Source organism: Clavelina lepadiformis, chromosome 3 (genome assembly GCF_947623445.1).
Source record: "Clavelina lepadiformis chromosome 3, kaClaLepa1.1, whole genome shotgun sequence".
Taxonomy (NCBI): Eukaryota; Metazoa; Chordata; class Ascidiacea; order Aplousobranchia; family Clavelinidae; genus Clavelina; species Clavelina lepadiformis.
In genome coordinates, this window is record NC_135242.1 from 176961 (window position 1) to 280970 (window position 104010).

The 104010-nt window shown below is 39.7% G+C and overlaps 14 protein-coding genes across 30 annotated transcripts; 11 read left to right on the forward strand and 3 right to left on the reverse strand.

Moving 5' to 3' along the window:
- The first annotated feature begins 1210 nt into the window (after nt 1-1210).
- LOC143449624 (tyrosine-protein kinase Src42A-like) lies at nt 1211-10450 on the forward strand. Its single transcript, XM_076949892.1, has 10 exons — nt 1211-1370; nt 5987-6118; nt 6863-6998; nt 7062-7183; nt 8474-8637; nt 8751-8919; nt 9022-9180; nt 9245-9423; nt 9484-9640; nt 9720-10450. Exons 1-10 carry the CDS (start codon nt 1280-1282, stop codon nt 9929-9931), a joined length of 1521 nt encoding a protein of 506 aa, XP_076806007.1. The 5' UTR covers nt 1211-1279; the 3' UTR covers nt 9932-10450.
- A 97-nt stretch (nt 10451-10547) lies between these two features.
- Nucleotides 10548-14401, forward strand: LOC143450699 (tyrosine-protein kinase Src42A-like). Of its 3 annotated transcripts, none has more exons than XM_076951350.1 (10): nt 10548-10707; nt 10764-10868; nt 11366-11501; nt 11560-11681; nt 11910-12067; nt 12431-12599; nt 12670-12831; nt 12902-13080; nt 13141-13300; nt 13384-14401. In XM_076951350.1, the coding sequence occupies exons 1-10, from the start codon at nt 10584-10586 to the stop codon at nt 13617-13619; spliced, it is 1551 nt and encodes a 516-aa protein (XP_076807465.1). In that variant the 5' UTR covers nt 10548-10583; the 3' UTR covers nt 13620-14401. The 3 variants fall into 3 exon arrangements, with proteins under 3 accessions (XP_076807465.1, XP_076807466.1, XP_076807467.1); XM_076951351.1 differs by having other exon boundaries at nt 10548-10705; nt 10774-10868; XM_076951352.1 differs by having other exon boundaries at nt 10567-10707; nt 10775-11501; nt 13384-14399.
- A 1875-nt stretch (nt 14402-16276) lies between these two features.
- On the forward strand, nt 16277-19905 carry LOC143449532 (protein unc-93 homolog A-like). Its single transcript, XM_076949770.1, has 8 exons — nt 16277-16494; nt 16594-16743; nt 16880-17061; nt 17142-17456; nt 18302-18469; nt 18538-18772; nt 19156-19323; nt 19608-19905. Exons 1-8 carry the CDS (start codon nt 16359-16361, stop codon nt 19688-19690), a joined length of 1437 nt encoding a protein of 478 aa, XP_076805885.1. The 5' UTR covers nt 16277-16358; the 3' UTR covers nt 19691-19905.
- A 3050-nt stretch (nt 19906-22955) lies between these two features.
- LOC143449303 (E3 ubiquitin-protein ligase MIB1-like) lies at nt 22956-34739 on the forward strand. 3 transcript variants are annotated; one of them, XM_076949447.1, is made up of 29 exons: nt 22956-23222; nt 25634-25815; nt 26138-26279; nt 26349-26520; nt 26765-26894; nt 26960-27131; nt 27204-27337; nt 27466-27542; nt 27760-27853; nt 27908-27997; nt 28070-28136; nt 28199-28264; nt 28336-28469; nt 28588-28695; nt 28752-28830; nt 29096-29214; nt 29278-29429; nt 31945-32077; nt 32140-32226; nt 32282-32416; nt 32899-33074; nt 33131-33217; nt 33281-33412; nt 33500-33599; nt 33663-33788; nt 33903-33981; nt 34060-34160; nt 34234-34407; nt 34473-34739. In XM_076949447.1, the coding sequence occupies exons 2-29, from the start codon at nt 25702-25704 to the stop codon at nt 34611-34613; spliced, it is 3321 nt and encodes a 1106-aa protein (XP_076805562.1). In that variant the 5' UTR covers nt 22956-23222; nt 25634-25701; the 3' UTR covers nt 34614-34739. The 3 variants fall into 3 exon arrangements, with proteins under 3 accessions (XP_076805562.1, XP_076805561.1, XP_076805563.1); XM_076949446.1 differs by having other exon boundaries at nt 22957-23222; nt 25611-25815; XM_076949448.1 differs by lacking the exon at nt 22956-23222 and having other exon boundaries at nt 25646-25815; nt 26124-26279.
- A 5628-nt stretch (nt 34740-40367) lies between these two features.
- LOC143450398 (phosphopantothenate--cysteine ligase-like) lies at nt 40368-43118 on the forward strand. The gene has a single exon (XM_076950923.1). The coding sequence runs from the start codon at nt 42207-42209 to the stop codon at nt 43098-43100; it is 894 nt and encodes a 297-aa protein (XP_076807038.1). The 5' UTR covers nt 40368-42206; the 3' UTR covers nt 43101-43118.
- A 2088-nt stretch (nt 43119-45206) lies between these two features.
- On the forward strand, nt 45207-49121 carry LOC143450144 (small ribosomal subunit protein eS7-like). Of its 2 annotated transcripts, none has more exons than XM_076950580.1 (5): nt 45207-45349; nt 45591-45745; nt 47964-48172; nt 48400-48550; nt 49014-49121. In XM_076950580.1, exons 1-5 carry the CDS (start codon nt 45241-45243, stop codon nt 49086-49088), a joined length of 699 nt encoding a protein of 232 aa, XP_076806695.1. In that variant the 5' UTR covers nt 45207-45240; the 3' UTR covers nt 49089-49121. The 2 variants fall into 2 exon arrangements, with proteins under 2 accessions (XP_076806695.1, XP_076806696.1); XM_076950581.1 differs by having other exon boundaries at nt 45274-45400.
- Nucleotides 49122-53196: 4075 nt separating this feature from the next.
- Nucleotides 53197-54849, forward strand: LOC143448263 (putative U3 small nucleolar RNA-associated protein 11). The gene is made up of 2 exons (XM_076947910.1): nt 53197-53857; nt 54313-54849. Exons 1-2 carry the CDS (start codon nt 53636-53638, stop codon nt 54757-54759), a joined length of 669 nt encoding a protein of 222 aa, XP_076804025.1. The 5' UTR covers nt 53197-53635; the 3' UTR covers nt 54760-54849.
- A 144-nt stretch (nt 54850-54993) lies between these two features.
- LOC143448262 (caspase-2-like) lies at nt 54994-58014 on the reverse strand. Its single transcript, XM_076947909.1, has 12 exons — nt 57833-58014; nt 57136-57312; nt 56992-57079; nt 56617-56684; nt 56486-56551; nt 56285-56400; nt 55993-56172; nt 55837-55930; nt 55627-55764; nt 55477-55533; nt 55313-55417; nt 54994-55248 (listed from the first exon to the last, which is right to left on the reverse strand). The coding sequence occupies exons 1-12, from the start codon at nt 57855-57857 to the stop codon at nt 55028-55030; spliced, it is 1335 nt and encodes a 444-aa protein (XP_076804024.1). The 5' UTR covers nt 57858-58014; the 3' UTR covers nt 54994-55027.
- A 796-nt stretch (nt 58015-58810) lies between these two features.
- LOC143448264 (uncharacterized) lies at nt 58811-68401 on the reverse strand. Of its 6 annotated transcripts, none has more exons than XM_076947912.1 (17): nt 68271-68401; nt 62982-63175; nt 62715-62897; nt 62474-62624; nt 62319-62417; nt 62189-62253; nt 61913-62044; nt 61780-61848; nt 61512-61652; nt 61317-61448; nt 61132-61247; nt 60881-61060; nt 60725-60818; nt 60515-60652; nt 60376-60432; nt 60209-60313; nt 58811-60144 (listed from the first exon to the last, which is right to left on the reverse strand). In XM_076947912.1, the coding sequence occupies exons 2-17, from the start codon at nt 62998-63000 to the stop codon at nt 59924-59926; spliced, it is 1902 nt and encodes a 633-aa protein (XP_076804027.1). In that variant the 5' UTR covers nt 63001-63175; nt 68271-68401; the 3' UTR covers nt 58811-59923. The 6 variants fall into 6 exon arrangements, with proteins under 6 accessions (XP_076804027.1, XP_076804028.1, XP_076804026.1 ...); XM_076947913.1 differs by lacking the exon at nt 68271-68401 and adding an exon at nt 68100-68240; XM_076947911.1 differs by lacking the exon at nt 68271-68401 and adding an exon at nt 65497-65636.
- An 891-nt stretch (nt 68402-69292) lies between these two features.
- LOC143450129 (9,11-endoperoxide prostaglandin H2 reductase-like) lies at nt 69293-72154 on the forward strand. The gene is made up of 2 exons (XM_076950552.1): nt 69293-69889; nt 70809-72154. Exon 2 carries the CDS (start codon nt 71171-71173, stop codon nt 72038-72040), a length of 870 nt encoding a protein of 289 aa, XP_076806667.1. The 5' UTR covers nt 69293-69889; nt 70809-71170; the 3' UTR covers nt 72041-72154.
- On the forward strand, nt 72141-73955 carry LOC143450130 (transmembrane protein 65-like). 3 transcript variants are annotated; one of them, XM_076950553.1, is made up of 7 exons: nt 72141-72513; nt 72580-72627; nt 72738-72805; nt 72871-72925; nt 73003-73045; nt 73266-73371; nt 73479-73955. In XM_076950553.1, the coding sequence occupies exons 1-7, from the start codon at nt 72237-72239 to the stop codon at nt 73566-73568; spliced, it is 687 nt and encodes a 228-aa protein (XP_076806668.1). In that variant the 5' UTR covers nt 72141-72236; the 3' UTR covers nt 73569-73955. The 3 variants fall into 3 exon arrangements, with proteins under 3 accessions (XP_076806668.1, XP_076806669.1, XP_076806670.1); XM_076950554.1 differs by having other exon boundaries at nt 72583-72627; XM_076950555.1 differs by lacking the exon at nt 72580-72627.
- Nucleotides 73956-78345: 4390 nt separating this feature from the next.
- Nucleotides 78346-85383, forward strand: LOC143449699 (uncharacterized). 4 transcript variants are annotated; one of them, XM_076950006.1, is made up of 13 exons: nt 78346-78625; nt 78712-78819; nt 79859-79925; nt 80481-80627; nt 82070-82234; nt 82420-82509; nt 82732-82782; nt 82868-83077; nt 83939-84066; nt 84587-84841; nt 84900-85043; nt 85109-85187; nt 85252-85383. In XM_076950006.1, the coding sequence occupies exons 1-13, from the start codon at nt 78389-78391 to the stop codon at nt 85302-85304; spliced, it is 1734 nt and encodes a 577-aa protein (XP_076806121.1). In that variant the 5' UTR covers nt 78346-78388; the 3' UTR covers nt 85305-85383. The 4 variants fall into 4 exon arrangements, with proteins under 4 accessions (XP_076806121.1, XP_076806122.1, XP_076806123.1 ...); XM_076950007.1 differs by having other exon boundaries at nt 82735-82782; XM_076950008.1 differs by lacking the exon at nt 82868-83077 and having other exon boundaries at nt 78347-78625.
- Nucleotides 85384-91722: 6339 nt separating this feature from the next.
- Nucleotides 91723-99734, forward strand: LOC143449310 (uncharacterized). 2 transcript variants are annotated; one of them, XM_076949457.1, is made up of 21 exons: nt 91723-94486; nt 94908-94992; nt 95052-95106; nt 95168-95323; nt 95406-95591; nt 95669-95778; nt 95837-95887; nt 95948-96049; nt 96686-96815; nt 96888-97006; nt 97067-97152; nt 97213-97598; nt 97667-97746; nt 97815-97982; nt 98045-98107; nt 98171-98335; nt 98399-98550; nt 98608-98765; nt 98829-98968; nt 99042-99226; nt 99498-99734. In XM_076949457.1, exons 1-20 carry the CDS (start codon nt 94401-94403, stop codon nt 99186-99188), a joined length of 2625 nt encoding a protein of 874 aa, XP_076805572.1. In that variant the 5' UTR covers nt 91723-94400; the 3' UTR covers nt 99189-99226; nt 99498-99734. The 2 variants fall into 2 exon arrangements, with proteins under 2 accessions (XP_076805572.1, XP_076805573.1); XM_076949458.1 differs by having other exon boundaries at nt 92312-94486; nt 99054-99226; nt 99498-99732.
- LOC143449312 (uncharacterized) lies at nt 99657-101085 on the reverse strand. The gene is made up of 3 exons (XM_076949459.1): nt 100788-101085; nt 100492-100578; nt 99657-100180 (listed from the first exon to the last, which is right to left on the reverse strand). The coding sequence occupies exons 1-3, from the start codon at nt 100885-100887 to the stop codon at nt 99909-99911; spliced, it is 459 nt and encodes a 152-aa protein (XP_076805574.1). The 5' UTR covers nt 100888-101085; the 3' UTR covers nt 99657-99908.
- Between the last annotated feature and the right edge of the window lie 2925 nt (nt 101086-104010).

The window sequence follows — 104010 nt, forward strand, 5'->3', positions numbered from 1 at the left end:
GCATTCCGGCGGGACCAGCAGTCTTGAATTTTCTTTGACCTGTTTCCAATCTTTGCGCAATGCGATATCAAAAGCTGATAGCACGATTGAGTTGCAGTAGTATGTCTTCAATAGATTGCCGCACTCAACCGATGTAATGTACGTATTTTTTTGCGACCTCGGAAGCGTTGTATGTTACTGTTGATGAACAATTAATTTTTTCGTTTCTAAAATACTGTACTGTATTTCATAGTATGACTAAAAAGCTGTGCGGCTAAAAATTTTTACAAAGCGCAATGCTGTACAGTACTGTACTTTTGAATCAATAAAGACCGCAACGTTATTATGCGTAGATAATCAGCTATTGTTTCGTCAACTAACTACCCAGTGTAGGCCTACATAGTGTATTAGGACAATCGTGAATCAAATTCGCTTAACTGTTAATAATCCGGTTTATCGGATTTTATTGCTATTTATTTAGCACATTTGTTCCAAAACTTTTGTGTCGGAGTCGGACAGCGGGGTTTCCGGATTAAAGGGGTAAAACGCATAGGAAGAAATCCGTTCCCGGCAGTTTTGTGTCGGATAGCGGGGATTCCGGTTGTTCGGGGTCCGGATTAACGAGGTCCCCCTGTATACCCGACTTAACTACGTATGTCGAGTTTATAACTTTGACGGTTGAATCAATAAAACAACTGGAAAAAAGGTATGCATCCATCTCGCTTAGCTACGGGAATGACAGATGCCATCGACGGCCTAATGTGAGATCGACGGGTGTTGCTGTGATACATCCAGTATCCTTATTCATTGCAGTCTTATACTGTTTAATAACACAGCTTTTGCTAAAAATTGGTTTGAAGAAAAAAAATTTTGTTGAGAATGTAGATACACCTCGTGCATATTGGTGCCACACTTTCCACTATGGGATGTAGTGGAACCATAATCCGCACGGTATTTCATATTTTGCATTCATAAGCAAATTATATGTTGAGTGTTTCTATGTCTTTATCGAGTGAACATGAATAGCGTTATGCCCACCAGTTTTTGTTTGGCTCCTCTGCACTTACGTCCAGCTGGGACATTACAAAGACACTATTGCAGTCGAGTTGTCATAAACTCATAAGATGAAGTCAGTGTCAAAATAGCAAGTTAACATCATTGTATGGTGAGGTTGGTGGAATTCAAAGTAAGAGAAATTTTTAAGGCTAATTTCAGAGATATGGTTGTATTGCGTGATATGAAAAAATATAAAATTGAGTTATGAGATGTTTATACTCTTAGAGATTAAATTTAAGTTAAAATGGGTGGCTGTTTTTCTCGATTTCGCCGCTGTCTTGGTTTGAAGGATGAAGAAGAAAGAAAAGAGACCAAAGTTGAAATGCAAGAAATAGGTATATTGGCAAATTATTTGTTTTTGTGTCACCGAGTTGCTCTTTCTGCCTCAACGCTTCAATTTTTAACCAACTTCTACCTGTAACTTTCTGCACTGTAAATAATAATGATTTGGCATCATACAAGACTTCATAGTTTAATTTTCTCCGTGGCAAATACCAGCTTGGAATGTTTGCTAAGTGCGTGGGAGATTAACATTAATTTTGCATCAAATGGCTTTTGTTTCATCTTGTTACGCGGGGGATTTCTCACCCACAATCTGGAGCAAACGCCCATTAGTTGATATCATTCTTATATAGTGGTTGTGTCGTGCACAGTCACAAACATTCTTTATAACCCGATTTGTTTATTTGGAGAGGGCAGTTTAAGCTAACTAATAGATTTATTCTTCTTCAGAAATAACTTCAATATATTAATCCTTGAATTGACCGCCAGAGTGGGGTTGATGTGGGGCTGTTGGGGAAAACTTGGGGCATTCACCTGTTTTCAATATCAAGCTGTTATCCCTTATTATCGCCATCGATAATGAATTCATGAAAGAAAAGCGCAGTAAGCTTTGCAAGAAAAACGTCTACGTTATTACGTCATCTCGGCCTGACTTAATGGTATCTCGAGACAACAACAGCAGATGATCATCACTGGCATTAATCAAACAATAACACAACTTTGACCAACAAACAAAGCTATGTCCTTTTATTATTGGCATGTTTGCAACGTCTATGGTTAAGTTTGTACCAATTTTGATTAAGCTCGCATCTTAAACACATTGTAATTGCAATGGAGGAAATGTGCTTGTTATTTTCCCACATAATTTATCCCATTGTCTGCCTGGCTTTGATTATTTTGAACTATGATAAGACCTCATGTACCAAGCTTTTAATTTAGCATAGAAATTGCACAACACTGAAATAACAACCGACTTGTTATACTTCTGAATTAAATGCAACCGAAGTTAATAGCAACAGAACAAGGGATAAATTACCAAGTAAAAGAATGTTATTGCGCTAAAACCATTAATTTAAGAACGTGACTTAGGAGCAAAGTTCTAGCAACCGTAGGTTATTCATAAAATAAATAATATAGCCAAGAAAGCTAAAAAAAATGATTTGCAGACATGTCAAGTTAAGGAGTTTTCTCATTAACATTATCATAACATATCAATGTCATATTGAATTTCACTGTATTACTGAAAAGCTTTTAGCTTCTACTGGAATCAGTTCCTTGAAAGTTAAAACATAGATTTAATCTAATTCAGTTACGTTGAATTTCAATTTTAATACCAAATAACTACAATCAACTTTCAAAACATCTTTTCTCCTAAATCTTTGTTGCGTACTGTTAGCATTCAACTTACTCTGTGCGTCGTAGTATTTTTTGGTTTCAGAAAATATTTAGGTGAATTTACCAGGTTTGTACGATGAACACCTGCTTGGTTTAAGCAATAACCTACGACTATCGACCCCAACATTAACAAATATAAATACATCACCTAACTTCTCACTAAAGTATAACATACTGTCATCATGACTTTATTTAAATGCAATCTGTTGTTTTTCACTGCTCATTGTCGCCATATCAAATCAAAAACAACTCCGTGGATACATTTGTGGCCGTCTACGAGATGATGATATGAAATAACGTAGGTTATATCTGAGCTCACATGATGTTGAATGTTGCGTAAACATCTCTACATTGCATTTGCTATCAGCAGAACGGCCAACAGATGAAAGACTGATAAAAATTTTAATGGTGAAACTACCACAAACTTTATCGGCCTGATAATTGGAAGCAAGAAAATGCTGTGTGGTTAAAATGCTTGTAAAGAAAGATACATAACAAAAGAATTTATATTGAACAAGAAAATTAAAATTTAACACGTTCCCTGCGATGCGACCCATCGGTGGGTCATGCGTAAATTTTTGCTACTAAGTTGTGACCCACCGGTGGTTCTTACGAAAAAAATTAGTGTTACTACATTTTTGCCATTTTTCCTGTTTCAATCTCTTTCTTCAAAACAGACAAATAGTGAAATTTTTTGTAATTTTATTACATTGAAAAAGAACATTTGTCACATAATTTTCAGTGAGAATGTTTCATTTGAAAGCAGGACAAGCACAAATATGGTTTGTTCTCGCAGCCTTCACAATAGGTTGATACTTTTTTAGCCTTTTTCGATGCTTCCCGTGATCCTTCGTTCAAAGAAATCATTTCTTAACACCCCGAACACCTTTATCGGCTTCTGTGCGTTTCTCTCACCATTAGACTAATGATGTCATCTGATATAAATAGACTGAATACGTCTATTGGCCAAATTTTGCCTTCTTGTGAAGGTTCAGCCTGAATGCAAAGAGTTTCTTGACTAGTGAACCCAAAATTCCTCTGCCCAACACTGGTAGCAGTCCAACTATTTTGAAGCGAGGCTAAATCAAAATTATCATCTACCATGCCTGTGGTGGTCGCAACATCTAATGTCAACATATCTACCTCTTCATCCTCTTCTACACCTGTACTGCTGCTATCACTTGGTTCTATCTATCACACAAGCAAATAGTTAAGCTTTACTCTACAAGTTGCTTACATGCGACCCACCAGTGGGTCAAATCGCACTGACTACAAAATAGTTAGTGTTTAACGCGATTCGACCCACCGGTGTACAAACGATTATACTGTCTGAAAGAACTCCTTAAAGCGAAGAAAACATATGTACGAAATTTGGCGGGAAATCTCTGGCGGCAGCTAGCGGTACAGAATATTAAAGGGAATCGCAACACAATAAAACAACGAAAATTCGGGGTCGCAGGGAACGTTATAAAGTAAATTTGACCAATGGTGTGGCCACCACACTTTCCTAAGGTCACAAAATGTGGCTTATTAGCTAACTTGTAGTTGTCATAAAACGTACTTCCAGTTACATCATTAATCATGTGTGGCTACGACAGAGATGGAAAGACTCTGAGCCAATGACTTGACTCCAAAAACACCAACTGTAAGTTAGATTAGGCATAATTAACACAGGATATTCCTTCTATGCATTTTATATATGCAAAAAGTATTCCATATGTTTCCTGTCGCTAACACGAAACCTGCTGTTGATGATTGACTGGAACACCAGTGTCATGCATTTGGGTTTCGCAGATGTGTGAATCATTTTACGACCACCTTTGTCATAACTACAGTCGAATCCGCTTAATTCGGACACCGGATAACCCGGACAACCGCTTTATTCGACCAAAATGCTCGGGAACGGAACAAAAGTAAAAATTGAACGTAAAAAACTCCTGTTAATTCGGACAATTCTCCGCTTAATTCGGACACAGGTTCGCAATTCCATCGTTAGGTTATGACACAATAAACAGTACTTCGTTCGTTTTAAGACAAGATGCAATTGCATTATGAGCGATTATGGTGAAACAATGACGATCGATGCAGTAACAATCGACAATGAACTCATATAAGGCCGTGCCAGCTTCATAGTCGCTTTTACTTCGGTACAATCGCGTCCATCTTGTAGAACAGAATGGTACAGAAAAGTTTAGCACAAAAAGTGAAATTGCTCACTAAAGTAAACGAAGACGTTTTATGCGATCAGTGCCAGTTACTGCAGTATAGCGCAGCTGCAATTCATTTATTACGCAACACTACAGTATTTTAAATGCGTTTTCTGCCTTTACGCATGACCATGAAACGAACAATTGATTTTCCGCTTAATTCGGACAAAGCTGTTTCTCCGCTTAATTCGGCCAATCTCCATTCAGTCGTTTAATTGTTGAAACATTTTTTGTCTGGTAAGATATTTGCTGACAACTCTTCTTTCATTTAAGGTCAACTTATTTTTGCATTCTCTTCTCACTTCAACCTAATGATTGTTGCTGTCATACACATTGATTTTTTGAAAAAATTAAAATGATAAGGCAAATTGAAAATTGGAGATTTCCCCATTGTGAGAGTGTAACATTAGCACGTTATCATTGTTGTGTAGTTATGTAATGCATTACCACAATACGTTTTATGATTAAACATATGAACATGAAATACAAAATAATAAAAATTGCGAATACAAAAAAGAAGTTGTTTCATAACAACAAAATCAAGTAGCAAGACTTCTTGATACAACAGACGACGCTGAAAATTAGAAATATTGACCATTATAGTTTGCAATGACTATTGTGTGACTAATGACTATTGTGACTATTGTGTGACTAATGACTACTTTGTGGAAAGTTGTGAGTACAAGGCAAGATTTTTGTCTAACTTTCTCCTTTCTAAGTAAAAAAAAATTCTGGAAAAAGGATTTGCCTTATTTTTTATTGTCGTTCAAAGTTAGAGGGTCAAAAAATTTTATCTCACCAAGTAAAAGCTCCAGCTCAATTTCATGGGGGTAGATCAAAAAATTATCCAAATACAATGAACAGATCTTGAGATATTACAGTTTGTTGCTCCTTCATTTGATCCTTCTTTAATCCGATTTTCAGATTAGCAAATAAATAATAGGGTGGTTCCAAAAGTTGAAATTTTTGCTCTTATTATAATGAAATGACCCAAACCTGACAATGGATGATTGGGCTTCCAGCCAAACATTGACTCACTCCTGATGACAGCTGTTTTTCTTTTACAGATCCTGTGCCTCCATTGGGGTTCGTTCCTGTGAATCCTCACCAGTCTCCTGCTGCGATGGGAAATGATAAAATTTACGTAGCATTGTACGACTACAACGCCCGGACCACTGACGACTTGAGCTTTAAAAAAGGTTTGTTTCCAAATTCTGTTTTAGAGGCAACTTGCTCTAAAAATATCTTGATGTTTCTGTCCTTCTTTTATGCGAACAACAACTGTTGTGGCTTCAGCCCCTCTTGCATAAACTGCTTTGTATGTATTGTAGGCAATGCGTAATTATGCTCTGTGTACTTCGACACCCGTCCCGGGATTTTGTGTAATATTTTATGATGTTTATGTGCAGTGCTGTGATTATGACTCAATTAAAATGTGCCTTGATTCAACATGCACGCAGAAACAAAGATTACACTAACCACATGAAGCATGACCCGAATCTTACATAATTTACATACTCGGTGACCCAATTTTGGGTCGTTACAAAAGGGTTTAGAAACGTAGAAAAAGAGTCACATACAATATAGATGATGACGTCAATGCCTGGGTTCCACACAATCAGTTACACAAGAGCTGAAATAATTATCCTTGCAATAGAAATAATAAAACCCAGGGCGTGAACAATCATCGTTTTTATGAGCACATTATCATTGCGCAGTTGGAAATGTGGATTGATTTGAGGGGCTGCCATTCATACCCAGTAAAGCTGGACTTGATATCTATGATGTCGATTGATAAGTATTGAAACAAGACCTAATGCCATAAGCCTCGCCGAAGTAGTTAAAAACTTACAATCTAAAATATTAGAATTATCCACTAATGTTCATTTTTACGCATACTAAAATCATGTGATACTAATCGCAAAATTTGATTGGCTGTCCAGGTGACGAAGTGGAAGTGCTTGACAAGAGTGAAGGTGATTGGTGGAAAGCTCGTCTCCTGCACAAACATGCCTCAAATTTGATTGGTTACGTCCCTTCAAATTACGTCGCAGCCCGCAAGTCACTTGACTCATACGCGTAAGAGAGATATGATTTTGTTTGCACAACACAGAAATTTGTTCATTGATTCTGTCCTTGCAGATGGTACTTCGGCTCGGCAAAGCGAAGTGAAGCTGAAAGATTGCTGCTGATGTCACAAAACAAACACGCTTCTTTTCTTATCAGGGACAGTGAAAGCACGCCGGGAGATTTTTCTTTATCAGGTATTTCCCCTGTTTAAACATTTTGACAATAGCATTAACTACTGCGCTCAATGCAGTGGTCAATGCGTTTGTTGTTGTCGTAATTAACGCTGCCGCGGTACAAAACGAGAACGCGTCTTAAACTTCATGGATAGATATTGATCGTTGCTGCTACTGTTATTTGATTCAACCATTAAGACTGCCAGTTTCGAGTAATTTGAAGAACCAGTTCTAATTCCTTGGCAAGGTAATCAACCAATTTTTGTTTTGCCACAAAGCAAATAGAAACGTACAAATTATATCGGAGATGGTTCTATCCTCCTGTTTGTATTTCATTCAGTTTTGCTGTTGTCAAGAACTCAAGTCGCTATTTACAATTATATGAAATATCGGCTTAATTGATGCAAATGCTGCTTAACATGCAATAATGTCTCTAGTGACATCATAGTGATTGGTTTCATTGTTATGTCACTTATGTGTTATGAGTCATGTGGTTTCATTGTTAATCGGCGGACAGTGCTTTAGTCCATTTTAATCACCTTCCAAGATATGAAACAGCCGACTGAGATGCACAAACTATTACAACCTCACAATGGATTTATTGCAATGCTAAGCCCCGGTCAGAGAAATAAAGAAAATAGTCACGAATCCAAGCTCTCTGCCAAGTATTGACACATCTCCACTTCTCTAACCAGGTGTTGCCTGGTACATCATGCAAAGTACTCTTTCTACATCCACAACCAATCGCCTGATTATAGCTACAAGGTTGCATCAAGCACCGAGCCACTTTAGACGCCGTATATGCTCGTGAAAAGCTCTAATTTCTCCGTTTATTTTATTATAAAGTGAAATTACCAAAAATGCAATTAATCGAAAAAGCCCACATGGGGCTCCCTGAAATTTTGTACGTTATGTCACTTGAGTATGCCTTGGGCTCTTATTTCATGAAATCCTAATAAAATCAAATATCTCTGACTCTTGCAATAGAACATTAAAGTCAAGACTGCAAATTTTAGCCAAAAAAATCAAATTTCATCAATTTTTACCTACAAATTAGGCTAACCTAAACTTGCAACCTACAAGTTTTTAATGCGGCATCTGCTAGGGTAATCCCCGCACTGGAGAACAACACTAACACACATTTTTAAGCCGTACGTAGGAGTCCAACAAAACCATGGATATCACAAAATTTCAACATATACGGCGCTTTTATTCTAGCAAAGTCTGCCGGCAGGTGATTGACCACGGGCGCTGTAGAAGCATCCGGAGGTTTTCTGATATTGCTAATTTTTTTTGTTGCCCTACATTTAGTTCGTGACCAGCAAGCAGTGAAGCACTATCGCATCCGCAGGCTTGATCACGGCGGATACTTCATCGCAAGAAGAGCAGCTTTTAATTCTTTGCATGACTTGATCCTTCATTATCAAACTATCACTGATGGGCTTTGTGTGCGGCTTGGACGAGCTTGTTGCAAAGTATGGTCGGAGTTAAAGTTCTTCTTAATTTCATTTTTGGTTTTTTTGTTGAACTCCTCGTCGACTCCCCCTGAAGGTTCATGCCAATTCGAACTTCTTTGAAATATTCTCAGCTTGAAGTTCCTCAAACCGCGGGTTTGTCACATGACACTGCGGATCAGTGGGAGATTGATCGTTCGTCGTTGACTTTAACCCACAAGCTCGGTGAGGGACAGTTTGGTGAAGTCCACGAGGGGAGATGGAACAAAACGACGAAAGTGGCGATTAAAACATTGAAATCAGGTGACATTAAAATAGAAATCATGATTTCCGACAGAGCAAAAGTGAGGTGTGCGAGAAGCCACCAAGTGGATGAATTTTATAACAATCCTTTATGGGCGTCAGGTTCAATGGACAAGGAAGAGTTTTTACGTGAAGCTCAACTGATGAAGAAACTTCGGCATCCAAAGTTGGTGCAGTTGTACGCAGTTTGCTCCCGAAACGAGCCGATATACATCGTTGCAGAACTCATGTCTAATGGAGCTCTAAACAAATACTTGCAAGGTAAGACCGCGTCGTTTTGTGAAATGTTTCAGTTTTCTCTCAAAGTTTCTCTCATTTTGCACAGGAGCTGGCCGCATGCTTGAAACACCTACTTTGATCGACATGGGCGCACAGGTCGCATCTGGCATGGCCTATTTGGAGACCAACAATTACATTCACCGAGACTTGGCCGCTCGTAACATTCTGGTCGGACAGAACAATATTTGCAAAGTTGCCGACTTCGGTCTTGCTCGTGTCACGCAGGTATTTCTTGAAGTTGAAAATTTGCGAAATAGTTCACTACAAGAATAAGGAAAATTTTAGAATGAAATATATGAAACACGGGAGGGCGCCAAATTCCCAATCAAGTGGACGGCGCCAGAAGCGGCGACGATGCAGAGGTTCACGATAAAGTCCGACGTCTGGTCATTTGGGATCTTGCTCACGGAGATCGTTGGGAAGGGGAGGATGCCTTATCCTGGTAAGCAGCGTTTCATCCACATTGTGTCCGATGCCATTTTGTCTTCGAGCTTAAAAGAACCTGCCGCCGTGTTCGACAGGGATGAGCAACAGGGAGGTGATTGAACAGGTGGAACGCGGATACAGGATGCCCAAGATATCTGAATGTCCAGACGCCCTCTATGAAATAATGCTCGAATGTTGGAACAAAGATCCTCTCAATAGACCGTCTTTCGAGACCTTGCAGTGGAGACTCGAGGAGTTTTATTTCAACGACGATGCAATTTACAAAGAATCGGACGTTGTGCAGTGAAACTGAGTCTCATAACTTCCTTGTAGTAATATCGTGTTGTCAAGACATCGCCGGCACTCTTTAGCACTTGATTTTAATATTTCTATTTTTCTAAGTTGTTGCAAGCTATTATGACGTTTTATCGTGCCCCGCGATTGATAAATAAATGATCTCTTGCACATATTTTTAATTCATGTCGTAATTTTTATGCAACTGACTCACGTCTTATTTCCTTTTCGTGCAATTTTATCTCCTAAGTTTATCGAGTTTTGTGTATTTTGTAATGTCATTTCAACTAAGTTCATATTGCTGATGGTGCTTTGATGTCATTTCAACTTAGTTCATATTGCTCATGGTGCTTTAAACAAGTTTTGTTTTGCTCAAACCGCAATTTTATCTGGATTGGTTATTAATTAATTATCTATGCAATCACTGGTTTACTAAGTAATTCATCGTCAGCATATTTTGTCGGTTGTTGCAACTCGCGTTTCTTTCCTGCTGTGCTTGGTTCAAATAAAAGACTACGCCGCTTTATGGTCAGCTGTTTGCCAAATCATTGTGTCTGTGCATTTAAGAATCCGAGCAAATATTTGCTCCAAGCAATCATTTACAGCCTATTCAGTGCAACTCAGAACTGTTTAAGTCAATCGGTGAATTGCTGAGTGAGGTCGACATGAACAGGATTTATTCTTCCTTGATCCAATGCTGCGGCAGAAGGGAGGAAGGGGGTAAGGAGAGCCCACCGCCAAGGAGGAGAAACCCCTACACGCCCCATCACCCACAATTTACAGAGATAGGTGAGAATTTTGCTGAAATATTGAGCGAAACCAACATTCTTGTTAAATAAGAGCAGTTGATGGACAGAGAGAAGATTCGTCGGGGAGCATAACCAGTGGCGATTATGTGGCGTTGTACGATTATGCAGCTCGCACTCATGAAGAACTCTCATTCTCTAAAGGTAATTCAGCATGTATGGTAGGCTTCGTAAATTTACAACCTCTGATGCATTGTCAGTCAATTTCCATCGTGAATCAGCCACTTGTTACTCATCCTCAGTTAATGATGACTGGGAGGGATGTAGACGTATCGTGCTATAAAAGGTTTAAAGTTTTATGTAAGGGATAGGGCTTGAACTTGCACGTAACTTCTCCAAGTCTTGTGCTATGCTTCAAGAAGCCACAGAACAATACTGTAGGTATGTTACCAGTTCATGGAAAACATTACTTTATAATATTTTCAAATTATAAAAATGTTATAGCGGTGGCCTCTAGACTTCGACCCTGCCCATGATTTACTGTGGGGCCACTTGTGAGCTTACAAATTTTCACATTAACCCGTGGCTGGGTTCTGCCTCATGCACTTTATGTCCCTGATTGATTCAATTTATTGCGCACCCCTGAGTAAGATAAAGGATGGGCTAAAACTTCACCGCTGGGATGAATTTTCTTGTCATAGGGGATTATTTCAAAGTATTCGAGAAATGTGACGACGGATGGTGGGATGCTGCGCTCACCGGATCATATACATCACGTGACAGAGGCTACATCCCGTGCAATTATGTGGCGAGAAGAGACGATGCTGTGATATATCCGTATGTGGGGATATGAAGTTGCTGAAAATTTTCTGTTCATGCAAGTTACATTTTGCAGGTGGTATTATGGTGACGCAACTCGCCGTGAAGCAGAAAATTGGTTGCTTTCTACTCCAAACATTGATGGTTCCTTCCTTATAAGGAAAAGTCAACTTGACTACGAACAATACGCATTATCAAGTATGAACGTACTTTGCTTTTCAAGCACTGAATGTTTTGTGTATTATGACGGCACTTATTATGGTGTCAAATTCTTTATACTCGGACTGAGGGAAATCTTTGAATGAGTAAGACGTAAACACGACAAAGATTCCTCGTCACAATGTTAACTTAATAATGTCATTTTGACGCAATAATGAGTTTTTTAGACAATATTTCTGAAAGCCTAATTTCATTTAAAATTCCCAGTTCACTTCCGCGATGACGTAAGGCATTATCGCATCGTTAAAAAAGGAGACTTGTTCATAAACCCATCTCATAGATTTGGCAGTTTGTTGGAGCTGGTCAAGTTCTACCAAGAAGCGGCGAATGGCTTGGTAGTGAAGTTGGCTTCCCCCTGCGTCAACGTATGTTTGCTTAAAGCTGTGCTTAGTTTGCTTAACCATAGACTCGGGTTAAACAGAAGAATAACGCACCTACACAAATAGCCTTAACAATAGTCACATCAAGGGGTGGACTTTATGCCGGATTCCTTTAAGTAAAAGCTTAACTTTGAATCCGGCCTAATCATTGATTGGCTTACGCAAGTTGCTTTAAAATGCGAAACGAAAAACTTGTCCTGTTTATCTGTCAATTCACCCTGATAATGGTGATTGTTTATCACTGCATGAAAGCTGGAAAGCCGTGCATTTGAATGTCATTTAAAGCTAGAAGCCAGTCTTTCACCTCTATCTGCCGTAAGTCGTTTATTTTTTCATAAAACAAACCAGGTACAAGTGCCCCAGACCAGTGGTGTACCACAAGTTGTCGCTGATGAGTGGGAAATTGAACGGAACTTCCTGGAGCTTGGGGAAGTTTTGGGGGAAGGAAACTTCGGAAAAGTTTACAAAGCTCTTTGGAAGGGAAAAGTAGAAGTTGCAGTGAAGACACTCAAGACAGGTGAAACCAAAATGGATAAGATGATAATAATGTTACTTGTGACAACACTATCTTGATTGTGACATCACAGATAACATGGACAAGGCTGAATTTCTGACCGAAGCCCAACGCATGAAGGATATGCGACATCACAACTTGGTTCGACTATACGGCGTCTGCACCCAAACTCAGCCTTTCTATATCGTTACAGAGTATCTCTGCAACGGGAACCTAAAAGATTATCTCTCGGAAGGTGAAGTAAATTTTTTTTATGTAGACGTCTCTGATGATTTTGCGAGAAATAAATCCTACGTTTGACACAGGCGCGGGCAAAGAGTGCGGACAGGTGACCCTTACAAACATTAGCGCACAGATTGCTGAAGGTATGACTTATCTTGAAGAGAAGAAATACGTTCATCGGGACCTCGCTGCTCGGAACATTCTGGTGGGGAGGAACAACGAATGCAGGATCGCTGATTTCGGTCTGTCTCGGCTGACACAGGTACGTCACAAACCAAGAATACAATTTGCGAATCTTTGCAAGTACGCTGCCAATGTTTAGGACGATGAGTATTCCCCAAAAGGCTCCGGGGCAAAAATACCAACTAGATGGACCGCCCCTGAAGCCCTTTTTCACCTCAAGTTCTCCACAAAATCTGACGTTTGGTCATTTGGAATTTTACTTCATGAAATAATCAGCAAAGGAGAAACCCCCTATCCTGGTATGATGTCACAAAGCATGTGTTCCTAATTCTGTCGCTTGACTTTTGAAATCGACTGTAATTTTATTTTTATTTGGTTTGAGGGATGACCAAAGATGAGGTCAAAGAGGCCATAAGGGGACCGGGTCCGCCAATGGGAAAGCACCCCAACTGTCCAGACCGATTATATGAAATAATGCAGATGTGTTGGAGACAGGAGCCGAAAGAGCGGCCCACCTTTTACCAGCTTCAGTGTGATCTGGACCAGATTACTGACTACGGTCAAGTATCTTACGAAAATGCTGACGCGGGCAGAACAAATCAAGCTTTCCAACCATAAGTAAACAACCACTATGGGAACCTGCTTCGAACGAACGATCGGTTAAACTTAATGGTATAGCCATAAGCCTAACATGAATTGATTTGACTTGCATTATGTTTTAACTTGTCTTGATTTGATCCAACTTCCCAAATGACTTGACTTGGCTCGAGTCTTAAACGAGACTTGGTTACAGCGCTGCAAACCATTTTTCTCAACCTTGCATCAAGATTTAGAAAGTGGTAGTGGCCTACAAACATTTGTATTTGCAAACACTCTCTTATTTTTCTTTCTTTTATTGAACAGTGCAGTTTTGTTCCCTTGGTAGAAGCTGGCTTGTAATTTCTGCGACAAGAATTTGCTCGAAATAAGTTAAGTGGTAGAACATGTTGCTAACTTGTACAGTGCTTTGATGCTGTCGAACTAAAACTGTCTATAAACGTTTAGTAGAATTCTTCAATTGTAAAGTTCTTGATTGATTGTTATGAAACCAACAAATAATAACACGCTATTAATGTATATAAGCTTATATAATAATGCACAGAACCTTCCCCGCGTCACCACCTTTCCCTTGAGTTGCTTTTTATCGCAAGAATCTGCTCCTCCTGGTTTTGTCGTTTGATCATCTGCATGTTTATCACGTGATTCGGGTAAAAATTGTTCTTTCAGTGTTGGAGTAATCTATAACAAACTTGAACACGTGCTTAGGGCATCAAATAAAGTGGGACACCATCTCTTCCATCGGAGCCGAACAAAATAGTGGATAGATAAAACATTGAATTTTAAGAAATAAACTGCCGCGGAATACATCGTCTTCTAATTTTCTTGCAAAACTTATTTGAATAAAACTGTGGTAGCAGATCACAAGAAAACCTGGGTCGCTTTTAGCCCAGGAGCTGTTGAATCAGGGCAGTTGTCGGGCAGCAGCTGTAAGTTCTAAGATGTTTTTAAAATTGTTGATGCTGCGGAGTAGTTTTTATTGCCTGACCTACCACACATATCAACATGTAGCAGCCTATACCACACATACCAACAAGTAGCAGCCTATACCACACATATCAACATGTAGCAGCCTATACCACACATACCAACAAGTAGCAGCCTATACCACACATATCAACATGTAGCAGCCTATACCACACATATCAACATGTAGCAGCCTATACCACACATATCAACATGTAGTAGCTTATACCTCACATATCAACATGTAGCAGCCTATACCACATATATCAACATGTAGCAGCCTATACCACACATATCAACATGTAGTAGCCTATACCACACATATCAACATGTCGCAGCCTATACCACACATATCAACATGTAGCAGCCTATACCACACATATCAACATGTCGCAGCCTATACCACACATATCAACATGTAGCAGCCTATACCACATATATCAACATGTAGCAGCCTATACCACACATATCAACATGTAGCAGCCTATACCACATATATCAACATGTAGCAGCCTATACCACACATATCAACATGTAGCAGCCTATACCACACATATCAACATGTAGTAGCCTATACCACACATATCAACATGTCGCAGCCTATACCACACATATCAACATGTCGCAGCCTATACCACACATATCAACATGTAGCAGCCTATACCACACATATCAACATGTAGTAGCCTATACCACACATATCAACATGTAGCAGCCTATACCACAAAGCTATCATCTTCCTAACGTTGATCGTTAACTTTCATTGCCATGAACACTAAAGGTCGCTTTTGCCTGCTATATTTTTTATTGTGATCAGCATATTCCATAAGAAATCCAAAAAAAATTCAAGTTTACATAAATTTCTTGGATTTTTGAAGTACCTTATTTTCTTGAATAGAAACTGCTCTCGAATACAAACCGCGCGATTTGATTAAAAATAAACAATAGTGAAATCGAATCGATCAATGATGAAATCGCTTCTTTATTGATAAAAGAAAACAAAGCAAACATATCTAACGACATGTACAAAAAACAACTCAAGCGTTGTACATATGTTTTATTTCAACTATGGTATTGTATCAATGGTCATTTTGATCATCATCAATGACACTGACATCGTTCAAGTCATTATTATCACTGGAACTTCCATTTCCTTTTGGTTTTGTTTGCTTTACACAGATGCGACGATAATAACAGCTGTCGGATTAGCGGTTTTACAAAAAGAGACAATAAAATTGCAGCTGAATTACTGTTTCTCTTTTCTTGTTACCGGTACTTATGGTAGATAAACTGGAATTCCCACTGAGTACGAATTAGAAGACAAAAATGTTCATGTAATAAAAATAGAAGCCGCACAAAACGTTCAAAAATAAAAAATAGTAGCCGCGGTTTATATTCAAGAAAATACAGTAGTCCGTATTTTGATGCTGATAAAACGAAAAAATTTAACATTTGGGAAATAAATCATATGCTAATAGAAAGATAGTATGCAATATTATATAAGTGAATGTGCAGTGTGTGCAATGTGTGCAATGTTAATATTTCTATTACATAAGTGAAGTTTTATTGCCCCTCCTTAATTTGATATCTGCGGTTGGTCCGTTCAACAGCGGTTTTATTGCAAGAAAACAAAGACATGGCAAATATTTGCTTAGTTGTGCACGCCAGCATATGACCACCATTATTACCGCAACTGTACATCAAACGCAAGCAGTTCTTTTCGATCAGGGTCTGTCAGTGATTTGTTAAAGGGCATTCAGAGATAAGGGGAAGGTTAAAGGTCAACTGTCTAAAATGTCATCTACGGCGAGTTTGCGGCGGCAAATTGTGATAAAGTTTGCAATTTTTACCTCCGGTATATTTTTAACGTTTGCTGGGTATCTCGTTCTACTTGGCCTGCAGTCAAGCATCAACATAGAAGACGGAGTGGGTGAGATTAGCGCAGTTTCAGCTTCTTTTGCAAACAAGCTACGGTGTGATTGACGTCACAGGCAATGAACATGTGCAAAGCAACGACATCATTTTGCAGGAAATGCGTCCGTGACTGCGACATACGTCACGGCAAGTTTGTTTGGCGTCACACTGACCCCACTCATCTTAAAAAGGTTTGGAAAGAAAGCGTGCGTCCTCTTCTGTGAATTTACATACCTCGTCTACATATTGGTCAACTATTACCCAGGTACAATTTTATCTAAACTGACAACTTCTATCGTAACGAGCTCCTCGAAAATATGACGTAGCGTTTTAACACAACGAATCCCATGAGAACTTTCACTACTGTTAAAACGCAAAGAAAATTGCGGATAATTTTTCAGAGTCCTACACGCTCATTCCTGCTGGAGTGATTGTCGGAATGGGCGAAGCGACCATGTGGCCAGCCATGATGCTATTTGTCGTCCATTACGCTCGTCGTTTTGCAAGACATGGGACAAAAAGCACAGAGAGATACACGACTGAGTTCATCGGTCTATTTTATTGCGCTTTTCAGTTCAGTGGGGTGAGTGAGCTGCGTTGAAAAACGAAATGCAAATGTTTTGACAAATAACTTCAAGTTCAAGCTCCTTCAAACCTTTTCAGGTGTTCGGCAATTTGATAAATTACGCGATTTTATATGGAGGCAGCTCAAATGCAAGCTCAGACACGTCGGCTCGTGAACTTTCTTACTGCGGGATAAATGACTGCCAAGTCCCGAACATAACAGCTCAGTATCTCAACCAATATGTTCCCGCCTCTCAGACTCTGCTTTATATAATGATCGGGGTCATGGCCGGCTTGGTGCTGTTGGCCATGCTCATTCACTCCACCCTTGTACGTGACATTGACCAAAGCTTAGAAGTGGAAGACAAGGGAAATGAAAATCCTCCCGATGATGACGTCAGCAATCATGATGACGTGAGTAAGATCGTGGAATTGTCACATATTGAAGAATTTATGGTGTGAAATCTCGTTGAATTGACAGTTTTGTTTCATCCGAGGTAGTTTGAGTGGTGACGAATGTACGTGAAAACAAAACTCCGCCATTTTGGCATAAACTTACGCTTCAGTTTTGAATATTTTCTAGCAAAGGTTTGAGTCCCATTTCTTGACGGGTTTCCATTAAAGCTAGTTAGCGACACCAGAGCTTCCGTGAACCCATCTTTAGTTAGTGCTTATACGACTTAGAATAATACCTTGAATTAACCCGCCAACACATCAGCAAAGTAAGCCACCCTGTTTATTGCGCTACAATAAATGGATTTTTCACCGGCTTTTAATGCCATCATCATTATGCTGTGGTGAGCACAAAATCATTTGATCGGTAAATCGGTAGTGTTACGCTTCGCTGATTCGATACTTGAAAAACTAAATTTTAGCTATTTCCGGTACTCGATACTTTTCACTTGATAATTTCAAAATTTTAACGAATATGTTTTCAAAAATACATGTTAATTAATCCTTAATGCTGATTTTAGCATCTGTTGATCTTTTTTAAAATAGAAATGTCGAGTAAAATTGCAAGCGATTAACGTCACATATGTTTTGACCTGGAGTAACCTTTACCAGGGCATAATAGTGGCAATCGCTGCATTTGCAGCAGCATCTTTTACACAACAAGTACCGACAAACTACCAAACTACTTTTTAACATACTACCGAATACTGGAACTGTCAGTACATTTTTTGCTAAGTACCGGTACAGATACCAACGGTACTTTCAAAGTACCTCAAAGCCCACCTCTGTAAATAACAAATTTCTAGGGCGCTTGGCAATTCATAACGAGAACTTTCATGGGGACGCTGCTTCATCTCATCAATCCCAAACAACTCCTTATAACGCCATTCGCGCTGTATAGTGGCTTTTTCATGGCCTTTGGCTTCACGGAAGTGTCCAGAGCGTTCGGGTCTTGCATGCTTGGAGTTGAGCAGGTACGTCATATACCGGCAGCTTTTGTTCAGATGAAATAGCGAGGAGTTTGCTCACACTTGCTTCGCAGGTCGGCCTCATGCTCGCCGTAACTGGAGCCGCCGATTCGTTGATGTCGTTCGTGAGCGGCAGAATTTCGGGCAGATTCGGAAGGAATTTCACTTTCATCGTCGGATTTTTTCTTGACATTTCCAACTATATGATTTGTCTCTTCTGGGTTCCTTCCCAGTCATCATTATGGGTGGTTTATATCATATTTGCAATGGTTGGGCTGATAGATGGTGTTTGGCAACCATTAGTAAACGGTAAGACAAGAAAATGTGCTGGTAACTTTTAAAACGCTAATCAAACCAAACTGCAGCAATCAGCAACTCAAAAGCAGTGAAAGGCTATTCTTGATGCTTTTATTTGTTTGCAAATAAAACCAGACATGTTTTGGACACACCTGCTGTTCATTTACATTTCGAATCCGCAGCCTTCGGTTGTTTATTGATGTCACACCTGCAATATAATCTATAAGCATCGTGATAATAATAGAGTTGTAAGATATAGAGACACAGACATCAAGAACCACAGCAATCTCCGTTTCACTGATTGCTACAACTTGCGAGCTAAATTCGCTTCTGCCTACAAGCTGTGAAATGCAAAAATAACTGCTCGCCAACAAAACTTTTATTGTTCTCCGTAGAAATGCACGGAGCCTATTTTCCTGAGAACGAGGAAGTCGCTTTCACTGTCTGGAATATGTACACGTTGGTTGGAATAGCCTGGCAGACAGGGTGGAGCAGCAGCCTTTGTGTTTCAACCAAAATCTACGTCCAAATTGCTTTCCTTTGCTTCTCAATGATCTGTCACCGTAAGTTTCATGGATCACAACTTTGTTCAAAACAGAATAGCCCAAGCAGTAGCAAGTAAATTTTCAGACTTTGATGCAAGCAATATTATTGCGTGATAGGGCTGTAACTTTCATGAAAACATTTAGGTTTGCATGTGTTTTAATATTGAAGTTAAGCAGATGGTCGACTGACATGTGCTCGGTTATGGCCTTTAATTTATATCAGTTTGATGAATTTCTTTCCAGAAGCCACTTTGCCGTAAATACATTATTTTCAAATTCAATGTAACTTTATTACTTTCCAGGAGTCAGCGTGTGGATTTACTACCGCAAGTCTCCTAAATACGACGAATTGAATGTCGTTGAAAACAAAGGAACGGCTTTTTGAAAACTTTCCGTGCCATATGATTGTTCACATCTAATGTAAATATCAATGAAAGTTTTCGCTCCGTGTGCATGGCAAGCTGCTCTCAACCTAGTGCGCTCCTAACACGAATTTTCTCATAACTTGTAACACTGTATTGTGTTGTGCCATGTCGTGTCTTATCATATAATTACATAAACCACATTTACTGTACAAATGTACATCAGGGCTACAAGACAGAACCCGGAACTGTTTTTGACGCTGGACCTCATAGGCCTACTTCAGGACAAGATATAGGCTATTGTCTTATTTACCAGCCTTGCTCATCTTTTCGCAGAGTGTTCGTCCAAAATCGGACTACGGGTCATTTGCGAAACGAGAATTAAAATCACAGAATGGGCACGAACATTGCGCTTTGATTCTCGCGCATTTCGGCCAGACTTGTTTCCATGACAACAGGCTCAAGCATTTGAAACTCTGCGTGTATTGATCTTACCAATTTGGACTTGGGTATAACGGTTGAGCAGCCATAAGGCAACAATGACAGGAGAGGTTTTGATAGAGATATGAGAAGTCCATTTTCAAAGAATCTTAAGGTAGCACCCATCTACAATAACAGCTAAGGTGATGATAACTCATTCATGGCATAGAAGTATTTTATGGGTATTTTATAAAAGTAGTTGCTAGGTGAAAATTTGGCACAAACATTAAACCGCATATGCGGTATATCTAATACAGGGGTCGGCAACCTACGGCCCGCGGGCCGGATCCGGCCCGCCATGCGAAATCGTCCGGCCCGAGACATATTAATTAGTTATCACAAGAATACGGCCCGCCGTGTCTTATTGAGTTTCAAACTGTAGTGTTAGCATTTAGCAATTATAGTATTAATGAAAATTCCGGCCCGCCAAAGAGTTGTACGCTCGACATTTGGCCCGTGACTAGCAAAAGGTTGCCGACCCCTGATCTAATAGAACCTTTAATTGTTTTTATGGACGTTTAATGTAAGCTATAATCGACTATTTTATGAATGCATAGGCCAAATTACATCGAAAACACTGAATAAAAAAACATTCAAGTTAACCCTATTTACTAGGGATGGGCCGATACGAACCCAAACCCGAATAGATTCGCCGAATATCGCCTTTATGGAAGATTCGGGCGAACACGAATACCAACAATGGCGAACCCGAATGCAATATTACTTATAAATTTAATGACTTTTGTTAAAAGTTATGATCTAGTTTTCCGACAAAGCTAAACTAGAGCCAGTAGTAGGCTACTTACAATGAAGGTCGTTTTCCTAACGATTTTGCTTTTTCAATCGTTTATTAACCACTATTTTTTGAAAGAAAGCGATTTGTTTATCGATTACATCATGTTACAAGCAAAACTTGACAAATTTTGGATGAAATTTTATTGTATCGTGCCTGTCTATTCTGCGTGCTTTATTGGCAGCAGGCCTATTAGTATCACATTATTCACAGTTGTTCAATGCAAAAAGTCTACTAAGATAAACGCTGCAACATGGACGTCTTTATGCTGTTGGTGTGCCAATGTTTTGTCTAAATGTATTTGTTCAAAGAAGCTTCAATATAATCAGTTTATACAGTTGTCATTCCTGTGTAACCATTGTGAATTCAATTTGAAGAAGTTCAATGTCAAGTTAGACCACTTTGTTGTAATCTTCACAAGACTATAAACCGTTAATGTGAACAATTAAGTCTGAGGGTGAGAAAAGCAGATAACGACCTTATGAGACTCATATATCATCACCCGCAATAAACATTTCAACAAGTAATTATTGTAGTGAAGTGGGTCAACCTCTCAAGTTAAGGTGCCATATATCCACTTTTCATTACAGGTTAAACAAACAGCGATGAAAATTAAGAAATCAAAGTGAATTGCAAAAGGCAATTGATGATAAGTTTGGTCATTCGAAGACTTTTCTCCACTTTTCCCCAATTGTACAGCGCCTGAATCCGTCAAAACGGATGTGACGTCACGATCTGTTCGCCTAAACTCGCGATAAACCAGGTTTGTTAGGTTAAATATGTTTTCCTAAGTCATTTAGCTGTTATCCATGTTACATTGTTACGTACGTAGCGTATTTCCTTATGTATTATATGTATTACAGCACATGTTTCTTGCAGTCCCAAACCCGGAACGTGTGCAATTATTTGTGGATGCAAACCCGTGTGGCCGGTGTGGTTGCAAATGCGTGTGGTTGCAAATGCGTTGTGTGTAATTCCGTTGGTGCAGTCTTGTGGGTGCAATAACATGGCCACCAGCTACTGCTAATGCACGTTAGAAGCACCGGGTAAAAGCTGGGCACGACGCAATATGCGGATCGTCCATGGACGGTTGAAAATGGACGATTTTTGCACAAGCGTCCAAGGACGGTTTTTGGGATTGGAAAACCCCACTAAAATAGGGTTACCATATTTTCGTGGCCTAAAATCCGGACACTCTTTAGTGCCCACTAGCGATTTTTAAAATGAGGTATGAACACATTGTCTGTCTGTGTGAAACTGAGATGTATGTTCCCGGTTTGCAAACTAAACACTCTGCTTCCCATTCATTTCTACCCTTTCTGAAGCATGGATGTTTTGCTTGCATTTCATCCGTGAATTTACATTTTCGCTTAGCCATATTCTACAATTAAACAATAACAAAATTAAATTTTAGCACTTAACATATTCGGTTCGCATCTTCAACTAGAACAAGGGTTCTAAACCTTATGGAGAGGCGCCCCACCTTAACGGTGCGAACAAAACCCGCGCCCCACTTCGAAATCATTAAGCATTAATTCAATTTCCTTGGTATTTTCATTTGGTCTGCAACAGACTTCTTGTTGAGCTATTTTTTACTGCTTACACTGCTTTATAACTTTCTTCAGCGAATATACGCTCTTATCGTTTCAGACATGTTCTAAATTTTGCAATATCGACCAAGATATAAGGCCTTCAGCTACTAGCCCAGCTCCACTCATCCATGTATCATTGTATCCCAAATAGAGCGCTGTATTGTCGTTTATGACGTAACAATGAAATTATTACCCGTAACGCAACAAACAATTTAAAAAAATTCCGGACATTTAAGCATATTTTAGCATTTCCCCCCGGACGCAGTTTGAACACTAAAATTCCGGACATGTCCGGGAAAATCCGGACGTATGGCAACCCTACACTAAAATGAATTCCATCCATGGGACCGTAGTCCCGATCAGGTGGTCCATGGAAGCTTACGCAAAAATCGTCCACTTTCACCCGTCCATGGGCGATTGTCTGATTGTGTCATGCGCAGGATTTACGGAGTGCCCAAATTGAAATTTGCTGTTAATTATGTTTCTATGTTCGGCTTCTGTGCTGAGTGCAGGATATCTATGGCTGAGTGCTGACAGAGAATAATGCGCCATCTTTTGATCTCACCTTATGGAATCAACTGAACAGCTGGACACAGACTAATGGTGGTGTTCACTTCGAAATAGCATTTATTTCTTGTCATGTAGACCTACAATATGGCAACCGCATTTCCCTCAATGCAAGGCCTTCAGGTGTGTCTTCTATGCATTTAAAATTGAAAAATTTAAACTTTGCTGTCTGAGCATTCCTCTGCTTTTTCATTGATTAATTTGTCAACATCTGTGTGTCCCAGACTGAATTTTTTGGCCTTTTTTGACAAGATCTTGAGCTGCAAAGTTCCATAAGGGCACTTTCGCAGGCTGTCAGGTGCTGGTTTTAATATTTTACCAAGTCCCTTCGTACATCCTGATTGCTATAAAACCTTCCATAAATTTTAAAACAATTGATTAAACGAATATTAAATATAATCTGAAAACTTTAACCTTCGATCAGAAGCTGTACAAAATCATTGACAATAACAAATAGCAGCCGCCCTTGATAAGAAGCCGCAACGAACGGTGATAAAGTATTCCTCCATTGAAAGTCACTCACACACATGAGCTTCTGCGATAGCTATTGTCTTTGTGGTATTGTCTCGATCAACACTCAATAAAACAAAAACTGTTGTAAAAAACAGGATTAGCAACACAGTAAAGGAGTCCTATCGTCTGTTGATCAGATTAAAAAATATACTACTAGGCCTAGAAATCACGCAAAATGATCAAATATAAAATATAGCAGCCATTGCTTCTGTCCGAAAAAATCTGGTATTACTAAACTATACAAGTTCAATTGCTACCACTTGTGTCACTTATTCACTTGGTTTCAGTGTTTCAAAAGGTACCAATTGTTTTGATATATCTCTTAGTTCAGGGAAATTGTGTTGGTACGGCATCAGGGAACCCCAGTGCTATGTGACGACGAAGCATTGTCTAAAACCCCAATACACTTTCCAAGGCTTTTCAGCGCTTGAGTTATGCTGCTTCATGCCACAATCCTGGAAGTACACAATGGATGCATCTGTCCAACTTCAACCAAGTGGTGTCTTTTGAATCTCTCGAACCTGCATGTTTAAGTAGTATCCTTAATGCACCTGAGTTGCGCCAAATTACCAAATTCAATAAAAAACACAGTTGAGTGAGTGCAGAGTTGGCCGCCCTGTCCACTAGGTACCGGCAGCACACAATGCTATTTGCCGAAAAACTCACAATATTTTTTCCTTTATTCACAGTTTGCTTTTTGAGTCAGTCGTCTTTAAGACAAGGAGGTACAGCGATGCTCTTTTGAGACGTAAGCTATAATCGACTTATTGTATTGTTAGACTATTGTTATTGTATTATTCAGACTTATTGACTAATACTTAAATGTATTAGAGCGATGCTCTTTTGAGACGTCTCTGCGTCAAGTTTTGCTCCGACACATTTTATTTGCCGATGAAATAATTTCAAGTTAGCTGCCGTTGTGGATCCAGAACAGCTCAACAACATACATTCGTTGTCCTTCTAAGTTTCAAGTAAAACTGTGATAAATGTTTAAAGTCATCGAGGCGTGACAGATCAGCAAGGCTGGCTTTATCCAATTAGCCCAAATTAGAAAGTTAATGCTTATTGCTTAGTGTGCCGGAGATAAAATTAATTGCTCGCAAGGACTCGTTTCAGGAGGGCCGGAGACAGGTACCCTAAACTTTTGAAAAATTATTATAGTTTACCACAATAGGAACTCTATTCTACTAATGCATATCACTCCTAGCGTGTCTCATCGGTCAATTTACAGAACTGGACAAGACCAAGAGCCCACTGAAGTGCTGATAATTATATTCGATAGCAAACCAGATGCGATAGTAAGCACTCTTATGTGCGCTTAGCTAAAGTTTGTCTGCATTTAATCAACTGCGGACGCTGTTGTTACGCATTTTAACATGATTCGTAGCAAGTGTTTTAGCAGACAGGCTTGATAAAGGCAAAGCGCCAAAACCAGTACCTGCTGGCAGCCTGCAGAATTGGGCATTTTTGAAAAAGTAATGCTAAATTTTCTAAATGGCTTTAAATGCTAAATTATATACCATTGGGATTTAACCAACATGGGAATGCAGATTAAAAAAGTTCCACCAAGTCAATAGCGATGTAGAATAGCTTCAATTGTTGTAGCATTTAAGAAATTTTCATGTTTGGTTCGCTTGCTTTTTAATGTGACAAATCATGATGTCACTCTTGTCGGCTTCAAGCAATTTATCCAATTTCTAAACCACGATATTTATTCGAGTCAAGCTTGAATTATATTTGCATTAAAGCATAGGAAGAGAATTCATGTCGTTGTTAAATGTAGTCGCCTCAAACAAAACCTTGCACTTGCACTATTTGTAGCAAGATTTTTGTATTTGGAGAATATTTTAATCCGTTCTCAAGCTTTCTGTTAGCTCTGTATCCGCAGCACAGTTAGGGTTGCCATGGAAACTGATGTTCATTAGAAAGCAACTATGGATATCACATTAAAATCTATGTACAAAGTCAATTGTATGTTAAAAGCTATTATTTCATTAGGTGGATATTTTCTAATTTTAAAGCATGTTGACAATTATCCTGGAAGAGTTAGAAGAACGACAGTGAGGTGGTGTGGACAGATCAGTTAGAAATGGCTTCAAACGGACCATCTAACATCAGCGGACCACCAAGAAATAGTGGAAATCCAAGTGAAGGTGTTGGTTCAAGAGTGGTTCGTGGACCAGACTGGAAATGGGGACGACAGGTACCAGCCTCCATCTGTGTTGCGTGTACTTCTTTCATTCTTGCAGCCTTTGTTGCATCGTTGCTGTCAACATATTTGTTTGCTTATGTTTGGTTTACAAATTGTGGTTTTTGATCAAATTCGAGTAGTACGCTGTGGTGTAAGTCCTAACTTCAACATATACATACTATACAAATGTGTTCACCTGCTACTACCCAAGACCTGCTTTTTATTGTTTCAAAGCATTGTGGTTAGAACTCGCATTAAACGTTATCTGGTCTATTATTTGGATTGAGTGTGTTAATTTTGTGTCAATGACTCGACAACAGTTGATTTTTGGCAGGACGGCGGAGAAGGTCATGTGGGGACAGTTCGATGTTTTGAAAGCAACGAAGAGGTGGTGATTGTTTGGGACAATGGCACGGCTGCCAACTACAGATGCAGTGGCCAGTATGACCTCCGAGTTCTTGACAGTGCGGCTTCAGGTATGTGGCCTGGATCAAGAAGTCATGGCTTTGAAGTTTTGTTTCAAAGTTGACCGCCACGTTGTGCAGGTGTGAAGCATCATGGATCCATGTGTGACACTTGCCGCCTTCAACCCATATTTGGCATCAGGTGGAAGTGCGCTGAGTGCCACAACTACGACCTCTGCTCAGCTTGTTACCATGGAGATAAGCACCACTTACGTCATCGTTTTTATCGCATCATCGCTCCTGATGGGGAAAGGTGGTGTGTTGTTTCAACTCAATGTAGAGATTTCTACTTTTGGTGACAATGTTTAGGTGTTGTGTTGTTTGATAACAAGTTAACTATTTCTATGATTTCTGGCATTGAAAATGTGAAGCCTCAGCTTTCTGCCAAGCTTTGATATAGACTTGCAATTATTGTCATGAGTGGGCAATTCATTGCTTCTGTTCTCACTGTGGACAAGCTGCTCGTAAAGATTTTCATTTTAAAATTATTTGTTCAGAGTTCTAATGGAGTCGAGAAGGAAAAGCAAGAAAATAATTGCGCGGGGTATTTACCCAGGAGCCAGGGTGGTGAGGGGGGTGGACTGGCAGTGGGAGGAGCAGGATGGGGGCAATGGGAGGAAGGGGAAGGTCAGATGAGGTCCTTAGAACCAACTTGCAATGGTAATAGACGTGGATTATGTTTCTATGAAAAGGTCACAAAGATCCAGGACTGGACGTCCCAGCATTTGAGGAGTGCCGCCTACGTCTTGTGGGACGTCGGGGCCAAAAACCTCTACAGGGTCGGTTATTCTGGGATGATGGACTTGAAAGTTGTCACAGACGCGAAAGGACCTTCTTTCTATCGAGACCATCTTCCTTGCTTAGGTCCATCTCCAACTATTTACATTGATGTGTTAATGATGTGTCTATGTTCAAACTACTTATTTTCTCTTTTAGGGCAGCTTAATGGCCAGCAATCACAGCCAGTGACAGAGTTTCAGCTGAACGACCGAGTCAACATTGACCTTGACCTCGAGATTGTGCAGTCATTGCAGCACGGTCACGGCGGATGGACAGAGGGAATGTTTGAGGTGACTTTGTCTTTGTGATGCAATAAGACAAAGTTTGGCGTCACTCATGAGTTTTTATGCAAAACATACTGGCACCAGCAAATGTTCACAGCTGGGGCTGACGATATAAGTTAAATTCTAAATTTTAGACTCTTGGTACAACTGGTACAGTCTGTGGCATAGACGAAGACCATGACATTGTTGTTTCTTACGCAAGTGGAAATCGGTGAGCTATTTCAATTTTGTTTATGACATCTTGCTTTCATCACAATAATCCCGGAGTACAGATAGGGTACCATGCACCCCCCATATATACCCGGGGCATTTCACTGGAGAAGAAAGATCCAACATCATTTTGTCGTGGATGGTGCATAAAATGCTTTACTTGTACTCCGAGACTACTTGCCATTGTTGGCTCGTTCTGATACAGATTTCGTGTGTAGTTGGACTTTCAACCCGGCCGTCCTAACCAAAGTTAGTGGAAGTGAAGTAAGCGTCACCACCAATGGGAATTCTTCAAATGAAACCAAGTTCGAGGTATGTTATGATGTCATTTTTCTCTGCTGGATTTTGCTAAGCAACGTTTTGTAGGTTGGCGATCTGGTGCAGATCTCATCTCATGTTGATCACGTGAAAGCTCTTCAGAGAGGTCACGGGGAGTGGTCCGATGCGATGATGCCGGTAAGATGTCCATGGTACCATCATTGAGAGTTGTGTGTGCGCTCTTAATTTTTCGATTTGTTTTCATCGCAGACCCTGGGGAAGATAGGAAGAGTGCAGCAGGTTTTTGGTGACAGCGACATCAAAGTAGAGGTCACAGGTGATTGGTCATTTTTTAAGGAGTAAAAACAATTTGACTTTTGACCTGGCCTGTATTTCAAGGTTCGTCGTGGATATTTAACCCTATGTTGCTGAGCAAGGTCGATCAGGGTCAAGCAAGGTCTGGAGGTCAGTCATGTCTGTTGCGTCATAATTACAAATTTAGCACGACAGTGATTGGCTAAGCTCAAAATTCACAGAACACTTGTCGCAAATATTGAAGAAGCTTTTTGAGAGCCAGGAGTCTGGTGACGTCAATGAAGAGCTGGTGAGAGCCGCTGGTTCCGGCGACGCACAGAAGTGTGAAGAAATCTTGCAGAGACAAGACGCCAATGTAAGTCCCGGCTTCTTTGTGACGTCGACTTTATTGGGTTCAACGTTTGAACTAAGATGGCGATACCGCTATCTCCTGCCCATGATTACATGTAATAGTGAATGGTGCTTGCTCGCAGGTCAACGAACAATTCGCCGGACACACGTCACTACAAGTTGCATGCTTGAATGGTCATCGTGACGTTGTGTCATGCTTGATCGCACACGACGCAGACCTCGAGATTGAGGTGAGTTGTCTGATTGTCGTCACATAGCATGGGTTCAACATCGCTCTGTGCTCCAGGATAAAGACGGGAACCGCGCGATCCATCACGCCGCCCTCGCCGATGAAGCGAATGTCGTCGAACTCCTCGTCAAAGGAGGTAACCCGCCAGTGACGTCATATGTACTTATGTTTTAGGTTTCTCTGAGAACTTTCATTTTCACTCAACCCGAAGCATCCTACGATGTTTAACTCGCGCGCTATCAGACAAGCCTTGGTGGTTTTGTTTCTTTTGTTGACAAGCAGCTGAGGGCGCTTGGGCGAACACTTGAAAGCAGCAAATACTTTATTTATAAGAAAATCTCATGCATGTTGTTTTAACATCGCCCACTACCGGTGCCTTCTCACGATGTTATTCAACGAAGGTTGTGACGCGAATGCGCGAAATAAACGCCGCCAGACGGCGCTGCACATCGCAGTGAATCGAGGTCACGTGTGGGTGGTGCAGACCCTTCTCAGGCTTGGCTGCCACTCCAGCCTGCAGGTTGGTTCTGCTCTTTCACTTTACTTCCCTTTATTTCGGATAATGCTGATTGTTGCATCACAGGACACTGAAGGGGACACCCCCTTACATGACGCAATCTTGAAAAAGCGAGATGACATGCTCACCTTCCTCCTAGACGCGCACGCTGACGTCACGGTAACCAACAACAACGGCTTTAACGTGTTACATCATGCTTCTTTGAGGGGAAACCCCAGGTATGACACATATTTTAAATTCTTTGAGTTATTAATGACGCGCATAATTGTCTTTGCAAATGTCAGCGTTGAAAGATTTCCGCTTTATCGAGCTATGCTCAGAGATAGTTGTTAGGTCACAAGCTGCCTGTGTTATGTCATAGACGCTTATCTGCACCAATTAGCGCTTTGGCCAGACATAGCTTGTGAGATAAGATAAAATGACGGCTTGTTAGAGAGAGCAACACATTTTCTCTTCGGCGAGTTTTATTGACAAATTGACACGAACGCAACCAATGCAAACCCTTTGATGTCGCTCCCATTGCTTAAATTCATTGTTGTCATCTTCCACATCTGTGATGTCATAGAGGATCCAACGAAGACCAGCGCACGGCTTCTAATGTTTCTTCGACCTGTGAGAAGCTAGAATAAGCGGCAATGCCTTGATTTAAGTCAAAACGCCAAGCTCATTATGACGTCACTGCATTTATGACTTGCCCTATCTTGACGTTCGTCGATCTGGTTGGACCTTAGCTGGTTGAAGGGGACCAAATCTGAACCAATCGATTTGCTCCGCTTAACCGGCCATTGTCCACCGCATTGTAACGTCATAATTGGTAATTGGAGTAGTTGAAAGTGTCGAATTACTACACATACTTCTTTACATTCCATATAAGGTCATGAATATGCGTCATGCCAAGAAGTATGTAAACTCATTCGACCGAATCCTCCTCACACTAGGGCCTTCCCCGCCGTTGGATATTTCTTTCTCAGCGGTCTAACAAAACTCCATTGTTACGTTATAACTGCAACCATGGCAACGAGTAGAGCCCGTTCCTGCCATTAAGCGGCCTGATCGACAAATCGCGAATGAATGAGCTTGAAGCGCGTCCGAGCACTTTTATACCCCCCCAGCTCGTCTGCCCATCATCAGCTGCACTGTCAGCTGCTTCTCGCTTATCGCTATAAGGCTCGCCCTCCCCCTCAGCTGTCCCCGGCCGCTAATTTAAGTTGTGACGTCATGAAGCATTTGCAAGTCGACTGTCTTTGCATACTGTGACTATTACGTCATCGGAATGCATCTGAGAAGGAATGTTGTCGTAGAAGGAGTCGCCGCGGTTTTATTCTTCAACTTCGTCATCAGCCTTTTCATTAATAAATATGTTGTTAAAACTTTTCATTAGCTCTCTGAGATAATGGACTTTGTTACGTCATAAAGACTTGCCGATATATCGTTAATTACCAGCAGTTGTTGGTCACTACTGGTGGTGGCACTTCGTCAAAGTTGATAACGTATCGTCTTCTAATCAATGGCGCAGAGACATTAACAATTAGTCATTGTGAGGTCACAAAGCAATTCAGGGCTTACCAGCCGGAAGTTTGAATCAAAAGCTTTTATATATTCACTCCTCTTGTGACGTGATAATTATCACGCGCCTTGGCTCTCAACGTCACTTGCACAACAAACTCCTCCTCTGATGTATCTTACGCAACAATGACATAAATTACCTCACAAAGGTTAAATGCAATTCAATAATGAACGATATGATATGAAGTCGGCTTCAAAGGCGGCACCTGTCTTACTTCTGACCTTGCTCGTCGTCAGAATGTTTGACGGAGTCGCGTTCCTGCTTTTATATCCGATCATATTCCGCCCCAGGCGCACCCGCGCAATCACGTTGCCGATAACGCCGCTGTCGCTGAATTTGCGTCGTTTAACTGAAGTTCTGCCCAATTACGCTGACGCAAATATTTTCAGAAAATTCCTCCCTTGAGCGGTGGTTTCCCCAAATAGCAACCAAGTGTTGTAAAAATTTCTCAAATTTCAAAGTAATTCGATCTCGGCGAGGTTCAAGATGGACCGATGCAAGCCGAGGTCGGGATTGTTAAAACCACAGAAACGAAGCATCTCCGCCGTTTGAAAGGGCTTTGACCGAAACAAGTCTGGTATTTTGGGCTTGGCACTTTCCAATTTTAGTAAATGTTTATTTTTGAATTTGTTCAATTAGAAGAACGGCACAATGGAGTTTTTAGACCATTTTTGATTCTATTTTTAAAAAGTATTTTCGATTCAGCTCGATTGTGTAGAATTTAGAAGTCTAATTTAAATCACGCTACCGATAATAACAGTCTGATTCCTCCTTTACGTCGATAGCGCTAACTTAGCGGTCTAGTTTGCGTCATAATTACATGTAACGTGCGTACCGTGGCCCCGAGCGCTTGAAAGCGTGCGTTTGAAAATTCCCCGTCACGGCGCATGCGTGGTTGCCACGACTACGACGAAGATGTACAAGTTGCAAGTGATGATTCACGGCCGAGACTTGATCGTTCATGCTGGTGCCACGCTGCTGCTGGCTCGTCCCGGCACCAACCTGCTGAAATATCTCGAATATTTTCGTCCTGCATGGCGCCTTATAGGACCTTTTGTGTTGTCATAATGCCCCATTTGTTCCTATGACGCATGCAGCAGCAGGGGCAGTTGCAGACGTGTTACTATGCCAAGAAAAGCTACGATTATATGTTTGTTACGTCACAGCGCTATGTGCATTTTGCTGAAGAAGTTGACTCGACCATGGATTGTCGACGAGAAGAAGGACGATGGATACACAGCGCTACACCTGGCCGCGCTCAACAACCATCTGGAAGTGGCCGAACTTCTCGTTAAAGTTGTAAGTCACGGCGAATTCCCGCTAAAATTTGAAAAAATATTTAGCCAATCACATCGTTTTAGGGTCACGCGAACCTCGACATTCAAAACGTGAACCTCCAGACGCCGCTGCATCTCGCGGTGGAGCGACAGCACACCCAGATCGTCAGGGTAAGTCACGTGGGTTGTCGGTTCCAAGCCCCCTGCATATCGTTTGTCGTTGCAGCTACTGGTGCGGGAACGCGCATGCGTCAACCTGGCCGACAAAGACGGGGACACCCCTTTACACGAGGCATTACGTCATCATACACTCTGGCAAATCAGAACGCTCCAGGACAAACAGGACCCCGCGGTCGGAAAGGTAATTATGACGTCACTAATGTTTTAAATATTTTATCGGAGAGTAGCCCAGATATCGATCTATGAGCGAGCGAAGACGCGATGCACGTTGCTCGCTTCACACAACTCGCTCTAGATTGCCGAGTGCGCAGCTTGTTCAAGTTCAGGCGAGTAGCAAGCCAGTTCATACGTGATAATGGGCATTGTTGCCTATCACGTGCTCGCCGTCTCTACCGGCTGTGATTGGTTGTTAAATTTGTCGCACGAGGTAGGTCTGTGCTGCGCGTCTTTAACGTTCTGGGAAATATCGCAAGTTTGTTTATAAATTCTCCGAAGATTGTTGTCGTCACAATCAAGTGTATGACTCATAATCTCTCATAAAATGACGTCCTTGTTGGGGCTGCGTACTTGGTTATTTGACGCAATCGAGCTTTTGTTGGTTTCAATTTGCTGCTCAACTGAGTGTAGTTACAATAACAATAAGTTATGACGTGACAATGGCAGGTGTTGATGGGGATCGGCGGACAGGGAGTGGACAGACACAGTAGCGCCTCCATCGCTCAGTTCCTCGCCGCTAATGGCGCCAACTTGAACCTGAAGAACAAGGACGGACACACCCCGCTTAACCTCTGTCCAGACCCGAACCTTTGCAAGTCCCTGGTCAAAGCGAGCAATGAAGCGTAAGTTCACTTGACATCCACGTCATAATGCACATTGTAACGTCATTGTTTTGCAGAAACCAGCCTAGGAGTGACGAAGCTGCTCCCAACACGTCTCTTTCTTTCTCTTTTCCTCCCGAAGGACAATCATCCAGCCATGAAAGGTATCTATTGTTACGTCACTTACATTCTGATGACTTCGTTATATGATTCTGTTTATTGCGTAGCAACGAGGCCACCTCATCGTCATCGATTCCTTCGTCACCAAATATCAACAACATGTCGCTTCACTCAACTGGCAACGCCGGTGACGTCAAAGTTGACGTAAACGCGGGAAATAAACTCGATAACATTCAAAGGTGATTGTTTTTTGATAAATAGCTCGTTGTTGCCACAAACTTTGATGGAACTGCGGCTGAAATTGAACCAACCTCACTGGGTTGCAGATCTGCTGGAATGAACAATGAAGTACGTCCGGGTGATTCCCCGTCGTGCACTCATCCGCAACGAAAAAACAACGATCGATCAGAGGCCGAAGAATGCATGGTAACTGTTCAACCATCAGCGATTTTGTTAGAAATGTATAATTATGACCTCACAATGCTTCAGATTTGTTCGGATGCGTCACGTGACACGATGCTGATGCCGTGCGGACACATGGTGGCGTGTTGGAGTTGTTCCGGGCGCTTGAAAAAGTGTTTGATCTGCAAGGAGGCGATACAGAGCAAGCAGAAGGTTCAGCATACAATAATGAGAGTTGTGCCGCTGTGTGTGTTAGTGTGTGTGCGCGCGTGTGTGTGTGTGTGTGAAAATCTAACCTCGTCGCTCAATCACAATTTTCTGTCTTAGGTCGAGGAATGTCTGGTTTGTTCAGAAAAGCCGGCAGCCGTCCTATTCAAGCCCTGCTCGCACGCCTGCGCCTGCCAAGGTACCTCTGCTCGTGTCAATGACCATATATGGAATTGTTGCCACTAAATCTCGCTCTCTACTTGCTGTGTTGGTGTAGATTGCGGCGACCTCATGAAGAAATGCGTCAAATGCCGGGAACCCATCGAACATAAGCTACCGCTAGACGGCGCTGGAGAAAAATCGAGACGTCAACAGCAGGTGACGTCACTATATATTTTGTTGTGCAATAATTACTGCTTGGTTTGTGTCGAATTTGCATTTTTCGTTATAGTTGTCCGATATGACGCAAAACTCACTAATCAGCTCGGACAAGCCGACAACGTCATCGATGACGTCATATTCGGGGCAACACCGCAACATGGCGAATCATTTGTCGAAGGACAGCAGGAACAGCGAAGCTGAAATTCGAAAGTTGCAGCAGCAGTTGCAGGACATAAAGGAACAGGTTGTGCGCCAGGATTGCTTGTGTGACGTAGCATCCGCTTATTCGCTTTGTTGGTTATCTTGCAGGTGATGTGCCCAGTCTGCATGGACAGGATTAAAAACATGATATTTCTATGTGGCCATGGCACCTGCCAGCTCTGTGGCGACAGGATGGTGGAATGTCCGATCTGCCGGAAGGCGGTTGAAAAAAGAATTCTTTTGTATTAACTTTATGACGTCACACTTTTGGGTTTCTACCCATTGTTTATGATTATGAAGCAACAGTGAGATTAGATGCTTGGTGAATTTTGCACTTTGAAAGTTTGTAAATAAACTCTGCCCTCACTCACCAAGGCTGGAGTCTACCACGTGACATGCCGCTTTCATTTCTGATGTTCGCCATCTGAGTTTGATGCTGTAGTGTGGTCGGTGCAACTCATATTGCGAGCTGTCATAAACGTCTAATTTTCGTAATAAATCATAATCACGTTTATTACGACAAAATCGGTTAAAAAGACTTTTCTGCCACACGCATCGTGGTCACCATAGCAGCCATATTTGAAAATGTGGCCTACATCCCCTCCATCATTAGTTTCTTTCATCAACGTAAACAATCAACTTTGTAGACCATTGACGAGATGACGCCTCATTGATCGATGTTGCGATTTCCGTGGAAATGTTGGACGTAAAAAAAAGTATCACAAATGCACACAAAACAATTTTTGTTTAACATTTTAACACAGGGGTCTGCAACCTGGGTTAGATTCATAAAGTAGCGCGAGAGATTACAAACTGTCTATTCTATGAGCTATGTCTAAACGTGCTTTCTTCACTTTCGCTATAGGATAGGTTCATTTTTACTAAAATTTTTAAGTGTGTCACAATGGCAATTGTATTTTTGAAATTTGGATACTGGAATACGTCACAAGATTCCACAATTAGGCTGCTGCCATTGTGCCAAAACCGGAGTTCAAAGTTCAAACCATGCTATACTGCAGGCTACGGAGTAACAGGTGGCATGGTAGGTAAAGTGCTTTGGTAGTAAATCACGATGTGTTAGCCTCGTAGCAGTTGCCAGCGCGACTGTTATTTTACAGTCCGCCAACTAGGTATTTTAGTAGTTAAACTAACTGTATTGACACAAAATGAGTGGAAAAAAGAGAAAGTATGACCAAAATTATCTGAAGTATGGCTTTATAGATACCACAGTGAACAGAATTAAAAGTCGTAGTGCAATGCGTGATATACTTGGAAAAGCTAAAAAACGACGCTTTGAGACCAAGTCGTTTGCAGCGTCATCTTCAAACGAAACACCCTGGCCATCAAGATGAACCTTTAGCTTTTTTTCAAAGCAAGAAGTACTTTCAAAAAAACAAAGATTGCGAGTAGTGAGTGCTTTCGCCAGTCATAGGATAGGATAGTCTTAGCAAAGGATATTGAGATTCAAGGTCTTGAAAAAATACATTCATCATCTTTAAGGTACCTGTACCGAATAAGGCCCATTGCTCATATTTCGCAAACCCGTGCAAATAAATAAAAGATTTTGTCCCTACATAAAAACTAATATAAATTCATGATGGTTTACCAGATTTCATCCTTGTCACGTGATCAACCGATTCGCTAGAGCACAACAAAAATTTGATATTTGCAGTTAAGGTGGTTTTGTTAATTTAGAAAAAAATTAAGTGAGAATTTGGCCGGTTAAATGAACTGTTATCAGCCGGCTGAAGTTTTCATGTAACAACCAACTTAGTATTGAAAAGGATAATGCACTTTTTTTTGCTAAAATTTTTCTGATGATAAAAATGTGACATTTTTTTCGTGGATGCCACATGCGCCTAATAAGGCCCATACAAGATGCTTGGCTAATTGATGTCCAGACTTCAAGAGTGGTTCCAGTCATCAGTGGGCAAATTGTTGCAGTTACTTTGATGCGCCTAGTGGAATCTTTTTAAATGTTTGTACAACTTAAAATGTGAAATTTCTAATAATGTTATATGTTGTCTATTACTATGTTTTGAATCAAAATACTCACAAAATTGGTGGGCCTTATTAGGAGCCTATGCTCCTAATAAGGTCCATTTTTTGGAATTTTTAATTGCTTTATAAAATTTTTTTGGGGGGTTGTCAGGTATTGTGGTTTTAATATATTTAATACCCTCACTAATAGAATACGATTTTTCAGTCTATTCTCATTTATGGTTCTTGAGTTATTTTCAAAAAAGTGTTAGGTGGGCCTTATTCGGTACAGGTACCTTATTCGCCATTCAATGTGATGAGACAACTGATGCAGCCCAATCGTCTCAGTTGTTGGTGTATGTTCGTTTTGTCGGTTCTTCTTCAATAGAGGAGGAAATGCTGTTTTGCAGACCCTTAGAAACGAGTACAAAAGCAGAAGATGTGTTCAAAGTTGTCGCCATGTTTTTTGACAAAATGGTGTAGAATGGGAGAAACTTGTGGCTGTCTGCACTGATGGTGCCCTTGTAATGCTTGGATCTCGAAATGGATTTATTGCAAGGATGAAGCAGAAAAGTACCAATGCAGTTGGATCTCACTGCGTGATCCACCCAGAGGCCCTAACCTCCAGGACTTTACCTGCTGCAATGAAAGATAAGCTTGCAATAATCATACGAGTTGTCAACTTTGTCAAAACAAGTGCTGTCAATACGAGATTGTTTGCCAAGCTGTGCAAGGGCATGGATTCCAATCACGAGACTTTGTTGTTTCATCTTCAAGGTGATATGTTAGCCCGCGTGTATGAAATGAGAGATGAATTACAGCTATTTCTTTAAGCTCATGAGAAACAGAATCTCCTTCTGCCATTTTCATCAGAGGGATTTCAGCTGGCATTGGCGTTGGCGTTGGCATACCTCGCATACATTTTCCAGGCTCTTGATAGCTTAAATCTGCTCCTACAAAGTAAGAATGCTAACCGTATCAGTGACTACGATGCCATTCTTGCATTCTTGGCGAAGCTGGGACTGTGGCATCGCCCAGTTCAAAAAGAAAACGCAGCTTCATTTCCCAAATTAGATACTGCCTGTCGAGAATAAAGGATTTGAACTGGAGGACGAGCTTAAGACTGAAGTGGAAACCCACCTTCGACTTTTAAAACAGGAATTCGAACGCTATTTCCCAGACTTGTGTGACACTGAACTTCCAGAATGGAAAATGACAAGGAATCCCTTTCGGCTTAACGAGGACATTCTTTCGGACGATTTTCATGAAGAATTTCTGGAAATAAAGTGCAGTTCCACTACAAAAGACGACTTTGAAGCAATGCCACTAACTGATTTCTGGGCAAAATATTGGCACATATATAAGAGTGTGGCTAATGGCTATACGTACACTTCTTCCATTTTCATCCAAATTCCTGTGTGAAAGTGGCTTTTCTACACTCACGAATATAAAGACAAAACCTAGCAGCAAACTTGACTGTGCAGCCGACCTTCTACAAAACCTCGAATTAAACGTTTGGTTTCCCAAAAACAACTGCATCCTTCCCATTGTTGAAATTTAATTGAAAATAAATTGTTGAAATGGAAGGTTTTATTGACTTTCTCATATCAAAGTGTTCGCTGGGAAGGAAACTCAACTTTTCGAGCAATCAGAACTTTCAGTACACTTTGTGCGCCTCAAGTCTGTTAGTCTGTTGGTTTTCTTTTGCCACCCACTGATGTATAAATTATTGAAGCGATTTTCAATCATCTGTTGCTGAAACACACCATCTGCTTAACTTTGCTTTTTTCAACTTAGGTAGATTTAACTAATCATGGGTTTAGTGGTTGTGCTAGTTGTTACCAGCGATTATTACCTTAATTATTTTTAAGCACGTTTTAAGCCTATTCGGCTTTGTCACTTTTTCCTGTTCATTGGCGCGTCTTAGTATCAACCGGCTTGATTTTTCGTTCCCACCGCGCATTTGACGACAAATAAAATGATTGAGCAGCGGCGATGTTTTAGTCTGGGAATTACCTCAGCAAATGGCGCGTTAAAGACGTCCACGCTAAGATGTGCTTGAAATTGGACTGTGTTGGTTCTAAATCCTGGTCTTTAGTTTAGCGAGCTATTGCATATGCAGCAAGAGATATGTTTATTTATTCGGATCTCATTAAGTAATAACCTAAGGTAGTTACCATCGCTTGTTTCTTTCATTATATCGTGCATTGGTTGTTCGTGAGTGTATTCGTTTGACCAGTCTACAACGGGGTTAGCACCATTCCATTGATCGCTCCACAAAGACAATGGAGAAAACGAGCAATGCCAAAAATACTTAACTCGTAACATGAAGAATTTCACGGAGCATCATGTTGGATTTTTCCAGTAATTTTACTCAAATAAAGCAGTAAAAAGATGAGCCGCTTTCACAGCTTATGATTGGTCCTTCACCGGCACGCTCTTATTGGCTGATGTTAACGTCCCTGCCATCGTAGGTTACTCTCACCAGCACGCTCGCCTTGGTAGAACAAAAAAATTCGGTTCAGAAATATATACTGTAGCTGTATTAGGGGCGGCTCATCATGGTATGGGAAATGGGTAGTGGTGGATTGGTTTTTAGACTGGCCTAAGCCAAGTCTTACTGTTTGACTCCGAGCTAATTGTCTTTGACTCCGTTGCGACTACTGTCTCTATAATGTTTCTTCAAATCAACACCAACTTCATAAAGTCTAATTGTTATATTGTCCGAATAAGTTGTATCGAATTAGAATATTTACACCATGCTTCCAATTCCCAATATCTTAGTAATAACTTCAATTCAAAGGAAATAACTCAGAAAGAAGAGAGAGATTTAAACGAAACATTTTGCTTTTATATTCCAGTATTGACCAATCAGCAACTGCCAAATTATTCATACCATGAAAAACGTATCTCTTGTCCAATGTTACAATCCAAGCCTTTTATCACAAAGAATTCAAATCGATTTACATCGGTACAGAAAACCACTTGACACACTTAACTACGTCACATGTTGGCTTGGAACTACGATTGTGATTAAAGATTACTAGAAACAATGCATTTTCTACGTACAAGTCATGTTACATCTTCTATTATACGAAACCCTGATCCAGTACCATCAACATTACACGGTAAAATACAATGCTACTTCAATATACTTCAATCTGCGTCAAATATGTCGGTTTTAGAATTTCTTGTTTAAATAAGAGCTTAACGACGCTAAATACGTCTGTTTAAACATTTAATTAATTCCAGCTGGAGAAAATACAAAAACTATGCAAAATGCCAATTTGTATAAATTATTGCAATTATTAAATTATCACGAACGCTACAATGGGGTGGCCCCTCCTGTGATTTTTGTCCAATTGAAGTAAAACAAAACGCTGACACGTAATAGATTTCGATTTTTCGCCTAGAAAAGATTGCCTATTTTTTATTTTACAGTGCTTTGAATCCTAAGCATTGGTTTGTTTTGCCATGAGGTCACGTTATGTGGTCAGCGTAGCATGTGACGTAAAATGCGTAAAAGTTTCCATTGTGAAATACGTAAAATTGTATGTGCCGCGCGTTACACATGTAATTTTGTCTTGCATTTCAAGGAAAGCTTAGAAGATAGGCTAGCAGTTAATTTGAACTGAGTTACATTTATTATACACGCTGCAGATAACACACAAATTCTTACGCATTTCATGTATCTAGACGTCATATTCAAGTCCAGTGTGTAAGACTCAAACCGCTGGGAAACTAAGAAACATATTTTCAATATTTTTTTTCTTTATCATACAAAGAAATTCATCTACCACTCACCTGAGCAATATTGTCACAACCCGATAACTAATACGTTTGTAATTTAAAAAAGATTCGAAGTGGATTAAAAAAAATATTGCCACCAAGCTATCTTCTAACCTTCATCTTTGACAATTCTAAATAAACAAGTTCTTCTGTAAACTATAAGATATCTATGACTAGTGTAGGTTATTTCTGGTAAAAACACTACGCTGTTGGGTCAAAGTCCGTGCTTTTCAACCTTTTTCTTGTGGCGACACAAATATTAAGGGTAAATTAATAGCGAAGCTTTGGCGACCCTATTTACAAAACTACATTTCAGACAACTTTTTCTAAGCATTAAAGTAAACGACACGCAGTTAAGACAGTTAAACACAAACAGGAAAGTTCGAATTTAGATAATGTGTCCCTTGATCTTGTGTTGTTTCTACAACTTTGTCAAAATTTTGAGCAATCTTGCTTGATGCCAATATCATGTCATTTTTCGGTTGAAGACAGTTTCTGGTCTTTGCTTCGATCCGAGTAAACGCAGAAAACCCACTTTTTCACAGGCAGGTAGTAACAAATGGCAGGAGAGCTTTTACTGCGTGCGTCTCAACAATACTCTTTTCATTCTAGATTTTTGTTCAAAATTTTTTGTTATCATCTGTTTGAAATCACCAACGTGTTCTCGCATTCCCTTCTAGAATAGATGAGAAAAAACACAACATTATACACAATGTATTAATCACCAACCATATAATCACTATACTAGCCGCCACTGTTGTAATTTCACAGATATTCGTCAAGTATCAAAATGCTTCATGAACTACATTTAGTCACGATCCAACCAAATCAATCAGAGATCCACTTTTGGGTCGCGGCCCAGGGGTTTGGGAAGTATTGGCCCATGTCCTTAACTGCTATAGCAATGAATTTTCTCAGGTATGATCTGTTTGTAACGTTACATACAGAATGGGAGGAGTACAAAATGGGGTCGTACGTCATCGACCGTTACAAAGTGAACTTTCCAGCTAGTGAGGGATAGATCGTGGGGGGAGGGGCATGTGGCCCGTTGTACAGGGTCCATGAGCAATAATGAGCTATTACATAGTGGCAGGGGAAGACGAGGCAAAGCAAGACACAAGTTTCTCAAGTTTTTGTGCAAAATTAGCGGCGCAAATGCTACTGCGCACGCAGTAGTGAAGTAAAAATGTTTTGCAATCAACAATCTATATTTTTAATGAGTAGCAGGGGGCACAGATTTCGAGGATCCTGTACCTAACGCTACCAAAACTACTCAATTTTCTTAGGGGCAGGAGTAGTTTATGAGCCTACAGGCGACTGCAAAGTGCGGCAGTTTTCAAGAAAAAATTATGTGCAAAGGCATGAATTTTGGCGTGATATTTTACATTGAAGTTTCAGTTTTTTGTTTATTTATTATAAATTGGCCTAAAGATGAAAAATTCGCACAATCCTGGTGCGTACGGCTGCAGCTAGGGCTAATGCCCTGAGGCTGCGCTCCATTTTCAAACTGTATAATCATTCTTATGTTAATTATGCAGCAATGAGTGATGAAATGAAACGTTTATAAACCTACCTCCTGCTTTCAAACCAAAAGCAGCTTGTAAGCATTGTTATGTTAACATTGAAAAGGTTCGATTCATTTGTGACGTCACTATAGTGACCCTGAATTCATTAGCAGTGAGAGTATGTAACGTAAGCGTGATATCAAATAAGCTTGGCTGATGGCCAACAACTGTAGTTATAAAATAAAAGATTTTACGAAGTTGTTAATTGGTGTTGTTCTTTGTCACACATAACCAATGTTTGACGACGACCACAAAGCTCGGGAATGTGCATGGAAATAAGGATAAACTTTTTCAAAGAAAAGGATAAGCTTGCATGATTTCTATTATTATCCTGTTTCATATTGACACTCATAGAAAATTGTAAATAATATAGGTATTAATTATTTTACTTTATTCCTTTTATTATCACAGCTAAAGCACCAACTGCCAAAATTACAAATATCACTCGACTTGAGAATTCTCGATGCTGTTTTTGACGAACTTTTCATGAACATCTGCTAAAAAATTTATGGAAACATTTAAAATACCAAATAACTATGAAGATGTTTTGAGAAGAGTGAGGATATTTTTCTCTGGTTGTAAAGATAAGATTGTTATTGTCACATCAGGTGGCACGGCAGTGAATTTGGAGAAAAATGCTGTGAGATTTTTGGACAACTTCAGCACTGGTTGTCGGGGTTCCAGATCAGCAGAAAATTTTCTAAGGAGCGGGTATCATGTCATTTTCCTTTACAGGAAAGGAAGCCTGCTTCCATTTGCTCGAGAATTTCCCACTGGAGAGGAAATTGTGAAGTTTTTTGACACAAGAGGTGACGGAGAGAATGTTTTGCTTCATCTGTCAAAAGATAACAAACTTGCTCAAGCAATAACAGAATACCGTAGGTTTAAAGATAAACTACTACTCGTGGATTTTGTCACATTGGACGACTACGCATATTTTTTGTATGGATCATGTCAGACTGTCAAATCAGTCGAAGAAAAGTTGATGATTTATTCTGCTGCTGCCGTCTCAGATTTCTATGTTCCGTTCAATAAACTGCCTGAGCACAAGATTTCATCAAGTCAAGCGCTTCAACTTGATCTTGAAGTCGCTCCTAAGTTGTTGAAATATTTGACGGAATCGTGGGTTCCCCGCTCGTTTGTTGTCTCCTTCAAACTTGAAACAAATGAAAAGATTTTGATCGAAAAAGCTGAAAGTTCTTTGAAGAAATACGGACAGTCTGTGGTCGTTGCTAATGCTCTCCAAACAAAACATTGCAAAGTGGTGATTATTACATCACAAGTAAATCACAAAATAGAATTATCACCCGAGCAGCAATCACAAGGATATGAGTTGGAGGCGTTAGTGGTGAAATATTTGTCTGAACTTCATTGTAAATTTCTTGATTTGAATTTGAAGTAAAACATGCATGAAGTATGAGCCCATATGAATGAGCACGGCAGACTATATCATAGGTTTCTTGCTTAGAAAGTTATTAGACAGGAATCATTTATGAGGAACAGTGATGTTGGCAATGGACGATTGTTGTTATTATCTTAGTGAATAGTTTACTTTTATGTCCATTTAACCAGCGGCCCTTATTTAACAAGACTACTTATGATGAAATGTACGCAATATCAATATTTCCCAGAAATGTAAACAATATCCTGAATATATTTCCTTTAATGGTTAAATAGCCCCTTTCGGTGATTTCCCTAAGCCATTACCAGTTTAATTTGTAGAAATCTGAGTAAGTGGAATTGGAATTAGGTACTGTATATTGTAGGGATGGGTCACCAGTACGAGTAATTGGGTCCGAATATCATAAAGCAGTGGTTCTCAACCTTCTAATCTTGGCCGACCCCTTTTGATGCTGTCAAAGCAGTTGGCGGACCCCTGAAGTTTAAGCAAACTAAGGGTTCTGAGACTGCACTTAAATGTTGCTTTGCTTAGTTTTACTTAATAGTCTTGGTGCACAACTGCGCTGTTCATTCACAATAACATCAAACTATGCGGATATTTTTATTTATTTCAAAGCATTATCTATACCTTGCTCACAACAAGCTGCTAGTTACAAGCTAAAACTGAGAAAGCGATTATGTGCAATCTCCAGCAACTTAAAATCACTGTATCCAGCTGTCTTCTCGTATAATCCGCAATCTATTGCATCACAATAGGCCTTCCCTGCGGGTGATAAATCTCAATAAGCTTTTGTATTGTCCCATCACAATAGGCGATTAAGCAAATGTTCAAGCCTATTTCAAACCAGCAAAAACTTTTTAAAAACTCGTACTTTGTGTTGCAAATTTCGAAGTTCTCACGGACCCCCTGAAAACGTTTCGCGGACCCCCGGTTGAGAACCACTGTCATAAAGGTTGTCCCAAATGAATCTATTCGTATCAGCACCAACTGATATAATTCAAAAAGTTTCCAAATCTTGCTTGTAACGTGACGTAATTGCTAAAATTATGATTAAATGGCGACTTGAAAAGCAAAATCCTGACCTAAATGACCTCCAGCAAGGGATGTTGACTCTAGTTTGCTTTTTTGTTCCAGTTAACTCAGTCCATAAATTTGTGAGTAAAATAATATACGGGTTCACCTGAATCTCCCACACAGATGATATTCGGGTTTGGGTTCGTATTGGTCCATCCTTAGTATATTGCTTCTATGAAAAGGTGGAGTCTTGTGCCAGTGATAGAAACAAGTCTTGCCGGTTGTGACGTAGATCACTAACAGCGCAAGTCAAAACTGCTTCGTGCCCAATCCTTCGCTTATCAAATTTCACGCGATAGGCTTTGAAAGAAAGTTTGTAAACAGCCAAAGTTAGAGGGAAAAAAAAAGTTTATTAACCAAAAAAAAATTAAATACGATGATTTAGAATTTAAAGGAAAAAGTTATTTCTTAGTAAATAACTGCGGCCACAAATTTGTTTTATTGATCTGTGTGGACAGCTTTTGATTGCGATAGAATTTGAATAAAAATAAAAGCTTACGGTAGTTAAACAAGTGACCGACAATCGTTTCAATGCTGTTCATCAACCAGCGGTAAAAGACACAACGCTGTTCTACTTATTGTGACAGAATACTTGTCAAGATATTGTCCTACAACGAAATTCCGTGCATTTACATTTCTATGAAGACAAGTTTTAGTGACATGACAAATCTGTGCAGCGTATCGTGAGTACGTTGGTATGTTGTACGATTCAAAATGTCCTGAAATGAAAAAAAGAAAAAAAAACTTATCCCAGAAGGGTTGTGTTAATAAAGTAAGACGTTGTTGACGAGTCCAAGTTTTTTCAGCAAAAAGTTGCAGCAATAATTACCTTTTGAGAGATTTTTTAAATACATAAAGGTGAATTTACTGTACAATAATTAGTACACTTCAACAAGAACCGCATAATTACAAGGAAAAGGTTTGTTTCTTGAACTCTTTGGCCCTAAGAAACTCTGAATGCTTATTAGCCTCCGTTTAGTCCAATATCTGATGTTTCTTAAAGGTTTCTTTTTTATTTATAAAACATGTTGTTGATAAATTTATAACATTTTTATGTTGAAATTGCATGACCTCAATTTGTTCGTTTCAAGTATCTGATTTAGAAACCACTAAAGAGCAATGCTGGCAGTCACGTGATATGCAAGTCCTTTTCAGTGTTGCTAAATCAGGGTTAGGTAAGGAAATATTGTGGAGAATATCTTTGTAAATCTAGTTCATCTTTTAAGGTTTGCTGATTGTGTTTTGTGAAAATTAATGCTTGCTTTTTTCCTGGTTTAGTAGCATGTTTATTTCTTAAATTCTTTGCCGAACTTTATGCGAAATTTGTTTAGAACACTTGTAAAAATAAACTTGTTGATTATTGTGAACTTGGCCTACGTAATTGCTCCGGTTCATATTACACGATTTCTTTTGCAGCCACCAAGATGTTTAGTGTCGGGGCCAAGATAATCAAGGCCAACAATGAAAGACCAGACGAGTTTGAGTCGACCATATCTCAAGCCATCCTAGAACTTGAAAACAACAGTGACTTGAAGACGCACTTGCGGGAACTTTACATAACGGCGGCAAAAGTTAGTATCATTCTAAGAACCTTAGCAGTTAATTTTTTGTTTGAAAAGACATTTTACCTTAAAATAAGGGCCAAGTCCAAGGTGAATTTAGCCTTTTATCAATGAGTAGTTGTTAAATAAGAACTGGTAAAAGGATTTGGACTAATATGTAGTAGTTAAGCAGTTACTGCCATAAAAAAGTGGCAAAACATCAAATCATGAGAAGGTTGGCGTTTTTCATTATGTCAGAACCACTAACAATGGAGCTGACTCAAGTATTTGGATCAATTATAAATTGAATATTTCTTGACAGACAATTAAAGAGTAACAGATTTGATCCATACTGGAACGCATGGCACTTTTTAACGAGATCTCGGGAGTGCAGGATGGCTAAAATCGGATATAAAATGAATGTTTTAAGTGTGCAGCCAAACCTTAATCCGGACCACTTTGTTTCGTCATAAAATGTCGGTATAGCGGGGTATCCGGATTATCGGAAAGCGAAAAATCAATCAATCTTGCAAACGCAGCACTATGTTCAAAAAGCTGTGTGCACCTTACTCCAATTTAAAGTATGCGTATGTGTAAGTGTTTAAAAAGTGAAACTGCAACGTTATTAAGCGTAGACAATCGGCTATTGTTTTCGTCAATTAACAAATATATAGGACAATCGTGAATCATTTTCGATTCACTCTTAAAAATCCGTTTTGTTGGTTTTTATTGCTATTTAAATTAGCACATTTGTTCCAAAAATTTTCTGTCACAGTTGGGACAATGAGGTTTCCGGATTAAAGGGTTAAAATGCATCATAGGAAGAAATCTGTTCCCGGCAGTTTTGTGTCGGAGATCGGGGTTTGGATTAACGAGGTTTCACTATATTTTGCAGCCATAGTGGAAAGCATGGCAACTGCACCATCTAGATCAGCGGTTCTTAAACTTTTTTGAGCGCGACCCAAATCTGAGTTTCATGATCACCTCACGACCCAAACCTATGTCGCGACCCATTTTAATGTCCTATAGACCTATATTATATTATATTAACCTATGTCGCGACCCACCTATGTCACTATGTCGCGACCCATTTTCTGACCCTCCGCGACCCATGTTTGGGTCGCGACCCATACTTTAAGAACCCCTGATCTAGATCTTTCAAGAAACAATTGCTGCACCCCAATGTTTTCTATTTATAAGAGCTCACACATTTGTTTAGGCTGGTGTTCAGTGCAGACTGAAAAAATGCACCTAGTACACCATTTTGCACCTGGTGTGCTCAGATTTTTTATGAAAAACTTCCCAAGACCCTCATTCTGTTTATAACGAGGCATTAAGTCCTGTCTTGAAACATCTCGAGGTTGCAATAGCCATTCTTTCTACCATGGGGTATAGTTATAGCATACTTAAGTGTATAACAGGATCAATTGGTGTCAAATAATATTAAATTAGTTGTTGTATTTGTTCTGGTTGATATAAATGTTAACCTACATCACAGACCTGTCCAGTCTTTGTTGTTGGCAGTGGCCTAGTCTCCAGTACCAGTTATTGTGATAAAAACAAGACAGCTAGCAGTTCATGTGCTGTCATCTGTGACATTGCTATGCTGAAGATAAACATTTCCTGCTACAAATCAACTATACCTATAGACATCATCCAAAACGTGTTAGCCAGCCATAGGTGGGCAGTACTGGTACCGTCGCTACTTTTAAAAAAAGTACTGACTTTTTCTTTTCAAGAAATTTCAGTCAGTCCCGGCACTCTGTACTTTTCGTTTGATTAGTTCAAAATTTTAACAAGTTTGTGTTCCAAAATACATGTTAATTAATCCTTAATACCAACTGTAGCATCTGTTGATCTTTTTTAATCTAGAAACGTCAAGTACAATTGTGAACAAATAACATCTCATATGTTTTGACCTGAAGAAACATTTACCGGGGCATAATAATGGCAAAAATTGCATTTGCAGCAGCATCTTTTGAACAACAAGTACCAAACTATTTTTTTAAATAGTTCCTAATCCTTGAACCGTTGGTACATTGTTTGCACCGGCACAGATGCCGACGGTACTTTCAAGTACCGAGTGACAAGTGCACAATGGGTCAAAAAAATCAAAATGTTTGGTCTTGTGTCATAACTTACAGTTGGTTTGAATCATTTGTCACAACCACAAGTGGTTGTAGCTGAATTTTCTTATGCTTATCCTGCTTATCTATCCTGTGGTGAGCTCATCCTATTTATCTTCCAGGAGGTTGACGTTGGAGCGGGGAGGAAAGCAATCATAGTATTTGTTCCTGTTCCTCAACTTCGACAATTCCAGAAAATTCAAGTCCGTCTCGTGAGGGAGTTGGAGAAAAAGTTCAGCGGAAAACACATTATGTTCATCGCTCAACGAAGAATCCTTCCAAAACCAACAAGGAAGAGTCGGTCGGCAAACAAACAGAAGAGACCTCGGAGGTAGGAATTTGACGTATACTTGTTGAAAAATTTAAATATTGCCGTGTTGGTGGTTTTTTTGACTTTTTGATGCTCTTGTTTCAAGTTATTGCTGATAAGAAATAAACTGTTGTCTCTCTTTTTACACCAAACCTTGGACATTTTCCAAGTTTAATTGAGCTGCAGTGGTAACCACGAGGCAGTCTAAAGTGAATTCATGCTCCACATCACGTATTTGTTGTATTTAGTCGAACGTTGACGGCAGTCCACGACAACATCCTTGAGGATTTGGTCTTTCCAGCTGAGATAGTCGGCAAAAGAACAAGAGTCAAACTTGACTGCTCTCGAGTGGTGAAGGTTCACCTCGACAAATCTCAGCAGAACAATGTCGAACACAAGGTAACAATCGATTCTCTGGTTTATCAATGAATCTACTTGAATGTCTCTCGATGTGAGGTGCAATATAATTATGTGTTTGTTGCTGAAACAAGATGCTCGAAACAAAATTATTTCACGCCAGAGCAAGTTTAAACTTGAGTGGTCCCGCTCCCTTCACACTGGGGCTTGTTTCATACAATAAATGCTCGGAAGTCAAGCCAAAAATTATTTAATATTTGCTAAAATAAACTTTCTGCCACTCCCCCCCCCATTTTTAAGTGCAACCTCACATCACACATGGCTTGATATTAGTACGCCGTGGGAAGAATAACTCTTACTGGCTGTGAGTTGCGCTATGTAGAATGTTTTCCTTCACTTGTTTAGTAAATTAAAATGTGGAAACCCTTCAACCATCACCGAGTAGTTGCATTTGCTCCGAGTTGTCAGACGCCTCATCACTTAACATTTCTCTTCTATCTCTTAGACCGACACGTTTTCAGCAGTTTACAAGAAGCTCACCGGCAAAGATGTTCATTTCGAATTTCCAGTGGGAGCGTAAATTGTTGCTTTAAATAAAATAAGCTGATATTCATGGTTTGATTGTTCGAGTTAGTTTTAGGGCTGTGTTATGTCTATGGCAGAGTCTTAATTTTCACCGTTGTTGAGAAAACCTGAGCTGGTTGCGAATCGTTAATTAGCGAATAAAATTGTTAAAATAAACAGCGCACAGCGATATTGGCAACAATTACGCCGTAGCAATGTGAGCTGATTTCGCCAAACTGGCAGACTAGGCCGTTTATTGTTCACCACAACTTGTGCTGAGGTAAATTATACATCTTTTTACTGGTTGGCGGGATTCCCCGCTATCGTTACAAAACAGAACAGTGCACTATGAAGCTTTATTTCAAAGAAATATTTCGCAAACTCAATGACGTCACGGTTGAATTCTGCTCAGTTCGGACAAAGTTAACGGTGGTTTTGATGATGTCATTGGTTGGTTTACCTCAGTCATGAACGTGTCGCTGCATCACTGTTCCCTCCGATATCTTGATCTTTGAACAAACAGTTCATTATTACGTCACTAATTGTGCTACCCAAAGGCTTCTTGAATGTAAATGAGATCTGTGTCAAAGACAGTTGTTTCTTTTGACTAATCTTCACCTCAAGTCCTATCTTTTCAGCTATTTCTTCTTCTTCCTTCAATTTTTCAATCACAATAAAAGCTACTGTCGAGGTGATTATGACGCCACCAACACAGAACAATGAAGCACCAACCAATTGCTCGCCCCTGGAAGTTGAATCGTTGCCTGAAGACTTACAAAAAAATTAACCTAAACCTGGAAGGTTTAGACCAGGCATGCACAACATGCGGCCCACGAGATATTCCGTGATTTCGCTCATTCAGGCATTTTCTCCACGGTTACAGTTACATGATCAACGACTGCGTGCGCTGAACTTCAAGTTGAGGCTGCTCGCTTGCGTGTAAGTCTTCATGGAAACAACGCAGGTGACACGTAACACCAAACTTGGGCTTTCTTCGTCCCAATCTTTCGTCATAATTGAACGTAAGTTGTGACATCAGAATGACTGCCTCATCGGTTGACTAAAGTCAAAACAAGTTTCTTGCACTGATACCAGCAGAAAAATTTATTTTACATAAACAATATTGTTTGCTAATTAAAACCTAGACCAGATAACTCATTCGCGAAAAATTCAAATCATTTCTCCAAAGCAGCATTCGCCTTCTGGTGGTTTGGCTCTGTGACAAAACAATCGATTTCCTTTTTCTCTTCTTAATTCAACGTCCTGACGTCAGCTGGCACTTAATCAATAATTATGACGTGCTGCACGTATAACAATGAACAAAAAAAGTTTTAGATTTTTATGAGAGCCGGTTTATTTAGTGAACAGAGGCCACGTTTGACCCGATGATCTGTGATCTATGATTTCGATCCTGTTCTTGGACCAGCAGCAGGGAGAGTCCCTAGGCAGGGGCTTAAAATAAATTTCATTTACTGACCTATCAGTCAGCATTAGATTATGCATATGACGTCATATTTACCACAGTGCTTTTACGGTGATCGATATAAAAATGGTGAAATACTTTAAAAACTCGATGTTATTGATGAACACAGGTTCTTCCAGCAAACTTTTTACCGACACACGTGTGCAAGTTAAATTTGTAGAAGAAAGAAGAAGAAGTTGGCCTTAGAAGAAATTCTATCGTGTCGCCAGACTGCGATAACTAATTCTTGTAGTCACAGTGATGATATATTCCAAAACGTCATTTTCTTGCAAATATGTCAATCAAACATTTATCGTGGTGTTTCGAGCGAGTTGAATGTCGCTTTTCTGTTATTCGCCATTTTTATTGTGACAAAGAACAAATTTCCATGGGAAAATGTTAAAAAATGGAAAAGCCTTAAACTTGCTCAAAAATATTCAGGGTAATATTCGATGTTGACAACTAGCACGGCTCATTCACTGACAGTTGGAGTCAGGACTCGTTTATAAAATTAGCTCAATCTCTCCATTTGCCTGTTGTCCGAATCAGGTGACCTCCCCCTCATCACAACAAATATCAACGAGAGTTAATATTTCACCGTATGCAGGTCACGCAGCTCATAGTTAAAGACAGGCGGTTAGGTTAGAAGAATTGGCATGCAAAAACTTCAAATTAGTTATTGTAGGTTTCATCAAAGTAATTGTTGCGATGGTGAAGTTATATTAATATTTTTGGATGACATAAAGCTAAGAGCTTTAATTGTTCTTTTTGAACTCCCTTCGTCTATTTAACTTATTGACTCCGTTGCTTATGCTATCACTTACTGTGGACCAACATGGAAGGATGGTACAACAGGATGGATGATGGTACCACTATGGCTTATGCTATCACTTATTGTTTCTTTAAGTCAGAAACAAACATAAAGTACAAATTCTTGTACAGTATTCCGAAATGTACTCGTCTTTAATTAGGCCTACATAAAAACAAATTATGCATTTCGAAAACATAATTTTCAGAAAGAACCTAACCAACATGGAAGGATGGTACAAACTCAAAAATAACCAACGCTAAATCATGTTTAGTAACAACACTGACAGCATCAATGCGATGGATTAGGTCGCTTTGTGCTGCACAATTTGTCAATTCTCGGAGCAATTTGTGACAAGCAAACTCGTAAGTCAGACTCTACAGCAAGTCTGGGCTCCCAAGTCCCAGTCCACTCATCACCGACCCCAGTTTGGGAATCCCCTAGCTACCACACGGACACGTGTCATAGCTTAACTGGACACCTAGGTACAGCCACGTAATACAACAACCGCTTATTTTAAACAACACATTTTTCCTAGCCAGCGAACACACAATCTCTTACTAAAAACGCCAATTATTTAAATTATTACAATTCACTTATAAAATCACCATACAGTATTAGATTTAGATTAGAAGGTACATTTAGGTGAGGCTAAGGTAACTACGTCATAATATTTTAATTAAATTAAAAATTGACAATAAACTGTGAAAGAGCTTTGAACGCACGATTTGAGAAATAGTGGCAACCACAATGAACGCGGTGAATTGGTGCAGCCATTCGCTTATTTTGCCGTGCATTGATGTCTATGAAACAGCGAAAAAGTATATGTGATGTCTGTTGTAGTTTTGCACCATTCATCTCTGTCTTGTTCATGATAAAATTGACTGTACATAATTAATTGACAAACAACCAAAAATGACAAGTGTTGTGCGCAAAAATGCTCAGACGTAGTGGAAGTGCGCAGTTATACGGTAACGTACGCAGTTGACTTTTTCAAAGTTCAAATCATTTGGAAATTGAGTGCTCAGAAGTTCTGTCCAAGTCATTAAATGCAAAATAACGAGGTCTAGTGTACAAGTCCACAATCACAGGATGCCTTTGTATAGACCCCAGTTATTCAAATTGTGACGTCACCAGGTTGTGCACTTGTATACGAGATAACCCACATTAAGTGCCACACTGCAGCCCATGAAAAGTGGTATTGAGTGAACCTACGCTAAACTCTGCAGTCTGGCCGACTAGAAAGTGCGGCAGTTTTCGACAATAAATTGTGCGTGCAAAGACACCGATTTAGGCATAATGTCATGCACTGAAGATGTGGGCTAATTCTTTGTTTATTTATTACAAGTTGTTTTCAAATGACTATAGCTTTTCTTTTTTCGGCATGAAGACAAAAAAGTTTGGCATGCACGTTGATTAACCGCGCTTGACCGCAGAGTTTGGCATCGGTGCACTCACAGCTGCTTTCAAGAGCTTTCGTTCTGCACTTGATGACTTGGACTGAAATTTCGTGCACTCAGTTTTCAATTGATTTAAAGTTTGAATAAGTCAATCTGTGTAATTGTACACCTAAACAATTCAAATTGGTTGGTGAACCCACCCAAGATCTTGCTGAAAACGGTCATGCTCCAGTGCTCTTTAGTCCTGACCTTGTGCGTGTTGGTGCCACACTTCCCACTATAATATGATTTGCCACTTATTTAAATTAAAACTAATCTTCACACTGTGCATTGTAAGAGTCAGGGACATTATTAAGTAACGAATGGGTTGGATGTACCTGGCTTAAGTTGTAGGCCTAGTCGCCTAGATTTTGGGAACAAAATTGACCTTAAAGTTTTGAAAGGTAAAAAAAGGTGATTTGTCACAAAATAAAACAATAGCAAATAGTTGGCAACCATAATAGCAAACATATTCCAAGTTCTGGTGTTGGGATCTCCCTGACTGCAGAGTTTGGCAAGAGCACACCCGAGATTTTTGTAAAACAGCATTGTAGATCAGGGCAGACTGGTGTCTCCAAAGAAAAAAAATAGAAACATTGATTTCTTGCCGGATTGCTGGCATATAGCGCCGCGCTTGCACAAAGGCCGGGCAACCTTTGGCCACAAGTCGCAGTGCACACTGCACACCAGTTGCTTCCTTGCACACCGGAATTTTGCTTCTTTTAATTCTCTGCAATCCGGGGAATCCCCGCATTGGCAAGAAATATTGGGTTTGTGAAAAAACCACCGCAATTACTAATTTTACTAAATACGAAATTTTTGTAAATTGTTCAACTAGAGTCAGTTTGGTGACAATGTCATTTAAGAAAGCGCAAAAGTCTCGGCAAAGGCCTCATCGAGAGAGAGGCCAAATTGCAGAGAGGTCAAGTCTGGGGCTTCTGGAGAAGAAAGTCGATTACAAAAATCGAGCAAAAGTTTTCCATCAAAGACAGAAACAGTTGAAAGTTCTCCGTAAAAAAGCACTGACAAAAAATCCTGATGAATTTTACTTCAAGATGATTCACAAGAAAATGCAGGTTTGTTTTTAATTAATACAATGAATGTTCGAGCCTCACTCCCACAGGTTGAGCTGGAAGTTGCACATTATTTGCAAATATACTTTCATAAACTGTTATTTCCTTTTGACAATTATTCAATGCATCAGAACTCGAACGATTCTAAACTCAAGCCACGCATTTTACATGTATATTATCCCTGGAACGTAATTCAAAACCACTGGTATAACTTTTAAAACTTTCTTAATTACATGTTATGTGTATATTTATTATAAATTAGGGAATTTACCAGATTTTAAGATATGGCGTGAATGCTTGCGTTACTCTAAAAACTGATCAATCAACTTTTTTCCATAAAAAAAATTGCTCAATTTTTGGAAAGTTCTAGTTCTGAGCATCATTTTAAAAACAAAGTAGTTCGGCAAAATTAGCATCTGTCAATCATCACGACAAATAAAAAAATCAATCTTTTCCAGGAAGGGGAGCACTGGATTGATAACCCTCATGTTAATGATGAAGAGAAGATATCATTTGCACAACGTCAGTTGATTGAGACTCAAGACTTGAATTATATCGGGTGGAAGTTGCAGATTGAAAAAAGAAAAATTAAGAAATTAGAAGAGACATTGCAAATAAATGAGAAAAAAAAAGTGAAAAATTCTCATATTTATTTCGTTGACTCGAAAGATCAAATCACAGAGAGAGAAGTCTCAGATACTTTTGAAGTGAATGATGAAAATGAAAAACTTGAAAAGGAGCTCACACAACGGCAGCACCGTGTGTCAGAACTGCAATGTGTTGCTGAAAAAATGCAAATTCAACGGACGATATCAGGTGACAAGTCGAATGAGAGGGAATTGGTGAAGAAAGAAGGCAAGAACAATGCTGCGGTTTACAAATGGAAACCAATGAGGAAAAAATGAAATTGGTGCCCACATGCAGTTAACATAGGATACTTCATGTTAAAGACATGAAGATTTTTTGTGATTTCTAAATAAATTTCGGTGAACAAACTTGAAATGACTTCTTTCTTAACTATAATATAAACCGTGTTAAAGTAGGTAATTGAAGAAATCACTGATTAAGAAACATAATAAACATCTTTTAAATCACAAATATGTAAATTATTTATCATGAGGTGACAATGCCTTGTGTCTGCAAAGTTCGTCAGAAAATGTTTAAACTAAAAGTTCATGGATGTCCCGGAAAGAAATAGAGATTCTTCAAAAGAATATCTCGGATATCGGCCATTTCTTTGCCTTGGTCGTAAATGGGGTTATTTGAGGTTGCAACTCGTTTGCTCAATCCACGTTTAACTTCCTTCAGCATGTCACAAACATGGTCACTCTTTGCCTTCTTTGAGAAGACGTTGGCAATCGCGTTTGTAAACCAGCTTCGAAACGAAAGGTTTCCTACAAACCACGTATTACAAGAATGAATTGACTTTTATGAAGTGTGTTTGAGGTTGAATGGTACCTTGTTGCGTAGCGAATGCAATCAAGACATCCTGACGTGTGGGAGTGTGAATGCTCTTTGTGGCATCCACATGGTCTTCTTTTGGGAGGAAATGCTTTAAACTTTCTATGGATTATACCGAGGCATTAGGATGAAGCTGTCTTATTCAAGATTTGATATTTTACCTTGAAGAGTTATTGCCCTGTCTGGGGGATCATATCTCACTCCTTCATCAACCCCTTCTAAAAATAGCAGCAAACAATAAGTGATAGGTTCAAGCATTCAATGTTATTAAATTTTGTGGAGAGTCAATCTGACCAACATAGACATCTCACCTCCTCGACAAAACTGAAAAAAGAAGAGTTTTGGTTTTCCTCGAAGGTTTCCACATTGATCATTGTCAAAATAGCGAACAACATGTTCAGCAGGAAGATAATTCCCATCGACTCCATAGATCACATCCTTTTCATTCACTGAATATTTTGAAAGAGGTTGTTACAATAAGGCTTTGTGAAGTAATAATAAAAATAACGTCAAACACCCACCTAACCCCCCATGACTCATCACAATTATAATGCACATGTCTGCCTCCTTGTGGAAGTCCTGGCCGGCAAATTCCACCACAATCTCTTCAATTCTCTGAAACGAAACAGAATTTTTCAAGTTTTATTGAATTCGCTTCCAGTTTCTCTTGAGTCCACCTCGGCTGTCTTGTCCCTCTCCACATGAACAATGAATCCGAGTTGTTCAAAGAGACTTTCCATGAGTGAGCAATCAAACTCTCCTCCGACCCGATTATACTCACTTCCCCACGAGCTTGAAAAGTCGATGTTGCTCAGGATCAAGACATGGCCTTTTGTGTCGTGCTTGACCGGGTAAACCTGAACAAGTATTTCAAATACTTATGGATTATATAATGTGGTAAAAAGTAGTGTAATTTTTTAAAAATTTAGTGGCAACTTTGTGAAGAAAACTTTTCCTTGAAAATTTTACCCTGTCAATGTTGGTTTTATGTGTTTCAAAAGATTCGTTCGGTGCCGGCAGTACTTTGAAGTCTTTTAAACTTCCCTCAAAGTTGCAAATTTTTTCCAAATCTAAATTATCAGCAACTGTGAAATAAAACAAAAAATTAGGGGTTTTCACATCCTAGAAGCTTTCATAATTAAGTATTGAAAGTAAGATACGAGAGCTCACCAGTGGAACAACTTTGAGTGTGAACTGACAATTCTTCTACTGCGCCTTCTCTTCTTGTTGAGGTTCCTAGAATTATTTATCAATATATGAAACATAAAACAACTTACCTGACATTTGTGAATAATTTTTACCTGATCCTTCTGATGAAGACTCTTGTGCTATTGCGTTGGGCTCATCTGGTATTTCTTTGTGAGCCATGCTGCAGAGATTAAATCGATTAACTGCTGCCACGTTATTTATTTTAGTTTTCACTTTTAGTAAAGTATGTCGGAATCTTATCGTCGGACTGAGGAATATTTTTATCAGTCTTGCACTCGTCAATGATTTATCACAACCCAAGTTATCGAGCTTGTCTGTAGTTTTGACTTTGCTAAAAATTGGGGTCATAGTTCATTAGGTCCGCTGAACTAGGACAAAAGAATGAACTCGGCAGCGCTAAAGTGTTGTGTGCCTGGTGCCTCCTGGTGGTTAGAAAACAAGTCGTTGAGTGCTGGGGTAATGCCAACCTGCTGGTATCTGGGTCAGTCAAAAAGATCATTGCATTGTAAAAGTCATTGACCAGATTCTTCAACTTGCCAATTGTTTCAGCCGGACCTGTTAGGAGAAGATATTTAGAGTGAAGCTGCACATTGCCACTGCACACATCTCACCTTGTCTCATGTTCCACTTGAGCAACATTTGATATTTTTGTTCTTCGACGTGGTCTTTGTTGTCATGTATGATGTCATCAATCAAATTTTCTTCAAGTATAAGTTTTGTTCGAACAAAACGAAGCCAATCTTTGTTATCCACTTTGGAAATTACCTCATAAAAAAAATTCCCTCTTCCTGTAATAGATATTACAAGAATTTGTTGACGTTTGATCATATTCATTTGGCATAATTCACACCATTTATGGGTAATTTATTAATTCACAATTTAAACTTAATTTTGATTTACAGAAATTACAACCAGGCACTTATGTCAAGTTATTAAACATGCAAAGCTCAGTTTTGGTAAGATTTTAAATTTCTTGTTGGCAATTTTTCACCATGGACTGTGGTGGAAAAACACATTATGCTGATCGTGATTACAACAGAATATGGTGACAGCTCACAAAGAAATTTGTGAAACACCGCCAATGATATGTGTGATAATTTGAAGTAAAAATTTCATTGAACCATTAAAGATAACACACATAGCTCGAAATGTTTTTGTGTCTTGTTGGTGTTTTACTCATCTTTTTCTAGACAGACTGTCACTGCAAGAAATTGAGACATGAGCTGATATAATCCAATTTCCATGTTTTATTGAAATATTCTCATCAGTTGCCGCCAGAGTTTGGATAATCCTCAATCTTGTGCTTACCTTCAAACGGGCTTGCCATTTTCATCAATTCTGTTTGTCTTTAGCTTCCACAGACAAATATCTTCACTTTTGATTCTTGCTTTTAAGTATCTTTAAAACTTATGGTGGTACTTATAACTACTGCAATCTCAGTCATATATTTTCAGCAGATTAAAGTGAAGATTTCACTGCATTAAATAAAGGTTTTATGTGAGCTGGTCGGCCAGTTAACTGACATATTTGCAACATTTCAGGAATTGGTCACTGTTTTTCTCCAAAGATAGATAAAGTTTGTTTCAATTCAAAAAACAGTTGATATTATTTTCTGGGTTAATACTATCACAGAGACATTGCAAGAGCTCAAAAGTTTTTGTCTGATTTTCACACAAAGTAATGCAGTAACAACCATTTCAAACTATTCTGCAGGAACATTGTTAAATATATTTGACAAGATTAACTCCCCTGCAGCAACTGACTCAACACTTCATACAGATTCACCTGACCTCAACATCACTGCAACAAAAATAAGCCAAGAAGAGATGTAATGTTGAGGTAGCTATGATAAATGCAAGGCGTCTGTAACAGTGTAGTCTTAGCAGGAAATGAATGCTTTGTCTGTTATAATTAATTCCCCGCGTTGCTGATGTTGCTAACTAATTATGAATCATAACCAACTTATGTTGACATCATAAAGGTTTTCCTCACACTTTGTCTATGGTTTGCATTGTAGGGTAGTTACGTGCCATTCCATGTGCATCGAGTTTAAAATTAACTTCTGTCCCACAATCCAGCCTGTTGAGATTTGTCTTGTTACTCAGAAAGAACGTTGACATCTCATTGCTTATTGTGAGGCAACAGACGCAGTGGTGGCAACACTGGGCGACGCCATTTTGAGGATTAATATTGCGGAAAGATGTTTAGCAAGGACAATACTGACAGTCATTGAAAATAACTTGAACCGGCAAATACCCAAGGAAAGTCATTTACTGGAACATCATATAAAGCTTTGAACAATGCATTTATTTGTTTCAATGTTTCTAAAACAACTAAGTTAATTGAAGGACACAATGATCATAATAATTAATTTCAAGCAGAAAAATTGTGGTTCACGATAGCAAAATTTGCACCACAATTTGCTGTGCAGTTTACATAGTTCACCGCGAACCACAAAAAGATTGAATTTCCTTCAGGCTAAAGAGCTACAAGACCAGGCCATAAGCTGAAAGCACCACTTCATTTAAGTTACCTTGTAACATCAAGAGAGCAATACGATGTGAAATATGAAATATGCATGTGAAATATTCCAACAATGAATTTTGATAATTAGCTTTGAGCGTGTTACAAAAACATTTTATTTCTCATTCATGCAAAAGACACAAGTAAGCTATCAATTGTGAAACTTTTATATCATTGATGAAAGTAACAGTGACAAAGAAAATTAGAAATTAACTTTGATAAAAAGAAATTATTGATAAAAGAATACCACCAACGAATAAGTGCATATGGCCAAGACTCAAAAGTTATCGTTTATACATATAAGCCAGGGGTGGCCAAACTGCGGCTCTTTAATGAATTAGCATTGTTGAATTAGACATGCATTTTCCTGGTCTAGACGAGTTGTTTGATCAGATTACGAAACAATGCGTTGTATCATATGTAGTAACAATGGACTCATTGTTAGTAATAATCAAATTACACTGTACACATCATTGTACAGAAGTTTGCTAACTTGTACACTGTAGTTAAGTAAACTGTCAGATTGAAGCTGTACGTCAGGGCTGACCTAGTTTTAAGTCTTGGTTACGGTTATACTAATAAATGCAAAAAGAGTTGGTGAAGCCCAAGTGGAGACTCATAGTAGCACCACGCAGCATTAATGTTAATCAATAGCTACACTTCGTTGTGAGTGAATAAATTCGTGATTTTTATTGTGTTTGTGTTGTGGCTCTTTTAAAACTGGAATTTGTTATATGCGGCTCGAGCATGAAGCAGGTCTGGCCACCCCTGATATAGAGCATTGAGTAGAAAGCTGTCAAAAAATGAAACTTATTCTGGTGAAACTTCAGTTTTCGTTGAAAAATCTGTTGTTGGAAATATGTTGGCGCTATTCATTCAAGGATGGCCGGGAAAAAAGTAGATGTTCTTGAGGAGAATGTCCCGGACATCGGCCATCACCTTGCCTTGGTTGGTGGCTGGATGGTCTGTGTTTGCAACTCGTTTGCTCAATCCACGTTTAACTTCCTTCAGCATGTCACAAACATGGTCACTCTTTGCCTTCTTTGAGAAGACGTTGGCAATCGCGTTTGTAAACCAGCTTCGAAACGAAAGGTTTCCTACAAACCACATATTACAAGAATAAATTGACTTTTATGAAGTGCATTGAAGGTTGAATGGTACCTTGTTGCGTAGCGAACGCAATCAAGACATCCTGACGTGTGGGAGTGCGAATGCTCTTTGTGGCATCCGTGGAGTCATGCTTTGGCAGGAGACGATTTAAACTTTCTACGGAATATATCGAGGCATTAGTTCGAGGCATCGACGAGTTTCAGTAAATTAAACCTTACCCTCAGGAGAAAATGCTTTGTCTGGGAGATCATATTCCACCCCCATATCAACTTCTCCTGCAAACCAAGAGTGATAATTTTCAAAGCATAATTGAAACAAATCACCGCACAAAAAATCTGACCAACATAGACATCTCACTTCCTCGACAAAATTGAAAAAAGAAGAGTTTTGGTTTTCCTCGAAGGTTTCCACATTGATCATTGTCAAAATAGCGAACAACATGTTCAGCAGGAAGATAATTCCCATCGACTCCATAGATCACGTCCTTTTCATTCACTGAATATTTTGAAAGAGGTTGTTACAATAAGGCTTTGTGAAGTAATAATAAAAATAACGTCAAACACCCACCTAACCCCCCATGACTCATCACAATTATAATGCACATGTCTGCCTCCTTGTGGAAGTCCTGGCCGGCAAATTCCACCACAATATCGTCCATTCTCTGAAACGAAACAGATTTTTTCAAGTTTTATTGAATTCGCTTCCAGTTTCTCTTAAGCCCACCTCGGCTGTCTTGTCCCTCTCCACATGAACAATGAATCCGAGTTGTTCAAAGAGACTTTCCATGAGTGAGCAATCAAACTCTCCTCCGACCCGATTATACTCACTTCCCCACGAGCTTGAAAAGTCGATGTTGCTCAGGATCAAGACATGACCTTTTGTGTCGTGCTTGACCGGGTAAACCTTAACAAAAAATTCAAAACACGTAAATACTTAGTTATGAACTCTACAAAGAACGGGTTAGGACATTTTACCCTGTCAATGTTGGTTTTATGTTTTTTATAAGATTCGTTCGGTGCCGGCAATACTTTGAAGTCTTTTAAACTTCCCTCAAAGTTGCAAATATTTTCCAAATCTGAATCAACAGTATCTATGAAATAACATCATATGTTAAGTGCCAGGTGATGACTTCAAGGGAAACATGAAGAAATAATCTCACCGCCACCATTTCCCTGTTTCAAGCTGAATGTTTCTTTTGGGTTTGTCTCAATATTTCCTATGGCTGGGCCACTTGTCACAATTGTCATATTTTCTATGTTGAACACTTGGCCACCACTCCTGAGCACACTGCCTGCAAGAGGACATCATAACGGAATGTGGCACAGTGATCATGATGTATGTGTTTAAGACCTACCAGCACTTGGCTGCTGCGTCTGCTGTGATGCCTGGTCATGTGAGGATGGTGTTAAAGGCTGCTCCGTACACATTGAACCTGATTTCAAATTTCTAAGCTTTTGCAATTGCTGGACAATCCCTTCCCCTTCAGCACCTGCTACTGTGATGTCATACAGAGGGTTAGTGACAGAAATCACAGTAAACACAACATTGCACATAACATTGCTTCATTTTCGTCATCAACCAAAAGATAATGCCATTTACTGAAATGACAAACAGAATCATACCATAAATTCCACTTTGTACAAGTTGTTCAGAGGATGGCTCATTAAAGGATTCTTGGCTCTCCGTTCTCTCTAAAATTACAAAAAGGCATTAAAGAAATAAACAGAGGATAGCAGGGAAATATGCCTTAAATACCGGATGAAATTTCCTGCATCATTTCTGCATCAGCTCTGTCCGGGTCAAATGAGTGACGGTATGTGTCAATTTCCCTGCAAAGATCTTGCCGTCCAATCACTTCCATGTTACCCCGAAGAACACTGAATTTGTCTGATAGATAAATAAACATTTCGAGTTATGTAGAATTTTCCAGGTACTCCATACCTTTACAACAGGGCAGACTCGATAAACATTTATAAGCTACGGCAATTATTTCGAGCATTAAAACCTTCAAATCCGCTTAAGGAAGCTCACCTGAAGATCCCCACAGATTGTGTTCATCCAGATAAAACAATAACTCGGAACCTCGATGAAAAGTTCTGCGATCACAAACAGTTATCACTTAACTTCAAGGGGATTCAACTTGTAAGTAAAATACAATCACCTGTCGGAACAACGATAAAAAGAAGCCAAATCTTGGACGTCCTCATTGGTCAATCCTCTCGAGATCTTCAAAATTAGCTGCTTGTATCGAATGTTTTCACTAAAAAAGCAAATTATTACCAAGAGAAACAATACGGTCCACGCGGGCAAACTCACCGTGGTTGGACCGATGAGTCGGGAGAGGTCGGGAGTGGATTAGTGGGGACAGCCCCGGACCTGCCATCCTGCTCAGAAGCAACAGTTTGCTGAGATGTGCCACAGAAATCGTTCACCATCGACTGCAAGTTCTCTATGGTTGCATTAAAACCTACAAAATTCAACAGGTATTGAGAGGTAAGATCATCAAAGTGAGCTGGTGCACGATTCCGTTGCAAAAAAAACTTTCATTCCAACCGACCCTTCCTCTGTTCCCACTTTAGCAGCATCTGGTACTTCTGCTCTCCAATATCAAGCTGGTAGTTGTACTTGATGTCGTCGATATCACTCGGTGCCAGTCCGAGCTTAAGTCGTGCAAATTGATTCCAGTCTTTGTTGTCCAACTTCCGGATTGTTGCGTAATACTCCTCTGCCCTGGTTGTGCCTTCACACAAATGTTGAAGATTTCATCAAACAAAGTCCAACGTGAGTTGTTTACAAAAGCACTTATCACTGTGCAATGCTTTACCTCCGCCCCGAGTTGGCATGGCAACTGCTGTCTGCAGTCAGTTTAGTGCGTTGTTAAAAATCTTTGTCCACGGCGGTTCAATCCACAGGAAAGCGTGGGCTTGACACAGCTCATTGAACACTGAGCTTCCCCGTTTAGACAAGACTTTCCAGATTAGTCAGAAATAATTCCACTTTACTCTGTTGGAAATTCCTCTGAAAACACCAACATATTTGAAGGCATTAGAATGCTGCTTCAAAATCTAATTATTTTAACTTCAGGAGAGATGAAATTGCTTTGCAATACCAAAGTGTCGCAATAGACTTATTTATTCAACGAAATTACAGCCACGTTTCAAACTTTAGTCTCTGCTTTAGCTCTTTTTATCAAACAAAATGACCTCAGTCTTAATAAACCAGAGTTTGAAAATGGGCAGGATTTTTATGACTTTTGACATGACTTCATAACTATTCAGGCATAAATTTGTTGTGTTTCCTACATCACACTTAACCAACAAAACATGATTTTTTGTTCGCTTCTATTTGTTGCCGATCCATTAATTATTGTTTCCTGTGGCTATCAGTTTTGAACTTCCTAAACCAAGAAATGATGACTTCTTTATTTTTCTTCTATCATATTCTGATATTATGGCTAAATGATTCAATTCGAAATTTGTTCATTGGCGCTTGAAATAGGGACTGAAGGAAGGTCCAACACATGTCAGTTATTTACAATTAATACAAAAATGTGTCTGTTTGTGCGCTTGTTGAGTTGATTACAACGCTATGGTGCATCCAATTAGCTGCTTTTAAGCAGTGAATTTTACTGCAGATTCAAAGAGGCTTCTAACAAAGGTCTTGTTGGCAAAGATAGGAAGCGGCAGAGTTAGCAGCTAGGTCTATAAAAACATGTCTTTATGAAAAACGCACGGTTGAACATTGCTTTACAAATTAGTTTCAGATCGACATCTTATAGCTTTCAAGGTAACTGGTGTGTTATAACATGTGAGCATAATTTTTAGCCTCAGACGGGGAAAGTTTTTGCCTGACTTAAACCCGGCAATGATTTATCGCCGCTCAAGTCCACAGTATGTCTAAAGATGCCACGCTAAACTACACCAGCATACCATCTTATATGTTACAACATAATTGCATTGTTGCCATCTTGCATGTTTTAAGCCCTAAAGGCTTTGTCACTTTTTCCAGTTTATAGTTCAGGAGCATGTTCTTTCTGGTGTTATAGACAAACTATACCACTGGTGGCCATGATGGAAAGTGTAGCATTAGAATGCACGAGATTTAACAACGTCCACGCCGAATATTTGACTCATCACACCTAAATTACATCTTCGCGTGCACGATTTATCATTAAAAACCGTCGTACTCCCTCAGTCAGTGGTGAAAAATATGCCATACAATATAGTTCATGTTTTATAACATTAGTTTCAAACAATCCTACTACTAGCATTGAATTAGTTAATGGGTCAAATGGGGACACTTATTACCGATGCACAACATGAAATTTCAAAACATCAACGAAACGTCAGCATTGAGAGTCGACATTTCTTTATTAGTTTTAAACAGCCCTATAGCATTGAAATCGAACCATGTAAGCATCAGCCCTATTTTGGTCATCAGCTATTTTTAATTCTATGATTGTAAACACAAACCTAGTATAGTCCAAATGAAAAGTGTAGCAGTTTTTTGACAAGAAATCATACGTGGAAGGCGCAATTTCTGGCGTAATGGCATGCACTGAAGGCTTAATTCTTTGTTTATTTATTATAAATTGGCTTTCAAACATCAAGCTTTTGTTTGTTTATTATTATATATTTGGCAAATATAGAAAAGTTTGGCGTGCACGTTAAAGAATGTGGTGCGTGTAGATGCCACACTTTCCACTCTGGTGGAAATAGTGACCTGTGACCACACAACTTTGTTAATTCTCTTTATGATACCATGTTAATTTCATGTCTATGAATGATCGTAAGGATTTTTCTTCCAAAAATTCGGCTCAATTTTCTGTTTGTTAAATGTAAAAAGGAGTTTAGGGCTAGTGCATCTAAGTGCACAACAAAATAACGTCACAATGTAAGTAGCTGGGGTTTAGGGTATACAAATGCATCCCGTGGTTGTGTACTTATATACTAGACCAGTGGTGGGCAAACTGCGGGTCGCCGGCATGTTTTTTGTGGCTCTTCTAGTCGAATCGTAAAATTCCAAAAAAATTGTAAAGGCTACCAAGAGTACCGTTTATGAAACTTTTTCTTTTCTTTATTTAGGCCAGCATTTCGTTTATGACGTAACACTAGACATAGAATCCGAAGTGTTAGTTAACACCAAGCCAACGCAATTTCATTGCTAAGACAGTAAGCTTTAGCTCAGTTTAGTCTACTTAAATACACTGCAAAACGAAAACGATGACATCTAATGCTAGCAAAAAAACAAAATGTGAAGATGAAAACAGAGGTTTTAATCTAGAGTGGGAAGAAAACTATGCGTTTCGTATTTATTATTGTTGAACTTGCATTATTTACCGTTTTGGAATTGAAATAATTTTGAGGCTCTGTGGTACTTGTATTTTCTGCAAATGGCTCTTCCATTGAATACATTTGCCCACCCCTGTACTAGACCCTAAAATTTTGGCATACATGTTGAAGTTTATGAACCTCATGCGAGCAGGTGCCAGACTTTCCACTATGACCTAACAAACGGTTAGCATCGTAATTGACTATATTGTAACTACACACAGCAAATGATAAAAAAACGATACAATTAGCCTGATAAACTAAACTCCAAGATTAAAAAGGAATCGAGAAAAAATTGATGGAAAAAAGAATTTTTCTGGTGAAATACAGTCGAATCCGCTTAATTCGGACACTTTGGTTCCGCTCACTTTTGGCCGAATTAAGCGGAGAAACGGCTTTGTCCGAATTAAGCGGAAAATCAATTGTTCGCTTCATGGTCATGCGTAAAGGCAGACAACGCAATTAAAATACTGTTGTGTTGCGTAATAAATGAATTGCAGCTGCGCTATACTGCAGTAATTGGCACTGATCGCATAAAACGCACAAGAGTTATACCTTCAGGTTAGTTGTATTGCTTACAGTATTTCGATACCAAACGATTCAACAAATACTGTGTATTACTGTGTAGCACACACATATAGGGTTACAATAGTACAGCAATTCTTCAAATATAGTACTAAGCCATACAGAAAAGGCTGAAACGGTATTTTTACTTGATAAAAGTACACCACAAAAAAGTTGGAATTAAAAGCAAAAAGCTTTTAGCCGGGCAGAAAATCATTTATGGAAAAGCTAACAACGCTAACTGAAGGCTAAATCCACAAAACACAATGCTTCGGTGGGCCCGTACATTTGCGCTACGGCCGTGGCTGAAAGAAGGCGTCAAGTGAAGTTTGAATAACTGACGATGCCGCATTTGCTTCAACAGCAGTAGCCAAAAAGTCTACATGCTCCCAAGTTCTTTCTTTCATTCCTTGTTGGAGCACGTAACTCTGCAGCATGTTGATAGCGTTCCTTGCTTCCTTGTGCTTAACTAGGGGTGGAGGAAGCTCATCAAAGTCATCCAAGTCTTCCTCTGCTTCACTAGCTTCATCTGTTTGCCGCTGCTTCGTTACAATTGCCTCGGTTAATTCTAAATCGTTATGTTCCTCCGCAGAAATGACATCATCATCACAAGCCTGATCACATCACAAGTCATTGTTTGACAAAGACGTAGCTTCATTGTGATCAGGCGCATTGTCTTTTACAAAGCCAGCATGGCGCCAGCAGTTCGCCACTATCTGTTGTGTCACACCACGCCAGCTCTTTGCAACAAACTGTATAGCATCTAATACAGAAATTTTGCGACTGAAGTCAATTGCTGATGAGCTTGAAGACAGATTGTCATCATCGATTAAAGACAACATTAACTTTACCAACTCTGCGCGGTAGCGTGTCTTCAGGTTTTTGATGATGCCTTGATCCATTGGCTGCAACACTGATGTAGTGTTGGGTGGCAGAAAAACAAGTTCAATATTTTTTGGAACAAATTTTGGCGGGTTTGGGTGTGCAGGGCAATTGTCTACTAACAAGCAAATCTTTGGCTTGCCTTCAAGCTGACGGTCCCACTCTTTCAACCAGTCTTCAAACAAAATGGAAGTCATCCAAGCCTTTGAATTTGCTTTGTAGGTGACAGGCAGATTTGTTATATCCAAGCCTTTGAAACATCTTGGACGTTGGGATTTTCCCAGCACCAGGAGCTTTTTTTTGTCACTGCCATCCATGTTAGCGCACACCATAATGGTTAGACGTTCCATTGCTTTCTTGGAACCTTGCAGTTTTTCTTTGGCATAGCACAACGAGCCATCAGGAACAGCACGATAGAATAAACCTGTTTCATCAGCATTGTACACACGATCGGTGGTGTACTCTTCTAAAATCCTTTTCATCTCAGTTTGCCCCCATTCTCCAGCACCTTGCTTATCTGCACTTGCTGCCTCACCATGAGTTTTCTTCCAAACAATTCCCCTTCTTTCTTTCCACCTGGAAAGCCAACCTTCGCTAGCACTGTAGCCTTCAATTCCAAGCATGTTTGCAAACTCCTCAGCCTTTGCTCGAATTAGCTTTCCAGTAAGTGGCTGACCTTTCAATCGCATTGCATCAAACCACTCATTAACAGCTGACTCTACGTTCGCTTCTTTGCCGATTCTAAGCCGCTTCCTCTTTAAACCTCGTCCACGAAGCATAGCCTCCTCATGTTGTTCACGCAGTTTTGCCTCATTTTTCTGCCAATCTTGCAAAGTACTTTTTGATATCCCCACCAACGCAGCTAACTGCCGAACTGTCAAGGAAGCGTCTTTATTTTTTTCTTTCTTTACTTTAGTGAGCAATCTCACTTTTTCTGCTAAACTTTTCTGTACCATTCTGTTATTACCATTCTACGCAACTCTACCAAAGTAAAAGCGACTATGAAGCCTGCACGGCCTAATATGAGTTCATTGTCGATTGTTACCGCATGAATCGTGATTGTTTCACCATAATCACTCATAATGCAATTCCATCTTGTGTTAAAACGAACAAAGTACTGTTTATTGTGTCATAAGACTCATAACCTAACGATAGGAATTGCGAACCTGTGTCCGAATTAAGCGGAGAATTGTCCGAATTAACGGGAGTTTTTTTACGTTCAATTTTTACTTTTGTTCCGTTCCTGAGCATTTTGGCCGAATAAAGCGGTTGTCCGGGTTATCCGGTGTCCGAATTAAGCGGATTCGTCTGTAATTGAAAGCCTTAAACCAGCTTACTTTCCTTGCAGTGGCAACTGCAGGCGAACCCAGATGTCGAACCGGAACCTTTAAACCGTTTTGAGCAAATTGCTTTGAGGGCCAATAAAATTTTTTATTTAACCTGAGGGATGCAATTCACACTAAAAGGTTGAAAAGATAACACAATAAGAACGAAATGTTTTACATGAGTTAAATACAATAGACTCTTTCCGAATTACTGTCTTGGTGGCAAAATGTTTTCGATCGCCAACACTTAACAATGGAATTTGTCGATGCACTTTAATTCTTTTTTAAAAGGAAAGCGTCCTGGGCATTGGACTGTGAAGATTTCGCTCAGGTAAGTTGCAAATGAATTCATTCAAAAAATTTGAAAATATTTTGCCTAGTTGTTATATTACAGTGGTTTGAATCCTTCGCACTTGACTAGCTTGATACAAAGTCACATTACGTGATCTGCGTAGCATGCGACGTGAAATGCGTAAGACGTTGCGTGGTATCTGCGGCGCGTTTGAGTGTAATAATTCGGTTTGTATTTACTTCTAGTTGATAGTTTTAAATTTAGCTTGACATGCCGCACAAAATTATCTTGCTTAACGCGCCGCACATTGCTCGCAAACTCTTACGCATTTTACGTCACATTCTTTCGCTGACCACACATCTAGATGTCATATCGGACAAGCCTAGTGCGTTTGCGTAGGATTCTGTAATTTACAAAAGAATTAAAGCTGGTCGACAATTTTCATTGTTAAGTGCAGGCGAAAGAAAACATCTTGCCACCTAAAAAATATGGCAGCGTTAACATGGAAAGGGTCTCTTTACTCCATTCGTTACACCGTATGTCTGACTGTTTTTCTAGCAACGTTTAGCATGAAAAACGATCTCTGAATTAGGCATGAACAAGGATTTCAATACCAACTGTAGATTTTACATTACACATACACTGCAATGTAATATCTATGCACAACACACAATTTTTTTCAGCAAATGTACGTCGTGCTCTACCGCCAGCTAGCACTTAGCAGCCAAGATGTGGAATGCAATGCAGTGCCATGTATTGTGTATACTATTGTATTGTGTTGTTTATTTCTGGTCATTGATCAAGGTAATGTCCTTTACTCACCATTCAGAATGCGATGATTGAAGAAAAATGATTGAATGTTCAGATGATTTTGAACCTGGAGACCGGCAAGCCTTTGCCTTTTTCCATCATTCTGAAAACTCCAAATTAGCAACGAAAAACTGTTGCGCTGTATAAAAACACCCCAGGGGAGGTAGGACTCTAGGAGAAAGTTCAAAATAAGTGCAGGGGAAAGTAAACGGGACACACAGAAATGTTTGTTGTGCGTTGTAAGGAAATTGTTTCTGTGGGGACACAATTTTTTTGTTTAAAGCAAGCACCGAAGGCTCGAATTTTTATTTCCTGTAAACTAGACTATTGCATGTTGATGAGTTATACGCGCATGCTTCCGTGCTTTGGGCACACTTTTAACCATAGCTTTGCACTTTGCAGTAAAGACATGAAATGAAAGAGCCAACAAAGCATCTACCTTGAACTGTGATTACGGCACTGATTAGACCTCATAGGTCGTGTATAACTTCAGATAAGTGTCTCCTAATAAGGAGAAGTCAGTGTTGAGGTAAATATAAGAATCTGATTTTGGATTGTTTATTTTGTGACGGTTACGTCACGAGTCATGTTTGTTTTGTAAATGCTGAAATTTTATTTTGGGATCTTGCAATTCAGTCGTTAACCGGACTTAAATTCTCCTTAATGACGTTCAGATAAATTACCTCGCTTGAACTGGTGTGCCCTATATATACCGATGTAATGTTTGCAATCCTTCCATTTTACGTGATTGATTTCACTTGTTACCAAGCGCAATGTAACATTCAGTAAGCTTTGCCCGAAGGTGAAAGCCTTTGTGTCTGATAATAAATAAAAATGGGAACTTTATCATTTAGTAATTTGTATAGAAAGAATTAAGCAACTAACAGCATAATCACGCCGTTTGAGAAATGAGAACTCATATCATCGAAGTAAAACAAGTTATCAACCATCAATCGTTCTCACTCATATTCTAACAACAGCCGCCAGTGTACGCGGTCTTTATGGCGAATATGTTTGTTGTGTAATACTTCACACAAGTAATACAGCAATAAAAATAATACTTGCCATAATTGCATCATAGTACCATCTACTCTGATACATATAATGTAGTTACGTGAAACTTACATAGTCTAAGTCATTTTTTACTCGACCTTTGCATTAATTGCTTCCTGATTGGTCCTGATCTCTCCTCAACTATTTTGTTCTGGTTTCACTCAGAAAACAAAGATTCCCCCTCTGTTGTTTGTGTCTGCAAAAAGCGAATATGAGTTCATATTTAAGTTTTTAAAGGAAACACGCTAATTTTACTAAGTTTTAGATGCAGTGAATGGAAACATAAGTACATGGATATATTAAAATCTTCATAGATATCACTTGAATTATAGACAAGTGCAAAACCGATAAAAGTTTAAACTCACACCAAGTTTAATCAGAATGTCTTCAAATAGGTTCCTTAGTTCTGGAGCACCGTTCATTCCAGGGAATGTAAAATGCTTAGGGCAACTGGTTCGATTATATTCATTATGATGTCACCCACACCAGACAACAAGGCGACGAATAAGATGATTGTCGGACAATGTGCTCCGTTTGCTTAAAGTCTATTTTTAGTGAGAAAGTTTTTTGAGGTTTTGGCTGTGGATGAGAATTGCACCTTCCACACAAAATTGATGAATTTACTCACATACCTGTTTATCTCAAGGCAACTCTGTTCTATATAATATTTGAGAGATTTTGTATCCAATCATTTTGTCACAACTTTCATAACATTTGATATTTCACTAATCATAGAAATAAGTTTAAAATTGATTAAATGAACGTCACATCAAAGCTTCAGCTGAGCTCCGGAAACTTCATTCCTCTCGTCGGCTTGGGGACTTTCCAAATCAAAAATCCTGAAGACGTTAAAAGAAGTTTGAATTGTGCTCTGAGTTGTGGATATCGGTTGATTGACACAGCAGCTGTTTACAAGAATGAGCAGCTTATTGGGGACTGTTTGCCCTCTCTGCTTGCTGAGCATAAATTGACGCGGGACGATGTTTTTATCACGACAAAACTTGGGCCGAAAGACATGAGCCGGGATAAAGTATCTCGTGCATTTGAGGAATCTTTGACTAAGCTCGGAGTAGATCATATTGATCTCTATCTCATCCACTGGCCTGGGAGGCAGGGCACACAGGGATCAGATGAAAGGAACAAGATTTACCGCAGGGAGGTGTGGACTGCTTTGGAGGAAATTTACTTGAAAACTCAGAAGATCAAGTCCTTGGGAGTTTCCAACTTCACTCTGAGGCACCTCCAGGAGCTGTCAGATCATTGCAAAGTGATGCCGGCTGTTGTGCAAAATGAACACCATCCTGACTTCCAAGACATCGAAGTTGTTGAGTTCTGCAAGAAGTGCGACATACACTTACAAGCTTACTCTTCTCTTGGCCAATCAAAATTAGTCGCAGATGAAAGATATAAATCAATTGCTCAGAAATATGACAAAACTGTCAGTCAAATTCTTCTGCGGTGGTCGCTACAAAATTCTCGCAGTGTCATCCCTAAATCAGTGCAGCCTGCTCACATAAGAGAAAACATTTCTCTGTTTGATTTCGAAATATCGGAAAGTGACATGAAGCTGATTTCTGATCAAGGCAAAAGCACAAAGTATGCCTGGGATCCTGATCATGTCTCATAAATATGAACATAAACTACTCAAATTGAGTTAAATTTCAAAGCTGATATTTTACTTTAACTGTATGTTTTATGGTAAAGGCTAAATCATTGAGTTCAATAAGTTTCTTGTTTTTAGGTTGTCTCTTGTAAGTTTTAAATATGGTAAGCTTCAAATCTTTATAATTATGATGTAACAATGATGTGAGGATTTGAGCAAAATGGGTTCATTGTTGCTGGCTCGAAGATTTATCCGAAAGCAAAAGGAGCTGACCCATGGAATGCAAGGAAGGTCGGGACGGCAATCACCTTTAACTAGGTTTTATCTTAAAGATTCTAGATCCTGTCGCCAAACACTTCTCCCTGGTCAGATACGATCGTCTCGTTTCCCTCACCCCAAGTTGTGTGCGTCGGAACGTGTCGAAAAATTTGTGGAAAGTTTGAACAAAACTGAGCGGGAAAGTCTGATCAATGAATTGCAAAAGTACAAGGAAGCAGGTGAAGGTTCTGTTTATTTTCAACCAGATACTTAAAGAATTTTTGTTTCATGAAGTTCTCTTTTAGAAGGCCCGGCAAGGAGCAAGGAAGTTTCTGTGGAACAACTTCGCTTGAGTAATGCAAAAATATTTATTGAAACGCTGATATGTTAAATGCGTTTGTTTTAACCATATGTCAGTGGTGTTTATTCAAAAGGATCAAACGTATTTGTGTTTTTTTTTCAGTTTTCATTTTTAATTGCATTCCTTTCATTGGTTTTGGGTTCTTGGATAATGCAATAATGATTTTGGCGGTAAGTAATTGCTAAATATATACTGATATCATTGAAAAATATAAAGGTATGGGAGCATTTTTCAGGGAGAATACATCGACTTTACAATAGGCGCTGCCCTTGGAATATCCACTATGGCTGGTCAGTCTGTCAACTGTCAAGATTTTATGAAACCTAAAAATAATTTCATGTTTTACATCGGTTGATTTTCCTTTCAGCTGCAGCTTTTGGCAATCTCATTTCTGACTTGGCTGGTGTCGGGTGAATATTGTTTGTCCCCGATCAATACTTGTGTCGATCCGATCAATATTTCATCACCATCTCGCTCGTTTGTAAATTATTCATTGCCCCAAACACTATTAAAGGCTCTTGAATTTGCATGAAAACTCCCAAGTAATGGGGAAAATTTGAAGACAACTTCTCTCTAAGCCACATTTTTTATTGCTGAGAAATACTCATCTTATAATTGATTTCTTCCTAGATTGGCAGGTTACGTTGAAGTTTTATGCGGCAAAGCAGGGTTGCCCGCCCCAAATCTGACCCCGGAACAAATGGAGCTCAACAAAACCCGAATCGTGGCAAATGTGGTAAATATTAAAAAAGAAGAGTTTAATTTATCAATTCAAGCTTCTTGGTGAAACAATCGATTAGTAAATGATGCTGCTGCCGATTTCCAACTTGTTTTGTATTTTAGGGCAAAGCTTTGGGGATTATGATTGGCTGCTTGGTGGGAATGTTCCCGCTGCTTTTTATTGACGTCAAACACGACCAAGAAGGGGAATAATTATCCATGGTGACGTCATAGCAACAGCATTTTGCGCAGATGCCGCCAAAACGATCGTTAAAATGCCGCTCTTAATAGAATTTCTTTCGCCTGTTGGCCATAGCCGCTATCAACGAAGTTTGGTGGAACTGGTCACTAAAATATTTGCACTGAACGTGAAGTGTCAGAAGTAACCCTCGCGCTTGTGGTCTTCAACCGACCTTGCCCTTGTAACTAGTTTAACTTTTGCAGATCGTATTTGAAACAAAAATCTGTTTATGAGTTATGACGTAACCGTACAGTGATTCCAAACTTCATGGATTTGACTGGCTATGTTTTTCGTAAATGACATAGGACGTTTTTGGTTTTTTAATCATTTAAATTAAACTATTGCTGTAGTCTGCGTCACTGTTCAATCTGCGCACTTTTTTCGTAGCTCTAGTAGTCTAGTACTTGTGTAGACATTTATCTCTCAACCTTACCTTAAACAATTATCATGCATTTCAGCAGTAAACAGCTTTTATTGCAGTTTGGAAAAACTAGAAAATAAAGTTCAAGAAGTTTTAGGTAAAAAGTTTGTTTTATTTTAAAAAACATTCACTTTGTCGCGGCTTTGCTTCCAGTTTTATTTCTTCTTGCTCAACATTTTGGACATGTGTGCTTTGCATCATATACACTCCACTGAGATCTGCATGAAGTGATATGTCGCTTGCCTAGGTTATTTTTTTCATCCGCAAAGCACACGTTCAATTATAAACTCGACTTGGTCACGACGAACACAGGCAAAATAAGAATATTCTCCTGCGTGTTGTAGATGTCTGTCGTCGGATTGATAAACCGCGCTCTTATTGTGTGTCCTGAAACAGGTCATGTTATGTCCGATTGTTCTATTTTTAACATCGTCCGCAGAATACATTGTAGCATTTACCTCACTAGATACTTGCAGCACGCCACGTTTATTTGCCGAAAGCATCGTTGTGTTTTTCAATCAATCACAATTTGGTTTTCGAATCAGTCGTCTTTAACACAAGTAGAGACACTGACGCTATTTTTAGACGTCCTCCGCGTAAAGTTATGCCTGTGCTTCTACATATGTTATTTTCCGATAAAATGATATCAAGCTAGTGGCAGGAACGGTTCTACAACAATTAACCGTGGGAAATTGACCGCAAACAAACTGACGGTGACGTAAATTGACCGCGAACAAACTAACCGTGATATAAATTGACCTAGAACCAACTGAGCGGATTGAAAATTGACCGTGCAAGTGCTGAATTATTGTGTTTAAGTTGATGGTAGTATATGACGGGATCACGTGAAATGACCGTGAACAAATTCACCGGCGACAACTGGTAGTGGTCAACTGACCGGCAACAAATTGGCCGGCGATGAAATTAACCGGCGACAAATTGGCCGTCAAAAGGTCAAAATTCTAATTCACCATCTAGTCACTATCCAATTTAGTATGTGTATTGCAGTCAAGGTTGCCACTCGTAGAGTTTTTTGGCCCCGTGTAGGGTGACCCTACGGGTTTTTCACCTTTATTCATAGATTTCCTATTGTTACATGCATTTTCCCGGTCTAGACGAGTTGTTTGATGAGATTATGAAACAATGCGTTGTAGCCTATCTCATGTAGTAACAATGGACTCACTGCACCACAATCTAATAAACAAGATGTTATCAATGCAATACCCAACCATTTGGAAATTTATAGAAGCTTTGAGGAAATTGCAGAACATAAACAAAAACAAGATTGAGGCGCTCTGTGCCCAAGGGCCTCCTGTCAAAAGGAGAAAATACAAGGATCTGGATGCGCGACTTCAAACCATCGTTGAAGATTTTGCAAACCGTGACATTGTGACGATTACGTCACAACTCATGAGTTGTTTTTGAAATGTTTGGAATTTAATTTGGGATATTGGAATTCAGTTGTTTACCAGACTTGAGTTTTCCTTAATGACGTCAGATAATTTCCTCGCTTGAACTGGTGTGTTACATATAAATACTGATGTAATGTTTTCAATCTTTCCCTTTTACCGTCTCACGTGTTACTGAGCGCGATGTAACATTCAGCAAGCTTTGCCCGAAGGCGAAAGCCTTTGTGTTATAATAAATAAAATGGGAACTTTATAAGTTAGTAATTTGTATAGACAGAATTAAGCAACTAACAGCATAGTCACGCAAATTTGAGAAATGAGAACTCCTCCATCGAAGCAGAAGTAAAACAAGTTATCAACCATCAATCGTCCTCGCTCATATTCAAACAATTACCGCCAGCATATGCGGTCTTTATGACAGATATGTTCGTTGTGTAATACCTCACACGAGTAGTGCACAATCGAATTATTAAATGTCATAACATATTAGATTTTCTCAGAGGCATCGCCCACAACCTACAATTTGCGCAATAAACTTCCTTATTTGTCAAATAACAGTTTGTGTAAATTTTAGTGCCCTTATTATGTAGTGTCATATGTGTTTTGCAGTGAACGTTTTTTAATGTTGTTACTCGTATTTCTCGTATTTCCGGAAATATTTCTGTTTATTTCAATAAATGTTTCAATGTGTATTGAAATAAAAAAAAATTTTGTTAAAAACAAAGGAAATAGTTACAAACAAATATTTACTTTACATATCATATACTACCATCAACTTAAATACAATAATTCAGCACTTGCACGGTCAATTTACCTCCCGGTCAATTTTCATTCCGGTAAGTCTGTTCCCGGTTAGTTTGTTCGCGGTCAATTTACATCACGGTCAGTTTGTTCGCGGTCAATTTATGTCACGTTCAGTTGTCTCCGGTGAGTTTGTTCGCGGTCATATGTCGTGGAACCGTATATGACATGTAAAGTAAATATTGTTTGTAATTATTTCCTTTTTTTAACAAAATTATTTTTATTTTAATACAAATTGAAACATTTATTTAAATAAACAAAAATACTTCCCGAAATACGAGTAATACATTAAAAGAACTTCGCTGCAAAACACATATGACACTACACTACTACACATTTGACCGCCGGCCAATTTGTTGCCGGTCAATTGACGTGATCTCGGCAGGAACAACTTAACTACCTGTAAATGTATATTTATTGTAATGTCTTCCTTTACATGACATAACTTGGCGTTCGAGTTTGGATCGCGGTACAACGCAGTGGCTGCTTGACACGTGACCTCACATCTAACCAAAAACATAAATCAAATATTCAGTTGACTTAAACTTGAGTACAGTACTGGGAAAAAAGACGACGGTTAACTGAGAATGATTATGGTAGACATCTTAAACCTTCTGCTAACCGATGTTCACATTGACACCGCTAGTAGATTGCAAATAACAACCACAAATGACTAAGTTTCAAAGCTGCTGATTGTCGGAGGGCGTTGCTAGGATGTCCTGCCTCCTGGGGTCGAAGAGGTCGGATTTACCGTACCGAGAAGACAAGAAGCTGACGTTCGTTAAACAAGTATTAATACAAGGACCACGTTTAACTGTGACTTTGCAGGCTAACGCAAGACTTAGTCTATTACCAGGCTCTGAGCCTGATAAATGATAATACTGTAGGCGTGACAGCCCACAACAGAAATCGTACATTTCATCTCAGAAGATATGCGGCCACCCATTTGATCTCACCCACATGTTTTGAACAAAAGTCTGAAAGTTCCCATTATCGCTCACTTGTTTAGCATTACCGGTACCTTTTTTATATAGCTTAGGCCAGACTGGAATAGGCTATAAACGGCAGTTTTTGACGAGAAATCGTGTGTGTAAAGACGCAAATTTTGACGTTAACTGAATCCTTATTTTTTGTCTACTTTTTATAAATCGGTGTGGAGATAAATAAATTTGGCGTGCACGTTGATAAATTTTGTGCATGCAAACCTGGCAATTCTTATGAGATCAAGGACACACGACGGCTAAAAATGGGGTGTGAAAAGGTGTACAAGGTGCATTTTACAGTAAACCGTTTCCAGCCTACTCTGCATACAGTGTGGACAGTTAACCACCTGTCACCATTTTTCCATATATTAGGGCTTATGAGCAAAGCAAGTTAGTAACTTTCGTTTGTATATCTTCCACGTTGATTGAAGGGTGGTCATTGTGATGGGACCTCTTGTGCAGTGGAACCTTGCATATACATTTATAGCATTTATACTTATGAAGATTTTGTGTTGAGCGTCAATATATGCCAGTGTTTAAAAGGAATGCGGTCACTTTTACTCCCATATCAGGTCGAGTGTTGAAGAGATATTGCGACATAATTTCTTTTCTAATACCTTTTAACTCCATTCTGTTGAAGTCGGAGTGCAAAGGCATAAGGGCCACAAGAAATGTTACTCGAAAGAGTGTAGTCTATGAACATGATCTTAAAACCCACAAGCAGTTTGTTTTGTTTGTGTTGTACTCCCTCATCGTTGATGTTTGCACCATTGAACAAATCAGCTTTGAGTCAGGCAAATGTCAACTTTTTGTCTTTTTTTTCTCATCGAGATTTATAATGTTTCTCTTGCAAAAAAGGCACGCAGACATTGCCTGTGACGAATGTATAATTTGTTGTGCTCCGCTGAGTTGATGTAATTCTTCGCTCCATTAAATGCATGATCCCCAGTAAACTATGTTATCAACTATTTTTGCTTTGTGGTTCTGTAATGACTATTATCAAGTTCGTCCAGTGGTAACCAGACGCTTTTGGAGAATTCCTTTATTTTTGTCGTATTTAGTTACTTTCTGTTGTATTTGTGCTGCATTCCATTGTTTGTCGATAGATCGCGGCCAGTCTACACTTTCATAACCTCGAGTCAATATTTTTGCAGAGTGTGTGACGTGGTTTTAACTGAATGATGTTTGAGAAAGTGAAGCAAGTTGCCATGGTGATGAACATCCCACTCTGGGTCATCTTCTCCTCCCTTGTCCTCATCTGCTTGGTCATCATCAAACTCGTCCAGATCCTCATTGGATCGAAATCTTCTAAGAAGCGAATTCTCCTTGTTGCTGGGAAGGAAGGCGCCGTAAAAAGTGGAAACAAGAAGAAAAGATCAAAGCGAAATCGACCAAACGACATTTCAAGCCAACCTGTAAGATTGTTATAAGATGTCTCTGTGAAGGCAAGAGTGGAATATTTTGATATACCAGTAATCGTCACTTCTTCTCATCTGTGCAGAAGAGTTTATCGTCCGTCACTGCGAAAGCCAACAAAATCGGTGAAGCAAACACTCCAACCCCGGAAAGTGGTCACAACCAGCCGACGAAAAAATTTGAAAAGAAAAAGGTAATTAGCCCCAGGGCAAGTCAGCGCCTCAATTAGTCATATTGATGGAGCTGTGCGATGTCACTAATATAAAGTTCCTACTGTGATGTCACAAGATTATATGTGTTGTTGGTATGCTAATTGTGAATGGAATATTGAAATTAAGACTTCATTAACCTCACATTCTGAAGACCATCGGATTGTGGCGCAAACAACAAAAATTGTCAGTACTTTGTGTTTACAATTCAATTAATTAATGTTTATATTATGTCGACTCGCGTTTATTGATTTTTATGAAGATATCTGAAACATGAAGCTAGATTTAATATTTACTCTGCATTAACCAAGTGGTCTCAGGGTGAGGCCTGGTGCAAAGGTGGTGATGTCAGATGTAAAGAATTCTGTAGTCACACATATTATGGTAAATCCCCTTACGTGATACCAAAATTTGAAAAATCGGCCAGAGGGCACTATTAGCCGTATAATAAATATATAATTATTAATTATGATATACATCGTAGCATTTTTAACTTTCTCCAAAGTATTTATTTACTGATGAATGCTGGATGTTAAGATTAACAGAAAAATGCGACTTTTACATTTTAAAAATTGAATGGGTGTTACTAACTGCAACATGCAAAACATTTAATAAACAGTTTCAAAACTATTGGTACCATATTACCAACGCAGACAGAGAAGAACAATGTCTGTTATGATGTCATAATTGATCATTTTAAACATCATAACATGTCCAATCCAAGCATGTTCCAGGCTTATATGACCAAATGGATATAGTTTAGGCCTAAATCAACTTGTTTCGCTTAACTTGTGTGTGCGCTATGGTGTTCAAATTGACAGTTTAAAGCGTTGGAGTTCTTGCTATTCATGTAAACTTATAAAAGATGTTACTTTAAGCCTAGCCACTAACTTGATGATATTAACATTTTGCCGCCCGAGATATTTTCGGACGTATGCGGCTATGTACAAGTCAAAAGGTAAATAAGCTTATGCAGAACAGTTTACTCTAGCTTAAGATGTTTATGTAATTTGTTGTTTTCAGGCAAAATCTAAAAAGAAGAAGAACCAGGTTGTGGAAGTTGTCGATCATTCATCGATCGTGGAGGAGGGTAAGATTAAATAGTAATCTTAATTCCTGTGTTGTTTCTTGTCTACCCAGTCATCCGGTTGCTTCATGCAATGTTTATGAGGAAACAATGACTCTTATCACAAAACATAAACATCTTGTCATCACACACAGACAGAAACATCGTTACAGACTCATTATGTTTGTATATTCTGCACATTGGCCATCCAGATATAGAAATCACATAAACGTTTCATGCGATAGCCGTTAGAAGTGCAATGTCGCCAAAATGACTTTATCGTCACAATTCTGTCCAGCAATTGAATATCATTTATGCACAAATGACTCCACGTGCCGCGACCTCAGCTGAGTAAAACCGATGAACCCAACTCACAGTAATGACTTTGCTAGAGTCACTGCCTACAGGTGACTCTTTCAACTTCTCCTCAGCGACTACGCTTGCGCCTCTCGTATGCTCAGACTTAGAACTTTAATTTGAAACCAACCGACTTTCCTGTAATCTCTCACGATTTCCCGAGCGACACTAAGTTCATTTCCTTCATTTATATGTATCTTAGTTTAAGATTTCTATGTGCAGGTGGAGAGTGGCAGACGGTGGACACCAAGGAACAGAAGAGTTTAAGGAGAGAACGCAAGAAGCAAGATTCTGCCGATTATTTAATAACTTCAGTGGCGAGCAAATTGCCGTTGCCATCTTACAGCTCAGTCCCAAGCATGGCAAAAAGTAATTATATTTCTATGACATGACATAATGGAAAATAATAGATATCAAATTACTTGGTGTTGTGTAAAGTGCATCGTAGATTCTTTGAAGATATTTGACAAATCTTAAACAAGACCCGGCACCATGTTGACATTTCCTCACAACATTGCACCATTTGTAGCATAACCACTAAATTAAGATTAAGGTGATTATGAGATCGCAAGTTACTTTGTTCATGTCAAATACTGTCTGCGATCTGGTTGTTTTCCAACTAACATGCTGTCTCAAATGACAATAGTCCTTTAGCTCAGTTGTATCAAGATATGAACTTAGAAGCAAAAAAGTAATTGTCTTGTTTAAACCCCGATTTATGTTACCTGGCTGTAACTCAACCAATTGTAGTTAGCTTGATGGAAATAATAATTTCATTGTGATGAAACAATTATGCTTATTGTCTAACAATTGAGTTGCTGAATATACAAATTTCAGGAATGGCTGGGCACATTATTTCCGTGGCACTTCCCTTGTCGTATTAATGCTTTATTGACCTTCCACAAGATGGCAGTAGATGGCAAATTAACCGTGTCCACCTCATTGGTTTGAAATTCGAATGCTTCGTTATAAAAACAATCTGCAGTTCAAAGGATCAACGTCAAAATAGTTGGACGTCGTTCAAAACAAAATCAAGCTTTTTGAGCTCAGAGTCCTGTTTTGCAATTTCCTCTAGATGGCAGCAGTCAACCAATAAATTCCACATAAACACATGCTTTGAATTAAAGCGTCAAAATTGCTGAATGTGGAGCCAACCCAATCACCTAACATATATTGTGTCAAGCAATACATGCTTTGTTGCATCATTATGATGTAAACGTGACATTTGATCAGCTTTGACCTTATTATATTCCTTTCTCATTTGAAATACGTAATAGACATAATATGATGTCATACAGCTCTATTTGTGATGTAAATTTGATTGACATGGCAGTGGGAAGTTGAGTGACGGCTTCCACCATTCACTGTGTTTGCTTTAAATTGTGTTGCCCCCGCGCATAGTGGTGTCAGATTCATAACCAACATATTTTGAGTCAGTCTTATTTCATCTGCAAAGTGCGCAGTTTTTCTCTGCATTCTTACATTTTGCTCTACATCTGTCACAGCAATTATGAAGCTTCTGCTTCTGTTCTTGGCTTAAATTTCTTCTCTTTTTTGTTTATCTGAAACTATTTTTCCTTCGATGCAGTGAAGTGACCAACATGCTGCGACCCAAATCGTGACATGGTTCAACGCATGTTTTCTCTCCTATGGAGGGAGTAGCAGCCTGGCATGATTGAATATTGCCAACATCCTTCCTTTATTGGGGGCAGAGCCTCACTGTGGCTGCCTAATCACTGCACAGCCAACCTATAGTTAGTCGAGTGAATATACAAGAAAAATTTACAGTGTCCTTCTATCACTATGCACAGATATCGCTCCACGCTTTGCCCAAGCTGCTGGTGAGACTTGGCAGGATGGAGGGAGCAAGCGACAGTCAGGTTTTAAACCCAGCCCAGTTGTCAACCGAACTCCTATGGTTTCTACTATTTTGGAGCAATCAAACTGGCTTCCATCAAGCAAGTCAAATGTTCCACGTACGTATCATGTTGTCTATGCTGCTCTTATTATGTCGATATTCAGCTTCAACATGAAGTAGTGGCAAGGCACTGCTTTGTGAGTTTATTTGGCCATCACTGAAAGTAATTAGTTCTGTGATTAGGTTAAGATGATATTTGCTGTTGCGCCGTTTGTTTAAATATTTTGTTTATGATGTCATTAGTGGTGTTGGAACCAAAGAAATCGCCGGCGTTGATCAATAATTTTTCAACATCACAGGCGACATCCTGGACCCCGATGGGAGTAGGCGACGGTGAGTTATTTCCATCTTTTATATTACATAGACATCACTCATCGCAGCAGTACGTTGCGTGGTAACTCTTTTTAACTGGTTTATGAGTGATTATTACCTCATAGGAATGATTATGACGCATTTTGAAAATAAAACTTCTCTTAATTGATTTTTGATGTAAGTTTGTGCGGATGCTATTCCAACAGATCCTACTACATCATAATCATCTGTTTGTTGCATCAGCAGGGTTGTCGTGGCCAAGTGTAACTTCCCCTCCGACGTGGATTGAGCCAGGTGCGTAAAATTTCCTCTGCTTACATTTGTGCTCATGATCATTGTGTGGACGAATGTTATTATTTGCTCGACCTAAATTTATTAGATACTGGCAAAGCTGAGCTTTATAACGGCGCCAAACATTTGCAATTTGGTGACATCAGCCCATCATCTCTTAAACAAGATGGCAATTTTATATTGTGGGAGCCGCATGCCAGCCAGGCAGCCTCCAAACATAGATTTACTGGCACTGGCTTGCTAGCTTCATCAATCTGGCAAAATTTGCAAGATAAATTCGGTGTGGATGAGGCTTCGTGTAAGATATCGGCTTTCATGTTTCGGTTACACTAACGCTAGGGGTTTATGATGTCACAGTAATGTTTGTTGTAGAAAACTCCTTGCTTGAATTCTGTTTATACCTGAAATGATTAAAACTTGAATATGATTCTAAACGTTCTGTGTGTGCTGTGTTTGTATTAACTGCTTGGCTTGGATTGTGTGATGAATGCCTCGCTCATCGCCTCGCATGTCACGACGTTTCACTTTCTATGTCTATGAAGAGGAAGCTGCTCGCTGTGGTTGACCTCGGCGCATTTAAAAACACGAGCGGTTTTCTATAAACATGGTTTGATAAATAGACGGCAGGAAATGATGTCAGCAAGGCGTGAAATGCTCTTGATGGTCGACACAGGCAACCATCTAGTCAATGTTTCATTATTTCTGCTTCTACATGCGACAGTATTTGTCTGGTTAAGATATTTCTCTTCCATTGTTTGATTTTTCAGAAAGTTTTTTGTTTAATTTCTTCAGCTTTTCTGTTCCATCGAAGGCACGAGTCGTGCAATAAATCATTTAAGGCTTCCAGCAAGGAAACTGGATCGTATGGTTTCATATTATTTCCTCTCTTTGTTTGCCTTCCTCTACTAATCCATCGCACAGGCTGCGCGCTCCATACGCTACAGCAGCATGCTTGTTAACTTCAAACCGTAGACAGACATTTTAATTTGCTTTGACTAGAAGTTGATGATTTAGAAGCTTGTGTTCAAAAGTAGCTCAGTAGTGGTCAGAGGCTTCGATGGACCAAGTTTTTTACTAAACATTAACTTGTGTAAAATTAATTGGATTTAGAAGTTGTCAATGTGAGCTTTATGAGTTCTGACAAAAAGCTCGTTGTTAGGGGACCAAGCTGGGGAGTTGGGGGCTTGGAAAGATGAGGCTCAGACTGAAGATTGGGTCCATGTGAGCACGCCAACCCCAACACAGGGTAACGAAGACTGGGTGAGAAGCTCGTCAATGTACACCCAGGTAACCACCACGAACACTCTCTAAGAATCGAGTAAGCTCTGATGGGAGGGTTCTATATGAAGATGTAAGCTATTCAGGCTGGAATTGCCGACGTCTTCATTTGCAACCACCCCATTCATTTCGACGAATCAGGATGAAAAGCCGTCACTCGATGGCGAAACCTCAGAACGTGGTTCAAGCTCAACGAAACACTCTGGAGTTCCGTCAATCGATTTCTGGGCACTGACATCTCATAATTGTGTTCTAATGCTTTCATCAATTCATTGCCACTTACCATGACAATTGCACTCGTCTGTACCGCCTTCTAGTGGTGGCGGACAGTGGTTGCAATGATCCTGGTGGTGGCAGCTGAGCATCACTAAAGTCCACTCACAAGACAGACCTGCGTTTTAAGGCGGGAGTTTGGGATTTCTCACTTGAAACCCAGGACCTGTTGTTGTGGGCGGAACGATCTTCAACAATTTCATCGCGATCTCATATTTTTATTATTTTCTCCGCTTTATTTCAATTTGTTCTTCAGGGGCTGTCCACTTTCTCACAACTTTCCTCCAAATTAATCCCGCCCGCGGTAACCATGACAACGTTAATGGGAGGTGAAAACTTCGTGATGGAGCCAGAGGGATATTCTGTGTCGGCGTTGGTTGAAGAGGACCCGTGGAACATGGACATCTCATCCAAGGATGAGGATTGGAATCCTCCGGAGGCACTGTGGAGCAACCCTAATGACGAGTGGAAAGTTGCAATCTCCCCGACCAAGCATCATCCAACCTACTTCGTGAGTTCATCTCGGGTCAACTTGGTTTTCACCTGTGTTTATGAGATGTCTGTTGTAGGAGGAATCAAGCGACAGCGAAAAAGTTCCTACTTCTAGCGCCACCCAGCAGAGTGTTGTTGGGGCGGGCGCAACAATAAATTCGACCAATCAAAGCGCAAATAAGAAACCTCGTCGACGCCGCAGAAAGAAGCAAACACAAGAAGTAAATACATATTGTAACGTCACCTCGTGATTGTGACGCGGTTAACATGACGACATATTTTGCAGACTGCGTGTGACGAGGAAGAATTGAGAGTAAAGTCACCAGTAACCGAGCAACCTGTCGAAGCAAGCGCGGACGTCCAAGGTGAGTGTCAAGGTCATAAGATTCGTGTCAGGCCGAGTATTTTCTCTTACTTCTGCCTCTACAGAGTGGTCGACCCCGGGCAAGAAGAAGCGAAATCGTCCGAGGAAAGCAGAATGAAGCGAACAAATTTTATTGCACATCTAACCAGGCCGCTCACTATTATTCAGGATACTTAATAAATTACGTCATTTTGGCATTTTTCTCTTTTTATTGTCAGGTTTTAAAAGTCGGCGCTTATTTCGAGTTCTGTGCACTTATTGCTATGGCTCCCGCACAAGCAAATCACAGGGCGGTTCAAGGAACCAGATCGATAGTCGCGGAAGCATAAACAGCAGCCTGAGTGTCAGAAGCTTGCACTTGAGTGAGGTCTGCAACCACGTAAATTTAATTTCGGTGGAATGTTGAATACCTGGCCAGTAGCAGGCCGGTGTTTGGTGGCGGCCATTACATACCGGGCTAAGTGGCCAGCATTGATCTGAAGCACCGCGTAGGCATTAGAGGTTCCATTACGAGGCAAATCGTAGAAAGTAGTGTATGGGTTGGTGTATTGCGTACAAGGTGATTGAATTCACCACTTGGCAGCGTGCTTCGGAATCCAAGCACAGTATTTAGTCGTGCTGTCATGACATCATTGCTGCAGCTGCCTTGGCGGATTGCAATGACGTATTTCCGTGTTCAGCCTGTTTCACTTTCAACCGATACTTTACATAGCAAACTCCCGGAAATTACGTCTTTATGGCGGTCTGCGCGCCTGATTGTCCTATAACGTTTCATAAAACTCCACAATGTGTTCAAGTAGAGTCAACTTGATGCGATCCGCATGAAAAAGCGTTAAACGCGACATTGCTTGAAGCTAAACGCGTAAGTTTGGTAAAATATTCTGTTACTCATTGAGCGAATTACCAAATGAAAATAACCTTTTCGGTTTCATTTTAGACAACCCTGGTGAACCAAGATGGGACAGGTATTTGTGTCGGATTTCGATGTTTGACGATTAAACCATGATTTAATTAACAAATAATTTCCTTTGTTATAAAGTTGCGTTGATAAATTGCATTTTCCCTCCATGACATGACAAATTAGGAAAAATCGGTATTAAATCTGGTACAAATGCAAACTTTTCCATCTAATACAAAAGAAATAAGTCTTAAACACCATAGATGTAGGTGGGTGATGACGCAATTTCACCAAGACGAAAGAATGTGTTCTATTTTAGGTCAAAACATTGCACTGTGAACAAACCGTTTCTAAATGACAAGCGGTGGTATCAGCAAACTTTTAAGGTTGCAAGTATTTTGGTCGCTGGTAGGCTATTAAAACTTAAATGTGACGTCAAAATAAAAAGTAGTTATGGAATGTAAAGCACCAAAATCCCACAGAATTTAAATTTTGGCGGCTTTTTTCCTTCGATTAAACTGGTCAGTGAAGTAGATTTTTGTTGGCAATACTGGTATCTTCGTTTGTGTGCTGAGATGCTCAACTAGCAATTATGCAATTTAACAAACGCGCACAGTTTTCAGTTGGATAAAAAAAAACTTCAACTAAGGTCTATTGTAGCGGCAATTGAACGAAATCCATCTCGTCGCTAGTTGACGCTATCACATTTGCTATTGATGAGGAAAAATGTCTTGGCATCTTTGTCGCTTTCTTTTCATTCCGATTTCTAACTTTGTCTTAAGCAGGATAATAAAAAATTCAGATTTAGAGAATGTCAAATTAAGGCTGTAGCCTCATTGCACTAAATTCGCTCCAGATGACTCAGGTGCCTTCATCGCACCTCATAAAACGAACCTGACAAAACATCATCCCCACCTCTCTTAGGTTGCCATAGGCTACTGCAACTCACATTGAAGGGTTAACCACAACCTTGTCCCAAATAAGATATTACACTTATTGTAATGCATCAAATTATTTTATCCTAATGTCTCTTTCAAAGTTTAATTAAAAAGTATAAAATTGAAATCACAAAGTTGTTACAAGTTACAATTAAATAAGCCAGAGTTTTCTGCGATGTCTAAATCGGAAGGCCTTCATGTGGTATCTTCTACGGGGCTTTCCCATGCAATGTTTTGAAATGTACTGAATCTCGGCAGTAGGCTTGGACCGGTATTAGGCGAATGCAAGCGATGCTACTACATTGGGCCTGTGCTACTTGGCACCAAAAGAAAATTAGCAAATAAGTTTTTTTGTGCGAAAATTACCGTGTTTTATTGAAATTGGCTTTCATGCGAGCTGAATTGCAAATATTTGCCACTATTTCACCGAAAAAGAAACGTGCGTACTAATAGCCTAAGCTATTTTCAATAGTTTCTTGTTAACCTATCTGAGATGTTATTAACATAGAACACCTAAACCTATTATAAATCTACTTTCTAATGTAAATCTAAGTCTAATGAAACCTCATTTCATTCATTCAAAACCCATTCTTTTAACCTGCTGCCTGTTTTTATCATCAGGCTGCGTGACCTACATAAGGTGAAACAGTCACTACAATTTGCATCAAGTTATTAAAATTAACAATGGATTCCGCGCTTGCTAAAGCCGGCCCAGCCTATGATAACTGGATGGTAACGGTACCTACGCTTTGGCACTCTACTGTAGCATGTGTTTTATTGTGCAGGACTATAGGAGTCTCACCAAGGCTGTTTAGTTAGGCTATTTATGTTCTAATTTTGAAGATCAAACAATGCACCGTTAAGAAGCACATCCTACATCCGTATGTAGTGTAATGCTAAAGGTTGTAAAATATGGGACAGCAAGGTTGCAGTCATTTTATCAGTAGCACGGTGTGGGTAGTCTATGACGCGTTCGATATACTGTCATTCGTAGATATAGGGCGTTAGGTCAGTAGGTGAGAGAAGTGAATATGCTAGAAGTTGATTTTAGTCATTTAGGGTTTAAACTGAGTTTTAGATTACAAGGTAGATTTAAGTTTTTATATTATAACGTGCACATTAAGTTAACGTTAGCCGGTAATATTGCCTTCTTCTCTGTACGACTTGATTTGACTTGCATTATATTTTAGCTTGACTTGACTTGAGAAATTTAGTAATTTGTCTCGACTTGACTTAAGTGAACTTCCCAAATGACTTGACTTGAGTCTTAAAAAAATTACTTGGTTACAGCCAGGGCTGGGGAGCCACTGCAAAAAAGCATAGGCTCCGGCTCCAGCTCCGGAGCTATCAAGCATTCATCCACTAGCTCCAGCTCCGGAGCTATAAACTTTTAAACAGCGACTCCGGCTCCATTAAGAGTGTATTGTAGCATTTGTCACAGTAGGATGCAATGGTTTAGAAGTCTGCACTGCAGCGCTTAAAATTCTGTTAAAAAATATAAACACACATTTCAGATTTAAGCTGAATGAAAAACAAGGGAAGCCACACTTTTGTTGACTTTTGTTGTGCTTTTTGCTAGTCTGAAATCAAACAACGAAATCACCACAACGAAAATGTAAAAAAAAACAATTCGAACAACAAAAATATTTTGAGGTCAGTGCCAACGGCTATTGTAGTTTTGTAAAAACAACAACAACACTGAAAACAGCGTTGGGGCAAATGCAGCGTTTTCAAGGTCTGGTGACTTCAGCTGATAAAGTCCAATGTAAAATTTAAGTGGCACGCGTGCCAGGGGTTGCCGACCCCTGCTATAGGTTTTAAAAATAGCAGCTAAGACAAATTATTAAAGTTTGTTATATTCAATACTGGAGCTGGAGCTGATAAATATTTTGTAGCTCCAGCTCCGGCTCCACAAGAAATGTTTAAAAAGGCTCCAGCTCGGCTCCGGCTCCGGAGAAAATGCTTGGCTCCAACGCTTCCGGCTCCGGCTCCCCAACCCTGGTTACAGCACTGCTATAGGTGATCAAAAAATCTTGCCACCCTGACAGTAAATCGAAAAAGGCTCTATTTGAGTAGCTGGAGTCTAAAAGGACCAACCTAATAACTATGGGTCTAGTATACAAGTGCATAACCAGAGGACATCACAATGTGAGCGTGACGCGACACTTAATCGAAAGACAGTTTATCGAACAACACTTTATCGAACGACACTAAATCGAACGACAGCTGATCGAAACGACACTTTATCGAACCGACAGTTGATCAAACGACACTTTATCGAACCGACAGTTGATCGAACCGACAGTTGATCGAATCGACTGTTGCTTCTCCCGCACACAGTCATAGCAAAACGTGGCGTACAGTTGCATTGTTTGCTATAGAAAATTGAAATTTGGTGACTTTTCATAAAAAATGTTCAGCTATCTGTCCATGTTTGTTTGATAAAGTTGGATTTTGTAATTTTTGAGATATTGTCATATTTTCATAATTTTGCTCTCTCTCCGCATTGAAGCGTATTACTCATGGCATCCAGGCAGGATAGCAACTGTCAAAACAGCGACTGTCATAATGGCGACTTCATAATAGCGACGTAATCAAGTGAGCGACATTCCAAACAGCGATTGTCTAAATGCCGACCGCATTAAAACAGCGACTGTTATGATAGCGACTTAACTAGGCTTTCCATTTTTCCAAATCAAAACAAACCCGCAGGGAAGGCCTATTGTGATACACTAGATTGCGGATTATACGAGAAGACAGCTGGATACAGTGAAAATGTAACATATGATTTTATCATATAAATTTATTAGCGTGTTTTTGTAAAAGAAATAAAAACAAAAATTACATTAAAAACTTCTAATATCTCTCTGACTTTGGTAAATAAATAAACGTACCCAAAGTTACATCGAAGTGCAAGAGTGTTCATAAAAGAGTGAAAAAAATATAATACTGTACATACAAGGATCGTGAAAGCGAGATAAATTTACAATTTGCAAAAAAAATAATGTTTAGTAAAATGCAGAGCTGTAATGGGGCCTTATATTTTTAACCCAAAACCGACCCAAAAGTAAAAACACAAGTCCGAACTGGAAAAGTTAATTTTAAGTCCGAGTCAGGCCCGAAAATTAAGTTTACCGATTGAATCAACTTCGTCTTATGATGTCATCCTTTTCTAAGTCGCGCTTTACTCTCTGCGGGTTTTTTAGCATTTAATCTCATCTAAAGTCCGTCATTTACTGTCAAATTGCAACAGAATTTTTTCACGGGATACAGCAAAATCGAGGCCAGTATGATCTGCGGCAGTTCCTTCGAGCCCTTGCTCGCAATTTAGAAATAAACGTGTCTTGATTTTTATTGCATTTTTATTTTATTTTATTGCTTTTTAAATCATGTGACTTCATGTGACTATGGATAGTCCAAATAAAATGTTGTTTTAAAGTCCCTTTTGGTTTCAATCTTTCACTACGCAGTATTTGCCTGTTTCTGCGTGCATACGTGTGTAGAGAGGTGTGGGGGATGGAAGTGCGTGTGCGCGTAAGCCTTGGATTTAATAAAAGAAGTGAGGTCGCTGTTGTGGCAGTCGCTGTTTTAAATGAATCGCTGTCGTGTAGTCGCTCTATTGACAGTCGCTGTTTTAAATGAATCGCTGTCGTGTGGTCGCTCTATTGATAGTCGCTGTTCTGACAGTCGCTATTTGGAACCCGAGCCATTACTCATGTACGCACCAATAACTTGACTAACTATTCTCTTTCGTTCTCTTCTCGCGGTCAGCTGGTTTTCCGCACAGCGGGGGCGCGGCATACAGGAAGCCAGATGATGTTTCTACTAACCTGTAAAAATCTCATCAGTGTACGACGTATAGTTTTCTAGTAATTAACGATTGCAAATGTGTGTGCGGGGTCGGCCACACCTAGTTTTTTAGTAAACTCTCGAGCCTGGTTAGGATAGGGTTAAAAGAACCACAATTTAACGAAACAACTGACGATATGCACTGTTAAAAGCACGACAACTGACGAAGTGCACATTTCAATCGCATTCATTTAATTACAAGTTGTGTGCAATTGCTCGAAGATAACTTTTATGTCAATATTCGTTGAGTCATAATTTTCGACTATGCTCTTCAGCCGTTGGTTGACAGCGTCGTAGCGCCTCTTCTGAGGTGGGCCAGCAATTCCAGCACTCAATTGCTCAAATAAACATTTCGTTGGAACCTTGTTCCTGCTTTATTTTTTTGACGAGTCTGCGAAGCGTCGGATGGGACATTGAGACACGCTTGCTGAACGCATTGTGGCGACTTATGGCGTAACAATACCAACTTATGGCGTAACAATACCACAATTTTTTCAAACAGAGCTAACACTGCAGTTTGAAACTCAATAAGAAACGGCAGGCCGTAGTCTTGTGATAACTTATTAATATGTTTCGGGCCGGACGATTTCACATGGCGGGCCGGCCGCCATGCGAAATCGTCAACTTTATGATACAAATATAAAATATAAATCGTCAACTTTATGATATATACATCACAATTCATTAATGCACACCATTACAAAGACCGCACATCACAATGGCTTATTGTCTCAATGTTTGAGAAACACGCAAAAATCTTGCTTGAAGCTATTGTCAAAGTTTGTCGTTCGATCAACTGTCGGTTCGATAAAGTGTCGTTCGATAAAGTGTCGGTTCGATTAACTGTCGTTCGATAAAGTGTCTTTCGATAAAGTGTCATAGTACCCAATGTGAGTAGCTGGGACTAGCATACAAAGGCATCCTGTGATTGTGTACTTGTATACTAGACCCTTAACTATTCAACTGTTAGCAACGTAACTTTTGCTCCGCACAGTTAATGGCGAAAAATAAACAGAAGCAATACAAGAGCTTAAAAAGATGGTGTGTAGATAATTGTGTAATTGCTATTTGGGACCATATGTGCGACCTACAATCCAGACCGCAGAGTTTGGCATAGGCACAGTCAATACTTCTTTTCAACTTCTCCTCGCTCTATTTTCAATTGATTTGAATAAGTCAAACTGTGTAATTGCAGACTTAAGCTCACACTTCCATTGCATCTGAGCATTTTTGCGAACCTGCACTTGTCATTTTTGGTTGTTTGTCGCCAAGATCTTGCTGAAAACAGCCATACTCTGCAGTCCGGTCTGCAATCAGTGATTATTGTTTATCATGCAAGTTTTTCATTTTCTCGCGAATTTATAGAGAATGAGAGAGATTTTATTTCGCCAAGTATACAGATTAACAAAATATTACAAATACAGATATAATACAAATAGGCCTATTACATTTTAACATTTATTTTAACGATTATTTATTATAAATTGGCACGAAGATAAATAATTTGGTGTGCACGTTTATGAATCACCTCTCAAGTAGTGTTTCTGTTGTGCCTTAACATTTTTCACTGCAAATAAGAAAGCATCAATTAAAATATACTCCAACCATCGCTTCTTTTTAACCAAACTGGAGCGCACTTTGGCCTGTTGGATTGCGCCCATCATTGAATAGCAGATCATGGTGAACTAATACTTAAAATTTAGTTGTGTTTCAACCCCAGTGCAACACCTGGAACAAGCTTCCACTCACTATAACACCCAAACACTAGGCAGTAAAATGTTTTTATTTTACGAATGTTATGAATCACTAAGCTGAGTAGACTTGGCATTTGTGGTATTTTAGAGTTGAAGTAGCAGACCAGTTGCTATTGAAGTATGCAATAGACGATTGAAATCCCTAACTCACTAAACATTGCGTAAGAAAACTGTGCCAAATTGCAAATTAAATTAAACTGTGCCAAATTGCAAATTAAATTAAACTGTGCCAAATTGCCGAAGAAAACTGGTTTGCTGATTATTATGATACGTGTTTTGGCTACAATCCAAATCTTCCCAAGCAAGCAATAAAGTTTGCGCATTCTTAGCCGGGCCATTGCTAGACATGATCCACACATTACAAAACATACTCTGTGGTATTTGTGAAGCATCTGCGCAAGCGTAAGAAAAATTTAAGTTTTTTACGCTCAGAGCAATTCGTGGATTTTAATCCCCTCAGCAAACTTTCCAATCTGGATTAGTCCATAGTGGAAAGTGTTGCACTGAATTGTGTATGCATTTAATCAATGGTGAGGACAGGTTTTATGCATTTTTACATGATTCATGACAAGTTTTTTAGCAGACAGGCTGACAGAGACTTGATGAAACATGAAAACCAGCGCCTGGCAGCCTGTCAATGAATGTGAAATCTACTTTTAGATCTTTTTCGCACCCAAGGTCTTGCCGAGGTCGACAATGCAGTTCTGCCTGGGGCTCAGGAAGCAGCGTGAGCATGAATGCACTGATGCATGACTGATGTGCGGCACCAATAGACCATGATGCCTGATGATGATGCATTTTTATCTGTAAAGTTTTAAATTTACATCATGGGGGATTTAAGGGGAATTTTATTTGTTTTTGCAGAAACTGAATGAAATTAAATCCCACAAATTCTAAATAAAAATACTGGCATGGAAAGTGGAAAGTACGACAGTCTTCAACAACAAAGGACACAAATTTTAGGGTGGCGTGCACTGAAGCCTAAATTCTTCATTTATTTATTATAATTACAAGCAACTGGATTTTATTTATTTATTTATTATGAATTGACGTAAGGACGACAAAGTCCGGCACATTGATAACTTTTGTGCGTGCAATTGTCACACTTTCTACTCTGGGTTATTGACGAACAAACTTTACCTCGCAAGGAGCAATTAAAATATTTTATTTCCCTCAGATTATTGCTTTGTCTCGATTACAATTCTGTGTGAATGAAATTAGCTTTCAATGTTTTTTGCGAAGAAAATCGCCTCGGACACAACAGACTTTACTCTGTGATTCGCTCAAGATTTGAATCGCAAAAAGTTGCATACGCCAAGACACCGTTTGTCTGATGAATTTATGTGAAATTGTTGAAATTTATTTAACAAGATTCTTTTACTGTGGTCAATGGACAGATCCATGATGTTGCTCAACACAAAATTGAGATAGCAGCTTTCATATGTGCTCAGCAGTCTACTAATTGTCACTTCACAATTTGTTACTGCTCAGATTTGTTCCACCTAGCATGCTATGGTGTGACCTGCTAGGTGCAAGGTGTTCATTTAAAACAAGTGAACATGGATGTGGACTGGGCCACTAAATTTACAGTGCAGACAAAATAAATGCCACACGTTTTTTATTCGGCAATAGAATTAGATGGTTGTTGGTGCACAAATTTCTCAGGCACTGAATGGATTTAGCCTGAGGTTGTGAGTGGGTCTAAATTGTTTCACTAACTTTCCAATCTTGCATGACAGGAATGTAGAGTTACATAAATATTTGAAGCAGTGAACATGAGTGACCAGGAATCAGATGAAAATATCTACGAGGTTGAGAAGATTATGGACCATGTTGTGGTCAATGGCGAGTTGTATTACTGGTGAGTTTCTTCCATCAATTGTGTTGTGGTTATTGTGCGGAATCAAGAAATTAAGACGATACAGGGTCATGACAGGTCGAGCAAAGTTTCCCGCAGACAAGTGATTGTGAGTTATCAGCCAATAAAAACCTAATCCACCACCAGTAGGCTACAAAGTTAAGCACCAGGGCAACCTCACACGGCCAGTGCCAAAGTAGAATGTAAAACGTTTAGCCACGAGATGGCGGTAGATGCCATGTTCCACAGTTTCTTTGGCATCGTAGAGTTTGGCTTGTACCTTGCATTCACAAAATGTGCAGATTATTGATACAGTATTGGGAGTTTTGGTTGAGAAATAACGCTTGCTTGATACTGAGCCATGCTTTATAGATGGGTAAGTGGAGGTCCCATTTGTTACGTTATTCTTAAATTATTGTTCCAGTGTCATATGGAAGGGTTACGACGGCCCTGAAGCCCAGACTTGGGAACCTGAAAGCAATTTGCTGAGTTGCGAAGACCTCTTGAAGGTAATTGCCCTGTTTATTTTGTTGTGTCGTGCCGTGTTCATGACTGCCTGCTCACACAGAACTACATCGCCCAACATCCGATCAAGAAAAGTTCGCAAGGATCAGAATTAAGTGGTGAGTTCTTGGCATATGTCTCCATTAAATTTGAAGCTGTTGAACAAGACTTGATTTGCAGGAGATTCGATCTCCGACGAAGATTCAGAGGTGGATCAGAGGACAGGAGGAGGAGGCAGGAGAGGGAGCGGGAAAAAACAAAAACTTAAGGACTCCCCTATCAGGGTTCGGGGTCGTGGAAGGGGCAGAGGTCGCGGGAGGGGAAGCTCAGCTGAAGGTAAATTTTATGATGTTTATATTTGTCGTAAGTTCGTGAAGAATCTCGTCGTAAGTTGCAAGAAGATTGATCTGTTGTTCAGGACGGAGGAGGAAGATTGTTGCTTCATCCACAAGCGAGTCTTCCTCCTCAGATTCCTCAGAGGAGGAGCCACAGGTCAAGGATCCGTTCTGGGAGGACTTGGAGAAAGGCCGGATCGATGTTTTTGCCGGCGACTTGTATTCGAAGGTGAAACGAAGAAGGGGGACATCTAGTGGCAGCCATCCAAGTGAGCTCATTGTAACTTGGGAGATCCCCCTAATTATTGGGCTTCTGAAATAATTTTTTATGATTTTCATAATGTAGTTAGCTCAACTCCTCTTCCACCAATCGGAAAGAAGCGCGGTCCGAAAAAGAAGCCGGCTATAGAGAGCGCTGAATCGGAATATCAGAGCGATAGAAAGGATGAGAGCAAAGTACGAAACTCAATTAGCTTTTCTTCTAGAATTAAATGATGAGTTCTTTCATGTTTAGAACGAAGAAGCAAAGAATGGCAAAGAGGAAGATCATCCCATGAGGAGTCCGGTAAGTGATGGAGGATGGTTGATGTGGAAGATGGATCTTAAAATGCTAGGTTTTGTGCAGGTTCTTGAGTACCTTGATGACCAGTTGGGTCAAAGCAGGAAGTTGAATTCTCAAGACACAAAGGAAATTCCCACGGAGCCTGAAGCACCACCTAGTGATGAGGTTTACATTTTATTATTTCTATGCCGAGATAAGATAGTGCACCAGATAGAAACAGTAACATACTGGATAAATATCCTGTTGACTCCAGTTTAATTGATTTGCTTTTTCAAACACTAACAGAGCTAGAGCTAGGGTTACAATCGACGCCGATGGTATGTGTGGTGCTGGTGTGATGATATATGTGTGGTGCTGGTGTGATGATATATGTGTGGTGCTGGTGTGATGATATATATGTGGTGCTCGTATCGATATTTCAAAATTAGTTGAAAACTTTCATTATTTAAGTGAAAAAGTTGCCAGTAAGTTTGTTCAAGAAATTGATCTGATTTTTTGGTAAACATTAAATTTTATATTTATGGAAAATAATAATCGGCTTAATCCAATAATCGGCTTAATTGTTCAAATTATTTGCATGAAAAGTTGATAAAATAATGATTAACCCAGAAATCGAACCATTGGATAAATTGTATAAAAGCAATATTTTCTTGGCCATGGCATCTTAAGAGAAATTTAATTTATGGGATGTGAGATGAAGTTTTTATCAATGATTCTGACCTTTGGAATGAAAACTCCTGTGTTGTAAAGTGGTGATGGTTTCATTTAAATTTATCAGATGTGGTTGTTTTTATTTTGAAGAGTTTTGAGGAGGAAGTAAGTTTTAGGAAAGCAGAAGAAAATAACGACAAAGAAAAAGCACAGAAAGAAAAAAGAGAAGCTTCAAATAAAAAGGAAAATCGCTCAAGTGAAGCGACATCTAATCAACTTGGTGAGTTGCAACAGACTCATTATCCTGACATTTACAAGAGAGTGCAGACATGTAAGTTAACTTCTCACGCAGCGACAAAAAGAGGCGTCGAAACACTGGCAGCTTTGAAATCTGCTGTTCATGAAAAAATGCAAGCGAAGAAGCGAGCAAAAGAAATTGTACGGAAAGAGAGAGAAGAGAAGAAAGCCGAGGTAAGAAGCTTAAAGTGTTACTCAGCAGTGGATGAAGTAATCAACCAACTTCTTGATCAGTTGAGGCCATTTTCTGCTCTTCTTGAGGAACTCGACGTCCCGACCATCACTCCGAGGAAAGAGAAGCACATCGACAGGAAAGCAATGTAAGTTCAATTGTTATGTGATGTCTATGCACAAGTATGGCTCCCCATTTCTATTCACAGAATAGAAACAAAATCAAATAATCCGCTCCTGAGGCAGGAGGAGCCCCTTCCCAAGTCCCCTCCCAGGAGTGCCCCGGATAAAACCCCCTCAGTTAGAACCAAACCCCAGGTTGCGCCGAGTAAAGTGAAGAACGATGATTTGTTGAGTTCGAACCAAAAGGACGATACTCCTCACAAGGTGGCGCTTCCTGAACCCACAAAAACTTTGAGAAACCCCTCGGACCGGGTGAAGCCGGGTAAGGCGACCCGCAGTGCCCCGACAGACTCCTCGACCAGTGCCAATAAAGGGGATTTACCTCGAAGGGAGGGTATATCAATGTTCGAGGTCTTTGAGCAGGAGCTGAGTTCACCTTTGAACCCACCAACAAAGCCAACCCAGAACCAGGGTGAGCTCAAATTTCTTCAATGAAAATTTTCTTGTTATTTAATCAAGAAAATACTGAAATGTTCGCAGAAACGTCGCCCTCGGACAAATATCAACTTCAAGATATGGCGGAATACTTGAAAGTGAAAGTGAACTTTGACCTTGATGAGGTGACAATAACACGTTTGTTACGTCAGATATATCGGTTGCGTAATGAATTTGTTCTCTTTCATCACAGGTTACTTTGAAAGAGATTGAGCAACACCACGAATTAGGGGAACCCCCCTGCAGGCTGGAGCGAGATGTGACGAACGGAGAGTTCCGGCAGTTGATCCGCGCCAACAACTATGAGATGGTCTTCGAAGCGCTCAAGTCCGAGAGGAAGTTGTACAACCTCGAGCACCAGGTACTTCCCCTAACCTGTTACTGGATAATGAGACGAGATGACCTGAAATTTATGAAATGCAGGACTCGGTCTGTGTGACTCAGCTGATGGTCGCCTCATCTGCGGGCTCCAGTGAGATAGTCAAGGTGGGTTGTCTCGGCTAATATTGGAACCTGCCCGGGTTTTGAACCTGCAACCTCTGTTTCAAGGTTCTCGCCTACCACGGGGCGCGAGTGAACGCGAAGACCAAGTCGAACCAAACCGCTTTGATGTTTGCCGCCGAGAAGGGTCACGTGATCACCGCGCGGGTGCTTCTCATGTTTGGTGCTTACGTCAATCTCCAGACCACCACCGGGGAGAGCGCTCTTATAAAGGTGACGTCATCCTTCGATACGCGTAGTTGTTGAGGGACACGCATGAGTGAGTTTTTCTTGCAGGCGGTCAAGAACGGACACGCTGATATTGCTCATTGTCTCCTTCAAGCGGGCGCGGATCCATGCTTAAGATCGCCGCATGGTGTCAGTGCGCTCAATATAAGCTCAAGTCAGGCGGCTGCTGCTGTTGCCATGGTGAAGCGTCACAAGCAGAGGTGAGGAGTTTCTTTTTTTCTCTCTGGCTCCAATGATGACCGACTTTTGCTGACCAGGGTCGAGGCGTCGGTGGATTCCTGCATCCGATCCCACCTGACCAAGCTCGGACTCCTCCTCCAAGGTCCTCCCCTCTTCTGCATCCGGACCTACAACATCCGGGAGCATCCACTCGTCACCTTCAACCAGCACATCAGCCCGCCCTCCTTATCCGCAAGTATGACGTCGTCGTTACGTCATATCATGATTACGTCATGGATTAATGACGTGTTTGTTGTAGAGCAAGGGGTGGTGTTATTTGCTGTCCACGGCATGGTCGGGGCCGGGTTAAGCGTCAAATGCAGAATGCGTGGTCCTTGTTACGTCAGCTCTGTCGTCATAAACAACCAGGTCATGGAACCAATCATGCCGTCTAGGGAGGTATCATAGTGACGTAATAATCGATTTTAGCAATCGCACGACATTGGTTCAAATGAGCGAATAATTGCGACAGATCTCGTTTCAGTCGGATGAATGTCGCCACTTCATGAGCAACGTTCTGTGGAGGGACGGACACAACTCTTTCCGGCTCCTCCTCTCACAAGATGGTTTGAGTCGCGAGAAGCTTTATCTCGTCGCTTACGTCGTCGGATTTTTGTGACGACTTTTCTGGACGCCGTTTGCATCGATGACGTCACGGTGAGATAGCGTAAAACTTTGTTTGAGAATTGATGGAATTTGTTGCTCCTGTGTTCGTTGTGGCGTGAAATTGTTCGACCAATCAAATTTGTCTGGTGGTTTGGTAGAAGTCACGTGGTTTTGGTCAACAATATTTTGATATTTTGCTCGACAAGTTCGCCTCAGCTTGCTAATTGTCATTCTGACGTCATAATCGCAAAATTAATTTCACGTTTCCACATTCCACTAAATTTAGCTTGAAAACGAATCATTTGATATTTTTGATATTTAGCTAAAGGGAGTATTGTGACGTCATAATTCCAAGGGTTTTAGAAGCAAAGGTTATTGTTCTTAAATGCTCCCACCCGAGGAGGATCGCCCTCCATTGCGTCAGAAGAAATCAATTAAACTGTCACGTGATCAGAAATCGATGTTCTTCGTGATGACGTCATAGACTGCCACAGTTTATATTTTGTGAAAATTTTTGAACAGTGAACACATTGTTACGTAACAAAGAATAAATATAAACAAAATAACACTGAAATGATGTAATAAATAAAATTTTGGAAATGTTGCTGTGACGTTAGGACTTGAAATCTTCATCAAACGTGGCGTTTTTCTATTGGTCAAACGCAAGGTTCTTCACCATTGTTCCAGCCAATAGGAAATCAAAAAAATTCCTGAGAATTTCGTGACCAAGTCGTTACTCGCCACTCGCCAGTAACGCTTTCGTCCAACCTTTGAATAGGCGCAGAGAATCGTTCGACAATTGATTGTCTACGCCTCCGTCGTAATCACCTTCAGTAAATCTGTCGGAAAAATATTTTTTCTCCAATTCGCGAACTAATCTGTCGATGATGCCGTATTCCTGTCGAAGCATACCGACATCGGGTCGTTCTTCTACATTCGCGAGATAATCGCGCTGGGATGTCCGCGAACTCAGTCTATATCTTCGAGCGTGCGCCAAAATGCTGCCTACATCACAAGCATTGAGATGAACTACATGCCGACAGGTTGTCTACAGCTCGGTTCAACCCATGACGACACAACCAACATTCGTGAGTTTAATTGTACTTACGTAACAAACTACTAACAATGCAGCATTGTCGTAGGTTGAATCGACGACATTGGCCATTTTGTTAACTAGTTATTATTTCAGTAATTATGATCTGATAATGTGATTTGTTATCAAACTTAGTTAGTTGAGTGAATAAATTTGTCCCGAAGTTGCCATGGTCTGAGAACCATTGTTTAAATATTGTGACATCATAGTTAAGTTGTCTTACCACAAGCTTTCTCGTATTTGATGACGGAGAGAACTTTCTTCAGATTTCTGCATCTCTCGACGTTCGAAATTCGCTTTCGAAAGGAGTCTGGAACAAAAAATTAATAATTTATGGGAAAGCACAAGAGACGAATTCGCCATTTCATCGAGCCGATGAGATAGCCCGGAAAGCTTTTCAAAAGATAACGAGACGAATGTTACGTCATAAATAATAGATGTTCCCATCTGAACCAAAATGTCATAATCACTCAGAGTTAAATAACAAACTTTAAAAAGAAATTCGAGAATAGAACTCACAGGATGATTCCGGAATGTTTCTGGCTTCGCTTTTATACGTCATAGTAAAGACGACAACATAAACGACGAATATCTTGATAAATGATTTCAATGAAGTCATAATAATAACCTTCTGTTACATAAGCGCTTGAAAATGATAAATCCTGCCAACAAATTAAGAAAACTTTATAGTGACGACATCTTGAGTTTAAACATCTTCATCCTTAGACCTCGAAATCGTCTACATAATAATTTGAGAGTTGGCGCGATTCTCTGACATTTCGTTTCTGAAACTTTCCACGATTTCTGCGCCTTCGCTAAGTCAAAGTTGCGCTTAAATATTCGAAATCGCCTTTTTCTGGCAAAGTTAAAAAAAGATTTCTGATCAGCGAGATAAACACGGTTTGTTACGTCACGTTAAAATGTTGCTACTTCGAGCGGCGATCTCGCCAGAATTCATTTCTTTTGTTTCAAACTTGTTCCATTCCATTCATTATTTAGTGTTTTTGTTAAACATTTATGACGACACAATGTTGCAGTTCAAAGCAAATTTTTTGACCGGCCTTGACAGCTTTGAAACACAAACGGGAATTTCTCCCAGGACATCTCACTTATGACGTCACAATGAGCTAAAATATTCAAAACCAGATCAATCATAGAAATATAAAATATTCATCTCCAGCTTAAAATTTCAACCAATTTGTCTCGCTATCCGGGAAACCCCCAAATGCATTTCCATGATTCGGCCCATCCCCACGTAGATGGCGCGATATAAAAGCATCTCATATTATGACCTCATAAACGATTTGTTTGTTTGTTTAACACAATCTTCATTTTTCAACGGCAAGTTTTAAAATTATCTTCACACGTGACAGGCGGGGTCGAAAGGTCAAAGTTTATTCATTTTTAATCACGGAGGGAAACTCGGGGTATTCCCTGAATTGAGTTTTATTAAAATTAACTGACAAACTTTTCTTGAAGAAATTTTATCTTTATCAGAAGAAAATGTCAGAAAAGGAAATTTCCACGGAATGGTTTCGGCAAATTTCAAAATTTTGTTCACCTAAATTTATTTAAAAGAACTTCTTTTTTTAGTTTACGATCGGTCGAGAGAAATTCGATCGAATTCAAGAATAGTCGCCAACAGAGCAGACACTTTTCTCAACCCAGCTGACGTACATTAACTGCTTGTTTGGTTATAATGCTCCATTGTGACATCTTCAAGACATTAATTACTTTTACTCAGCTTTTAACGAGCGGACTGAACCGACAAACCCTTTCATTCAATTAAGTTTGCCTTGAAAAATATTTTCGGCTCGAGTTGCCGCAAAGATCGCGCAACTATTGTTGGTATAAACATTTCTAACGAGATTCTTAAAATAAATCGAGGAGATTTTCTCCTGGAATTTGCTGCTCTGTCGCGTCACGCTGTATCACAAATGATCTTTGTTACATCTTTCCTTTCAGTCAAAACACTGGTTAAAAATATTACGTTAAGTTTCGAAAACAAACAACGTTCTAAAGATTTTTGTCAAACTAAGAAGTTTATGAAAAAAATTCTTATTAGAAATGATTATTACGTAACAAAGCGATGTGGTAAAAGGATCACCTTTTATGTCACCAATCTTTGTTTTCCAACAATCATTATGGCAAGCAGTGACGTCACTAAAACACGGCAAAAACAACTTCGCGCTTCACTAAGCAAGTGGTGACGTAATAGCCTCACTTTGCTTCATTGAAGTCATTGTTAACGCATAATGACAATATCTTACATCACAAAAGGTTGAGGTGTAAATTAAGTTGAGGAATTTAATCTTCTTAGCACTTGTTAGTCATTGGCCGCGACAAAGCTTCTTCTATCTCGTTCAGCACTCTCGCCTTCTATTAATCACCCGGCGCGCCTTGTGATGTCATAATCACTGCGCGACATCCATCGCGAAACAAAGCTTCGATTTCCCCGAAGCCAGGCTCGGGCGTGCCGTAGCTTATGTCGCTTCTGCGGTCACTTACCACAAACTCTATGTTCAATGCTGGGCCCCCCTCCATCTCAGCCATAATCGCTGCGGGATCGAGCCGCCCTTGTCCAAGCTGTCTCCTGACATCCCTCGGTCATTTCTAAAACGCTCGACACTTCGCGCGACGTGCGTGGCCCGGGCCGGCAGCTCACAAACTCGGAAAATTTCGATAAATTACTTTAACAGAAAAGTAAAGACAAGGTCATACCGGGCTCGGTTACCAAAGAAAAATCATCTTGTGTGATGTCTCCAGCAAGAACTTACGTCATGGGTTTTGCAATTATTGCCACCAATCAGCCGAAGTCACGTGGAAGCTTGTGCAACGAACCATAAAGCGCCTGAACATGTGAACTTGCGACACAATCACGCACAGTAGGCTCACTATACTAGAATCCAATTGTGCAAATGCACAAAGCATGATAACATAAATTATACAACTTAGTGACTGCAATGCAGCAATGTGCGCTCAGAGCGTTTGACACAAAACCCAGTGTGACAAATCGAGGCTTATAGGGATATGACGTCGTCTAAAAGATGTTTCGTTGAAAACTAACGGATACGCGGTGGTATGGATCAATTCGATGACCGCACCATTGAACGTCAAAAAGTCAAGACACTTAACGGCCTCATTAACAAATTTATTTCAGCGCCAGATGTCCCTAAAGGTCCGATTTTTAATATTTTTGCAGTGTTCCGACATCATAGTGAGCCATTGTTTGGAAGCAGCGGACCATGAAGAATTATTCGATTGGGCTAGATGAGGTGTAACATATGTGGCTGATGCTGTCGATGAAAGTTTGAAGTTTTAACTTGTTTGCGCTTATATCACGCGATAAACATAACGTATTGTGTCGTAATAAAGCCACCTTAAAGTGTATTTGTTGCTTTTTGTCTAAAGCACTGCTTCGTTGACGTCACACCAACAAGTTTGAGTTAAAATGCTGGCATGGCCTCGAAATTGTTTGGCGAAGTCTAAACCCCTGACGATAATTGCCAACGCATTAAGATCGACCAACCAATAAGAACTTGCTTCTACTCGGCGAAGAATGCGACTGCACGGTCTGAATTAGTTGGGGGGGAGAGTTGCTGAATACTTTGAAATCTCAAATACTGCCACAACTAGAAAATTTTGTGCGCCATCATTTCAGTTGTGCGCCACCTAATCTTAAGTATGGAACCACGTCATAGTTTTTCGTTATATCAAGAGCTGGAAGAACTTAAACTCGCAG

Coding starts and splice junctions, on each gene's coding strand:
- LOC143448262 (XM_076947909.1), bottom strand. CDS start 57,857: ATGAAAATGGCAAGCCCGTTTGAAG. Junction 56,685..56,991: donor ACTGACCCAGATACCAGCAG/GTTGGCATTACC, acceptor TAATCTCTGCAG/CATGGCTCACAAAGAAATAC. Junction 55,534..55,626: donor TTTTCAGTTTTGTCGAGGAG/GTGAGATGTCTA, acceptor TGCTATTTTTAG/AAGGGGTTGATGAAGGAGTG.
- LOC143450129 (XM_076950552.1), top strand. CDS start 71,171: ATGAACGTCACATCAAAGCTTCAGCTGAGCTCCGGAAACTTCATTCCT.
- LOC143450130 (XM_076950553.1), top strand. CDS start 72,237: ATGGGTTCATTGTTGCTGGCTCGAAGATTTATCCGAAAGCAAAAGGAG. Junction 72,514..72,579: donor GCAAAAGTACAAGGAAGCAG/GTGAAGGTTCTG, acceptor GTTCTCTTTTAG/AAGGCCCGGCAAGGAGCAAG. Junction 73,372..73,478: donor CCCGAATCGTGGCAAATGTG/GTAAATATTAAA, acceptor TTTGTATTTTAG/GGCAAAGCTTTGGGGATTAT.
- LOC143449310 (XM_076949457.1), top strand. CDS start 94,401: ATGAGTGACCAGGAATCAGATGAAAATATCTACGAGGTTGAGAAGATT. Junction 95,107..95,167: donor GCAAGGATCAGAATTAAGTG/GTGAGTTCTTGG, acceptor CTTGATTTGCAG/GAGATTCGATCTCCGACGAA. Junction 98,551..98,607: donor GTGAAGCGTCACAAGCAGAG/GTGAGGAGTTTC, acceptor TTTGCTGACCAG/GGTCGAGGCGTCGGTGGATT.
- LOC143448264 (XM_076947912.1), bottom strand. Junction 62,418..62,473: donor GACTCATCGGTCCAACCACG/GTGAGTTTGCCC, acceptor TTGCTTTTTTAG/TGAAAACATTCGATACAAGC. Junction 61,653..61,779: donor TGTACAAAGTGGAATTTATG/GTATGATTCTGT, acceptor ATGACATCACAG/TAGCAGGTGCTGAAGGGGAA.
- LOC143450699 (XM_076951350.1), top strand. CDS start 10,584: ATGAACAGGATTTATTCTTCCTTGATCCAATGCTGCGGCAGAAGGGAG. Junction 10,869..11,365: donor AGAACTCTCATTCTCTAAAG/GTAATTCAGCAT, acceptor TTCTTGTCATAG/GGGATTATTTCAAAGTATTC. Junction 12,832..12,901: donor AAAAGATTATCTCTCGGAAG/GTGAAGTAAATT, acceptor CGTTTGACACAG/GCGCGGGCAAAGAGTGCGGA.
- LOC143449303 (XM_076949447.1), top strand. CDS start 25,702: ATGGCTTCAAACGGACCATCTAACATCAGCGGACCACCAAGAAATAGT. Junction 32,078..32,139: donor CCGAACTTCTCGTTAAAGTT/GTAAGTCACGGC, acceptor ACATCGTTTTAG/GGTCACGCGAACCTCGACAT. Junction 33,982..34,059: donor GCACGCCTGCGCCTGCCAAG/GTACCTCTGCTC, acceptor GTGTTGGTGTAG/ATTGCGGCGACCTCATGAAG.
- LOC143449699 (XM_076950006.1), top strand. CDS start 78,389: ATGATGTTTGAGAAAGTGAAGCAAGTTGCCATGGTGATGAACATCCCA. Junction 80,628..82,069: donor AGTCCCAAGCATGGCAAAAA/GTAATTATATTT, acceptor CACTATGCACAG/ATATCGCTCCACGCTTTGCC. Junction 82,235..82,419: donor AAGCAAGTCAAATGTTCCAC/GTACGTATCATG, acceptor TGATGTCATTAG/TGGTGTTGGAACCAAAGAAA.
- LOC143450144 (XM_076950580.1), top strand. CDS start 45,241: ATGACCTCAATTTGTTCGTTTCAAGTATCTGATTTAGAAACCACTAAA. Junction 45,746..47,963: donor TTTACATAACGGCGGCAAAA/GTTAGTATCATT, acceptor TTTATCTTCCAG/GAGGTTGACGTTGGAGCGGG. Junction 48,173..48,399: donor AAACAGAAGAGACCTCGGAG/GTAGGAATTTGA, acceptor TGTTGTATTTAG/TCGAACGTTGACGGCAGTCC.
- LOC143449624 (XM_076949892.1), top strand. CDS start 1,280: ATGGGTGGCTGTTTTTCTCGATTTCGCCGCTGTCTTGGTTTGAAGGAT. Junction 1,371..5,986: donor AGTTGAAATGCAAGAAATAG/GTATATTGGCAA, acceptor TTTCTTTTACAG/ATCCTGTGCCTCCATTGGGG. Junction 9,641..9,719: donor GGGGAGGATGCCTTATCCTG/GTAAGCAGCGTT, acceptor CGTGTTCGACAG/GGATGAGCAACAGGGAGGTG.
- LOC143449312 (XM_076949459.1), bottom strand. CDS start 100,887: ATGACTTCATTGAAATCATTTATCAAGATATTCGTCGTTTATGTTGTC. Junction 100,579..100,787: donor AAACATTCCGGAATCATCCT/GTGAGTTCTATT, acceptor TTTTTGTTCCAG/ACTCCTTTCGAAAGCGAATT. Junction 100,181..100,491: donor CAAATACGAGAAAGCTTGTG/GTAAGACAACTT, acceptor CTTGTGATGTAG/GCAGCATTTTGGCGCACGCT.
- LOC143449532 (XM_076949770.1), top strand. CDS start 16,359: ATGTCATCTACGGCGAGTTTGCGGCGGCAAATTGTGATAAAGTTTGCA. Junction 17,457..18,301: donor ACGTCAGCAATCATGATGAC/GTGAGTAAGATC, acceptor ACAAATTTCTAG/GGCGCTTGGCAATTCATAAC. Junction 18,773..19,155: donor TTGGCAACCATTAGTAAACG/GTAAGACAAGAA, acceptor TGTTCTCCGTAG/AAATGCACGGAGCCTATTTT.
- LOC143448263 (XM_076947910.1), top strand. CDS start 53,636: ATGTCATTTAAGAAAGCGCAAAAGTCTCGGCAAAGGCCTCATCGAGAG. Junction 53,858..54,312: donor TGATTCACAAGAAAATGCAG/GTTTGTTTTTAA, acceptor AATCTTTTCCAG/GAAGGGGAGCACTGGATTGA.
- LOC143450398 (XM_076950923.1), top strand. CDS start 42,207: ATGGAAACATTTAAAATACCAAATAACTATGAAGATGTTTTGAGAAGA.